General features: G+C 40.2%; 1 protein-coding gene across 3 annotated transcripts; it reads left to right on the top strand.

The window, feature by feature from the left end:
- Positions 1-11780: 11780 nt before the first annotated feature.
- Positions 11781-86001, top strand: MKX (mohawk homeobox). Of its 3 annotated transcripts, none has more exons than XM_001160740.8 (7): positions 11781-13206; positions 15426-15695; positions 17419-17578; positions 23551-23704; positions 24134-24469; positions 83329-83362; positions 83468-86001. In XM_001160740.8, exons 2-7 carry the CDS (start codon positions 15508-15510, stop codon positions 83652-83654), a joined length of 1059 nt encoding a protein of 352 aa, XP_001160740.3. In that variant the 5' UTR covers positions 11781-13206; positions 15426-15507; the 3' UTR covers positions 83655-86001. The 3 variants fall into 3 exon arrangements, with proteins under 3 accessions (XP_001160740.3, XP_009456428.1, XP_063636641.1); XM_009458153.4 differs by having other exon boundaries at positions 83473-83558; XM_063780571.1 differs by having other exon boundaries at positions 13068-13493.
- The last annotated feature ends 47467 nt before the right edge of the window (positions 86002-133468 follow it).

Genomic DNA, 133468 nt, shown 5'->3' with positions numbered 1-133468 from the left:
TAGCTATAACAATTTGTGAAGGGATACATAACATAAAAATATGTAAATTGTGACACCACAAATGTAAAATGGGGAGAGTAAAAGTGTAGAGCTTTTATGAAATCAAAGTTGTTTAAAACCAAAAACTGACAAATGGGATCTTATTAAACTAAGGAGCTTCTGCACAGCAAAAGAAACCATCAAGAGAGTAAACAGACAACCTACAGAATGGGAGAAAAGTTTGGCAAACTATGCATCTGACAAAGGTCTAATATCCAGCATCTATAAGGAACTTAAACCAATTTACAAGAAAAAAAAACCTTATTAAAAAGTGGGCAAAAAGCATGAACACTTTTCAAAAGAAGACATATATGCAGCCAAGAAGCATATGAAAAAAGCTCAACATCACTAATCATTAGAGAAATGCAAATCAAAACCACAATGAGATACCATCTCACACCAGTCAGAATGGCTATTACTAAAAAGTCAAAAAAATAACAGATGCTTGTGAGGTCGTGGAGAAAAAGGAACACTTCTACACTGTTGGTGGGAGTGTAAATTAGTTCAACCATTGTGGAAAACAGTGTGACTATTTTTTAAGTGTGAAGCAATTCAAATTACATTGCTTTCACTAAAAATAGCCTTGTTGATAATATTAATAATTATTTATTGACATAATATTTTGGTGGGAGCAAAAATATATTTGTGTCATTAATAGAAAAAATTATTTAAAAATATTGTTTATTTCATTGTTGCCTCTTTAAAAACCTTTCCATTTTTGCATGTTTTACAATTTACAAAATATATTAGCCCGATTGTACATCTATACCATCCATTACCAGTAAATGACTATATATGTATTAGAGAAGGCTGCCCTAAATATTTTTTAGTGATAAGAGTGTACAATCAAAAAAGTTTGAGGGCCATTGCTCCAGACCAATTTTCCTCAGTGTACGGTTTGAGAAATATCTGTATCAGCACCATTATAGAGCCTGAAGCCCAGAAAACCTGACTTTGAGCATCTATAGTTGGGCTGTGGAACATGCATTTCTAACAAGTACCCCATGCTTAAGGTGGCTCAACAGCTTGAAAAGCCTAGCATTGAGGGAAATAAAAAGCATTCCATGGAGACCACGAGTGCCTAGGAATAAGTCATTCTACTGACAGCCATAGGCTATATACAGTGTCCATAGTCAGCAGTCTCCTTATTAGTCTTACTGAATTTGCAAGACTAACCTTAAGTGTATAAACTTCTTAGCCTCAGCAAAGAAATTATTTCCTAAAGGAAGATTCTGCAATAATTGCCCCTGTAAAAAACGTATGTTACCCACATGGGGCTTTATAGGGACTGCTATGGGCTGAATGTGTCCTCTCAAATTCATATATTGAAACTTATTCTCCAATTCGATAAACTAAATTAGTCCTCTCAAATTCATATATTGAAACTTAATTGCCAGTGTGATAACATTAAGATAAGTGGAGCACTTAGGAGGTGATTAAGTCATGAGGGTGGAGCTTATTTCCTAATTAAGGCCTTGAGTGAGTAGGTTCATTCCCTTCCCATTCTTCTGCCATGTGAGAGGCAGCAAGAAGGCCCTCACCAGACACCAGATGCTAGCACCCTGATCTTGGACTTTCCAGCCTCCAGAACTGTAAAAAAGAAATTTCTATTCTTTATAAATTATCCAGACTCAGGTATTTTGTTATAACAGCACAAAAGAACTAAGACAGTGGCCCTGCCATTGCTATTCCAAAGGCTGAATTATGTGTTAATCATTGTGGGATCATCAGAGGATAAACTCATGAAAGGCTTCAATTAGTGCAATTTCTTTTTCATTAATCAGACGGCCAAGTTTAATAATTTTTTAAAAAATGAGTAGATAAAGAAACACTTCGAATGACCACACCACTCTTAAACCCAGGCAAAGGGCTACTGCCCTGAATCCTTCTTTTAAAAGGCCTGCGTCACACACACACACACACACACACACACACACACTGTCATTTGGGATTGCATGCTTAACAGGGCATAGTGCAACTCTAAACCTAAATGTCTGCTCTTGTGACAACATCATTCAGGCCCACGGAAATTCTTCTACACATTGTTTGCTTTATGTCCTCAAAGTAAAAGGTGATCACATCCAAATGTTGTAAAGGTTTGGGTTGCACAGCTGAGAACACTGGAGGTGAACACTGCAGGTGAACACTGCTTCTGAGAGCTGGGAGAAAAGACCAATTAATCAACCCAACAGACCCTTCTTTTCAGAGAGCATGAATGCAGTATATCTTTGCCTTATGCAGTATTGTTTCCCAGTAGTGCCTGGTATCATTTTTTTTGCTCATCCAGCAACTGGTTGTGGAGGTATTCAGTATTTAGCAAAGCTTTGCAATAGTTGCAACTGGTAGCAAAAGAACGTTTTGCAATATTAAACAATTCATATCACACTTAAATCAGTAATTGTATAAATTTTGACAAATAACTCATGAAATCTGATATCAATACTTTGCATTGAAACCAGCCATGTATTGAACACTAGCAATGCAAATAATTTGTATAAAGATATTTTAAATTAATTTTCCAAAGATTAAATAAAATTTTAGGTTTATTTGAAATTTTATATTCATTGTTTTTCTCTTTTAATTTTATACATAATAATTTTAGAATAAAAGCATTTCATAAATGATACATGAAAATGAGTTTAATTTAAAAACCTGCCATATTTATTTTAATATACATTCTTTATAAAAACACATTCAGGTTTTAAACACTTAATAGAATTGCATTTACTCAGAACACAAATTATTGCAATTATTGAAGTAATTGCAATTACTTCAGAACACAAATTATGAGAAAATATTGATTATAATAACAGTGATTTTTGCTGAAATAAAGACAAGAAAATTAAATTTAATATAATAAATATATTTTATATTTATTATATTTTATTACTTATCTAAACACTGCAAGCTTAACAGCAAGATATCCAGACATGTACAATAACAATTAAATCTAATTGTCTTTAACATTTTTCTAACTAAAGTCCTAACTTTCTATATAGTTTTTGATTTTCCAGAGAGATGGTATGTTCGTCAAGGTAGAAGGACGGGGCATATGTTACTTAAGTGTTTTAGCTTGATTTATAGGGTTTAAATATTTAGTCATATGGTACGTGGGCGTCATTCATACTCTTGCCTTAGGCTCCGCAAATGTTAGGGGTAAGCCTGACGACTGTAACAATGAAAACAAGACAAAACAAAACAAAACAGAGACAAAATAACCAAAGAGGATCATGAAGTTGTAGGGCCACTGTCACCTTCTTCCTCAAAGCTACTGGTTTTCACCCCTCTTAGAATAAGCCACTTATAATCATGTCTACTCCCACAAGAAAACAACACTTCAGGGTCACTGAGGCCATTCCAAAGCCTGTTGTTTTTCATTGTCCGGTGGAAAAGATGTTCTCCAGATTTCGAGAACCCTCAGAATACTCAGCAGTAATTGGCTTCTGGGTGTGAGCCCACACATGAAGAAGAACAGGAAGTGGAGCCTTTCTACCATGACGCCGAAGCTGTTAAAATCATCCTATTACAGGTGACGCTGACCCTCCACTGCTCCCCACCTAGACAAAATGTCACATACAGAAGGAAAAGTGAACGTATTGGCGTTGAGTTTCTACCTGTGAAGTGAGGAGTCGGAAGGTGTGTAGCTGCATGTTTAGCTGTGCCTACAGTTATGGAGACAAGGGTTTAAGAGTTCTTTCTCTCTACCCTTCCCATATACCTTCAAAGAAGGGGCAGAGTTAAGTGATATAGCACAGGAGCACTAAGGTCTGCCTGACTTGGTTCAAATCCCAGTTCCACTAGTCACCAACTTTGTGACTTACGGTAATCCTATGCCTAGATGTCCTCTTCTACAAAATGGGTACTAAAGGGTGGCTGTGAGAATTACATGAGTTAATTGCTTACAATCGTGTGTGGATTCATAGGAAGTGCTTTGTATGTATTATGTATTTTTAAAATATCCTTTATTATGTCACCATTTATGAGTCTGGAAGAGTAGTATCAGGACATATGTCTTGGGCTGCCTGCTACCGCAGGTCTAAGAAAAAGTTGTGACGTTTGGATATTGCAAGACTTCCCCTATCCTAGACTTCAGGCTGTTTAAATTATACAATTTAGGCCTGGCATGGTGGTTCGTGCTTGCAATCCCAGCAACTTGGGAAGCCGAGGCCAGGAGTTTGAGACCAGTCTGGACAACATAGCAAGATCCCACCTCTACAAAAAATAAAAATAAAAATTAGCTGAGTGTGGTGGTATGTATCTGTAATCCCAGCTACTCGGGAGGCTGAGATGAGTTCAGGAGTTCGAGGATACAGTGAGCTATGATCATGTTACTGTACTACAGCCTGGGCAACAGAGCAAGATCCTATCTCTAACAATTTACATTAATAAATAAATAGTATATAATTAATTGGCCTAATGCCTTTTTCCTTTTCCCTTTCTACTAGCCCAAACTCCTTTCTCAGCAGGATTTATGGTAGCCTACTCCATCAAAGCACTTTTAACAAAGATCAGTGAAAAGCAGAACAAAAAGATGCTCACACCTGCTGCCTGGCCTGAGGTTCCCTGGCCCAGATACTTGGGCAAGAATTAATCTTTCTTGTGCAGAGAATGAGTGGAGCCCCAGGAATGACTTCAGTGCCACCCATAACAAGTTTATGCACAGAACACCTCTGTTCCAATCCCTCTCTCCCTTTAGCACTTTTCCAAAACAGGGGTTTTATAAAAGTGGGTCGCAGGGAGGTAGGTTAGATAAAGGCATGCACAGGGAAGAAAAGTCAAAAGCTAACCTCTGTGTGTCTACCATTACCGCATTTTTTTTTCTCAACGGAAGTCCTAAAAATCTTTCTTGAAACCCAGAAGTTTTTGGCATAACATTCAAAACAGCCTGATGTAAGAGGTGAAAATACTGTTTTTCAATCAGGCTCAAATTTCTGAAATAATGCTCTCTTTTTGCATGTTTTCGGGAAGGATGTTGGTAATACGGTTACAAAATTTTTAGCAGACACATAAAATTGTCATTCTGTCATCTTTAAGCTCCCTCATGCATTGCTACAGATGACTTATAGATTTACTGGATTCAAGCAATCTTTATATCCGATACCCTAAGGCTTTTTAGATGAGGTGTATTTATTTTCCAGTGCTTTCTTAACAGGTTTGTAAGCTAGGCAAGGATCGTGTCTTTTAAATCAGATACGATGCAGTTCTTGGCACAGAACTTTGCATGCAGGTGCTCCATAAATACTTATTGTTGATTATTAAAAAGAAAACAATAAAAAATAGCTCAAATTTTGTGAGTTTTTTTGGGGGGGGTCGTGGGGTGTCAGTCAGAAAACAGTAAGCCTTGAAAATTAATCAGCATTTTCCATGATTACATAAAACATAAGCATCAAAACCCAAGTACCAATACTGCGCCTAAAGGCAGATCATATCAATAACTGAGGCATATCGTATCAATCGCTAAGGCATATCACATCAATAACTAAGGCATATCATATCATATTGTATCATATCAATAACTAAGAAGAGGAAGAAAGAAAGGAAGGGAAGAAGGGAAGAAGTGAGTGAGGGGAAGGATGTAAGCAAGAAGGGAGGGAAAGAGGAAGAAAGAAATGAAGGAAGGGAGGGAGGAAGGGAGGAAGAAAAGATGGAAAGAAGGGAGAGAGAGAGGAAGGAAGGAAGGAAGGGAAAAGAGAGGGAGAAAGAAAGGAAGGAAAGAAGGAAGGGAGGGGGAGAGAGGAAGGAAGGAGGAAAGAGGGAGAGAAGGAGAAAGGGAGAGAGAGTAAAGAAAAGAAGGAAAGGAAAGGAGAAATGAAAGGAAATGAAAAAGGAAAGGAAATGAAGGAAAGGGAAGGGAAGGGAAGGCAAGGGAGGGGAGGGGGAAGGGGAAGGGAAGGGAAGGGAATGGAATGGAAGGGAAGGGAAGAGAAGGGAAGGGAAGGGAAAGGAAGGGAAGGGAAAGGAAAGGAAAGGGGAAAGGAAAGGAAAAATTAAGATTTTTAAAAAGACCATAGCGCCAAATAAATGTGAAAATAATTAGGCTGATTCTCTAAACACATGCAACACAGTCTCAGGAGGCAAGGGGAGGAAGCACTTTTTCTTTCCATCTCCTTTCCAGATCGCGCTGGTGTGGCAGCCTCTAGGCATCTAGGAAGCACTTTTCTTAAGCCCACCTGTGGCCACTGGGATCATTTTTTTTGCAAGTGTCTATTACTTAGGGTAAAGACTAAGTTCCTTTAGCAAGGAAGCCCCCAAATACAGTGACTTAAATAAGGGGCATTTGTCCCCCCTGCAATGAGAGCTGAGTAGTCCAAGTCATAGGTCAGCAAACACAACCCCTCGCCGGCAAAATGCAGCTCATGGCCTTTTCCAATTTCTCAGGTAAGAATAGCTTTTACATCTTTAACTGGTTGGAAATAAAAAATAAAAGCAGCAACACTATTGTATGTGTATGTCTCTTCTCACGCTGCTAATAAAGACATATCTGAGACTGGGTAATTTATAAAGGAAAGAGGTTTAATGAACTCACAGTTCCACATGGATGGGGAGGCCTCACAATCATGGCAGAAGGAGAATGAGGAGCAAAAGGACGTCTTACATGGTGGCAGCCAAGAAAGCTTGTGCAGGGGAGCTCCTCTTTATAAAACCATCAGATCTCATGAGACTTATTCACTATCACCGCTATCAGAGGAACAGCACGGGAAAGACCTGCCCCCATGATTCAATTACCTCCCACCGGGTGCCTCCCATGACACGTGGGAATTGTGGGAGCTACAATTCGAGATGAGATTTGGGTGAGGACACAGCCAAGCCATATCAGTGAGAATGAGAATGACATAAATTCAATCTTTAGTGTCATTCAGTCAAGTCTTATTGGAACACATCAACACTCATTCCTTAACTCATTCATAGTCAAGTCTTGTCTACAGTTGCTTCTGCACCACAGTGATGGAGTTCAATCATCATCGGGGAGATCACAGGGCCCAGAAAGCCTTTGCTATCTGGCCCTTTACAGAAAAAGGTTTTTGGGCCCAGGTTAGGTTAGCCTGATAGCTCTCACTGGAGTGGTTCATTCAAAGCCACAGTTCCCTTTATCTTGCGATTCTGCTGTTTCTTAGGTTATTTGCTGCTCGGCTGACATGGGTCACTGCCTGTTACGGACTGACCTGTGTCCCCTCAAAATTCATTCATATGTGACACCCTAACCCCCAATGGAACTGAACTTGGAGGCAAGGCCTTTAATGAGGTGATTAAAGTTAAATGAGGTCAGCCAGGCACGTTGGCTCACTTTGGGAGGCCAAGGTGTGTGGATCACTTGAGGTCAGGAGTTTGAGACCAGCCTGGCCAACATGGCAAAACCCCATCTCTACTAAAAATACAAAAATTAGGTGGGCGAGGTGGCAGGCACCTGTAATCCCAGCTGTTCAGGAGGCTGAGGCAGGAGAATTGCTTGAACCTGGGAGGCAGAAGTTGCAGTGAGCCAAGATAGCTCCACTGCACTCCAGCCTGGGTGACAGAATTAGACTCTGTCTCAGAAAAAAAAAAAAAAAGTTAAATGAAATTACAACAGTGGGATCCTAATTTGCTACAACTGGTGTCCTTTTTAAAAAGAGGGAGAGGTAGCAGACCTCTCTCTCTCTCTTTCTCTTTCTCCTCCTCTCTCCCCCACCCCAGCATGAGCACAGAGAAAAGGTCATGTGAGGACGCAGTAAGAAGGTGCTGTCTGCAAGTCGGGGAGAGAATTTACCAGAAACCAACCCTGCCAGCACCTTGATCTTGGACTTTGAGTCTCCAAAACTGTGAGAAAATACATTTCTGTCGTTTAAGCCACCCAGTCTGTGATATTCTGTGATGGCAGCTGGAGTGAACTAATACCCTGCCACATCCATGCTCCAACCATTGGACACAGGAAGAGTTAAAGGGAGAGAAGGGCAGCAATTTCCTTCTAAGCTTGTTGAGCAGAAGTTGCACACATCACTCCTGCTCACATTCAGTCCTTTGGTGAATTTATTCAGTTATCCTACACATAGATTGAAAATGAAAACAGAGAAGATGGATTTGGGGAGGGTCAACCAAAAGCATGACACATTTTGGAGCACATATCATGATTAAATATTTAAAATCTACGGATTTCCTGAAGTCCATTAGGTTTCATACATAGAGCCCTACTGGCCTAGGGACAAAAGTCTTCACTATTTTTATTTAAAAGGACACTTTTTGACATAAAGGCAAATTGATTCTCAAGCTAGAAGAGTCTTCTGAAAGTAATTCTAGTACGTAAGTGTAAATGCGTATTTTAAGGATGAAATATTCTGCCAGTTCCCCTCAAGACCCCAATGTATAGTATATTTTCTTGTGTGTAACATCGGGGACTCTAATTTGAGGTCACTGAAGATACTTTGGTATCAAGAGAAAAGATGGGTTGTTAGGGGTCAGTGTCACATCAGGTCCTGTCTCAAGCAAGACCTGGAGTAGAACAAGACGTTAACCCACTTGGATCTCAGTGCTATTGATTGCTTATTATGTGTATTTTCTGCACTTGCACATACTTAATGGTTTTTAAAATTGCAGTGATAAAGTACTTGCATTTCTGGCCAGAATGAATTTGACTCATATATAATCATTATCAAAGGTTCCTATCTTGACTAGCTGCTTTGTGAAGAAAAAAAAATTAATTTCCATTCCATGAAAAGTTGAGCAAGGAGAGAAATACATTTTACTTTTTCAAACAATGGGTGCTTTTTCATCACTTTTACAAATAACCTTATATTGCTTGTGATAGGGTATCCCTTCTTTGTTACATGATGTGTTTGAAAAGCTATGTGCAGTCACACTGTACTGTGGAAAATACAGCTGCTGGAAACTGATCTCCTGCTTCTAAGCTGATAAATGACTTCATCCTAGAACACCATTGAATCAACCATCTCAATCTGAACCATAACTTATTAAGAAGCCAAGTGGAAAAATGTTTTAAAGTATTAGATGAAAATACAAAAAGAAAAAAAGCCTTCTTAAGCAAGACACAAAAACCAGAATTCAAAAAAGGAGACTGACATACTGATCTATTTACATTTAATCATTCTGTAAGACAAAGACAAAATAGATAAAAGTCAAGTCACAGACCAGGTAACATATTTTCAACATGTAAAAATATATATCGTGAAAAAATGATTTATAAATAAACATTATAAATCAATAAGGCATCTCATAAGGATATAAGCAAAGGCAATTCAATTAAGAAATGCAAATGGCTTATAAAGGAAAATGTTTTCAAACAATGAGGCATTATTTTACTCATCATTTAGGCAAACATTATGAAGACTGAACATATGCAATGCTATGTAGCATGTGAGGAAATTGGAGCATGCATGTGTCAGCGGTGGTGTAGGTTGGAGAAAAATTTGGAAGTATCTATCAAAATTTAAAAACCGTGTTTCCTTCAACCTAGAAATTCTATGTCTGGGTAACTATTCCTAGAGAAACACGTTATGCATATACAGAAATAATCATATGCAAGGATGTTTGATGTTTATATAGTGAAAATTGGAAAGACAGACATATTCATAGGAGAATGGTTAAGTAGATTATGGAGTCTTATGTAACAGTTTAAAAGAAGGAGTTACATGTATGCCTACTAATACATAAGTTCTTTAGGACATCACTGAATGAAAAAGAAAGAATTAGTTTAATACTCAGTATGTATATGTACATTTATATACAGCCTCATTTATTTTAAAAATTCATAAAGCAAAACTATAATTTATTAATTTTATTCATGTATGTAAATGCATAGAAAAAACTTGAGCAGATGCATATCCAACCTGCAGTTGCCAGCTTTGGGTGGTTCCTCTGCAGAATGTGATTGGGTGGAAGTGGCTGAGAGGGACTTTCGCTTGTATTCTTCTTTGTTTGAGAGTGGATTTATGCAAAAGACCCTCCCTGTAAGAAGGCGTTATTCATTCTGTATTATTTATGGAACTAAAATTAACTTATAAACAAAGCAGAAACACCTTGTGAGATCCTTCGTGGCCACTCATTCTACTGCTTAGCTCACAGTGTTTCTGCAGCCGTATGTCTCACCACTTGTTCTGTTGTTCCCCTTACACACTCCAGTATGTATCTCTGCCATCAAACTGGCCACGTGTGAGCTGAACCTGCTATTTGTTCACTAACTTACTATTTTATACCATTTGAGCAGGAAGTTGTAGTCATTCTCTGGCTTTGTAGTTTGCTTTATTGCTCATAAGTAATAACTGGAAAAAGGAGTTTTAAAACACTCATTATTTTCAAACATTTTGACTAATATTTATTCTGAAATGTCAGGGTAATTTGGTAAAATATCAAAATGCTAAAACTGAAGACTTATTTTTTTCTTTACCAGAAAGTAATAATTACTTATATTTATAACTGCAGAGTCCAATACAATGAATTAATATTTCTTCCAAATGTTCTTACTTAACATCTTTCTAGCTTTAGCAAAGCAGTATCTTACTTTCACATTTAAAAAAAGAAATCCTTCATAATAGTGTAAGGCAGTTTGTGGAAAACTTATTACCGTCATTTTACACTTTACTAAATTCAGGCTAAACCATCATCAAACTAACCAGAATTAAGATTAGGGCTCAAGTCTTCTGACTTCTGGTCTAAGTTGTTGGGTGTTTTGGGTTTTTTTTCCCCCTGCATAAGGCCATCTTCCACAAACTACATATGCTTTCTTAAATCTTCTAAAACTTTCTGAAACTGGAGGCTTTACTTCTGAGGATTATATATAGCATTTCATATACTGACATTGGATATAGCACAAGAGGCTGAGTAACATTTATTTTAGAAATAGGTGTAATTTAATAATGAATGTATTTGAACTGTGGATTAAAATGAAGACAACACTTCCCTTTTGCATAGAGGATAAAACTTGCAAAAATAAAATAAATGCCCATTGGTATATTACAGAGGGATATTTCACACCATTTCACTTCTAGAATGGATCCTTCACTCTTCTTTCATTTTTAAATGGATTTTAATTATTAAATCATAGTCTAAGGGAATTACCATATGTTAATTTTTTAGTGAGTTGAGGCTTACTCAAATGTATTTTATTCCTATATCAAATGAAAAGTATTTTTGCATTAAGATTTTTGCTGTATATTTCATTTCAGACTTTAAGAAAACAAATATTACATGTAAGTATATCTTAAAAGCGCTCTAAATGCATTTTTAAATTGAGTAAATATAGTTAAGTACTAAAACAACAAAATTCATTTGTCCTATACTAACATGTACTATAGCATATAGCTCAAAAAGTTAGTAGAATACTGGGAAATTGCAAGTAACTGTATGATGCCTATTGCTTTACCTGGGACAGCTGACCAAAAAATGTTTCAGGGGTATGTTAGAGCTAATTTCATTACAATTACCGGTGACTAACACCACTGATAGAGACCATAAAAGAGAAGGTGGCTCTTTTGTCCTATGAATTATCAATTAGATCTGCTTCTGTGGTGAAATTTGTTAGCTGAAAATTGATGGCTGAAACCTTAGGATTTACCCCTGTCTTTAAGCTCCTACAGCGAGGTCTGTAGACCAGAAGCCTGTACTGAACTCACACCACAAGGGCAGCGCCAAAGACAAGATGCAAGCGCTGCAACAGCAAGTTATATAACAAAAGAGAACCGAGGACATCAGAACGTGCTCCAATGATACTTTGTATCTTCCTGGTGCGCAAAAATGTAAACCGGCCTTCCTTTATGGTTTACATTGTACCACTGCACAACGGTTTGCTATCGCGTAATTTGGGAGGTGACACATATGAAATTTGAGGGTGTGATTAGTCTTTAAAATAATAGCTTTGGTATATATTTTAACCACTTCTAGCGCCCCCCCCCAACACACACACATACACACACACACACACGAAGAAGATGCTAAGGTGGGCCACTGCCCCGGCTCTGGCCAGCCGCATTTAGAGGGGAAAAGGACAAATGGCGCTATTTCTTTAAGCTTGGTGGGGGGAAATCTAAGTTTGTTCTTTAAAAAGGGCGAAAGTTCGCTAGGACCACAGGGCCTTCGGCGAGAGCGCAGGCAGCTTCGTGTTGGCACCTTGGGGATCTTCTGGGCTGCCAGAAGCTCTGAGCTTGCAGTTGCACCTAAACCGCCGCTTTCGCTACTTATATTTGCGGTAATGTTAGGAAGCAAAGTATCATCAATCAGAGAATCTGGTAGCCATTCTCTCTCTTTGCCCTGTGTCCCAGCTTGTGATTCTTCTAAGTTCCATCTCCTTTGCGGCGTGCAGATCCTTGGCTTTGGGCGCGCTTCCTCTTCTGCACTTGGGCCACCGCGGGTTGGCCACCTGGGCTCAACTCATCCCATCCTTGCTTTCCCCCATCCCTATACCCAGCGGCGAGGGCAGCCTCACCAGCCCTTGCCCCGGAGGTGAACGTGTGCCTGGCTTTGACTGAGACAACTAGGACCCCAGAAGCCCAGTGACATCAGAAAAGAGGCTCCTGGGCACTAGCACTTCCCGCAATACGCTCCAGGGCTGTAGGTGCAAAACCGAGCTCTAACTTCCCTCCAGCTAATCGAGAGGAAAATACAGGGCGCGTCACAGTGGCCTCTCCCGCCTAGCCACGCGCGGTGAAATTTCCGGCAATCGGGCCAGCTAAGACACGGGATTTGCACCGCAGCCTCTCAGCTTCTGGAGCCGGAGCCGAGCGCTCCCGGCAGCTTCTTCAATTTCTCTCCTAAAGTGCGAAGGGAAAAGCCCCGTCTGCTCCACGACTGCAAGGCCGGCGGATCTGGGAGCCGCGCCCGGCTCCGGAGGACTCGGCGGGCCCGGGGCTCCCCGGCAGCGGCTCCTCTGCTAGGGGTTAACAGCAGCCCCCGCGGCCGGGCGGGCGCGGACGCTTCCTCTCCACCCGCCCGGGAACGTGGATACCGCGCCCGCAGGATGTTCGCCGGCTGGGCCCGGCAGTCAGGAAACATGAGAAGGCCTCGCTATTCCTGTTCCCGGGCGGCGCGCGCCGGGCTGGGTAAATAAAGCCGAGACGACGGCGGTGGCGGTGGTGAGCGCGCTGGAGCCCGCGTGGAGAACATGCGGCGGGGATGGGAGTGCGCCTAGTCTCGAGGCGGGAGAGCCAGCCGCCCTGCAGCCGGCCGTCGGCCCCGCAGCCACAGGTACAGCCCCCGCGTCGCCGAGTCCCAGCCGGCTGCGGCGGAACGCCAGGCTCGCTCTGGCCCCTGCGCCCCGGGCGCCGGTGCTCTCCCGCCCTTCCCCCAACTTCCCTCCAAGGTCTGGTGGAGAGGCGCTCGGGTAGCGGCCAAGGCTGGCCCAAGGGTCTGCGCGGAGCCTGGGAGCCCACCTGGCCGCGCCTCCTTTGCTTTAAAATTATTCGCCGGCGTTGGGGGAGGGGGACACTTCTGCAGGGAGTGACCTCCCCGGCCACAGTCTGGAGTGAATCGGGGTAAGTGATTTGAGAAGAGGCGCGGGTGGCCGCGCGCGGGAGTCCTGGGAGGGTCAGCAAGTGTGGTTCACACGCCCCCGGACCCCTTGCGACAGGACAGCGCTCGGACCTTTGCCATCGCTTGCCTCTGAGCCTGCTGCCTGCAGACCTAGAGCGCGCCGGGTGTCTGTGTCTGCGATCTCTGCGTGGGCTTGGGGCTGCCGGGGAAGTGTCCGAGGTGGCTAACCTCGTGATGACTTCGCTAGGAAAAACACGTCGTCGCATCTAGGAGGACGCGCTGGGGTGGCTCGGAGAAGGCCGGGCCGGGGAAGGGTGTCTTGTACAAATAAAGCAGCATGAACACACATCCCTAAGGGCATGATTTTAAAAGAAAACACCAACGCGAGTCTTGACTGTAGAACAGGGGCTGCAAGCACGAAAATTCTCTTTGACACTTATCGCCGAGGCTATGTGCACACCCCAGGCACGTACCTGTCTGCGCGGGAGGACGCAGTCCTAGGGGACACGCGACATCCAGCAGAGGTCTGACTTCACTTCCCTACGAACACAGACCGTAGCCGTCGTTTGATCGCGGTGGTCACGCGTGGTCCTAAATGTCACGCGTGGCCTCTGCTGCGGTGGCCGAAGGGCGGGGCGGGGGCGTTGGCGAGTGTGGGCGCTTGGCGAGGCAGAGGGTGTGTGTGTGTGTGTGTGTGTGTGTGTGTGTGTGTGTGTGTGTATGCGCGCGCGCGCGTGTTAGTGGAGTAGCAGCCCATGCCGCGGCTGGACGGGCAAAGGGGGCGCTGGCAGCGAAGCTGAGGCCGCTCGGAGGAAACGGGAGCTGTCCCGAGGCGCGAGGCGAGGAGATGGGGCGGGCGAAGTCCGCCGCGCGCCTTGGGGCTGTAACTCTGCGGCTCCGCGGCCGCGCGGACTTGCTCCTGACGCCCGTGCGCGGCAGGCAGAGGCTCAGGGCCTCCGCGACCCCAGAGGTGAGCTGCTGGCTCTCCCCGACAGTGGCAGCAGTGGCCCGGGAGGTGCGCCGACCAAGCTGCCTCCTGCCTTGGGCTTCTGACACCTTTACAGCCTCTGAAAGGGTCCCCGGAGACCCCAGAGAGAGGCGGGTGTCGAGGGGCTCCGAGCTCGCGGCTGACACCCGCGCTGCGGAAGAGAATGGCACTGATTGAGGGCTCTGGGGACCTGGGTCCTGGCGCCTTGGACCTTAGGACCATGCACTTCCCGGGGCGCGTTGGGGGATGATAGGAAGATTCTGGGAGAGAAGGGGGAGAAGTGGTGCTTTCGTCCTGACGCCACTTAACTTTTCCCTGTCCTTGAACCCAACCTCACCCCGGGGGACCTTGGCGGACAGAAGATGCCAGGGTTTCAACCAAACCATCCACGATCTAGAAAACACGAAAATCCCCCAAATCCCGGTGTGGCCTGGGACTCATGAGCTGGGGGATCTTGCGGATGCGGTTGGCACATTACCCCAAATCTTCCCTTCCATCCAACCCCTCCTGACGCCCCGAGTTGGGGCTCCCAGAGGCTTTAGTCTTCTGCTGTGATTGAAGAACCACGCGCGGCCTCACGCCGGTCGCGCTCCGCAGTCCGGAGTATGCCTCTCCCAGATTCAAACTGAAACCCAGAGGCTCGTTTGGGAATTCGTTTCCTTTGCCTCTGCGGGTGAATGATTCCCGGTTGTAGTTCTGGGGAGTGAAGGGATTGGGGGGATCGATCGCCCAGGCAAGGAAGAGGGCAGGTACCTGTCCCGGGAACCTGCAGGGGCGGGGGCGTGTAGCCAACTGGGGAGAGCCGCAGGGTCCCTGCCAGTTGCGGCGGCGCCGCTCCTCCCCTCGGCTCCGCAGCCCGGCGACCCGGCCAAGTTCAAGGCCCTGAACCTGCAGGGGTCTGAGCACTCTCAGCCAGTAAGTAACGAGATGCACCTTCCTCTCCTAGAAGCTGAGCCCCGCTGCGGAGCTCCCGGCGGCCCAGCCCCGAGGCTCTGCGGCCGCGCCGCGCGTCCCTACCAACCGACACCATGAACACCATCGTCTTCAACAAGCTCAGCGGTGCGGTGCTGTTTGAGGACGGAGGCGCCTCGGAGCGGGAGCGGGGTGGCCGGCCCTACAGCGGTGTCCTGGACAGTCCTCACGCCCGCCCCGAGGTGGGCATTCCCGACGGCCCGCCCCTCAAGGACAACCTCGGCCTGAGACACCGGAGGACCGGGTATGCGCACTCCCCTGGGGGCCCTGCCCGCCTGCGGCCCGGAGGGGTGGGGGCGGTGAGCTGTGACGGGGTCCCGTGGCAACGCGGGCGGGTGGACGGGAAAGGGCCCGGAGTTCCCTGGGAGTGCAGGTCTGCCCCTCCAGGGCTCGCGCGTTCTCATGTTAAGGGGCTCCTATCTTAAAACGTGAGGGATCAATTCGTCGGGGCAGCTCCAAAGAGCTTGGTGGAGACTAAGGGCGCCAGGTGCTGCCCCTCGGCCCTCCGCTGCCTGGACCTCGGAGTTGGGGGTTATTTGCCCCTCTCCGGACTGTGGGTGCCGGTGCGCGGCTGAGGGCGAGGAAAAAGGACTGAGCTCGGTGCAGAGAAACAGGCGAAGCCGAGCAGTCGGGGAGTCCAGGCTCAGGCTCCGCGGACTTCTCTTCGGTCACCCGAGCCCCTCGCCAGAGCCCCGCGGCTCGCCTGGCCCAAGGAGTCGGGAAGGTCGCCTCCCGCCAGGGAGTCCCGGGCGTGAGCGCGGCTCGGCTGGGCCCGCGGCGAACCCGGAGGGGGAGGCCCCGGGCCTGCGGGGCCGGGTTTGAGTTTAGCGGGGTGAGGGGTATGCTGGGGGGGCGGTAGCTTGCGGGTGGGCCAGCTGCTCAGACTGCCGGTGAGTGGAGGGCAGGCTCTGCCTGGCCCGATCCGGTGGCTCCCCGGGCGCCCCGCCGGGGAGAGGCGGCCGTCCTAGCCGCCTCCACCTGAACGATTGCATCAGCTGCTTGTTCTGCGGCGTCGCTGCTTAGTAAAACAGAGATTCGGTTTCGTCAAAATGTTACTACCAGTCGCTTCGGGTGGAATTGCATTTCAAAGTGTTTAAAGAGGCAGAAACCCAGGAGGCTCCGGCGCAGGCGCGCAAGCCTCGGGGAGCGGCTGGGCTCGCTGGCGGCCGCGCGCGACCCCTCCCGGACCCGTGAGGGAGCGCAGCGCCCCAGGCCACGCTCCAGGCTCCTGGCTGCCTCTGCCTCCTCCCCCTTTGAATGTGCTTTTCCTGAGGTCTTTTTAACCTTACATGATGGGACAGAGCTTGCCGTACTTTTAACCCTCCCTTAGTCGGGAAACGGCCCGACGGTGTTTTTGGGTTCTGCAGCTTTCCTCCACAAACCACCAACTCCTTTGGAAAGTTTCCCCCTTTTCCTAAAAGATCAAAGGAAATAGCTTAAAGAGAGCCGGGGCGGCAATGCTCCTTTGCTTTATTCCCTATGTCCAGTCGGCGACCTTTCCCCTGACCACAAGCGACGGAAAGCCTCTGGGAGCAGACAAGAGATCCCCGAGGGAAGTTTCGAGAGCCAGCCGCATACCCTGCCAGGCCTGCCAGGCCAGGGCCACTCGAGGGTGCGGCGCCAGCGGGCGAGGGAAGGGTAGCAGTTAGCCCCGCTGCCCAGATACGCGACTGGAATAGCAGTATTCTTCAAATCACTTGACCTTCGTCTTCTAAACCTCTAACCTTGGGGTATTGGGTTCAAGGTATCCCCCTATTCAAGATAAACCTATCGAAATGATCTCCCCATCCAGAAACTGTGTGGCTCCCACTTCCTGCCTCTCCCAAACACTCTGGGCGCGCGCAGAGCAGGGGCGCAAGGCAGGAATGCGCAGCTTGGATGCGGGGCCCGGGCTTGGCCGGGGCGTGGAGGGGCCGGGCGGGCAAACGCGTCGCTCACCAGGGCCGCCTCCTCTCCCCATGTCCCAGCGCCCGGCAGAATGGCGGGAAGGTGAGGCACAAGCGGCAGGCCCTGCAAGACATGGCGCGACCCCTCAAGCAGTGGCTTTACAAGCACCGTGACAACCCGTACCCCACCAAGACCGAGAAGATACTCTTGGCCCTCGGCTCGCAGATGACGCTAGTGCAGGTAATCAGGACCCATTAACACCCTGATCCGTTTTCCCGCAAGGGGCTGAAGAGCGGGAACGCTTAGAGTTCGTGTGGCTCTCCACGTGGCGCTTCTACCTGGAGAGGGATGGAGCCGAGCTGTGGGAGTTTCTGAATTACCTCTCACCCTCATCCCTCAGTTCAGTGCAGATGCTCCGTGCAGGAAACAATGCAGGATGCGCTGTCAGGTAGGGAAGTGAAAAGTAAACTGCAGACTTACGAGAAGGTTCAACATTAGTGAGCATCAGAATCGCCTGGAGAGCTTAAAACACGAATCGCTAGGCCCCACCTCCGAGTTTCGGATTCAGCAGGTCTGGGGTGAGACCATCATTTGCATCTCTTACAAGGCCCCAGGTGTTACTGAAGCAGAGGCTAGGGAGGAACCCCACTTTGAGAACCACGCAGTGTGACGCTCCATATTAAGGCCCAGTATTAAAGCTCAGGTACAGAGTAACTTTCAAAATTACCATTACTGACAGCTAGGAGTAGGGGATAGAAAGATAAGAAATGGTGTTTGGATCAACAACCCCCCCCACACACACTTATTTATTATTATTTTTTAATAGGAAGCATCCTAAACATTAGCTGCAATCCACAGCATTTTGCTCCTGATGCTTTTCTGCTGGGCTTAAGGAGAGGAGGCAGATTTCAGATGGTTGGGTTACTTTGCCAAGTGTAGAGAAATGGTGCAAAGTTTGTGTGTTCTTTGGTGAACAACGTTACTTTACATTTGACTAGCTTTTCAAAACTGAATCTTACTGTTCACAAAACCACGATGTTGTAGGCAGTTACTATCAGAATTTTACACTTGACATAATCAAGACTTGGGGCAGTTGTGTCAGTAAAAGACAGAGGCCTGGAAATAAATAATTCCAGATCAAATGCTCTTCCCGTCATGTCACAATTTTTTAAAATAAATACGGTGGCTTGAACTTTTTTACATGCAAATAGGCAAATTTATTCAGAAAGAAGAGGAGGAGGAGCTACATCAGGTGAAAAGTTTTGCACATTGCGGTAGCATTACCTGATTGTGAAAATTTGGCCATTCCACTAAATTTACAGTAAGCAGGAACTCCAAAAAGAAAAAAGGAACTAGTGGATAAAATAAAGATTGCTTTCCAGAGTATTTAAAATTTCCCTTTAGGAATTACTGGAAAGTTTGACAAGGCATGAAAGTTGACTTATTGTCAGGCTATCAATACTAGAATACGTAATTTCTGCTTATTTTCAGAATATAATTATATACAAAAACATCTGTTTTCTTTCATATTATCAGGCAATGGTATTAATAGTGATTTGCTGCAGCAGTGGAGGGGAAAATTAATTTAGTGTTCTTGGCTTAATATCTGTTTAACATAAAACTATGAATCTTTTAGCAATTTACCAAAGTAGTTTTGAAATAAATTATTCCAGTCAGAAAAACCTGACTTATGAAAATAAATAACCTATGTTGAAATTTCAGTTTAAATAAGTATGCTACTTATTTTTAAAATACACTAATTTATAGAGTTATCTGAATATTTCACAGTGATGTCAGCAAAGAAACACTAGGTTACTTTGGCCGATTATAGAGCTTCATATTTAATAGAGGCTATTCTTTCATACAGAAAACAAAAGAACATTGATGACATATTTTAGGACATTTTTAAATTATGAAGTAGCATTTGTCATTAGGAGAGCCATTTAAACTTTCTTATGTAGTGGTTTTTGTTGAGCTGCAATACAAGTAGTTATAATTTTAAATTATTTGCCACCTGTAATGATAGTTCAAATACAAATAAAAATGCTTTTTACATTTAGATCTTGGTAAGGCTATTACATTTTTAAAATATGCTTTACATGAAATTTTCATTCAAAACACTTTTTTTCTCTTACACTAGTGCTCAGAAAATAAAAATGCACAGAAATATGTAATTTTAAGTGGGGTAAGATAATTTTTATAATAATAAATGACAACTGTATAATGATTTCAAATTTTATTATTAATGAAGCTGGTTTCTGAAACTTTAAAGTGATAAATGGAAAAAATTAAAATGTATAGAATTACCAACGGATCTTATGGCTGATCCTATGGCTGATCATTGTTCAAATGCTATAGAAATACACTCTGTACTCTCAAAATATAAACAGCTTTATTGTGGAATAGTATAAAATGGTATGTGATTGGGGTTTGTATTATTGCAGGATATGGAACTTATCAAGGAATAATGAGTAGATGTTAATGCTTCCTCCTCTAATAATGAAAGTCTCATATTCCTGTGATATGTCCACATACGATTTGTTAAAACTGCTATGTTCCTAGATTCTGTCTCCTCTGTTGACATAACTCTGTTTTTGCTTGGTATTGAGTGTGCCTGCTGACATATATATGCCATTATCAGCTACAAGGCTTATAATAACGTTAAATATTCAACAAAATCTCAGATCAGTCCTTATTCATTATTCCAAGTGTTATATTACATGGTGTGGAAATGAAGTGCTCAATATTTCAGTTGAATAGCTCAGAAGTTCGTTAATTCAGTGTGTTCAAACGTGGACAGATGCCAGTTTATCCCTTTGGGTGTACTATAACAATTGCTCTGTCAACATGATGAATGTAAACACCTTTGTTAAAGTAGGATGAATATTATTTAGTTTTCCCTCCCAGCTTCTAGATGTTTGGCCTTCTAATCTTTCACTATAAAATATGGGAGATAGATAGATAGATACTGATATAAATCATAATTATATAAATTAGTCATATCTAACTATCTCCCATATTTTATAGTGAAAGCTTAGAGGCCCAAACATCTATACATATATACACATATAGCATTCAGTTTGACATTAAAATTCTGTTCCAGAACCTATCCTTGGTTAAGGAGACCTGTTTCATGTAAAATACAATTTGAAGAGAATATGAACGACAACCCGAAGGAATCCATAGTAGATTAAAAGTGGAAAATTTGAACCAATATTTTTACCTTCAGTGAAACAGATGGAATTTGCATTAATTCATCCAGAAAGAAATGCAAAACAAGTATATGCAAATTTGTTAACTAACTATTTGCTGTTTGCAGGACCTACTGCAAATACACATTAAAGACCTTGGAGTGTATCTAGCTGTTAAGTTGTACTGAAAAAACAAAAAAACAAAAAACCCCAGCAGAATATATATATTACCAGATTGGGTGGTGGTCAATTTATGAAATCAGTTTTGAAACAGTCTATAGTAGACATCAGCAAACCTTTCTGGAAAATCACCTAATGTGTAACTATTATAATATGGTTAAAAAAAAGACTACGAGTATATAAAACTTAAAAGAGATATGACTCCTATACACGAAAAGTTAGTTAATCCCCTATGACATTTAAATCATTTAAATGTTCCTCCATTTTTGTCTGTTAGAAGGGTAGTGTATTACTTTTTTTAAAAATTAGAAGGCCATTGCATTTTCATTATAAGAAGAGTTTCATAAGAATTGGATTTTACACTGTACTATGTGTGGTTGCTGTGTGAAGATTCAAGGTTAGTTAAGATTTAAGGTTAGTCTGAATTATATCCCATTGAGTAAAGAAAGTTGCAAAAATGTTTTGGAGTTGGATTCTAGTAAATATGAATGATCTAGGGGAAGTTGCAGGCTGTACTCTGTGTGTGAAAGGAGCAAAGAAGGACAAAAACACTCTTGCTGGAGACAGTACTGGTCAACAGAGGGAGGTTAGTACCTAGTATAAAGGAAATTAACATTGCTGTAGGGGAACTTGGGGTGTATTCACCCATCTTAATTTTTAGAGCTAGCAAGGATATTAGGAACCATCAAATCCATTTTAGAGATGAAGGATTCAAAGTTCAGAAAAGTTGAATAATTTATCCAAATTCACACAGCATGTTTTTGGCAAATTCAGAACAGGAAGCCAGGCCCTCTTCCACTGTATGGTGATTATGGGATAACAGGACATTTATGAGGATTTGAAGAAGTGAAGTGACTAAATCAAAATGGTGCATCAATTCTTGAATTTGATGATACTTGCTAAGATCCATTTAAGAGAACAGAATGGAAGACAGGGAAGTTAGAAGAGAAATGTTTTCAAATTCCCAGCTAGTAGTATGGCTGGATAAAGTAGTTGGATGAAGATTTTGGCAGTGAGTTGAAGAATCCAAGGGAGTTTGAGAAATTTCTTGAAGAAAGGGATCAGGCTCCTTGTGCTTCCACAGCTAATGTTCACCAGTGTATCCCAGTTAATTATGTGTAGTTCTTTTCCGCTAGTCCTTCCGGGAGTGCAGAAGACAAAGCTTATTCATTCCTAGGACTTAACACCATGGCTAAAGTACAATAGTCACTCAATAATTTTGTTGTCTGTCTGTAGAGAATGGGAAGGACTGAGAATTTGAAGTCAGACTGAATCTTAGTAATAGTAACATAGCTTAGCAGGAAGAAGCATTGGTGAAGACTGACTTCTGAAATGCCACAGTGAGATAATATGTCATTGCATATAAATTTGAAAGGATAACTATCATTGCTTCAGGTACAAAGAAGACAATATTGACTATATTGAATATTAAATACATATGGGAAACCCACCATGTGTTTACCCATGAGGACAGGGAGAAAAAGTATAATTTGAGATTTTTTTTTAAGTAGAATAATAAGGACTTGAGTAATGCACAAAAAAATGTGTATTTATAGTATAAATCTAGAAAAAAAAAGTAGAAATTTCCAGTGCAAACATTGCCACACAAACCATTATAGTAATCTGGCCTTTCTTCAAAGCCTAGCTTAAATTCCTCAGTTTGGTCATGTTCTGGACCAAACTGGCAGAAAGATTTAATTCTCTTCCCGTGTTTCATTCTTTTAAAGGCAAGTATTGCCCTTTTGAGTTTCTAAAAATCTATGCACTGATGATAACCTGGTATTTTAGAAGAAATTTCAAGTATCAAATCCAGTAACATCTTAAAAAAAAAGAATGGAAGTAGCTTTTCTTTGTCTTGAAATATTTCTTTCTTTGCCTTCACCTATTTGTCTAAGAAACATTTGACTTTTGGCTTAAAGTGAGGAGTTCTTTGGTTTATTTTCCCCCTCTTCACCCATGATTCTACCTCTGTTTTGCTAACGCCTCTTTTGGAAGCGAACAGATCCCACTTTTTTCATCTCTAATGGTTTCCAAAGCTTGGCCCTTGACCCTGCTTTCACTCTCTCTACTCTTGCAACTTTGGCTATTACCTCTGTGCCTTTTCCTCTTGAATTTGCTCATCCCCTCCCTTCAATCTCAGATACCACTTTTATTTTCTTACCAGACATGTCACCAGTATTAGCACCTCAAACTAGACATTGCCCAAGCCAAACACATCATTTTATCCTCAGAAAGTTTCATCTCCTTCCCCAAATGCACTACCCTTCTCTTGGTTCCACAGGCTTGATGACTCAAGGTCATCTTTAACTCTTCCCTCTTCTTCAACCCCTACAATTTCTGTGGAATTTCACTTCTATTTGTTCCTGTGTCCTCTTTATTGGGAATGCACTTCCCTTCCCTCTTGACCTGACCTATTCTGGACTTTCTTCAAAGGCTCACTTAACTTCCTCAGAAAGGCTGGTGTCATATATGAAAGTAACCCCTCTTTCCTTTGGACTCGTATCATTTTAATGTCTTGTATGCCATTCATCACATTCTTTCTTATACTAGTTATTTGTATACCCTCCTACTTCTCTTACTGGACTTTTCTCTTACTAAAATTTTTTGATGTCAAGGCCTTTTCATTTTTCCTTATTCCACAAATACACTAAATGCTCAGTGTCTGTAGTAAGCAACATGTTTGTCAAATGAATGAATGGATGCGAATGTCCGGTATTCTTATGTCCTGAGAATATTTAATGATCAGAGGTGCTGAGAGAGGCTTAGCTCCTTTATGAGAAAATAATCGCACCATGGATAATGTTTTTAAGTTTTGTTAATTGAAAAATAATACCGTTTTAGGTGTCAAATTGGTTTGCTAATGCAAGACGTCGGCTTAAGAATACCGTTCGACAGCCAGATTTAAGCTGGGCTTTGAGAATAAAGTTATACAACAAGTATGTTCAAGGCAATGCTGAACGGCTTAGCGTAAGCAGTGATGACTCATGTTCTGAAGGTTTGTTAATATTTTTATTTTCCTTTCTTTGTTTTGCCTCTATTAGCAAGTTCACCATAATTGCTATTTTTAAGGTTGCTCTCACAAAATATGATGGTGCCTTAACGGTTCTTTTTTATTGCATGAAGTAACTTCATTTTTATAATACTATAAATGACCAAAGGAATGATGGCCATTTCCTCTTGTTTATAGATATACCATGTGTCAGAATAACATATTCAGTGAAATTCATTAAAATTAAAATACCATAAGCGAGAGATGACATAAATATTTGCTTTCATTGCCTAAAAATTGATCTTGACTATCAAAGATAATTTTATATACTTTAAATATATTTCCTTTATATATTTTTAAGGATTAAATATAAGAGTTGGGTGGCTGGGGGAAAGTATGCATACCATCCTACTTAGTGATACTGTTCCACTTTAGATGGAGAAAATCCTCCAAGAACCCACATGAACGAAGGGGGCTATAATACCCCAGTTCACCATCCTGTGATTAAAAGTGAGAATTCGGTCATCAAAGCGGGAGTGAGGCCAGAGTCACGGGCCAGTGAGGACTACGTGGCACCCCCCAAATACAAGAGCAGCTTGTTGAACCGTTACCTTAATGACTCTTTGAGACATGTCATGGCCACGAACACTACCATGATGGGAAAAACAAGGCAAAGAAACCACTCGGGATCTTTTAGCTCCAATGAATTTGAGGAAGAATTAGTGTCTCCATCGTCATCAGAAACCGAAGGCAACTTTGTCTATCGCACAGGTAAGCCCGTGCTTTCTGTAGTAATTCCTGCGATACCTGTTTAAAGCACAATTAAAACTGCATCAGAGGGATTTATTTTAACAGGTATAAAGGCATCAGATTATTCACATATTGCCCATAATTCAGTTTTAAAGCTTTCGTTTTGTTTAGAATTGCCAATGGATACATTTGTTAGTAGATTATGGTCTTACTGAGAAATTTTCAGTTTTCATATTAAAGACAGGAAGTTTTATTCTTTTTATATTTTTTAATTTTAATTTTTTAATATTTTCATTTTGTTTTTATACAAAAATTAACTCAAGATGGAAGAATTTTCATTCCTTATAATAATTTTAATCTTCATAATAACAATGTTTAGGGGGGTGTATACTGGCTTTTATGAATAATTTATAATAGAGGATAGTGCCGGATTGTGGCCAGTCCTGCAAATACTTTGTATTTTATCTTTTCTGTTAAATGCTTTGATTGCTAAATAGTGATGGTAAATGAAAACAAATTAATAGGGTGTCAAGCTTTTGTGAAAGAAAGGTATAGGTCTGGCTTCCATTGCTCTGGAAATTTTACTCTCATTCCTGAAAAGCATAAGCAGGGATGAAAAATAGCTTTTAAAATTTTACTTTCCTTCCAGAAATAAAGGATCGATTCCTACCTGTCCAAAACTTTCAGATGGAGTAGTAGGTTTGGTAAAAATTTCTATCTTGACTTCAGTTCCCAGAGAGGTTTGCTCTTAAGAAGTGTATGAGGTGACTTTGGAACAAGGAATATGCATGACCAACATCTGGTGTAGACAGAGTCTGGGTCCTGAAAATGTCAGCAAATGAGATTTAGAATATTAGAGCTGGAAATAATCTCAGAAAAAATCTAGACCAGGCACATTACATCACAGATAAGAAAACCCAGACCAAGAACACATAGTAGGTACTCTCCTCCAGATCTCTGAATCTGCACAAGAGATAGGAAGAACATCACTACTATAATCACTATTATTATCCCTACTACTACCAATCATGTATAGAGTAATTATGGTATACTAGGCCCTATGATATAAACTATACACATTTTACTACATCTTTTCTTCATAATATCAAGAAGCTTGGTCCATGAACAGTAGGGCTTTATTAAGAAATCTAAAGTTGCTCTGTTAATGTACCCTTTAGATCATTTCACCAGCAATCTGATTTTCAAACGTCTACAAATATATATGAGACAAATGATCTACAAAGATTCAGAGAAAATAGCAATACATTTCTAAAGACTTAAATCAACCTCATTTTCTCTTTGCATCACCAACTCCAACAATAAAAACAAACTCCAAACACTCAAAATTACAGAAATTGTCTTGTAAATAATAATTGGGTCTAGGAAGAAGAAAAAATAAAAGAAAATTTGGCCAATAATGAAAATGAAGCGGGCAAGGTGGCTCACAACTGTAATCCCAACACTTTGGGAGGCAGAGGCAAGAGGATTCCGTGAACCCAGGAGTTTGAGACAAGCCTGGGCAATATGGTGAGACCCCCATTGCTACAAATTTTTTTTTTTAATTACCCATGCATGGTGGTGCATACCTGCAGTCCCATCTACTTGGGAGGCTGAGGTGGGAGGACTGCTTGAGCCCAGGAGATCAAGGCTGCAGTGAGCCGTGATCATGCCACTGCACACCAGCCTGAGGAACAGAGGGAGACCCTGTTGCAAAAGAAAATGAAGACACTACATATTAACATCTGACTATTGTGACCAGAGAAGAGCTTGAAAGTAATTCAGAGTTTTATGAATGTTTATTTTTAGAGACAGGGGAAGAAATCACATTGTTCAAACAGATAATTGAAAAATAAAATAAAATAAAAAAAGGTCAAATGGGAAGCTGAAAAATAAATAAGAGTTGACTCTTTTAAAACAATAATAAATTAAACAAGCAAAAATCGACACAAATTAAAATTGGAAATTACAAAGGAAGGAAACAACAATCAATAAACAGTTATTAAACAAAAAAGGTTTTAAAAAATTATGATGAAGTACTATGCACAGTTGTTTGGCAATATACTATGTGTAAATGTGTATTTAAATAAATTGGCATTCTCCACACAAATTAAAAGTTCATAAACAGGAAAAGTTTTAAATGGCCAATAACTCGGGAAAAATTAAGATTTTTAGTCAATCCAATTCCCAAAACACATGACTTAATACATCCATTTCTTTTCAAACTTTGAAGAAGTAATTAATGCTCGTGTTTTATACATTTTTCTGGAACATATAAAAAATATCAATTTTTAAAAAAATGTAAACGTTATCCTACTCCCAAATCAGATTAAGACTGCATAAAAGTCAAGATCTTTCTTTATAATACTGATACTATGAAAATACTTGAGAAATATTTATAATGTAATATTGAAAAACAATTCAAAATTGTGGAAACACTATAATACAGTTATGACAGTACAAATGTGCATAGACAAATACAAAAAAATGACAAATACATTAATTTTAATGAGACAGAGTAATTGGTAATTGGTAATCTTTTATTTTAAAATATTTTTCTTATAAAATTTTTAACATTGCCTGGTAAAAACATTGATTAGATGCCTACGCAATTTTCCCAGTGTGGTGAGTCTTCTGAAAATGCGTGCTCTTTTCAAAAGTGACAAAATATAAAGCCCGAGTGAATAGCATGCCTGTAGAGTTGATTCTTTTCAAAGTTAAATATCTCGGTGGCTTATTTTTATTAAAGCATTCCAAAGGCACTTGGTCCATAGTATGGACTATTCATTTGCCAAATTCTATTTTTAAATAAAAGCCTATTTTTTTTTTTTTTTAGTTATGCAAGCAATGAGAAAGCAACCTAGACATGTAAACTTCTGGTTTTACATGTGTGTGCATCAACTTAAAAAGGGCAGACTAAATGATTTGCTTTTATGGTTGGAGAATTAAGAAAGGCTGGTGGCCTAAGACTGATCTGCTAGGTTTCAGGTCAAAACAATCAATGGCTGTCTTTGGTGGGAATTGAGTGACAGCGTTGCTGCAATTGTAGCTGGGTTACCAGGCATGTATAAATAGTAAAACAGGGGATTTCAAGAAATACTTTCTGAGCAACTGCTATGGTTTTCTCTGGCATATAACCTTCTTCTGAATTCTTTCAATTCCATCTGGTTATATCTTTCTTTCCTCACCTAAATAGAAATTTTCTAAGTCTGTATTAACACCCCCTCCCCCAGTGCTACAGTAGTACAAAGATTTTGAACTTTCAAATTTTTTAAAAGAACACTTCACAATTTATTTGTTTTTGTTACAATTTATTGCTGAGGAACTTTTCTTTTTTCTTTTTCTTTTTTTTTTTTTTTTTTTGAGATGGAGTCTTGCTCTGTCGCTCAGGCTGGAGTGCAGTGGCACGATCTCGGTTCACTGCAACCTCCGCCTCCCAAGTTCAAGCAATTCTCCTGCCTCAGCCCCCTGAGTAGTTGGGATTACAGGTGCATGCCACCACATTGGGCTAATTTTTTGTATTTTTAGTAGAGACGGGGTTTCACCGTGTTAGCCAGGATGGTCTCAATCTCCTGACCTTGTGATCTGCCAGGCTCAGCCTCCCAAAGTGCTGGGATTACAGGCGTGAGCCACCATGCCCGACTGCCAAGGAACTTTATCCATTTATTCATCCATTTTTGTTAGAGTAGCTGTCTTGTGATGAGTTTTATTAAATATATGGAATCAAATAGCCAATTGAGGCCGGGCATGGTGACTCACACCTGTAATCCCTGCACTTTGGGAGGCCGAGGCAGGCAGATCACCTGAAATTAGGAGTTCGAGACCAGCCTGGCCAATATGGTGAAACACCGTCTCCACTAATAATACAAAAATTAGCTGAGCATGGTGGGAGGCGCCTCTAATCCCAGCTACTCGGGAGGCTGAGGTACGAGAATCGCTTGAATCCAGGAGGCAGAGGTTGCAGTGAGCTGAGATTGTACCACTGCACTCCAGCCTGGGTGACAGAGTGAAATTGTGTCTCAAAAAAAAAAAAAAAGCCAGTTGACAGTTGGTGTGAGAAAGGATAGTGTATCACTGAATTTTACTTCACTTATTCTTATTAAATTCTAGGGGGCAGAATCTTGTAGATTATAAAGTAGTAATCCTAATTGAAGATATTACTAGAAACATCAAAGCAAATGCAAACATATTTTTATTGATTTTACATAGACATTATTTCTCTGTAATCCGCAGTCTTTGGCTTCATGCCAGGGTCATAGCAGGCTCTCACTACAAATGGGTTGAAACATTTTTGACAGCAGTAATTTTACCATTGCAATTGATCAGAGTTATTAAGGTCATTGCATCTAAATGTAATTAATACTCAAAGGAAATTTAGTCACTCAGTGTCATCTGTTGAATTAAGTCATCTAAATTAAAATTATAATTTGTTTTTATCATGTGAGCTTAGCGAATGGTAATTTTCAGATGTTTGACTGAGTGAATTTCCTTACAAACTGATGTCCAAGCCTCTAGCCCCCAGGTGGTCTGCTCTCTCTGCTCTCTGTGGTGCCAGGATAAGGACCCCTGGTGTAATATCCACCTCCATTCCTATTGAACCAGGGCTCAGATTCTCCAGATGGAACCGTTTTTGCCGCCTTACAGAGTGGGTTCTCACTGGAACCTTTTCTAACTTGAATTAGACTTTGACTTTACCCTCAGAACCAAGCCTATGGAATTTCTTTCTCTACTGAAGGAGGAAAGAGGATTCTAAGAAAGAGTAAATCAGGCAAGTCTTGAAATAAAACCTGTGGAGTTCCCCTCTTGTTTTGCTCGACTTGAGGACAAGCCCTTGTTGCATTTTTCCCTTTCACAGATCACAGATGATCAGTTTATAAAGGCCTAGTGCAGGCCAAGAGCGGTGGCTCACGCCTGTAATCCCAGCACTTTGGGAAGCCGAGGCCAGTGGATCATCAGAGGTCAGGAGTTTGAGACCAGTCTAGTCAATACGGTGAAACCCCATCTCTACTAAAAATAAAAAAAAATTAACTAGGCATGGTGGAGCGCGCCTGTGATCCCAGCTACTACAGGGAGAGAGGCAGGGGGATCACTTGAACCTGGGAGGTGGTGGAGGTTGCACTGAGCCTAGATCACGAGATCATGCCACTGCACTCCAGTCTGGGCAATAGAATGAGACTCTGTCGCAAAAAAAAAAAAAAAAAAAAAAAAAAAGGCCTAGTGCATTAGAATGTTTGCTCTATGAGCCCCATGGCTCTGTCAGCATATACTTTATAAATTTATCCTGCTCCCAAGAGTTTGAATGTTTAAACTTCATTTTGTTACACTCTCTAAAATCCCTCTTAATTAGACACATCTGGTATAAAGCAAAGCATCTAGGCAGATAGGAGTGTTTTCTATGTTAGTATGAATTAATCGGGCTAACTTCCCATCTGCTTGATGGAGGTGAATATCCCTGGGAAGAAATGAAGATTTTGATTGAGAGAAAAAAGAAGTCGTTTATTGGTGCATGGGACACTCTGGGAGGTAGTATCCATTTGGATGTCCTGCTGCGGTTGGAGACATGGAACAAAATGAGAGAACAAGCCATTTTGGTTACTGGGGAAAGAGGAACAAGGACGTAGAAAGTTTGGGAGGATAACAAGTCCAACTGCCATCTCCAAACCTTTTTTCTTGGCTCATAATGACCCTCAGGGGAGAAAATGTTCTTTTTTCTTTTTCTCTCTCTTCCTGCACACTGTGTACCTTAAAATTTAAGCTGGTATCAGTAGTAAAATCTAGATATGCTCATGAGTTCAATAAACCATTGGATCTGCCTGGGCTTCAAGCTTAATTTATGACATAGTTTCTTTGGAGAAATGTACTCTGTTCTAAACAACCGATGTAACAAGGACCCTTCTGGGACACAATCCATTGGTATATGAGGTGCTGCTCCTATGTGCATTCATTCCACATGCAAAAATGACAATTAAGAGCCACTCCATGAAAGCTCTGGCTTAGACTCACTGGAGCCCTGTGTTTGGTGCTGGTCACTCTATCCATGAAACCGTATTTAAATGAACCAGAAGAAAGGTTTAAAAATATGCCTTGGCAGATCTTTTTGAGCAGTGAATATTCCCCCTGACAATATCTGTTTCCTTCATTTCAGCTTTTGTTTTGGGGGGTAGCTTAAAAAAGTCTTACGGCGGCATCAAGAGCCATCTGTGTTAAGGGCCCTGTGTGAGTGCCTCGGTGCACACGCACGGTTTCTCTTTTGGGCTTTTGTTGACCAGTAAGTCTACCTCGGATACTTATTTTCTTATTTTATTTCCCTTTCTGTGCTGTCACTTTCTTGGTTTTAGTGAAAGAATTAAGCTTTGCCTTTTTTGGATTATTCCAGACATTCTTTTCCTGGCATGCAAATGACTGTTGATGTACTCCAGCAGAGAATAATAAAAGCCTCTATCACCAGTCCAGCGAGTGACATTTAAAGGATATTTGAAAGGTTGTCCAATTCCTTGTCTTGTACCTTACCTAACAAAGGCCATCTGGGAATGAGGTATTTCACATAAGTCCAATTTCCAGATAGCAGAAATTTAAGGACCAATTTAAAAAATAGAGAATTTTCTTCTCTTCTAAACTTACACTATTCAGCACAGCTTTGGAGAGGTACTTTAATAATCTTTCTATTCTCTAAATGTCCTCTTCCTTGTATTTCTTATATACTGTTCCACCCTTTCAAATCAGTAACCTCAGGGTTAATCACAATCGGAAACTTGCCCCTCACTCCTTTGAATAAAGAGCCTTGTCTTCCTGACAGCCTTTTTAAAAGGGAACTTTTCTAATTACTTATTTCTAAGCAGAATCTTTTAAAATGAGATTTATACAAATGCTGACCCTTTGAATATGCATGGGATTGCTATAGAATTATAAAAACTTAAGCACTATTCAGAATACCATAGATTCTTAGTAAACATTTATGAGTGATGATTGTAGCAAAACACATTGACATGGATTCTTTCTGAAGTTCAAATTAATTTGATGTTTGAAAATTACATTTCTTTCTGGCTTCACTTGCAAAAATTCAAATGCAATTGTACCAGGGTTTCACCCATTGTGAAGAACTGAGAGATTAATGGCAGACAAGAAAAGAAAAAAGAAATATTGGCAACATGAGCTGTGTGCTGGCTCCTTCAGGGGTGGCTTTCCATTCACTTTTCTCTGTTATTTGGTATCACGTGAGAGCCCGAAAAATCCTACGTGTAGATAGATGCTGAGACTCACACTATCATACTATATAGCTTATAAACAAATCGAAAGTATGAGGCAGTTTAGCCTAGAAACTGTACAGATATTTTAGGGTTGTGTTTGCTTCTGACATTTTTGTCCTTTTACGTTGTGGTACCTAAAAAATGTAGCAACACTGATTTCATATTTGGCTGAATGTGGGCAAATTGTTTTCCGAAATGCAGTCGCATCCTATCTCTTTCATTTGGTACTGGCTCTCACTGCCTTGTATATATTAAAAGCTCCTGGAGGCCCTGAAATGGTGCTGTATTAATTTTTATAATTCCCCTAGTGCTTATTACCGTGTCTTTCACGTATTTACTCTATAAATGTTTCTTCAGTGAATGAATTCGTGTTTTGATGATTTCGTGTGTCTGTTCCTTAAATCATAAAAAACATTTAAATTTACTTAAGTATATGTTGATCTGTGTCTGTGAACAGAACAAGAGGAAGGGTCCTGAATAAGTTTGAATTGGTTTAAAAAAAGTTTTAAAAAGAGGAAAAATGTAAAGTAAAAAAAAAAAAATTAAACAATGAAGCTGAAAACAATGAAATGTTTAAGAGGGTCAAAAGAAAAACATAGAAAGAGTAAAATGAAACTAAATCGATTTTCAAGTAAAGGAGTGACTTCCAGAGAAATGCAAGGATGAAAAATGGAAAAATTTAGAGAGTTAAAAAAAAATCCACCAAAGAATAAAAAGCACAGCCGATAGATAAATAAAAACAAATGGAGCTTTTACAAATTTGACTTCACTAAGTAATGGGATTTATTGTTTACCTAGTAGCATACATAGCCTTGGAGGTGAGACTTAAGAAATAAAGCACAGATCTAAACCCACTCATTTAAACCCTGCGGCATGCCACCTTTACTGTCAGGGTTGACAAGAACCCTAAGTCAAAGTTGTGACTTTTTAAGAATGACTATTTTTAGCTGCATATGAGAATAGGAGAAAGTCCATACAGAAATTTTATACTTTCTCTCTCCTCCATGTGCAAGAGCAAAGATCCCATACATTTTTGATATTTTCCTGTTAAGAACAAGTTTACCAACGTGAAATTTTGATCTTACAAAGGCATTCTCTGTATTTTGGCATTATGGTTCTACTGATATTTATCAGCAAATTGATCATAATTGACTTTCTGATACTCAATGCATTTCAGACTTGCTTCAGTGGTCAGTCACATCCCGGGGCAGCTTCACAGAAGTGCTTGTTCATGTCACTATATTTAAGACTGTGTCAGTATTTCCATTAAGAGACTTTCTCATTCCCTAGGGCTTCTAAATAAGTCGTAAAAAATCAAGCCAAACTCAAAGCTGGCATAAAGGGGTCCTTTTCTTTCTTCTCCTATGTATAAGGAATATAAGCACGTAACTCCCATTAATTCTATATTTAGTTAGGTTTGTAAATGCTTTATACACTGACGAGACCAAATATGATCCATTGATGCTTCTGTGGCCTAAGATTAAAAAGAATTTCAAGAAGTTTTTACTGTCTATGAAAATAACAAGACATTCTAATTAATGAATATAGAAGTGGTTTCTTTTCTCCCTTCTTTTTTTGTTAGTTGCAGTTAGTTTTTTCCTTTCTGCCTCCCTACTTTGTTTCTAAAATTAAGAAGGTATTTTTCTGTGTTAAAATTTGTCTTGTTGATGTAACAGAATTTTTACACAGGGTAAATATGTGCTTTCTTCCAGTCCAGAGTTTTGGTACTTTTAATTTTGGAAGCCTGGTTTCTTGTTTTCCATTATAAATGATATCATTTATAATTGTGAGTTTTGAGGAAGTGAAAAAATATAATAATAAATGTGTTCACTTTGCCCAATTTCCTTCACAAAATTTGAATATTTTTCTCAGTTTTCAGTTTAAATGAAGGGTGGTGTGTTTAAATAACAGCTGCATAATGAACTTTTTCTCTCTTTCCTCTTTGACAGCTTCCGTTACCCAATTTCTCTGTTTCATTGTACTAAAGAAGTAAATAGACAGGGATTTTTGTAAATCCAGCAATCAGCTTTTAAAGGATCTTCCAGATCAATCCCTTATTTTTCAGGTTAGGAAATTGCTTTAACCTCTATACAAGTCCCTGAAAATGTTCACTTTTGGCTATGAGTTTCTCTGTTGCTTGGGGATGTGATCCTGATCCTTTGTACAGCAAGTCTAATGGTTTTTGGCAGCTTCAGGTACTTAAATGATTTTTACTTAAAAAATACTTAAATCATTAGTGTTGAACTTTTGAGAACTTGGAGTATGTGTGTGTGCATTTCTAAAAGTTTCTCTCTTTTAATAGCTAGAGTGGAAAGGTTTTTACACAAGTTGATATTATAAATTGTGGGTTGTAATAGCCATACAGTACCTACGGATCATCTTTGGTTATTATGGGAAATAGAAATGGTTTGCAGAAGATCCCACACCATTAATACTGGTGGCCAAAGGTTTCTGCGGGGTGTGTGTGTGTGTGTGTGTGTGTGTGTGTGTGTGTGTAGGTAGTAGTAGTAGTAGCAGTAATAGAAATCGAACATAGTTGGAAAAACAAGGTCGCTTTTGAAGACGATCGGTGGCATCTCTCCTCTGCCTTGTACATAACACTGGAGACATTGAAGTTATTACCAGGAAGTGGCCAGAAACAATTTGAGGGATGACAACCCAGTTTGAAAGTGGTTTTGAGGAGATAGATTAGTCTCAGTTTGAAGCAGCAACACCACTCTGATTTTAACAGTTTGGAGTCTTCCCCAAAGTGAGTCAGTAACTGTTTTTCCAAGCCCAGTAGGAGGTGCTACAGGGTGAAATTCACTTTTAGCATTTGCTCAGGTCACACAACCAAACAAAGCAAAGTTGAAGTTTAGACTTCACAGGCTCATGGTTTTGGGCAGCACCTTAGCAGTGGCCATGATTCTCTTAAGCACTTTTTTCATGTCTTCCGGAATTGCTGGACTGCAGATAGGGGTAAAAACTGCCACTTGCCCACTGACTTCAGTACTTTTGAGTATCTTTGACACAGTGATGAAGATGTACATCTTTTACACACTGTGTTCACTTTTTGGTCCTATTACACACACATACACACAATTTTATTTTTTGTGTGTGTGTTGTTTTTGTTTTAAATGAAAATTTTGATCAGTTTTCATTTAAATAAAGAGAACATTTTTTACAATGTGATTTAGAGATACAAAATTAAAATGGAAAAACAGAACTCAAATGAAAATGAAACCTTTTAAAATGCTGAAAGGTGGTCAGAGACAACCATTCACAAAGTGATATTTCCAAGAAACAGCTTGCTCCTTAAGTTTTCACATAGTTGCCTGTGTATTAAGAACTGATAGTCCTTTCAGCTGAGCCAGTCTCAGGTGATGGTGAACAAATCTCCCAGTATGGCAGAGACATTTCAAGTAAGAATGCCCTGTTCTGCCAAGACAGTCATGATACTAAAATGTACCCTTTTGCTAAGGGCCAAAATTCAGAGTCTCTCCTCCCAGTTTCTACACTGATGTAGACAACAGATGCACAAAAAGGCAAAGTGGTATGTCACATGGCTTCAGAGCAAGAGGATGGCTATCTGGCAAGGGAGAGAATTCCTTAAATGTTACTGGGGCTTACATTTCTAAACATAAAATTCCTAGCCAGAAGCTATTTGGTGCCAAGTGTCTTTGCTGTGATGCCTGAGCCTAGCAGGAAGCTGGATGGTTGCAATATTGTGGCTGGCTGTTGGAATCCACACAGCCTTTGCTAATTTGCAACCAAGATTGAGTGATATGATTGTTTTCCATTTTTTTCTTATTGTTGTTCTGGTTGCATCTGATCTTGCTATATTTGCTTCTCCTAGAATTCTCTTCTGAGCTGCTAAATCTATCCAGATGGGTCAAGGAGTTTCTTTATAACCTTGTCACTAGTGCAACTGGTCTTGTTTTAGTTTTGACGGTGTCTCCTGGGTTCATTTATTTTAGACCTTTTTAGAAATATGGCACTAATTCATATTTATGCAGCAACCCGTGGGGACTCTAGCTTATCTAACTGTGCACTTTTTTCTTTCAACTGTGTACTTTTTTCTTTCAGAAAATTTTGTATGTATATTTTTTTCTTAAAATGTGCTTGGAAAAGTATAAGCATAAATCATCTGGAATAGTAATTCTCAACTATCTTGAAAGGTGTGCGAGGACTATTTCATGGTTACTATGATTGAAGCAGTAAAATTTAGTTTATAGTTACAATAACTTTCCTCTCATTAGGAAAATATAAAAAAAAGCTCAACTTTATGATTTCACGACATATTACCAACCCTTAAATTCCATTCTAATCCCCACCCCCTAACACACACAGACTCAGTGAAATGCTCATAGGAAGCTCAGAGAAGAACCATAGAGGCTTATGACCCGTCTGTGCTATGTTTGACCTCACGTTGTCTCTCAGATGCTTTCATTAAAATGACAGCATAAAGGTCTGGGTAGAGGCTGGGTTGAAGGAATACACATCAAATGTATATTTTGATTATAGTAAAGTTCCCACTCCTTCAACTGTGATTTGGAAAATGACTTTGTAGGGCCCCAGTTTTCTCTCTAACCAACCTCCTTACCTACACGAAATTATCCACTTGTAGATGAGACCACAGGAAGCTATAATGTGGACAGAGCAGAGAGCAATGCCTTAGAAATCAGCAGCTGTGTGTTTTGGCCAGATCTGTTAGCAACTGGGTATGTGTTTTAAGGCAAGTCCCTTTATTAATCATGGCTTTCGTTCCTTTAGCTGTAAAACAAAGATGTATGACAAGATAATCCATAAGTACCTTACACCTCTGACAGCATGCAATTCTGTGCAATGCACAGGGAGACAAGGAAGCCCACAGTTTATAGAAAGTCATAGCTAAATGCATATCGCAATGTCTCTATTAGAACAGAACTTGGGCTCTGAGCCACAAGACAGGGACATTGCAAAGGAGCATTGGGGAGCATGGCACCAGTAAACCTCCCTGGTGACAGGTAAAGGACTCTGCCCAGTGGGGTGTTGGGCTCTGAGCATGGGGTAGGAGGCCAAGAGGGTAGATGTCACGTGTTTACATCTGGCAATGCTTGCCTTATGTCGTGTGTCATTTTTAGGAGATCTCTCCCAAGATTATAGAAGTATGCTATATTTTAACTTTTCTGATAATTTTTATCAGAAGTATATTTTCTGACGTTTTTATTATTTTAAGTACATATTATGTACTTATAATCTACCTACAATTTATTTTTGTAAATTATATGAGATCATGATCAGACTACTTTTTTCTCCACCAAAGGAACAGCCAATTGTCCCAACACATTTTACTGAATACTTCTACCTTTCCTTATTGATTTGAAATGCTACCCCCATTATATACTGACTTCCTTTATATGTATGCCTATTTCTGGACTCTATTGTATTCTATCAAACTTAAACATATATTAATAGCATGACATTTGATTTCCTTTTTATTTTAAGTTCTGGGATACATGTGCAGGATGTGAAGATTTGTTACATAGGTAAACGTGTGCCGTGGTGGTTTGCTGCACCTGTCAACCCCTCACCTAGGTATTAAGTCCAACGTGCTTATCTATTTTTCCTGATGCTTTCCCTCCCCTTGATCTCCCCATGACAGTCCCTAGTGTGTGTTGTTACCCTCCCTATGTCCACATGTTCTCATTATTCAGCTCCCACTTATAAGAGAGAACATGCTGTGTTTGGTTTTCTGTTCCTGCATTAGTTTGCCAAGGCTAATGGCTTCCAGCTCCATGCGTGTCCCTGCAAAGGACATTATCGCATTTCTTTTTATGGGTGCATAGTATTCCATGGTGTATATGTACCACATTTCCTTTATCCAGTCTATCATTGATGGGCATTTGGGTTGGTTCCATGTGTTTCCTACTGTGAACAGAATAGCGTACCATTTTCATGAGTGTAGTTTTATTGTCCATTTTGATGTATGACAGGGTATGTCTACTTCCATTTTTTTTTCAAAATATTCTCATCTAGGTCCTTGAATTTATTGTTCTAGTAGAACTTTAAGTTTGATAATTCTATTTTAAAAACTCTTGTTAGAAGTTAATTTGGGATTTCATTGACTTTAAATGTTAGGTTGGAGAATATTTTTGTCCATGATATTTATATCAGATCTTCCCACTGAGGACATGGCAGATTTCTCCATTTATTCTGGTCATCTTTTTAGTTTTTATAGTTTTCCTTACGTAGGGTTGGGATATTTCTCATTAGGTTAATTTCTGGATTTTTATTTGTTGTTCTTATTGTTTCTATTGCAGATGAGTTCTTTTCAATAATAGCTATAATGGATATATGGGAAAGCTGTTGCGTTTTGTATATTTTTCTTATATCTAGTTCCATTGTTCAAGTACACAAGTATCTCATCTTCAGATAGTAAGTTTTGTGTATTTACTCTCCTTCTCTTTCCCTTCCTTCCTCTCTCCATTTATTGCATCATGTTGGCCAGGTCCTACAAAACATCATTGACTCACAGCAGTAATAACACACATTAATGAGAATTTGTCTCATATTTTACCATAGAGTATAATGTTTGCAGAAGGTTTCTGGTGTAATCACTTTATTGAGTTAAGGCATTCTCTTTCCATTCCTAGATTATTTAATAAGATATCTCCCCAACCACACACTTAACTGAATAGGTCATTGCATTTACAACAAACTGCTGTATCTATAGTTTTTAAGATTGTCATCTAGTTGTCCTCTTTTAATCTATTTAAGTTATTTACAGTAGTACATTTCCTAATGCTTAATCATCCTTGAATTCTTGGGAAAGTTTTTATTCCATATCAATATAATATTCTTTTAATATATTTCTGGATTCACTTTATTAACATTATTTAATAATTTTGCATCAAAATTCTTAACTGAGATTTGTCTTTAGCTTTCTTTTTTTTTTTCCTAATGGTCTCCTTGCACAGTTTTAGTATTAGAGTTATGTTAGGCTTATTGAATGAGCTGGAATGTATTTTATCTTTTTCTATGCTAGGAAATTTTAAATAAAGTTAGCATTAGCTCTTCCTGATGCCTTGAAAGTTTAAAAGAATTCACTTGTGAAAGGATCTTAGCCTGAGATTCCTTGGTTCTCTACTTTTCCTCTTATGTTTCTCATCTTTCTCCTCCATTTTCTGAACAGTTTTAGCTTTATCTTCTAGATTACTATTAATAATTTGGTCTTTAACTTTTCCCCCATTCATACTTTAATCAATTTTTCTCTCTCTCTCTTTTTTTTTTTTTTTTTTTTGAGACTCTGTTGCCCAGGCTGGAGTGCAGTGGCACAATCATAGCTCACATCAGCCTCAAACTCCTGGGCTCAAACAATCCTCCTACCTTGGGCCTCGAGAGTAGCTGGGATTACAGGCATGTGCCACCATGCCCAGCTAATTTTTAAATTTTTTTGTTGAGATGGGAGTCTTACTATGTTGCCCAGGCTGCTCTCAAACTCATGGCCTCAAGCAGTCCTGCTACCTTGGTCTTCCAAAGTTCTGAGATTGACAGATGGGAGCCAACATGCCTGGCCCTATAAATCAATTTTCCTACTGCAGTTTTTCTTTTAAGTTTGGTGTCTTATTTTTATTCTCCAAGAACATCTTTTTTTTCTTATCACTCCTTTGTCATAGCAGCTATGATCCCTGTAGAGATCAGAAGTTACTAGAATCTCTACTCTGTACCTCTTAATGGCCTTAAAGCCTTTTCTAGGAACCCCCCTTAGACAGGTCCCCTAACCTATTTAAAGAGCATTTGTAGCAGCTTTATCCTGGGGTTAGATGACCCAGAAAGCTCTCTGTGGACTCAGAGAGGAAGAAGAGGTATGCCCTAGCTCTTCTGACAGCTGTCTCGTAACTGATAATTTTCTTGATTCCCCTGGTAGGCTACTTATTCTTTGTGAACTGTGCACTTGGAACATCTGTGCCCTGTTGGGAGAAGCAGCTCACACTCTCCACGGTCTTGCCCTCCACCTGTTTTGAGTTGTGGTTCCCAGTTTGGATTTCCCCACCAACTTGATGCCATATGTATTTTCCTTTCCATGAATTTCTCAACTTTTCTGACTTGGCAATGGTACCTTTTATTGTTTTTGAGACCCATTAAGCATGTATTTGTTTTCAAATTTACATTTTGCAATTTAATGAGATTTCGAGAGAGAAATTAATAAAGCTTATTCAGTACCCCCTCTTAAAGGGTAATTCTATAACATAGACTTTTAGCAAATGATTTTATGGTAAAAGATGTTTTCCTTACTTCTGAGAGTTTTTATGGAGAATTTGCACACATTCAAAGTTAAGCATAGATTCTGAATATCAACGAATAATAAATACAGAGTAACTGTGCACACAATGGAGCAGTGGGAATTGTTGCAACATTCCTGGTAGGTTTCATGTACAAAAACATGATGCATTGTGATAGGTAAGACTTCCTGAACTACGGTGCTTGAATAAAGAGATAAATATAATTTAGTTAAATAAAAAAAGCCATAATTATAATAATATGATATATTATTACTTGGCAGTTGTGCACCTAATCTGTACTGTACTTTTGAAATGTGACTGGAGTCCAAGTGGATACTATTTTACTATGTCGTTAAGCTTGTAGCACACTAGACCTGACTTTTCTTTTTGTCTTTCCAGTGGAAAACTTAGGTTCTTTGAGTGAGGACTCCTGGGATTTTTTAAAGTAAAAACAAGGAGCTAAGAATTCCACTCCTCCTTGCCAATATTTCCTTCAAGCAAAATTATTGATTAATGGAGCATTAAATATCATATGCTTCATATTGCTTTTTTACCCTTTTGTACTTGGGTTATTTTAATAATTTTCGCTAGTGCTACAAATGTAATTGACTAAAATTATACATCAAAATAAAACAAAACCATGGGAGGGAAAAGATTATCATATTTTGAAAACATATCAATAAAGTACATATTTAAATTTGCATATTTGGCTTATTGTGAAAATGTCAAAATAGTTTTGCTTTCCTCTAATACCTTCATTATTATTTCTTCTTTTTCTTCTTCTTCTTAGTAATAATACAGTGTATTGTCTTTGCTTAGCGCTTTAGATTCTTCGTTGGTTTGTTTGACTGTGAATGAGCTGACTGAGTATTTCACCATACTTCTATGTCCCTGAGCAGTGGTGAACTGACCACAGAATATTTTTCTGTGAGTTTTCTTTCTTCCTTCAGGAATAAGTTTGATTGTTCATCTGTCAGCAGGAGGAAACTATGATGCTTACACAGTAACGAATTTAAAATAAGCCACTGTTCCCAAGATCTTTCCAAGAGCAGCAAGCTTTCAGTGGAGTAACTAATATTTCTAGAGTCCTTTGCTTGCAGGGCACTTATCGTCATTGTGTTAGGCAGTCCCTGTTATGCTGCATGGGTCTTTCCCTGAATTATAGAGCTAGTCCTCTGGTTCATCCTTTAAGGTGCTAAAATCACTCTGATGAGGTCGAATTTTACATGTTATCACTAGTTGATCTCGCCACTGGGCAAAAATCATAAACAGCAAATATCCAGACCTAATTTCTAGCTAACAATTGCAGCATACTCCTCCACCAGGCTTTCCCTGGGAATAGGGGAATTTGAAGGGTTTTCTTTTCCAATGTTTCTGTATATCCTGTTGGAGATGCTGATGGGCAATGTCATCTCCACACACATATTCTACGAACATATTAAGTGAAACCTCTGCAACTAAGAAGGGCAAGAGAAATGCCAGACGTCCAGCCTGAGATCATGGTACCTACATGGCCAGGAACAGACAGCTTGCATGCAGCAGTCAGGAATGTAGTATGTGGTTTCTGAATTCATTAACAATGTCAGGTTGAAAACTGATGACTACAGTTATAAATCAGAGAACAGTTTTTAATGCATATGTATTAGTTTTCTCTTGCTGCATAACAAATCATCACAAATTTTGTAGCTTTAAACAGCACCCATTTATGAGCCCAAAGTTCTGGAAGTCGGAAGTCTGGCATGGCATAGCTGGGTTCTCTGCTCAGGGTCTCACCAGGATGACATCAAGGTGTCATTCTGGGCTCTAAGAGAGAACCCACGTACAAGCTTATCCAGGCCAATGGCACAGCTCATTTCCTTGTGGCTATAGGACTGAGATCCACATTTCCTTGCCTCTCAATTTCTAGAGGCTGCCTAACTCCCTTCCTTGTGGCCTCCTGGCACTTTCAAACCAACACCCACATGTTGAGTCTTTCTCAGGCTTGAACCTCTCTGACTTCTCCCCCTGCCTTCCCCCAGGAAAAAGCTCTGCATTTAAGGGTTCATGTAATTACATCAAGCCCATCCAGATAATCTTCCTATTTAAGGTCAACTGATTGATCATCTTAATTACATCTGTATAGTTCCTTTTAACATGGAACGTAACATATTCACAGATGTAATACCAGGTTGAAAAGTCATGAGGGCAAAATTCTTCCTACCCCAGCATAGATCATGTGGCAGCGGGATTTGGGTAAGGTTTGGCCCGTACAACCACAAATGTTTAGACAATGAACATTATGATGAGTGTGAGCTTATAATTATAAAGTACAAAAAATGTACCGCTTTAAATGCTTTTGGTATGGCTAATCTATAAATGGAGTAATCAAATCCTGTCTAAATAAGTTAGTTGAAATTTACATAATTATTTACATATGAGCACAGAAAACACGTGTTCTCTTTATCCATTCAGTCAATCTTGCTTTCCTTAAGGTTACTTGTATTTTATCTCATAACATAAAGTAGGCATTTTCACATGCAGGCCAGCATCAGGCAATTGACAATGTGCTTTTTTTTGAGACAGAGTCTGACTTTGTCACCCAGGCTGAAGTGCAGTGGCACAATCATGACTGACTGCAGCCTCAGCCTCCCGGGCTTAGGTGATCCTCCCACCTCAGCCTCCCTAGTAGCCTGACAATGTGCTTCTAAGGTAGCTGGCCAGATTATTCCCCATGGCATGATGAATGTTTATCACACATAATAATGGCTGCTATTTATCAAGCATTTCCTATGTGCCTGGCATTGTGCTATGTGCTACACTTGCATGTATTATTTTAGTTAGTCCTTACAATAACTCTGTGATGTACATATTACTATCCTTATTTTAAGGATGAGGGAACAGACTTAAATAGCAGAATGTGCCCATATAAGCTGAGATGTTGCAGAACCATGATTCGAATTCGTATCTGTTTGACTCTAAAACCTTCTTCAGCACTATCTTTTACTTTTTCCCAATCCTGGGAAAAGATGGCAGTTTATTTTTGAGAGATCCTTAGACCTGCTTTTATAAGTCTTCCTCTACCTTTTTTTCCCACTATGCCCAGAGCAACCTATGTCTTTATGCTATGCCCAGCCCCCAGCCCATCCCATAGGTCCTCTGTCTGCCCTTCGATCTTCTGGAGTAAGTGGTTTTCCATCTGTCAATCGAGAACGGCAGGCTCTCATCTCAGGCAGCTGACGTCAGTGAAGTATGAAAGGAGCACCATCAAAATAGCTTATACCAGGGCATAATAATGACAAAAATAGCTAGGGATCCCTGTGCCAGGCACTGCACTAAGTGCCCTACATGTATTTTCTTACTCAAGCCTCATAATACCCCATGAAGTAGGTACCTTATTATCCTCATTTCCCACAGGGTATTTTGAAGGCAGAATTTCTAAATCTCTGAGGGGATTAACAGTGTGAGAGAGTTTGCAGGGAGAGTCCTTGGCTTCTCCAGGCCATCCTAATCCTTTCCTCATTCTAGAAGATTAGGATCAGCCACGTAGCACCCTCATCTTCAGTAACAACCTTCAGTCTAAAATTTATTTCATCCCTCGTTCGTCTTACTTCAGATCCTTTCTCCCGGAGTGCCACTGTGAGCATTTGAGGCTGGAGAGAATGCCATTAGGACCAAGCCTTCTCTGTAGCACAGGCCGTTGGCATTTTGGTCTTAGAATCCCAGGAGAGAACACTGAACATCTCTGTAGAGAGGAGAGGGACTCCAGCAACATAACACAGTGTCCAGGGCAAAGCAAGCGTCTGCCTGCAGCAATTCTCCTGAGAGCCATGGAGGCCAAAACTATGATAAAGGAAAGTACAGCAATTGCATGGAACAAGGGTTACAGGCTCCTTATTAGTGGGGAGAGCTGCTCCTTTGAAAGGGACAGCAAGTCTGTTAAGAAAACAAGACTGCAGTCAAGTTCCTTCCTATGGCCTAAAGATCTGAGTGGCCTCAGAATGCCAAAGGCAGGAAAGGAAGAGAGACCCTGCCTGGGGTCTAGGGTCCAGGCCCTCAGTCACTGCCCCTGCCTGTAGATTCGACTTACACCCTTTACTTCACATCACTCTGTAAATCCACAGAAAATAAAGTTGCACCTTGATTTTCAGAATAGATGCATTCCAAAAACAAAAGGTTTACATCTAATCAAGGTTTAAGGACAGAGCAGACACTTGGTGTTTTAAACTAATCTTGCCATAAATCGTTTTGTTATATGTACAGCATAAGTCAACTTCTGTTTCATAAGTTTAGGTTCTAAGATACTGAGTTTTTCTTACATTTCATGTTAACCAGAAATATCAGCTTCCTTTGGTTGAGTCTGTCATTGTGTCGGCAGTAACGGCTATTAAAATATTGCATCCTGGTTGTAAAATATAACTGAAATCACTGGAAAATATAATACTAAGTGGGCAAACTGTGACTACCATAGTTTCAAAACCACAAAAATGTTGTCTTAATGAGGGAGTACATACTCTGTTTTTGATCATCTTGTATTAATGAAGATTGTTACTTTAAGAGAATAATTAATTTAAAAAAATGTCAAGCGCTTTCTCCAACAATGGGACTCAATGACATTCCTATAAAACAACTTTCACTTTTAATCTATCATTAAAGCCAAAGGTTTTTTTAAATTTTAAAAGCTTGTCCTTGAACTAAAATAACATGGAACATTTTAAAACATGGCTCCAAGCTGCTCTACATACATTTTATTTAAACCACAGAGACTGCAGTTAGATTTCTCAGTGCCAGACAGACTACAAATTATAACTGTAGGAGAAGCGACTGTGAATTTCTGGATGTTGTAGTACCAGCGAGCCTGGTTGTTTTTTTGGAGCTGTTCCTCCCTTTGAGCTCTACTCATGAATGACTTAATCCCTGTGTCAGATCAAATGTCATGCCTGTTGCCATGCAGAGAAAAAGCAAGCAAAGCCTCTTTTTTTTTTTTTTTTTTTGGTCTTTGCACAAATTTGCTGTACTTGCCTACAGAGGAGCAGGTGAGAAGTAAGAAAAGTCACAAAATAGAAGTTGTAAAGTGAGGCTAGAACACAGTGAAACTCCAAATGTTGAGTGTATGATGAAAATATCATCTAAAGCAGAACGCCATTGTTTATCATGGCAAGAAGAGGGGAATAATATCCATGGTATCCACGGTTGAATTGTAAAAATATTTTTACTAAGGTCATTTTTGTACTTACTATTCTGGTATTAGATTAGCAAATCTAATGCCAGATTAGATCTAATAATATCTTATATTGTGTTGCACTGTGTACTGCAGAAAGTACCTGAACATCTGTTATTTTATTTGATCCTCATTATAACTCTATGAGGTAAAAATAAGGATAATTATTCCTGCTTTCATGCAGGGTGGGAGGGAGTGATCATCTCTTGCACAGCTACTTAATGGCAGAGCCAGAAAGAAAATTTAAGTCTCTAAGCTCCTGGTTCAGGCTCTTTCCACTTGATTTTACTGTGTTTTCCATCCTGGTTAAGTCAACTCAAAATAAAAAAATCATTTACAGAATAGAACTCTCTAAAGCAGTCACTCTTAACTTCCTTTTGTACATGGACTGCTTTAAAAATTGGGTAAAAGGCCTTGCATCCTTCTTCAGAAAAATGCACATCCACCCCCTTAAACCCACACAAACACATAGACACTGTTTGGTAGCCCAGATGGCAACAAGGGTGTCTCTGATCCTTTCGATCTAAATAGCAATCCCTTAAATACTTGATTGCACACTATGGAAGGTCAGACACTTCTGAAGATTTCTAGAGATGCCCAAGGGCTCCATCTTCTAAGCATATGGTATATTTGGTGCTTGGGTCGTGTTGCCATTCCACATATGTGCTCCCTGTTCCTCATCGCGTGGATTCAGATGTGAAATATACTCCCTTCCTCAAACGCCAGAAGATCCCCACTCTCGGAAAGCCTGTGCACGTGGTACAGTTGAAGGAAGATTCAGAGGGAGTGAAGGAGGACCTTCCATCACAGCAATTCATATGACTTTATTATTGTTGTTTTTTTTTAGAGACAGGGCCTTGCTCTGTCACCCAGGCTGCAGTGCAATGGCATGATCATGGCTCACTGCCACCTTGAGCTCTTGGGCTCAAGCCGTCCCCCCACCTCAGGTTCTCTAGTAGCTAGGACCACAGGCACTCACCACTGCACCTTGCTAACATTTTATTTGTAGAGACGGGGTCTTGTTGTGTTTTGTCTCAAACTCCTGGCCTCAAGAAATCCTCCCACCTCTGCATCCCAAAGTGTTGGGATGACAGGCCTGAGCCACTGTGCCTGGGCACAGCAGTTTATATGATTTCCTACAGAGCACTACTTGTCTTCATTCTTTAGTGCCCTTTGGCCACCCCGACATGGGACTCTTCCTTGCCTGCTTCACCTCCCAGGGTCTCCAGCCTCACAGCACCTCACTGGTTCTACTCTTCCCCCTCCCACCTTTTCCTTTTACCTCCTAATCCCCAGTTGCCTCAAAATCCCATGTTCTTTACCTGTAGTGTAACCCAGGTCTCTCCAGCTTCAACTCCCAAACTCTGTTCCATGCTCAGACCACTTACTGAGATGCTAAGCGAACTTAAGGGGCTTTCTAGGTCCCCTTCACCTTCCTTATAAGGCATTTGGGACATTAAATGGTAGTGTATTTTCTTCATGCACACCTGTTCATAATTGTAGGAGTTTCAAGGATTCCCTAAAACATCATCCCCCTGGCTTTAGAATCCCATTCGAAGACAGCAATGGGAGTGTCTGGGCTTCTTGGATCTGTGAGTTTAGAGCTTTTTTCTGGTTCCTTTTTGGAGCAGAGTTGATGATTAGGGACAGAGCGCTCTTTTGACCGCTCCAGAGCTGTATCCAAGCCAGGACAGCTGGTGTGGGGCACCACGGGATCCCATGCTTATGGCCCTGCCCGTCTCCTTCACCTGGCCAATCTAGAAGCAGGGGTTGGTATGGAAACTTCTAGGAAAAAAGAAAACAGGTCAGTTGATCCAACAAAAATCTACCTTGGTTCATGCTTATCAGTCTACCTGCTTCTTGTCCTTTATGGGAAATGATACCTGTTTTATAAGAAAAAGTGAAGGATGAACACAGTTTTTCATGCCTGTAATCCCAGCACCCAAGAGCAGGAGGATTGCTTGAGGCTAGGAGTTCAAGACCAGTCTGGGCAACATACCGAGACCCCATCTCTATTAAAAAAAAAAAAAGAGTTTTAAAAATTAGCTGAGCACGGCGGTGGGCGCCTGTAGTTTCGGTTACTGGGGAGGGATTGAGGCAGCAGGGTCACTTGAGCCCAGGAGTTCGAAGCTGCAGTGAGCTATGACTGTGCCACTGCGCTGCAGCCTGGACAATAAAGCAAGACCCAGAAAAAAAAAAGAAAAAAAGAAAGAAAGAAAAGAGAAGAAAAGAAAGAAAGAAAAAGGAAGGAAGGAAGGAAGGAAGGAAGGAAGGAAGGAAGGAAGAAAGAAAGAAAGAAAGAAAGAAAAGAAGAAAGAAAAGAAAAAAGTGACAATTATGAAATAAGAATAGATAATGACATAAAATAGCATTTTAAGAGTAGATAGTGCTTTTAGGAAAGAAGTGTTTTAAAATATTAATATATTTTTAATTTGATTCAAATATGAAGCTATGTTATTCTGAGAGATGCATTCTTTTCCCAGTGATGAAGCTTCTCTTCTTGTTGGTGGTCTGTGACTTTAAAGCACTGTTGCCTGGGATTTATCTCTGTTTCCAGGGTATTCTAGCACATCTAGTTTTATTTATACCTGTGATGGATAGTACAAAAAAATTATTATCATCTTACTTGAAAAGTAATGATATGATTGGGCTAAGATTGAACACGTTTCTAAAGGAAACTCTTGCCAGTCCAATAATATGACTTATAAATATAATTGGTAAGCACAAATGTTTACAAACAAAAACTGGCTGAGCACAGTGGCTTACGGCTGTAATCCCAGCACTTTGGGAGGCCGAGGCAGGCAGATCACTTGAGGTCAGGAGTTTGAGACCAGCCTGGCCAACATGGTGAAACCCCATCTCTACTAAAAATACAAAAATTAGCCCATATGTAGTGACTCATGCCTCTAATCCCAGCTACTTGGAGGCTGAGGCACAAGAATCACTTGAACCTAGGAGGTGGAAGTTGCAGTGAGCCAAGATCATACCACTGCACTCCAGATTGGGTGACAGAGCAAGACTTTATCTCAATCAATCAATCAATAAATAAAAATAAAAAATAAAAACTAGCAGAAATATGGAGTTAGAGACAGACCAGAAATGGAATTAGACCCATTGCCAATTCTGCAGTTGTGTGGAAAATGTAGAAATTCTCAAACTGGGAATTGGCCCTGCCCATGCTGCCCCCAGAGGAGGAGTCCCTTCTGTGGGCCTTAGGCTTTAGCTTACTCTCTGATTGATCTATTGGAGGACATTGGGGAGTGTATCCCTCTCATGCTAATGCAGAAACTAAAGATGAGCTGGTGAGAGGGGGAATCCAGTCCTTGTGACCAGTCAGTAGTGAATCCAGAATAAGAAGTTCCTTTAAACCAGGGATCAAGAATAGGAAGCAAATTACGTGGCCACAAATCAAGCCCTAGCTCATCTTCAGCTTTTTCATTGCAGGACAATTCTAGGAATCTCTGCTTCCACAGGAATGCTATAGGAAACTATGGCATCTCTGAACTTCTGAGGCATCCTCAGAATTCACTATGTCACTATGAAATTTAAGGAACAGCCCACAGAGTGGTTCACTTGTTCATTCTGCCTAGAGAGCCCTTAGAATTGTGCTGTCTGATATGGTAGCCAATAGCCACATGAGGCAACCCAGCATGTGAAATATGACTAGTCCAAATTGAGATATGTTTAAATATATGAGAAAAGAAAGCATGGAAAATATCTCATTGATAATTTCTATACTAATTACATGTTAAAATGATACTATTTTGTAAATATTGGGTTAAATAAAATATTTTATTAAAAATACTTTCACTTTTTCTTTCTACTGTAAGTGCATCTACTAGAACATGTTAAATTACTTACGTGGTTTGCATGTAGCTCACATTATAATTCTATTGACAGCACTGCCTTAGAGTCATGGGGCTTCCCAAATGGTGGTGGTGGTGGGAGGAAATTTATGGAAAGGGCTTTTATTATAATTCATATTAAAGAAGAGGCATCGAGAGGGAAGTCAGAGTTTAATTTGGCTTAAAACTGGCTGGTATCCTTTTAATCCCACTCCAGAGGGGCACAGGATCTTCATCTTCAGGAAGCCCTGCTGTCTTCATGGCCACTCACACATGTAGAACAGAGCCACATCCTCAGATCAGCTCACCCTTGTTTTGCTATTGTTACCAGTCCTACCAGAAATCAGTGTGAAGAACTGGTTTGTTCGCCTCATTAAATGTTGACTACCCTACAGTACAGTCATCCCTCTGTATCTTGGGAGGCTTGATTCCAGGAACTTACCCTACTTCTCCCACCAATACCAAAATCCACAGATGCTCAAGTCTCATATGTAAAATGGCATAGTATTTGCATGTGACCTGCACGCATCCCCCTGTATCCTTTAAATCATCTCTAGATCACTTATAGTACCTAATACAATGTAAATGCTACGGAAACAGTTGCTATTTTTAATTTGTGTTTTTTTGTATTATAAACTGTATTTTTTATCTGTATTTTTTGTTGTATTGTTGTTTATTTATTTATTTACTTTTTTCTTTTGAGACAGAGTCTCGTTTTGTCACCCAGGCTGGAGTGCAGTGGCACAATTTCAGCTCACTGCAACATCCACCTCCCAGATTCAAGTGATTCTCCTGCCTCAGCCTCCCAAGTAGCTGAGATTACAGGCACCCACCACCATGCCCAGCTAATTTTTTTATCTTTAGTACAGATGGGGTTTCACCATGCTGGCCAGGCTTGTCTCGAACTCCTGACCTCAGGTGATTCATCTGCCTCAGCCTCCCAAAGTGCTAGGATTACAGGCGTGAGCCACTGCACCCAACCGGTATTGTTGTTTTTTATTGTTTATTTTTTTCCAAATATTTTTCGATTCACTGTTGGTTAAATCTGCAGATGCAGACATGGGGTTCCAACTGTATAGATTTGTCTCATTCATCCCTGGTACTCGACATATTATCTGGCATATAGTCGATTTTTTTTTTTTTTTGAGAAGAAGTCTCGTTCTGTCACCCAGGCTGGAGTGCAGTGGCATCATCCTGGCTCACTGCAACCTCTGCCTCCTGGTTCAAGTGATTCTCTTGCCTCAGCCTCCCAAGTAGCTGGGACTAGAGGCGCACGCCACCACGCCCAGCTAATTTTTTTATTTTAAAGGAGATGGGGTTTCACCATGTTGGTCAGAATGGTCTCGATCTCCTGACCTCGTGATCTGCCCACCTCGGCCTCCCAAAGTGCTGAGATTACAGCCATGAGCAACCGCGCCCGGCCTATAGTCAATTTTTTGATGCATTAAAGAAATAGAAAATGTATAGATGAATAAATGAACAAATAAATTAATGGTGCACAATAGACCATTATTAATTTCTGTGGGCTTAGGTATACGGGAGAAGGCCTTGTGATGGTCAGTGAGCTAAACCTGGGAAAAAAAAGTGTGAAGTGAGAAGTAAAGTACTTTTTACAAGGGGTGAGATACTTGCCAGGATGCACCAGTGGTCGCTCTGAGTTCTCTACGGCCAGCATCTCTTGTGATTGCTTGGTGTGAATGCCATACTGGCTGTTAAATATTTCAATATTCTATGGTTCGAAGGATTTCTTAGTTTTTTTTTAAATTAAATCAACTAAGAGAAGTAACAGTTTCCTTCTTTAAGAACAAAATGTAGAAGAACGTTATTTAGAAAATGTATAAAGGTTACCATCTCCCACTCTCCCACTGTTTTAAGGATACAAAGTTGGCTTTGGTTTAACCTGTTCACTTCTGATAGAATAATGCAGAGACCTGTTTACTTTCATCTACACTTGTGTGACATAAGTCACTGTACTTTCAAACAGAAGCATTTTTGTTTAGAGGATATAAGCTTCCATTTAGAAAAATATGCTTTTTAAAAAATAAAATTCCCTTAAAAACACAAATGGATTAGCTAGAGGAACATTTCAGTTTGGGTGGAAGGAAAGTTCTATTTTATTTTCATTTTTCTTTGAAATTCAAAACTTATTAAGTTAGCTTTGCAGAATTAACCCATACTTAGTGCCAATAGATGCTAAGTATTGCCTCCAGTAACTGTCAGAGAGGATGCAGCAGTGTGGACGCAGGGCGGCAAGCCTGGAAGAGGCTGAATTTTTATGTTACTTTTATTAATACCTCTCCTTTCCACAGCAGTGCTGGGTTCCCGCATCCTCATGTTGCCTCTTAATTACCCAGGACCACGACCTTGGGCATTACAGACCTGATTTCTTTAAGAGATACCCACACCCACTATTTTTTCCTGGGTTACCTTACCCAAGGCCAACTTCCCAAGTTAGGCAGAGTAGCATGGTGCCTAGGACCCATGAAAATGTTTCAATTTCATTTTTTTAATCAAAAGAAAAATGAATGCAATAATAATGAATACATCATAAGCCTGGATTATATGCACCTATAGACCAATGCATTTGTAAAATATCATTTTTAATTTTTTTTATGTAGGAAAGAGTGCACCAAAGTACAAGTACCTAGAGCTGATGAAAGTCATGATGCAGTCCTGATCCCACTTTTTTAATCCCCTGGGGCACATCTTTTTGCTTTCCAAAGGGACTGCTATTTTGTCATCTGACAGTTTAGCATCCTAATAACACGCTGTACGCTAAAGTATTAAATTAATCTCTCCCCATCAGTTCATCAATCTGTTAACAAATAATCATTGAGAATCCTTTCTGCTGTGAGTTGGGGCTGACGCAGTGACCATGACGAACAGTGCTTTGTGGTAGATGAGCATAGAACAAGGAAGTGTGCAAAATGCCACACAGAAATACAGGGTGCATACAGCATGGGACAGAGAGATCTCATCTAAATACATCTTTAAAATATTTAACTGTTATTGTATTCTTACAGAGATTCTTTATGGATTTAAGAGCAAGTATAAATATAGATTCTTCTTTTCCCCTCTTTTATATCAAAGGTAGGCCATTCAACTCAACAACAAAAAAAGAAACACCTCAATTAAAATGAGCAAAGGGCTTGAATAGACATTTTTCCAAAGAAGATATACAAATAGTTAATAAGCACATGAAAAGATGCTCAGCATTACCAATCATTAGAGAAATGCAAATGAAAACTACAATGATATACCACCTCACACCCACTAGGATGGCTATTATTAAACACACACACACACACACACACACACACACAGAAATTAACGAGGGTTGGCAAGGATGGGGAAAAATCAGGACCCTTGAGCACTGCTGGGATTGTAAATGGTACAGCTATGGAAAACAGTATGGTGTTTCTTCAAAAAATTAAAAATAGAGTTGTCATATGATCCAGCAATGCACCTTCTGGGTACATACCAGCAAGAGTTAAAGGCAGGGACTGAAACAAATATTTATATACCCATGTTTGTAGCAGCATTATTTATAACAATCAAAACGTGGAAGCAGCCCAGTTGTCCATCGACAGAAGAATGGACAAATAAAATGTGATATATATATATATGAATATTATTCAGCCTTAAAGAGGAAGGAAATTCTGACACATGCTACAATATAGATATACTTTCAAGACATTGTGCTAAGTGAAATAAGTCAGTCACAGAATGACAAATATGGTATGGTTCCACTTGTATGAGGTACCTAGAATAGTCAAATTCATAGAGACAGAAAAAAAATGGTGGTCACTCAGGGCTGGGGGAGGGAGGAATGAGGAGTGATAGTTTAATGAATATCAAGTTTCAGTCTCAAAGGTGAAAACATTTCTGGAGATGGATAGTGATAATGGTTGCACAACCATGTGAATGTACTTAATGCCACAGAACTGCACAGTTAAAAATGGTTAAAATGATACATTTTATGTTATGTATATTTTGCCACCATTTTTTAAAGAAAGTCTTCATCAAAACGATTTCAGATCATACAGGCTGCTAATAGGCTAGAATTATTTGTCTTTGATTTGGACTATGATGACTAGTGTATTTATCTCATAGCCAGAAAAAACAATAGTGATAGCCACAGTTGGTACTCTGTCCAGATACTAACAATAAAAAATTACTTTGTTTTACATTTTTTAAAAAGGTAGCATATGGCTGGACATGGTGGCTTACACTTGTATTCTCAGAACTCTGGGAGGCCGAAGTGATAGGATTGCTTGGGGCCATGAGTTCAAGACCAGCCTGGGCACCATAGTGAGACTTTGTCTCCACAAAAAATTTAAAAATCAGCCAGGCATGGTGGTGCACACCTGTAGTCCCAGCTACTCAGGAGGCTGAGGCAGTAGGATCGCTTGAGCCCAGAAGTTTGAGTCTGCACTGAGGTATGACCATGCCACTGCACTCCAGCTTGGGTGACAGAGTAAGACTCACTCTGTACAAGACAAACAAACAAAAAAAACAGATATATATCCCTTTACTTTGAGATTTTAAATTTAATAATGTATGCTAGAGATGTTTCCATAATAGCACATGGAGAGTATTCACATTCTTTTTTTTACAGCTGTGTAGCATTCAATCCCAATTCCAAGTAGCTCTCTGTAGGCTCGGAATCTGTTTGCACTCAACTAAGGATGAGAATCCTTGTTTTCTTACAGCCTGTAGATGCAGTGTCATTAAACTCATTAATTATTTTATCCATCTGATTGGTGAAGAATGAGTCTGAGCACCTCTGTATGTTTAAGGGCCCTTCATAATTCCATTTTCCTGTGTGCACATATTCATATTTCTTTTGATACGGACTCTGATGGATAATGTTTTATTAATTTGAACAGCTCTTTATGGAGGGAGATGAGCCTGTAATATTCATTAACAAATATTTTGCCCAAATTAGTTATATATCATTGTATATATTTATTTTAATAAATATTTTTTCCTTATGTAGCCATTTTGAAATGTAATTACACTGATTATTTTTATAGCTTCTAGAATTTAAGTGATAGCGAGAACTTCCTCATTTTAAAACTTTAAAGGGAGTATTGCAAGTTTTCTTCAAGGATTTCTATGGTCTCAATTTTCACTTCACATCTTTCATCAATTTGGAATATCTTAGTTTGAGGTATAGTAAAATATGGTGTGACAAAAATGTCCAACTTAATTTTTTTCCACAGTTACCCAGTTATTCTAACACCATTTATTGTCCAGTCTTTCTTGTCCTCCCTAATTGGAAATACCATATTTTAAATTGAGTTGGCCTTGTCTTTCTATTCTCTTCTATTAATTTTTCTTTGGTCTTGTCTTTCTATTCTCTTCTATTAATTTTTCTTTTTACTCATGTTTCTGTCCTATCCTGTTTTAATTATGGAGGTTTTAGAATATGTTTAATGTCTGGTTGTGCTTATTCTTCCTCATTGTTCTTTTTTCACAGTTTTTCTAGCCAGTGTTAGCTTATTTTTGCATATTAACTTTAGGGACAACTTGTCTATTTAAAAAATGCTTTTGTTACTTTTAATGAAATTGTGTTACATTTACAAAGTAATTATAGAAAAATCAATATTTCTAGGATGTACAATCCTCTTATCCAAACACTTGGTATGTCTATTCATGTCCTCTTATGTCACTTTTAACAGTGTTTTAAGATGTTCTAAATTGGCCTTGAACACTTCTTATAAAATTATCCCTATGCATTTTATCTGTTTGTTTTATTGCTATAAGCAGGTCCTTTCTTCCATCGCATTTTCTAACTGCTTTTTATATAAGAAAGCCATACATTTCTATATATTAATATTGTATTCTGCTACCATCATAAATTTGCTTATCATTTTGGTAGTCTTTTAGTTTATTTTTCTGTGTTTTCTTGTATTTTGCTACCATCATAAATTTTCTGATCATTTTGGTAGTCTTTTTTTGGATACAGAGTCTCGCTCTGTTGCCCAGGCTGGAGTGCAATGGTACAATCTGGGCTCACTGAAACCTCCATCTCCTGGGTTCAAGCGATTCTCCTGCCTCAGCCTCCTGAGTAGTTGGGATTATAGGTGCACGCCACCATGCCTGGATAATTTTTGTATTTTTTAGTAGAGATGGGGTTTCACCATGTTGGCCAGGCTGGTCATGAACTCCTGACCTCAAGTGATCCGCCCGCTACGGCCTCCCAAAGTGTTGGGATTACACGTATGAGCCACCAAGCCCTGCCAACTTGGAAGTCTTTTAGTTGATATTTCTGTGTTTTCTAGCAGTACAATCATATTTGCAAAGAGTGATGATTTTACCACCTCTTTTATTTTTTTTTTCCATAGATGTCTTTCTCTATCTTATTGCATTGAATTTTACTTCCATTGACCTTAGTGGTGTTATGTAAGTTGCTGGCCTTCAGGTTTCAATCAACGCCTGCTCATATTATGGTTTTAGACTTTGAGGACCTGGGTTCCAATTTTTCTCTCTGCCAATCACTGAAAAACATTAGGTGAAACATTTAATTTCTCTGATTTACATTCATCTCTATAAAATGAAGGCAATACAAATATCTACCTCCCAGGGCTGTTTCAAGGTTCCAATATGATAACGATGGAGAAAGCACTTGGTAAACTGTGCTATATAAGAGTTCCTTGTTATTCCTTCTTCCTCCTACAGAGAATGCTCTTCTATGGCAGTCTTTTAGGAATTATAAAACTGGACTTCCCTTTGTGGTCCTGCGCCTTTTTGTAATTCCATTTTCTACATATACTCCAAGGCTGGAAAGAAAAAGTGTTTTTTGAACGATGAGCAAATTCCTTTGCTGACATTTAACCAAAATGTATTCCAAACCTGAAGCTTTTCGGAAGCCTAAGAAAATGTTGGTCACCTTCTTGTAAAAAAGTGAAATAAAAAATGTTTATGTACCTCAGAACTTCCTGACTGAGCTGGAAGTGAGTGCACTGGCATGTTGTTATTTTGTGGTGTTTCAGTTCTGGGAAAAATGAAACCAGAAAATATAGGAGATTTTTCAAGATTTTTTGTTGTGAAAATCTTTCCTTTCCCCCGCCCACCCCTCCACTTTGGTTAACATTGAGAAGGCCATAGAAGTTTGATTCAGCTGTAAGTCTTCCGCAAACTAATTCTGATCTGCGATCCTGCATTAAATTTCCTTCTCTTTCCTTCTCTTGCATTAAATTTGGTAGAGAATGAACTACATGTTTAGAGATAGGACAGTGGTTCTTCTTTCACCCTTAGACACAACACTGCCTCCTGATAGCCTTGACTGAATATATAATAACTTCGGTATGTAGGATGTTTGTATTCCTTTTGAAAAATGAGCTTCCATAACTAGTTTCTGTGCAGAGTTTTGTGTCCTGCTCCAATCTGATAAAATTTGCAAATTTGCTTTTCCTTTGTAAGAAACCACCAGCAAGTGGCTTCACTCCTTCAAGGGTTTTTAGTTACATATCAACTGCCCCCACCCTGCACCTCCCATGCAGGCATCTAGCTTGAAAAGTAATATGTGTGGTCATTGGTATGTCCCTGTGTCTCCTAATACCACTAACCTTCGTATTTAGACAGCTCTCTCTCTTAGGACCTCGTATCCAGCTGGGAAAGTTGTTTTTCCAGCAGCAGCCTTTTCCCTTGGCTTCCTGGCCTATCAGTGGCTTTGGGAGATGCTTTTGGCTTTGTCCGTGCCTGGCTTCAGAGGAGAGTTTTGTACTCCCTCATTTTCCTGGATTCAGTTCTACAGCTAACTTTGAATAGAAGGAATTTGCCCTTTGTGGAAGGAGTGGAGATCAGTTTTGCATTGAAAGCTAATGAGGTCTTAATGTATTCTCTCCTGGAGATTGGTAGGAGGAGGACATTCTAGTCTCCAGACAGGCTGTGGATTAGCTTACTGACCTTAAAGGAAAGCATATTTGAAAACATATTCCTTCTTTGTGTGTGTGTGTGTTTGTGTGTGTATATATATATATACATGTACATTTGAAAACATATTCCTTCTTTGTGTGTGTGTGTATGTGTGTGTATATATATACACATGTACATTTGAAAACATTCCTTCTTTTTTGTGTGTATATATATATATACACATACACAAAATAACTGTAAACTTCTTGTTATATTATGTATATTTATATTATAATTTATATATAATATATAATATAATATAAATATGTTATATACAATATAACTATAAATTAATATATTTACACAATATAAATAACATATTAATATATTAGTATATAATATATAAATATATTATTAATTATTTTAATATTAATTATTTTTAATATTAAAAACAATAATTTTATATTATATATACATTTATACATTATTTTATATTGATATATCTAAATAAACATACAAAGATATTAAATATAATATATCTTTTATATATTATATATTTATATATCTTTTATATATAATTTTAATCTTTTATATACTTATGTATTTTATATATATTATCTATAGTAAAACCTGTTATATTTTATAATCTTATACATATATAAAATCATCTTTTGTGACTCTCAAAGCTCAAACATAATGAGATAAAATCACGGGAGAATGCGCTGCGTGCCGTGATGTGCACCGCTTCAGTTCTTTAGAGGGAAAGTCCTTTGAAAACCCTTGTTTATTAAAACGTTAAGTAGCAATTGTTCCAACAGTAGCAGTGTCATCACTTATGTTAGCTAACTTCACAGAGTGCTTATCAAAGCAGATTTAGTAAATTAGAATAAAAGTCAAAATAGAAACAATTAAGTGAATCCATTAAAAACTTAACCCCCTTTGTAGACATAGCCTGAACTGCTAGAGGCATCCAGCCTAGGAAATTATTTGTGGCTACTTTAACAGACCACTACTCCAAATGAAGGGCTTCATCCCTAAGTTTATTCAATAATAAAATAGGTATATACACCTACTATGTACCCACAAAAGTTAAAAATTTTTTTAAAAATTACAGAACAGGAGTCAGGGAAGACAATGTGTTAATTTTGGTAGGGGAAAACATTTTATTATTGTATAAATTAAAATGAACAACCTAGAAAATGAGAGTATGTGTTTAGTGGATGATTTTTCTTGCTAAGTAAACTTCAGAGGACACAAACCACCTTCCTCTTGTTCACTACTGTATTACTAGCTGTTAACGAAATGCAATGAAAATCTGTTGATTGATCAGTTTATTGATTGATCACTAGGGAATATAATAAGTACTTCCACCTTCGAAACCTCTTAGTTTAAAGAGGAAAGTATGTCTATCTTTTGTTATGTAGATATAACAGCAAGCAAAGAAAGCATGAAGGGCCAGAATCGATTCTTGGGTAATGAGGAACAGGCTCTATTCAGCGGAAATGGTTTACATTATTCCAAAAGCACAATTTTGCATTTAGTGTAAGATACAGTGGTAAAACATTGAGCTTTTGCTTTTTACCGATAGTGTAAACATTACTCCAAGATGTAGTCTCTGGAAATAATTTAGGTAACTCTTATTTTTATATGCATGTTCCGTTCTGGAGACTTGTTGCAAAAATTGATGGAAAGTTATTTTCTTTAAGTGACAGTTTGTTTACAGAAATTCCTTGAAATCTTGATGGTTATTGAAAAGACTGAAATAAATGTTGCCTGAAACTGCCTGTTTTAGGGCTACTCCACACCTTCCAAAGTAATACCATACTTTGTTAGTAAATCATCTAAAATCCATAAAGGTCATGGAGACTGCTCCCTTTGTAAAATGAAATATTTATGTTTCAATCCCAAAAACATTGTGAATCATTTTGTTGTTTTAAGTTGAGGGTACATAGTAAATTATTCCAGAATTATGGAGGCCAAATGTCATTCCCTCCAAAAGTTTGTGTAATATCTATTTATCTGCAGGCAGATGACTGCTCTGTATAATCAGAGGCAGACTTTGTCAAGTTAAGTCTAAGTAAACACAGCTGAACATAAGCAAGTTGGACTACAAGGTTTTTCTGAGCTTTGCCAATAGCATATGACCTTGGAGAATGCTGAATTCTTACTACAATCTGCTTTCAATGGAAAGAAGAATTTTTTTTGTTTCAATTTGTTTCAAAGGGATGATTAGAAGCTTGTTATGTTCTAGTTTTTAGCTGCAAGACAAATGACCATCACGCATGCACCCCAAAGACCATCTTTCTGAGGGAGTTATTCCCATGTTAGGGAGCTGAATTGAAACTGGGAAGGCGTGTGTGGAAGCCAATTAAATGGAGTCTCTTTCTATAAGAAAGCCTTTTTTGTTGTTGTTTATTTGTATTTTGTGGGTTTTTAAAAACAATTTTTTGTCTTTGTGCCATTTCAACAGATTACAACTGTGGTTCCATATGCCAATAGCAAGTGAATGTTATCGACGTATTCGTTCTTCATGAAGCATCTGTCCTCAATAGGAAAGGAGCTTTGTGTTGTCATTAACTTTTGGTTTTCAATAGAAATTCTTATTAACTTCTTTGCACTTCCCACAAGTCCCTTTTTTCTTCTCCTTTTCTTTTTAACATACATGTTTCTTTTCAGTCACTGAATAACTCCTTCTTTTAGTCTAGTATGGTGTCCAATATTAAATTTTTAAGGGCACTTTGTGGCTAAAATAAAACTCCTATTAAATATTTCATGTCAAAAGGTGGGACTTTAAGTGAGAACTTTGGTAAAAGATGGATTAGTAGAGATTTGCCTTGAGACTTCTAGCTTTTCAATATTCTCTGACTGGCTGCTCGCCAGACAGATCCTCTGTTCTTTCTGTTTCTTCGCTTAAGGAAACTATTACTTTCTGCTTCACCCTTTGGGTGTACATTTCTTTCTGAGAGTAAATAGAGTATGGATTAAGGATGTGTGACTAATAAATATTTTGAAATAATTCATCTTTCAAGACTTTGGTATTTTACACTTTTTAAAAATCACATGTTGAATAATATTAGCTGAGCACATGGAAAAATATTTAGATATATGTGGTAAGATATTATACTGTGGTTAGATTTATATAAAACTCTTATTGATTGATTGATTTACATACCTCTTTTTTTTCTATATGCGACTGACTTTCCACATTAAAAGGAATGCATTGAGGAGAAAATATCAAAACACCCTGTCTTTCCAAATATGTTGCTAAATAATTTCGCATCACGGTTTTCTTTTTGCAAAAAGCTGCATCAGACATCTCTGAGTACATCTACAGCTACACAGGAAGGTCCTGAAAACACCACATACTCTCAACACATCCAAATCAAACACTTTATGTCCTGCGTCCTTCAAAGTGAAGCTTGGCCTTCCTCCTTGCCCCCCTTCCTCAGACAATGCCGTTGCCGACCACCCAGTCACCCAAGGCAGAAATCTGAGAAACATTTCAGACTCCCAGCTCCCACTCCCCCAACTCCATGTGGTCATTCCACAAGTCTCTCCTGTAAATATCTCTCGAATTTTGCCTTTCCATCCCCCCTGCTACTCCCTTAATCCCCAGGACTCCTCGCATCTCCCTTGGGCTCCTGCCATGATCCCGCCTGGCTCCTTCAATGATCGCGCCTGGCTCCTTCAATCTGGTCTTCCACCAGGGCAAGAGGAATCTTTCCAACATCCAAATCTGATCCTATTATTTAAATATTAGTGAGTGACTCCCCATGCCTGTCAGGATAGAGTTCACTTTCCTTATCTTGGCACACAGAACCACAAACCCCTCAATGCCTTGTCTCTGCTGATCTCTCTCAGTTCATTTTCCAGCTGCCCTTTCATATTCTCCATTTATTTCAGCTCAAACAAAAACTCAAACACTTTCCCAGAGGAGTCAAGACATTGCACTTTCATGCAGCTCATCCCTCTCCTTGGGCTGCTTCTCTCCATCTGTTCATCTCAGTAACTCCTGTTCACCTTGACCTCAGGCTGAGGCATTCCAATCTTTCCCATGTCTTGGCACTCAGATAATGATAACCTTGGTTGGGCACACTGGCAAGACCAGGACAGGCTGCCTGCTGCTGGAAGCAATTGCGTGGGGTCTCTTCCCTGCTTCCCCACTGGTATCATCTTCTTTAGAGCAATTTTCATGACCACTGCCTCCTTATCCCTGCCATTGCTCCAACCCCCCTCTGTTCCCACCATACTTACTACAATGAGCTATACCATTCGTTCACCACAAAGTGAGCTTCTTTGTAATGAGATCCATTTGCAATTTGTATTTTGAGGGCCTGTCACAGTGCCCAGTGTACAGCACACATTCAGTAAATGTTTGCTGAATAAACCAATGAACCTGTGAATAAGTAAACAAAGACAACATGGAGAAGAGCAAATTCTGTTACACCTGAAATGAGAAGATCTGACTTCCAGTGCTAGCCCTATCGTTGACTAACAATTTGGCCTTGGACCTGTCAGTGGGCTTCTCTGAGGCTCAATTTCCACATTATAAATTGGGGATTGTTTTGAAAATAATGGAAGTGTGCACAAAAAAGAAATGAGATAAATTGCAGGTTTATGACTTGCAAAATGCTCACTAAATACTGTTATTATCATCAAGGGTTGTATTAAGGTGTCCTGGCCCTTTATTATATCAAAAAGGGGGAGAAAGAGGCAACATTCTACATGCAAAGTATAGTTTTCCATACAACACTCACAAAAAGATAATTTTGTTTTCATTTGAATAATTTCAGATACATTGTAATGTGATTACACGTTCCCTATCTAAGTGCCAGGCATCCAAGGATGGCAACAATAATTCCAAGGAAAATTGAATATTCTTCCCATTCAGCAAGGCAGGGGGAAGAAGTTTTGGGATTGTCAGCCTATTTGTAAAATAGCAGGATTATTTGAAAACATATATACATTCTTGCACCAGTAAATCTGAGAATTTGAGAATACCAAGTAAACTGGTTAAGAATGAAGCAGTGATACAATTTAAGTCTTTTAGGTAACACGTGGTTACTTTGTGAAAAGTTGTGAAAAGGATGGGTATAACAGTTAGATCCTCACAGAAAATTCTTACCAACAGATTAGAGAAGTAGCTTTTAAAATTGGGAATTTCCAAAGGTGTCACCTACATTCAAATGCCATACTCTTCTTGAGTAAGAACCTTTACATTTAAAACTTGTCTCCAAGCCATTAAGAGTAAAACACTGTCACATACCTATATGATTGAGTGGGTGATATACGTAGGATGCTAGTTCATGCACCAGCTCTAAAAGAGAACAGCAGAAGACTAGCTGCTGACATAATTTTGGAATTAGCCTTGGTATGCACGTTCTCACTCTCGGTGAAGTTTCCATCCTAATGTTTTGCATATTATGGCTACTAACCAATTTAAGTGACCTTCTCCAAGGAGTCTCTAAAACTGGAAACTTTGTAATATGCAGCTTGTGCTCTTTTGAGAATTTTCCACACTCAAGCATCAATCATAGACATAACATAACTGCCCTTGACCCAGCTTAGGCAATTCAAATACAAAAACTATTCTGGATTGTTGCATTACTTGTTTTCTGATCCATTTCAAGGTAAATCTTAAAAGTGTGCTGTCTCTACAAAAACAATGTTTGCAGTTGTGGAGTAATTATTGCTGCAGCTCATTGAACGTTATTGGGTACCCGTGTCTGACAGTGACTATTTCTAATTTTCACGAGAGTACCAATTGTTTGCTACTCTTATATCTATTTTACAGATGAGCAGAAAAAATAAGACTCAGAGAGATTAAGTAACTTGCCCCAGACGTTTTTGAATAAAATCCCAGCAGAACTGGGATTCAAACCCCAGTATCGGAAGTCCCAAATCTATTATCTTTCCAGTGTAACTTACCGTCTGAGGAATAGAGTGTGGTTAAGTTTGTACTGATTAGCAGTAAACAAGGGTGTTTAATTCAAGATAAGCAACAACAACAAAAAAGGCATGAATCCTACGAGAAAGCCGCTTTAGGAATTCAAATAGCTAATAGGTTATTATTTTTCTCTGTGCCTTTATAACTACTAAAGTTAGCATGGAATTTCCATTTGAATACTTCTTCAATTAATCATAAACTCCCAGTTCTAAAGTAACCTTTTGATACATGCTTCCAGCCCTTGTCCCACACAGCTCTCATTACCCTTTTCTTCTTCAGTATAAAAATAATCATCTTTTTCCAACTCTGGCCCACTTTCTGTTTTTTCTATTCTCTTTATTATCATTATGATTAGTCATGTGAATAATTAATTAAATGCATTTTTACCTTTAGTAGGGCCCTTCCTCATCCCTCATCTCTCCTGTCTTTATTCTTCTCCATGAGCTCCTAAAAGTCAACATAAATGCAGATTCCTTGCTCCTTTCACATTGGAAGTATTTTTCATTTTATGTGCATCTTCCTGTCCAAATAAGAGTCTATATATTAAGTTGCCTAACAAACCATCTATCTTGTAGGATGATTTTTTATAAACCTCCTAAATTAAGCTGAAAATTGGCTGGATAATAGAACTGGTTACTGAGTGCATGGAAAATATGAGATTTTTTTTTTTTCTGTTAAGCCTTACTGAGCATCTCTCCTTTCCTGTCTCCTATTCTTGTCTTATACTGTGGGCGGTGTAATTAACATTGCCCAGAGGCCTGCGACAGTGGCTCACTTCTTCTTGTGTGTTGTGTCATGCCTTGTTTTCAGCTTCCACTGTGGGTGGCCTGGGAAGGAGCGTTTCTCCTTCTATGTTCAGTAGATGTCTTCTGCTCCCTTGGGTTCGGACTCATGTGCAAACCACATGTAATGCAGACAGTGGCACGCTACTGCTGGCCATTAACTGGGAGGGGTCTAACTGGGTAGACATTGAAAATAATAGATGATGTCAGGAGCAATGGTGCTGGGACACATTTTGAGGCTCAGAGGTCCTCACAGTTCCTGGTTTCTTGTGAGAAACCATTCTGCCCTTGAATGCAAGGCTGGGCTATAACAACTACTCTTGCTTCCACCTTCTGAGTGGTGGAAAAGTAACTAGAGCTACCACACACCTGCAGGAGCTTGGGACTCTTGCAAGGAATGGAGGGTTTTCCTGGCTGCTGTTAAAAAAAAAAAAAAAAAAAAAGGCAATTTGTTTGTGCTTTTATGATGAAAATATGTAGTCTGTTTACTCTTGTGTACGAGTGCCAGGCTTTTTTGTATGATACTTTGATTCAAGGCAGTAACTACTATCTGTTTCTCATTGCTCATTCACCATCTAGTTCTGGATGCCTGGAGAGAATTTAGAATTGGGAGATTAAATTTTTTTTTTTTTTTTTGAGACAGAGTCTCGCTCTGTCGCCCAGGCTGGAGTGCAGTGGCACGATCTCGGCTCACTGCAAGCTCTGCCTTCTGGGTTCACGCCATTCTCCTGCTTCAGCCTCCCGAGTAGCTGGGACTACAGGCGCCCGCCACACACTCGGCTAATTTTTATATATATATATATATTTTTAGTAGAGACGTGGTTTCACCGTGTTAGCCAGGATGGTCTCGATCTCCTGACCTCGTGATCCGCCTGCCTCAGCCTCCCAAAGTGCTGGGATTACAGGCGTGAGCCACCGCGCCCGGCCTGGGGATTTAATTTTTAAAGCACTTTGGAGTATGTGTAGTATATTCCAAAACCAAACCCAAAAAGTATAGATAAATGGATCTGGTTTGTTCTGGAAATGTCATGTTTGCTTCCTTTTCTCTTTTGCACAGCTTTCTGCCTTTCCCTCTATTTCTGTTGTTTATTTTAAAACTGGTAAGAGTATGTTAGTGGTTGTTAAAATATTACATTTCTCTCTATAATTGTATTAGTCCATTTTCATGCTGCTGATAAAGACATACCCAAGACTGGGTGATTTATCAAGAAAAAGAGGTTTAATGGACTCCCAGTTCCACGTGGCTGGAGAGGCCTCACAATCATGGCAAAAGGCAAAAGGCACATTTTCATGGCAGCAGGCAAAAGAAGATGAGAGCCAAGCAAAAGGGGAAACCCCTTGTGAAATAATCAGATTTCATGAGACTTATTCACTACCATGAGAACAGTATGGAAAAGACCTGCCCCCATGATTCAATTACCTCCCACCAGGTCCCTCTCACTGCACATGGGAATTGTGGGAGCTACAGTTCAAGATGAGATTTGGGTGGGGACACAGCCAAACCATAACAGTCATCAAAAGATATAACAAAGAGTAGAAAAGATAAGAAAAAGCAGAAAATTGCTTTTAATCCCCCAGAAGTATTACATTCATTGGCCATTTCTCTAAATCAGTAACTTTTAGTGAGTAAAACAAATATGTTTTCTTTTTTATTTATAGGTGTCTTATTTACTTATAACCATATGTGACATCTGTAACACAGTATGTATGGTCGTTTGGCATTTAAATACATTTAAATCATATGAACAGGCCATTCTTTTGTACTTAAATTTCCATGAAATGGCCTTGCAAAAACTTTTCTGTGTATTATACTTGTTCTTGCCTTTTCCTGGTAATTATCCAGTTCTTGTTTGGGGGTATTTTTAAACCTAAGATCATCATGGTGTTTGTGCTCTCTCTCTTTCCCTTTCTTTCTTTATAGTTTCTTTGATTCATGCTTAAGTACTGTAGTTTGAATGTCTGGTGATGCCTACAGAAATACCTCCCCTGCATATTACACTTCTTAACTCTGTAGTATAGATCCTTATTGTTTTAGACCTGCTATGTTTAATTTTTGGCCATTGGGAGGAGTGGTCTCAGCACAGAATGACCCCACAGGCTCTGGGGGAGGCACAAGCCCAGCTCATCTCTCAGCACACACACAGCCAAGAGTTGTTCTCAGATCTCAAGCTCTGTCCCTAGACATATAGGTGGCTTTCAGATGACCACCGTTAGCAGTTTAGTCCTCTTCAGCCCTATGGTTCCAGAAGCTGATGCTATGACATTCTGTGGCTGTTCAAAAGCAAAGCCATCAGAAGGCCTAGATAGGATCCTCTCTATCCTCCATCACAATTCAATCCAGGATCCTAACCTCTGTGCTCTGCCTCAGTCGTTTTGGTTGAGCAGTTGCCAAGCTGTTCGCCTGGTGGATCTCTACCCTAGTCCCTGTTCCTCTTTAGAGACCATGTAGCTCCAGCTACCTCGCAGGGCTGACCTAGAAATAACAGACTAAAAATAACCAAATACTCTGTTCATAAAACCTCATCACTATGTCAGTGTATAATAAAACAATGCTCTGTTCTTTTTGAGGCAGGCCTGAATAAAATATTCCAAGAGCAGCAGAAACTAAGTTCACTTTAGTTTATAAAAGCTTATTATCCTACCCTAGAAAGAAATTCTATGTTAGGTTGAATAATTAGTTTTTGATGATCCCATGTGGAATACTATTTGTCACCTTCTTTTCCCAAAGGAAAGATTAAGAAAAAAGTCAAAGACTTATAAAAATAAAAGGCCCTACCAGCACAGCAATTTTGCACTGGGCCAACATGTTTATTTTCAAAACAGAAAACACAGATCTCATAACAGTATGTCATTACCATGGCTATTCCAGTTAGAAGAAGGAGGGTGATTTGCATATTCTGAAGTATCTTGTAATATATTACAATGAAAATCTTGAATTCCTTTGTTCTCAAGTTTGTATTAGTAATAATTCTCCCAGATTTATATGTCATAGAGTAGTAAAAATTGTAAGAACTGGGCAAAAGAAATGCAAGTAAACTGAGATGTTTTACCACCTCACCTGACAAAAAGAATTTTTAGAGGTATTATATGCATATTTAAGCAAAGATAGACAATAAATAGTATTTTTGAAGCTGGAGTTACCAATTTCTGGGCGATATTTTCTTATAAAAGTGTTATATCTGCTCTTCATATTTAATTAGAATCAAGAACTTGGTTTATTAAAACAGGATTACCGTTCAACACAGCAATCCCATTAGTGGGTATATAGCCAAAGGAAAATAAATCATTCGACCAAAAAGACACATGCATTTGTATATTCATCACAGCACTATTCACAATACCAAACACATTAAATCAACCCAGATGTCCATCAAGAGTGGATTGGATAAAGAAAGTGAGGTACATATACACCATGGAACACTACACAGTCATAAAAAAGAATTAAGTTATAACCTTTGCAGCCACATGGATGCAGCTGGAGGCCATCATCCTAAGCAAATTAACACAGGAAGAAAAAATCAAATACCACATGTTCTCATTTATAAATTAGAACTAAGCATTGAGTACACATAGACACAAAGAAGGAAACCATAAGCACTGGAGACTCCAAAAGGGTGAAGAGAGGGAGAGCAAAAGCTAAAAAGCTGCCTTTCGGGTACTGTGCTCACTACTGAGTGACAGGATCCTTCGTACCCCAAACCTCAGCATCACACAATATACCTGTGTAACAAACCTACATATGTACCTCCTGAATTTAAAATAGTAGTTGAAATTATTACAAAAAAAAATCTTGGTTCATTCGATACAGGCTTAAGATGGCTAGTTGGCCCTTACTGGAATATTAGAAATCCAATAATATATATATTTTTTTACTATGACAAGGTAATAGTGCCTTGTGCTGCTATACCGTAGTGAACACCAGGAATTCCAGCATGGTTCTTTACTAAAACAGTCCATTTTGAATGGCCCACACCATAGTTCTCATAGGGTAGCCCCTTCACCCTCAACATCGGAACACCTGAGGAGCTTGTTCAAGTGCCATAGCTATGACCTACCTGAACACAATCTCAGAGATGGGATCCAGGAACCTTCCCCTTTGAAGACTTCCCCAGAGAATTTCATTCTCTTCTCTAGAGCATCCTAAGAAAATAAGTAAGAGGCCTATATTTTTCCATTCTCACATGGCTATAAAGATACTACCTGAGACTGGGTCATTTATAAGCAAAGGAGGTTTGATTGACTCACAGTTCTGTGTAGCTGGGGAGGCCTCGGGAAGTGTACAATCATGGCGGAAGGAGAAGCAGGCACCTTCTTCACAAGGCAGCAGGAGAGAGAAGAGTGAGCAAGAGCAGGGAAAATTGCCTTATAAAACCATCAGCTCTCATGAGAGTTCCCTCACTATCATGAGAACAGCATGGGGGAAACCACCCCATGATCTGATCACCTCTCACTGGGTCCCTCCCTCGACATGTGGGGATTACAATTCAAGATGAGATTTGAGGACACAGGCAAACCATATCAAGGCCTAAGGTATGACAGGAGAGACCCAGTAGGGGGCTTAGTACCTTTATGGAGCTTGGAGTGGCCCCTTGGCTAACAAAGGATGATTTGCACCCTGACTTCTTCAAGTCAGGGAGCAGAGTGCCACAGCCCTTCTTATATGCTGGGCCCTGTTTCAAGAGCTTTCCATTTAATACCTCATTTTATCCCCACAGCAACCGTACGAAGTAGGTGTTACAATGATCCCCATTTTATAGGTGAAGAAACCTAGATATAGTGTGTGTAAATAACTTGCCCAAGGTCACGTACTTAGTGAGTCCACTATGTTCCCACAAATCCAGTGCCTCAGACAAATACTGTATAAGCAGGTGGTTTTGGATCTATGAAATGTTTTTTATTTTCCTCCCAAAAGATGAACTTGTTAGGTTTTTGTTTTGTTTTGTTTTGTTTTTTGAGATGGAGTCTCACTCTGTCGCCCAGGCTGGAGTGCAGTGGTGCCATCTTGGCTCACTGCAACCTCCGCCTCCCGGGTTCAAATGAATCTCTGGGCTCAGCCTCCTGAGTAGCTGGGATTACAGGTGCATGCCACCATGCCCAGCTAATTTTTCTATTTTTAGTAGAGACGGGGTTTCACCATGTCGGTGAGTCTGATCTTCAACTCCTGACCTCGTGATCTGCTGGCCTCGGCCTCCCAAAGTGCTGGGATTACAAGCGTGAGCCACCACACCCGGCTGACTTGTTAGGTTTAAGCAATTTATCCCTTACTTTTTTCTAGCAATATCTTGTATTCTAAGTTTAGGTGGTAATCATGGAAAAAGGATCTGTATGCCATTGGAATTTAATAAGTGTGTATTTAATAGATTAATAGGAAAGGAACATAATCAGATGCTTCCGGTTAGCAAGAGCTGTCCCCACTCACCCACGTGTGGCTTCCTTCAGCCAGAACCGGTTCTCCTTGGCAGGGAATCTTTCTCTAGGAGCAGAGTGGTTCTCATTTAAAAGTAGGGGTGACCAGTCTCTTCCTTTTTTTGGAGGCTACCTTTCTTCTTGGTTTGGGATGTACATCCCTGGGCAAAATTTAGAGTAGATCTCTTGGCAAGATTTAAAGTGGAGATGAGTTATTTAGTGTTCTTTTGGTCAAAAGGGGTCATGGGAGGACTGCTAGACTAGGGGTGCTCTGTGACCTCTAGCTCCAGCCACCTTCCCACGGGCAAGGAGTTTTACCCTGCCTTTATGCATGGTTCTTCTTTAATTTATACCCTTCGATACCATCAGCAGAAATCTTCCCAATTTTCATTTCAAAGTATACCTTCACCCCAGTTTAGGCTTTAAATACTGTTCCTAAATTAAAAGCAGAAAATTGCAGAACCTTTAAACATAGAAATGTGTGAACCCAGAACACCGACATGCCAAGTAGAGTTTTAAGGTTTAAGTTTATTAAGAACATTGCAGCATATTTAAAATGTAGAAGAAAGACTTGGTAGTAGTATTCATCTTATGTCTAAAATGTGGGGGTTTTTTCTAGTAGTAAATACAGCAGATGAACAGTGAGTAGAGAAACTGCCGTTTGCCGCTCTTGTGAAGAGCCAAGAAGTTTGTGAGCGTCACCTCTCTCATTGTGTCATTTCTGGTGTTAATCAGTCAGACAGGTTTAACACGGAGATTTCCTAGTCTGAAGTGTCATTTCTGGAGATGGTAATTTGAGGAATTTGAAAAGCATGGTAATAATGTGAGCCAGTTCAAAGATACACTACAGTTCATGTATCAAAGGAAAAATACTTTTTGATGGTTTTTCAGAGATACTGAGGAGTTTGAAAATAGATGGAGGAGACAGACTTTCCAGCCAACTTCTAGATCATGAATGCACATTTTTTTCCATTTAAAAAGTCTTTTTTTGCTGAAGTCACATTAGTCCTTTGTAGCCTAACACCATTCAGCTGTATATTTATTAAACAAGTCAACCCTTCTAAAACTGCAGTGTGGTAACTATAAAGTGAATCTTGGGAGAAATAACCCTTGGGCTATATAGAACTGAAAGGATGAATGTCAATATTAAGATGTGGGGACAAAATTAAGGTTTAGCTAAGAAGCACTATAAATGCATTTAGGTTTCAGAACTAGTAGCCCAACCTGCATGTAAAAAGGAGTGCTTTTATAAACAATGCTCTTTGCAACATACAAGCACACACAGAAGTTATTCATGCATAGTTAGGAAGTCATTTTCTGAGACTTTGCCTGGAAATCTAGGTTTCATGGATGAAACACTTTGGGTAACATCTCCAATATTCCCCTTGAGAAAATGAAGTAACAAAATCCATTAGACACTTAAAGCTAATAGATATTCTTTAATGTGGCTCCAGGTCTCTTTGTCTTGGCATGTTGTGGTGTTTTGGCACAAAGGACCATCAGAAAAGCCATTTTTGTCTTTGAAGATGATAGATTCTGCACACTTAATCCATTAATCTGAGCTGATGGGCTTTTGCCCAGAGTTAAAATATTTTCTCCTTACAAAATGGTTTTCATATTAAATCATCGAATAACACTAATTTTTCTGGTGACTGCATTTAATTCCATTTTCTAGATGTAGAAAATTAAAGTGAGAGAGGAGGTTAACTTTTTCTTTCTTTTTTATTTTTAACAAGGACTTCCATAGTGCTTGGTATATGTGCTCAAGCTCCTTCTAAGTGTTTTATAAAATATGAACTCGTGTGGTCCACATAACTACCCTATGACTCCGGTACTATTATCTTCGTTTAATAGGTGATAAAGATGAAACGCAGAGAAGTCAAGCAGCTGGCCAGCTTGGCACGCTGATGCTAAGTGAGAGAGCAGAGGTGCAGCTCATGCTGTCTAGGTCTAGAGTCTGGGCTCTGACCATTACACTACACGGCCTCTAAGTCTCCCTCCAGACCACCCTCGTGGTGAATACCAAGAGCCAAGAATAGAAACGAGAATACTTAACATTTCCAGACCCTCTTTCCCATCCCCCGCTGACACTGGCCTCCCCATAGACTGCATTCAAATCTTCAAAGTGAAACTTCAGGCTGAACGTTTTAAACTTGGGGAAGATGGAGCCTTTGAGATCACAGAGGAGCAATCTTGGAAAGTGGGACTATGCTGAATGACTTAGCATCAAGAATATTTAATGTGCTTAGTGAAAACGATCACTGGGTGGTGGTCTGTTTATTCTGAAAAGCTACTTTTAAGTTGCAAGTCCCGCTTCCTGCACCTCCACTGGCCCAGACTGACGAGGCCAGAAGAGCTGTGCATTTTACCAGAAAAAAAGAAACATCAGGAAATGACTAAAGAGCCACCAGCCAGGGCTGTAGCTCCCTAACATAAGGAGCCAAGCAACACTTTCCCACGTCGACCCGAGGCATTGGTACTCTTGTAGAAAGAAAGGTGTCCTATTGTTGTTATTAATGGAATTATAACCTAGCCTGAGAGCTTCGAGATATGAAAATATCCCCATCTTAACCAGGGAGCTCTTCACTGTTGGTTCAAAATAGAGAAGTGTGGGCTGGGCGCAATGGCTCATGCCTGTAATCCCAGCATTTTGGGAGGGCGAGGCGGGTGGATCACGAGGTCATGTGTTCGAGACCAGCCTGACCAACATAGTGAAACCCGTCTCTACTAAAAATACAAAAATTAGCCGGGCGTAGTGGTGCGCGCCTGTAATCCCAGCTACTCAGGAGGCTGAGGCAGGAGAATCACTGAACCCAGGAGGCGGAGGTTGCAGTGAACCGAGATCGTGCCACACTGCACTCCAGCCTGAACAACAGAGAGAGACTCCGTTTCAAAAAAAAAAAAAAAAGAGAGAGGTGTGGCTTTTAATTTTTATTCTCTAGCAGGAGCTAGTTGGGGGGACTATGCATTGACAGAAAGGCAGTTGAAGGTGAGGACCCTGTGGATCCAGGACATCTGGGTATCATTAGCCATCATGAGGGGCCAGCCCACATGAGGGGTGGCAGAAAGGAAAAGAATTTCTGGCCAGAATATGGAAGTCATGGCTGGAAGCAACACTGGCTTTATTTTTGGAAAAGAGTTGGCCGGGCACGGTGGCTCATGCTGGTAATCCCAACACTTTGGGAGGCCAAGGCAGGCGGATCACCCGAGGTTGAGAGTTTGAGACCAGCCTGGCCAACATGATGAAACCCCATCTCTACTAAAAATACAAAAATTAGCTGGGCATGGTGGTGGGCACCTGTAATCCCAGATACTCAGGAAGTTGAGGCAGGAGAATCGCTTGAACCCAGGAGGTGGAGGTTGCAGTGAGCCAAGATCACACAACTGCACTCCAGCCTGGGTGACAGAACAAGACTGTCTCAGAAGAAAGAAAAGACTTTTCTCTTCTCTTCTCTTCCCCTTCCTTCCTTCCTTCCTTCCTTCCTTCCTTCCTTCCTTCCTTTCCCTTCCCTTCCCTTCCCTTCCCTTTCTTTCTTTCTTTCCTTCTTCAAATTCTGAAATAATTTCGGACGCCTCTCATTGTTTATACCCCCAGGATAAATAATTTGGCTAGTCTTTTGTAAGAAGAAAAAAAATACTAGGTCCATCCATGAGGATGGGGTGGGTTTCATTTTATTCATTTATTATTTATTATTCATTTCTCACCATTTAGAAAGCTTCCAAAGCTCTCCTATCTCCAGATCCACAAAATCCAGGCTTCTAATAACTCTTTCATCTTCAGTAGCCTTGATCTTCACCAGGCTTTAGTTGCAGTCTCTTCCTGTCATGCCAAAGTTTTAAAGTAAAACTCACTTTGGTCAGTGGGACTGGTAGAAGAGTTTGGTCATCAGCAAATAACTGTTATGGGTTGTTGGGTGGTTTTTCTTTTCTTCCTTTTTTTTGGCAAATATCACTTAGAATGACTTATCTTTACTCATTCAAAAGCTCTAACTGTCCCAAAGAGAGGATAACCACAAAAATTTCCTCTGAAAGTGACGCAGCAGCAGCTGCCTAGGAACTGTTTAGCATCATTCACTCAGGGCTATAGAGGAGCGGTTATAGGGATATCACACTTCGATTAGAAATCGCTCTACTGGGCCGGGTGTGGTGGCTGACGCCTGTAATCCCAGCACTTTGAGAGGCCGAGGCGGGTGGATCACAAGGTCAGGAGATTGAGACCATCCTGGCTAACACGGTGAAACCCTGTCTCTACTAAAAATGCAAAAAAAATTAGCCGGGCGCGGTCGCGGGCGCCTGTAGTCCCAGCTACTCGGGAGGCTGAGGCAGGAGAATGGCGTGCACCCGGGAGGCGGAGCTTGCAGTGAGCCGAGATCGTGCCACTGCACTCCAGCCTGGGCAACAGAGCGGGACTCCGTCTCAAAAAAAAAAAAAAAAAAAAAAAAAAAATCACTCTGCTGAAAGTATAAAGAAGATCTCAAGACAACTTACTTGAATTCCCTATTCTACAATCTGGACAGATTCCTTGATATTACATATTAAATCATAAGGAGAAAAAAATCTGGTTTTGGTCTCTTTGTGGTCTAATATCCTAGCAAAAAGTACAGAGAAAAAGTTTAATCCATTTTTAATAGGTTCTGTTGCCATAGGCTTTCTATATATACAATGCATTAAGCCTTGCCATGGTCTTTGCAGGTGGCTTTATTGACAGAGGTTACTTGGATAATGCCATGAAGGGGTTAAAAACATGAACTTCAGGGCCAGGGCCAGGGGACCTGGCACTGAGTCTCACAGCTTGCAAAGGTGCAAGTTCCTGGACCCCTCTAAGCTACAGTGTCATTTGTAAATAAGGGTGGTGGTGCTGTCACACAGGGTCATTGCAGGCATTTAACCAAATAACATTTGTATCGTTTCTGGCATAGTGTCTGGCATAGAATAAGCATTCAATAAATATTAACAGCAGCATTAGATTCTCATAGGAGCGTGAACCCTATCGTGAACTGTGCATACAAGGGATCTAGGTTGCGCACTTCTTATGAGAATCTAACTAATGTCTGATGATTTGAGGTGGAATCGTTTCATCTCAAACCCCCCGCTCCCCGGTCTGTGGAAAAATCATCTTCCACGAAACCAGTCCCTGGTTATTTTAAAGATAACTATTTCTTGCAACATTTGCACTGCTTAATATTCAAGTTTAAGTTGGATGGAGCTGGATTTTGAATTCTTTCAGGCTGTTTCTATTTCACAGGCAAAATCCACTGCCACACTGGGAAAGGTCAAGGGGTAAATTATTGTCTTATTTATTAACAAAAGGTAAGGTGAACACAGAAGTTCAGTAGAAAATGCAGGATATAACACATGTCCAGAATGATGCCATTTTTAAAAATGTGTATGATACTTGTTTGGAAGGCCATACATCCAAATGTTAATATTAGTTATCCCTGATTGCCCCTTATTTTCTATTTTACACTTTTTCTTAGATTTTCTGCAGGGAAGCTGTATTACTTTCTTATTAAAGAAAAACAACAAATGCTATATTTATATATATGTGTGTGTGTGTGTGTTTGTATATATATATATTTTTTTCTTTTTTGAGACAGGGTCTCACTCTGTCACCTAGGCCCAAGTGCAGTGGCATGATCTCAGCTCAATGCAGCCTTGATCTCCTAGGTTTGAGTGATCCTCCCACCTCGGCCTTCCAAGTAGCTGGGACTACAGGCAGACACCACCATGCCTGGCTAATTTTCAAAATTTTTAATAGACACGGAGTCTCAATATGTTGCCCAGGCTGGTCTCAAACTCGTGGGCTCAAGCAATCCTCCCACCTCGGTCTCCCAAAGTGCTGGGATTACAGGCATAAGCTGCTGTATCCAGCCAACAAATGCTATTTATAAAAAGAAAGAACTGCATAGTCACTGTAGAACCAATTTGTAGATGGGTATGGAAGCCCAGCTTCAGTCTCCAGGTATGGAGAAGTAGAGATGGGGACTGCAGCAATGTGAGCAGGGAGCCCTGGGGATTGCTTGTGAGCCCTGGGGGTCATTTGGTAAGGCACTGCAACTTCACAGCAATTGGTATTTCAGAATCTTCAGGGAGGTTTTATACCTGCCCTACTCACCAGAGTCTTGTTCTTATCCTCAGTTGTTCCAAGTATGTGAATAACTCCAGAAACTGATCTGGTATCCCCAGAGGCTCTCTGGACTTCTGAGGTCAGTAACACACTAGACGCAGGCTCTGCACACCTGCTATCAAAGTAATGGCCCCCAAACTTAACAGGTGTGCAGAAGCACAGTTTTCAAGCATCTGGAGCTCTGACTTGCTTTGGATCATTATCACAGGCCCCGGATTTTTAATTGCTCTGCAAGGGCACTAGGCCAGGCCTCATGTGCAAGGTGAATATAGCCATGTGTTGCTTAACAACAGGGAAGTGCTCTAAGAAATGCAAGTGTATCATCAGGCAGTTTCATCATGTGCGAATCTCGTAGTGCGTGCTAACACAAACCTAGACGGCATAGCCTTCTGCATACCGAGGCTGCATGCTGCAGCCTATTGCTCCTAGGCTACAAACCTGTACAGTAGATTGCTGTACTGACTACTGTAGGCAATCGGAACCAATGGTAAGCATTAAAAATATGTATCTAAACATACCTTCACATAGAAAAGACACAGTAAAATATGGTATAAAACAGGGGCCCCCCCATCCCCGGGCCATGGACCGGTAGCGGTCCAGGCTGCATAGCAGGAGATAAGCAGCTTCATCTGTATTTACAGCTGCTCCCCCATCGCTCACATTACCATCTGAGCTCCACCTCCTGTCAGATCAGCGGTGGCATTAGATTCTCCCAGGAGCGCAAACCCTATTGTGAACTGCGCATGTAGTTGTGCGCTTCTTTTTCTTTTCTTTTCTTTTCTTTTTTTTCGAGACCGAGTCTAGCTCTGTTGCCCAGGCTGGAGTGCAGTGGCACGATGAGATCTCGGCTCACTGCCATCTCTGCCTCCCGGGTTCAAGCGATTCTCTTGCCTCAGCCTCCCAAGTAGCTGGGATTACAGGTGCCTGCCACCATGCCTGGCTAATTTTTGTATTTTTAGTAGAGATGGGGTTTCACTGTATTGGCCAGGCTGGTCTCGAACTCCTGACCTTGTGATCCACCCGCCTCGGCCTCCCAAAGTGCTGTGATTACAAGCACGAGCCACTGCGCCTGGTCAGTTGTGCGCTTCTTATAATAATCTAACTAATGCCTGATGATCTGAGGTGGAACCATTTTATCCTGAAACGCGCGCCCATCCCTGGTCTGTGGGAAAATGGTCTTCCACAAAACCAGGCCCTGGTGCCAAAAAGGTTGAGGACCGCTAGTAAAAAATAAAAAATGATGCACTTGTATAAGGCACTTACCATGAACAGAGCTTGCAAGGCTGGAAGTTGCTTTGGGTGAGTGAGTGAGCAAGTGAGTGGTGAGTGAATGTGAAGGCCTAGGACATTACTCTACATTACTGTAGACTTTATAAACACTGGACACTTAGGCCACCCTAAATTTATTTTAAAATTTTTTTCTTCTACAATAAATTAATCTTAGCTTACTGTTACTTTTTTACTTTATACACTTTTTAAAAAAAGTTTTGACTCTTGTAATAACACTTAGCTTAAAACACAAACACATTGGACAGCTGTATGAAAATATTTTCTTTATATCCTATTCTATAAACTTTTTCTTGTTATTAAAATTTTTCATTTTTTATTTTTACTTTCTAAACATTTTTGTTAAAAACTAAGCCACAAACACACACATTAGCCTAGGCCTGCACAGGGTAAGGCTCATCAATATCACTGTCTTCCACCTCCATGTCTTGTCCCACTGGAAGGTTTTCGGGGGCAATAACACGCATGGAGCTGTCATCTCTGATAATAGCAATGCCTTCTTCTGGAATTCCTCCTGAAGGGCCTGCCTGAGGATGTTTTACAGTTAACTTTTTTTTTTTTCTTTTTTTTTTGAGACGTAGTCTTGCTCTGTCACACAGGCTGGAGTGCAATGGCACAATCTCGGCTCACTGCAACCTCTGCCTCTCAGGTTCAAGCAATTCTCCTGCCTCAACCTCCCAGGTAGCTGGGATTACAGGCACCCGCCACCAGGCCCAGCTAATTTTTTTGTATTTTTAGTAGAGACAGGGTTTCACCATGTTGGCCAGATTGGTTTCGAACTCCAGGCCTCAAGTGATTCGCCCACCTCGGCCTCCCAAAGTGCTAGGATTACAGGCGTGAGCCACCATGCCCAGCTACAGTTAACTTTTTAAATCTAAGGTGAAGGAGCACACTCTCAAATAACAATAAAAAATATAGTAAACACATAAACCCAGTAACATAGTCATTTATTATTATCAAGTATTATGTACTGTATATAATTTGTGTGCTATACTTTATACATTTAGCAGCTCAGTAGGTGTGTTTGTTTGTTTGTTTGTTTGTTTTGTGATGGAGTCCTGCTCTGTCACCAGGCTGGAGTGCAATGGCGAGATCTTGGCTCACTGCAACCTCCGCCTGTGTGGTTCCAGCAATTCTCCCACCTCAGCCTCCTGAGTAGCTGGGATTACAGGCATGCACCACCACGCCTGGCTAATTTTTTGTATGTTTTAGTAGAGACAGGATTTCACCATTTTGACCAGGCTGGTCTCGAACTCCTGAACTCAAGTGATTCACCCGCCTCAGCCTCGCAAAGTGCTGAGATTACAGGCGTGAGCCACCACCCCCAGCCTCAGTAGGTTTCTTTACACCAGTATCACCACAAATACATGAGCAATGTGTGGCATGACCACATTACGATGTCACTAGGTGATAGGAATTTTTCAGCTCCATTATAATCTTATGGGCCACTGTCGTATGTATGGTTTGCCACTGACCGAATTATCGTTAGGTGGCGCACAACTGTACCTTCTTTTATTGTTTTAAAATATGAGTGGCTTCCTCTTCCCACTCAAATAATCCTAGTGGTCTGTGTTTGTTTTCCCCCTTGGCCGAGCTATTTCGGTAATGATTTCTCACTGACTCATTTACTTCCCTTTCCATGATCTCAAAAGTTTTTTTCTTCTACTCCCTCCATTTTAATTTAGGGAAACATATATAATTTTTGGATTATTTAATTTAAAAACCTGAATTCTAAGTCTCACCTCATTTTACTTACGTTTCAGTGGCATCTGTGAAACAAAAACATTTTTCCCTTTACAGCTTATTTATTAAAATTTTTAAAAACCTCAGAGAAAAAGATTTGGCCACGTTTTGGTCTCTTTTTATGGCTACAAATATAACATCAGGAATATATATCAGAATTAATGTGCTTCTGAGTTGCATTTTTCACAGTTGGCCACAGAGCTTTTTGCTTAGCTATCTCGAGTTGCATTGGAACTGAGTTTTCTGTATAATTTTTTCTCTACTTAACTGTAGAAGGAAACACATGTCCAAACTGAGGATAGCCCCACTTTAAGTTTCAACATGGTTTGGGTTTTGCAGCATCCAAGATTTTCCTAACTACACACCTCTTTTTTTTTTTTTTCTTTTCTTTTTTGGTCTTAAAACACGCTCTTTTGGCTGGTTCAGTAAGCCGTTCCTGCCAACCAGTTGCTTTTGTGGTAATTGACAGCGTAGCTGATTTTTGGAACCTTGGAATCTAAAAAGGCATTTTAGCTCAGACTTTGAAGAGGCTGAGCCAAGCTACTTGCAGAGTAAGAGATACAGCCGAGCCAAATGTGGGGCAGTCAGACCCTGAGTCTGTGCATGCTAATGAACTGCTCTCAAGAGTCTACATACCAGGAGCTAGCTCCAACTTGCATTTTCCCTCTTTCACAACATGCACAATCCTTCCCTCTCCTGTCTGATTGTTTCTGGAGCTACTAGGTGCCACTTCTCAAGTGGAGCCGGTGAGACCACCTGTCAGCAGTGGACAGACGTGTCAGGACCCCTATGACCACCAGTGGTGGGTACACAGACCCACTGCTCCTCAAATACTGACCATGAGCTGCAAAGACACAACACACAGCACACTTGAGCCAGAGAAGAGCTGATAAGTTTTTACTTCAAAGGGAAAGAGCATAAGAAAAAAAAATTACAACACTTAATACAACCAGTTAGTATAATGAGAAGATTGTAAATTTTCTGAATTCCCATCAAATGATATCAGTTCTCTAAAAGCTGCGACATTTCTCCAGATTTCATCTTAGCACAACAAATAGAAAAAAAAGAAACAACTCCCCAGACTCCCAGATCTTTAGAGTCCTTGCTTTCCTAAAAAAGCACAAATGTTTCAGAGTCAAAGGGCTCTGTTTGCTGTCTTCCTTTTGCTGGTTTGGCTCTTCTGGGAACCAGAACATGTTACTCCACAGGAGGTGGCTCTTGGACTCAAAATACCCAAGTGACACTGGGCAGCCCACCAGTAACAGCCTCAGGAAAAGCATGCCCTTCTAACATCAATTCATTTTTTGAACTAAAATCACTTTGAACACAGAGACTGCCCACCCCCGGCCCTTCCCAAGTGGTGGTAAGCAGCTTTTCCTTGTTGATTTCAGTCTTTGAGATTGAGCTTTGTTGTATGCAGTTTTCACACTATTCTCCATTACTTTGTTTTTAATAGAAATTCTTTTTTTCATTGTATTATTCTTTATGTTCTAGGGTACATGTGCACAACGTGCAGGTTTGTTACATAGGTATACATGTGCCATGTTGGTTTGCTACACTCATCAACTTGTCATTTACATTAGGTATTTCTCCTAATGCTTTCCCTCCCCCAGCCCCCCACCTCCCGACAGGCCCTGGTGTGTGATGTAAGATGATTTTCTTCTGTTATTGGAGAGGAACCCAATCTATACCTACTGACATTGAATGTGCCCATCTGCCTGAAGAATAAAATACAGAATTCAGTCTATTGAATCCTATGTAGTACATTGCTGAGATTTGTAAAACCCAATTAAGAATACCTGAATGGGGATTTGAGTCTACGTTTTTGCACTTCAAAGGTATTTTCATAGGCACCAAAGTGTCAAACACATACACCCAAAGAGTAAGCAGAATTTTATAATTTCACAGTTGGCTGCAGTAAACGTGTTTCTCAGTGGAACAAGTTCAAGGAGTCAGCCACAGGGAGTGCTAGCTACAGCCAGGAGCTCATGGGGCTGCAAGACATACAAGTTGACTCCTCATCTTAAATAGAAGCTCTCCGTGGACCTGAGCCGTGAATTACATCTTCTCCTTCCACGTGCAGGCTCCATGCATTGATGGCATTGATGCATTGACGGGTTCTGCAACCCATAACATATTTGACAGCCACAGGCTTTCTTCTTGTCTGTGCAGTAACCACTCTGAGATTGACAGTTCAGGTAGGGAACAGGGTTCTGGTCTCCTTCGCCTATGTGAGATGGCTTCATCTGGGAGCCAGAGTGTCAGTTACATAGTCTTCTCTAAATTATGTTTTGTTATTTCCCTAACGTTATTTAAGCCTCATGGAAATTATTCTGCTTTTGCCAAGTCTTTCCATTGAATAAATATCTCCATAACCTATTGCTTCACTTTGGCAACAGAATTGTTGCAATTTGTGGGCAAAATGGAGCAAAGGCCTAACTCATTTTTTTTTTCCTCTGTAAAATGTCCAATTTGCTGGCTTTCCTTCTCCCAAACGAAAGCCTTGACTTGTTCTCTGTTCTGGTAGCACCTTGTCTCTGTCCTTACTGAGTGAAGATTTACAGATAGGAGAATAGAACTCAATAAAAAATGACTTCGCAGATACCATGGAGACATGCTATCCATACACAAAGTCAGTAGTAGTAAATAAATTAGGACACAAAGTGCTCAGAATTGTGCCTGGCACGTAGTAAGTGATCTGTAAATCAGTATATCAGAGTTCTGTAAATTACAAATGATCATTCTTTTCCTGCATTTACATGAGTTACTTTATATTGCAAAATTATGGAAAGTAGCAGAGGTATAGCTAAGCATCCAGGCTGCCCCCGTAAGAGCCAGAAGCTGGCAAAGCTGCAGAAGGTAACGATCTAACTGTTCACAGATCCAATTATTTCCCCCAAAGGATCCCTAAAACCTTATAAAATGCTGCCTGAGTAGTCAGTGAAAGGAGACCAAAGGAACTAACACTTGTTGTTCCATTCTGGGCCAGACACACATGATCTCATGTGTTCTTCACAACAACCTTGCCATTTGTTCACTAAATGCTTTTGTTTTGTTTGTTCGCCTTGTTTATTTAAGTTCCTTAGGTGAAGGGTTGTGAAAGGAGCTCAGAGTGACCCATGACTGTCTCGTGGTCTACACCTTAAGGCTTAACTCAGGATATGTCAGCAGGCTTTCCCCATTCTTTTCCTTCAGAGAGGGCATCAAAGCTTGGCTGCCTCATGGGCATATAATGTATTTTCTCTTGACTATCTCTTCCTGGGAAATTTTGCCCTGGTTAGACTATATGACAATCATGTTGACGTTATTCTTCTCAAACCTCTTCTAGTTCTGTGACTGTCTTAGAACTCAGAATTGGAAATTAGGTTGCATTTCCTAACTAGACTTGAGCAGTGCAGAGAAAAAGAAATTGTGAGAAATATTGGGTTGGCAGGGGCGGGGGGGTAAAAGGAAGGGAGAGGACTAAGGGCAGGAAAAGACAGTTTTGCAAAGGCCATAGAACTAGCAGAGGGCCTTGCGTTTTCCAGGTTTCCTGTGTGCAGCACAGTGCCAAGTGCAGTAGCTCCCCAGTAATATTGATTATTGTTGTGGATGATGATGACGATGATGATGAAGAGGGGCTTACCCACTATCTGGTTTTGGAGTCTCAACCCCACTCCTTTGCTCGGATGCCATGCCAGTAGCCTCTCTACTACCACCCTACATCTTTCCCTTCAGTAGGTAAATTTTTGTGTTACTCATACTAGATTCTTTTAGCCTAAGGAGCTTGAGAACCCATTTTCGTGGGTTCTTTATATTTATGTGGTGTTGGGAGACATTCGTGTTCTGAGTGAAGCAGCAAATCTAAACCACAGATGTGAGTGCAGAAGCAAAACTAGCATCCTAACTTTCATTTCCTGCAGCAGCAGGAGGAGGCGTTGTTTTGGAAATTGAGGACCAATGCCTGCTTCTTCTAATAAATATGCCAGGAAATCCTGTATTGCTATCACCATTGGGTCTGTTACTCATTTGCTAACTAGCAGAGGGAACTATTTGCCCATCCTTTGTCTGAAATAAATGTTTGATAACTGGCCAGGCACGGTGGCTCACGCCTGTAATCCCAGCACTTTAGGAGGCTGAGGCAGGCTGATCACGAGGTCAGGAGTTTGAGATCAGCCTGATCAACATGGTGAAACCCTGTCTCTACTAAAAATACAAAAATTAGCCGGGCTTGGTGGTGGGTGCCTGTAATCCCAGCTACTTAGGAGCCTGAGGCAGAAGAATTGCTTGAACCTGGGAGGTGGAGGTTGCAGTGAGCTGAGATCACACCACTGCACTCCAGCCTGGGCAACAGAGCAAGCCTCCATCTCAAAAAAAAAAAAAAAAAAAAAGAAAAAGAAAAAAGAAAATTTGATAACCATGAAATTATAGAATCATTGAGCCAGAAGCACCCCCAAGATTTTCTAGAACCCCCACTTTTTTTATTTTAATTTTCTTAGAGACAGGGTCTTGCTCTGTTGCCCAGGCTGGAGTGCAGTGGCACAATCACTGCTTACTGCACCTTCACCACCCTGGGCTCAAGCAATCCTCCCACCTCAGCCTCCTGAGTAACTGGGAATACAGGTGAACACCCACCATACCCAGCTATTTTTATTTTTATTTTTAGTAGAGATGAGGTCTCACTATGTAGCGCAGGCTGGGCTCGAATTCCTAGGCTCAAGCAATCCCCCTGCCTTAGCCTCCCAAAGTGCTGGGATTACAGATATGAGCCACTGTGCCCAGCCAAAGCTCCCTGATTTTATAGTTAGAGAACTGAATCCCTAACATTGTGGGAGGTCATAATCTGCCCCCAGGTTACACTGCAAGTGGGTAGTAGGGCAAGGCCAGAACCTGGCCCCAGGTACAGTCAGCACTCTTTTCCTTATGCTGTTTGTCTCCTGATCCAAAAGGCCCAATTTCTCAGAGTAAATAACTTCAGATTTTTGTGTATCTATGAGAGCTACCTTTTATTCTTTACTACCCACTGTCATCTTATTTCTGCCCCTTTGCAATTTTTTTTGCATCTTAATATAAACTGCTTTATCTTTATTAAAAGCGAACTAATTTCAACCATATTTCCTGAAGAAATTTTACTTCTGGTCATTAGTGATGAAACTCCTGAGATGAGAAAAGAAAGGAAAAACATAAAAATAATTGGATTTTTGCTTTTCTTTACAGACACTCTGGAAAACGGATCCAATAAGGGTGAAAGGTGAGCAAAATGTTCCCATTGGCCGTTCCTGCTTTTCAGCGATGGCATTTTCAATGCAAACTGCAGTGAGTTTGATCGTTTACTTTCTGTTTTGCTTAACTCCAGCGCAGCTAACAGAAGAGGACCAAGCAAGGATGACACGTATTGGAAGGAGATCAACGCAGCTATGGCCTTAACAAATCTTGCACAGGGAAAGGACAAACTGCAGGGAACTACCAGCTGCATCATCCAGAAGTCGTCCCATATAGCAGAAGTAAAGACTGTCAAAGTGCCGCTGGTGCAGCAGTTTTAAGAGCTTGTTGCTTTTCAGATCCAATGGATGTTCTTTCCGGTGTTTTCATCAACCCTCATCCTAAGAGCCGAAGCAGGGATGAAAATGACTCTCTCCCAAACCTCTTCTTATTTTTAATTATCCCAAATATATCATTTAGTTGCTTCTATAAAAGACATATAAATTATAAAAAACTCATTTTAATCAAAAATATTAACTTATTTTATGTTACTCAAACTATGCATAAAACGTCTGCATTACCATTACAGTAAGTGCCTTGCTTCCCGAAAACAAGCTCCAACGTGGGCATAGTTGAACAGCTATGCCTCAAAATGCCAACGCCATATGCTTATTAGCCTGTGTGCATCATTCCAGACGGGCCTAATCATTCCAGGACTGAAACCAGAATCGCTGAAAGCCCTTGAAATACATTCAGTAATTCATATGTTAAAACTTGGATATCTGTTCGGCCCAAATGAAATCTTCCTTTTAAAAAACGTCTACAGTATTGAAAATTGTTCAATGTGCTTTTCAGAGTGACGGTGAGAATTTTATGCATGTATCTTGCCTGCATATTTGATATGTTACAAACTTCCAAAATTCAAGGTGCAGCGATCCACAGAACGTTGTACATTTAAGAAGTGATTCCTTCAAGCTAATTTAAAATTTCATTGAACACATGGTGACCAGGAAAACTTTTTTTCAAGCACTGTTGGAAAGCACCACAAAGCCCTTTAGAATTAATCTGGATTTGTTTCTCAAGTTCTGCTGAAGTTTAAAAAAATACTTTATTATACAAATAACTCAAAATTTTCCTGTGTAAAACTAAACCTGTAGTTTTAAAACATAATCCTGTTTGCATTAGAGCTCACTGTCTTTTTGTGATGGAAACTGTGTTCGTATGGAATGACTAAAAATCTTTTATTTGGTTCGTTTCAAATTACAATTGCTGATGGACAATTTGTATTGCAGCGAGAACAACAGAATGAAAGAAATGTATCTCTGTGCGGCTATACATATACATACATAAAATTGATTTTTAAATTTAAAACATATGGAAAACAAAACATTGAACAGTTTGAATTTTGCCAAGTTGGACATTAAAGTAAAAATGAAGTGAAATCATGCATTGAAAGAAAACATTTTGTTTCTAAATTAGTCCACCATTGAGTGAGAATAATCAATATCAAGAAAGAAGACTATCTTTCTCAACTAAACGATAATATTCCAATCAGCTTGGGAAGACCTGAAACTTGAATAAACAGTGGAAATGCCAAATATAACAGAGGGTATGTGCTACAGAGAAGTAAAAAGGGTTCGACTCTTTTATGATGGGATTTTTTTTTTCTGGGTATGTAATCTATTTTTTTTTAAACTGGAAAGCATTTTTGTCAGTGTGAATGAGGGTCAATAGTGCAGCCAAGTGGTGACATTTTTCTTTATTTTGCAAAATGCTTTTAAAACCAAAGGCTGCTCTAGTTGACGGACAGTATCAGTCTTGATCTAAATTGTAGGACACTTTTTCATGTAACATAACATTTGGGGATTGGGTTTATTTAGTGTAATGAAGATAATTTGATATAAAAATATTTTGTGTATATATATATTTTTACTTTGTTTTCTAAATTGCTGTTTGCAGTAACAGTAAGCGCAAAGCAAAATATATAAGTTATGACTGTATGATCAGATGAAGTATGAGTTCTTTTGGTTTGCATCCTTAAATAGTTAGAGATCTCTGATAAAAACTTTGGAATCTTTGCAAAACAATACAAAAATGCCAAAATGTGAGCATGTCAATGAAAACTAAAGACAAATACTTCACTCTTTTTCATACTATTATAAGTTATTCTGGTATTAAATATGTTAATAAAAGTGTTTTTGTTTTGACATATTTCAGTTAAATGAATGAATGCTGGTTGTATTTTATTTGAATGAGTCATGATTCATGTTTGCCATCTTTTTAAAAAAATCAGCAAATTTCTTCTATGTTATAAATTATAGATGACAAGGCAATATAGGACAACTATTCACATGATTTTTTTTAATACCAAAGGTTGGAAGATTTTATAATTAACATGTCAAGAAGACTTTATAGTAAGCACATCCTTGGTAATATCTCCAATTGCAATGACTTTTTAATTTATTTTTTCCTTTGCTGCTTTAACATTTTCTGGATATTAAAATCCCCCCAGTCCTTTAAAAGAATCTTGAACAATGCTGAGCCGGCAGCTGAAAATCTAACTCATAATTTATGTTGTAGAGAAATAGAATTACCTCTATTCTTTGTTTTGCCGTATGTAATCATTTTAATAAAATTAATAACTGCCAGGAGTTCTTGACAGATTTAAAATAAAAGTTAATTTCTAGACCTCGATGATCGTATGGATTTTGTTTTCCTTTGAGAGCTGACCAGGTAGATGAAGCAGTAGAACAGACGGGCCCATTATATTCAGCAATTCTCCTTAGACTGTTAAGGGATATGATATGGGAGTGCTGCATTTGTATTAGGTTTGAATTTCATCACCTTAGGCCACCAATCCAGCTTTCAAAGACTGAGGAAAAGGGAGTGTGATGCCGACTATTAAAATACCTAACTTTAAAATGAACATTTTCACGTAATACCTTCTTTCCCTCACTAATACAATTAGCATTATTTGTGGTGTGCTCTGCACTGGAGAGAAAACCTTGGCTTTGAGGCTAGACAGAACTACCTTTGAATCTCAGCTCTGTCCCTTACTACTTAGTCATTCTTATCTAGTTTCTTCATCTGCAAAGTGGGAGTAAGGAGCTATACCTTGTAGGGTTTGCACTAAGATTGAGATAAAATGCAATACATAAAGTGCCTACCTCAGTGTCTGTCAGATAATAGGTGCTTGGTAACTGCAACATATTATTACATAGTTACAATTCCTCTATCCAGGCTTTATGCACAAGAAAGTAGAAATATTTAAAATAAATGGAACATAAGACATGGGTAGTTTAATGGACAGCTGTAGAGAGGGAGAGATGCCTGACAAGAAAAGCTGCTGTGCAATGGTGAAAATTGGTATCAGAGTTAGAAAGGCCTTCAAGGAAGATCATTTTAGCATCATCACTTAAAACTTCCCGGCAAAAAGCATAAAGCGTTGCAAAGCCAAGGCAGAACAGACATTCCAACAGAAAATACGATATGTGCTGTCACTTCCTTCTTTGGGATAAACAAGAATTGCTTTCCCTCTGTTTGTCCTGCTTGATACTGTTCAAGATGGCTAAGAAAAACTCAAGCTGCTGCCTGTGTTCTCCGTCTGCTCCAAGTAGCAATGTTTAACAAACAGTGGCAACAGCCATAGCCTGCTTTTAAACTTATCCAGCTCAATGGTGTCACAGCATGCAAATAAACACAGAGAAGAAGAGCAAGCCACCCATGCTGTCCTGCCAGGGATGGCATAGGAAAGTCATGCCTTGGAAGGCGGTGTGTTGTGGTGGTAAGAACCTGGGCTGGCATGCTCTGGCTTTGCTACTTCACTTCTTAGTACCTTTGGGGAATAAGCGTAAGCCTTCTTTCTATACCCATTGTTTGCACCTATAAAATTAGACCTGTGAAATTTACCTACTCCAACGATCTGTTGTGGGGAGTCAATGAGGCAGTCGATATAAAAGCACTTTGCAAACTGCATGGCACTGTACAAATGTTAGCGATTATGACCGTATTCCACGCAGCCCTAAAAGGCCTCATGTCTCACACTTTTTGGCACTATAAACTGTAGTTTCCATGAAGCATATAGGACCCCTAGATTCTGTCAAATATGTGTTAGGGTCACCATCATTGGGTCCTTGTGAGCACTAAGAACTTCTTGGTCCTGTTTTTTTTGTTTTTTTTTCTTCTTCTTGAGATGGAGTCTTAGTCTGTCGCCCAGGCTGGAGTGCAGTGGTGCGACCTCGGCTCACTGCAGCCTCTGCCCCCCTAGGTTCAAGTGATTCTCCTGCCTCAGCCTCCCGAGTAGTACAGGCATGAGCAACCACACCTGCTTAATTTTTTAGTTTTAATAGAGACAGGGTTTCACCATGTTGGCCAGGCTGGTTTCGAACTCCCGACCTCAGGTGATCCACCCGCCTCAGCCTCTCAAAGTGCTGAGATTACAGGCGTAAGCCACTGTGCCCAGTCAGTCCTGCTCTTCTTTGTAACCATTATGATTGGAATTAGAAGACAGATTGCCACACTGCAGGAATAGAATCCTGACTTCACCACTCCGAGCTTTGAGACCCATCTTAGAGATGGACTAAAACTTTGGTTTGGGAGAAGTGTGAATTGGCCACAATAAACTTTTTCTCTCAAGGAGAGGAAAAACAGATTTCTGAGTTTGGAAACAAAAAAAAAGCTGAGGTGTTTTTACATTTTGCACAAATGACTCCATGCGAATTCACCCCAGGTAAGATGGTCTCACTAGGTCTTCTACAACAAATTTTAGTCCAAAGCCAGTTTCTGGAAATTTGACCTACAATGAGTCTAATCTGACAGATATTTTTGACTTTTAAACAAAATTAAAATTTTTAATTACAAGTGTTTTAAAAAATTATAGATGTAATTTATGCTAATTGTAGAAAATTGTAAACAGTATAGAAGGGTACAAGATAAAAAGCACCTACATGGGGATCTATTATTTTTGGATCTATTATCATTTATTTAGCAGATAGCCCACTGATGAACTTTTGGGTTATTTCCAGTTTTTAATTATTATAAACTAGTGCTACTCAAAGTGCTATTTCACATTGGGATAAGGAGCTTGCAACAAAATGGACTTCTTTCTTCATTCAAGAAAATCTTCTTATAAGAAAAAAAGTCAGCTGAATGTACAGTGCTCTTAGCAATGTAGTTGATTTACATTAAGCAGCACTGATAAACAATGACTCAGGTCGGGCACAGTGGCTCACACCTGTAATCCCAGCACTTTGGGAGGCCGAGGCGGGTGGATCATTTAAGGTCAGGCGTTCAAGACCAGCCTGGCCAACATAGTGAAACCCCATCTCTACGAAAAATACAAAAAAAAAGAAAATACCCAGGTGTGGTGGTGCATGCCTGTAGTCTCAGCTACTCGGGAGGCTGAGACAGGAGAATCGCCTGAACCTGGAGGTGGAGGTTGCAGTGAGCTGAGATCACACCACTGCACTCCAGCCTGGGCGATAGAGTGAGACTCTGTCTCAAAAAACAAAACAAAACAAAACAAAACAAACAAAAAACAATGATTCAATGAACATTCTTATGCCTATATGTCTTCAGACACTTATACATCTATGGAATAGACAGCTAGAAGTGGAATTAATGGGTCAAATGATAAGCACATTAAGTTTTTTGATGCATGTTACCAAATTAGTATTTTAAAATTCTACCAATTTACACTTCCAACAATAAGCCTGTTTTCCCTCAACCTGGTCAAAACATTGAGTAGTAGTAAACTTTTCAGTAGTTGACAATGTGGTTGATAAAAATTATGTCTCAACGTGGTTTTCACTTGTGCTTGTGTAAGATGAGTGGCACTGCGTATAAGCTTATTAGTATTTCTTTTCAGTAAACTAATTGTTCATGTTTTTTTCTTTCTTTTTTCCCTTTACTTGTCCATTTGCAAGTGATTTGTATGAGTTCTTCATATATTAAAGAAAATTTAGTACCTTGTCTGTAATATATGCTATGTTTTCCCACTTTGTTAGGGTTTTCTAACTTCACTTATCATATTTTGAAATGCAGAAGGCTAAGCTTCATCTGTGTGTATATTTAGGGTACATAGCATGCTACTGCATCTATCTGGTCATCATAGAAGCAGTGTCATGTGGTAGTTCAGAGCATACGCTCTGGAACCAGACTGCTTAGGTTCAAGTCACTTCTCTTGTGCTTACTAGCTCTATTAACTTGCACAATACACTTAACCCATCTATGTCTCAGTTTCCTCTTCTGTAAAAGATGGTTGATAATAATATCTACTTCTTAGTGCTGTGAGGATTAAATTAGTTATTATATATAAAGTACTTACAATGCTACCTGGCATATAGTTAGTGCCAAGATTGTAAAAAGATTCATCCATGTTTTCTACTATCAGTTTTATGATTTATTTTTGTATATTTAAATCTTGTATCCATTGGTGATTTATTTTGGCTAAGAAGTAAGCTAGGTATCTGGTTCTCTCCCTGAGCCTCCCAGCAGAAGAAAATCTAGCTAGCTGTCTCAAAACTGGTTACTAGATAATCCACTGATCTTAGTATTTGCTTCTGATCTCTCTTCAGGCCCTTACTATAGTAGTGAATATAAATTCTTCAATATCATTCTTCCTCAGAATTTTCCTGGCTCTTTTTACATCTTAACTTTTAAGGATATACATGATACATTACGTTATCAAATCCCTACTGCCCCCAAAATAACTTTGGCATTTGTGGAGTTCATAAATATATAGATCAGTTTATACTTTGCAATATTGAGTTCTATTATTCAGTTTTCTTTTTTCATTTGATCTCAGCAGAGTTTTAGTTTTGTTTCCTATTTCTCATTAATTTCATTCATTGGTGTTTATTTTTGTCTTGCATCTGTCAGTGTAATTTTTCCATTTTTGTGTAATCTTAATTATCATTTGTTTGCAGACAAACTATTGGTTTTTTAATATTACTTTTGTTAGCCAGACACTTAATTAGGATTCTTTTTTAAAAATTAATATTCCAAATATTTCACTTGGACTTTGAGGTATACCATCATGTTATTTCTAAATAATGAAAATTTACTGATCCTTTTCTAATATTTATACTGTATTCCTTTCCTTTCCTTGTGGTATTGACTGATATTTCCAGAACAATTTTTAATGACAGAGATGGTAAGCTCTCTTGTGTTTTTCCCTACTTTAATGGAATCACTTCTAGTGTTTAAATATTTAAGCTGTAATGGATATTGATTTGAGAATTATTCTTTTTCATATTTTAAGACAATATTGTTTCATTCTGGATTGACTAAAATATTTTATTATAAATGGATGTTGAATATTTTCCCAAACATTTTTTTATTAAATTATAATGTAAAAAATTTGCAAGCCATAAATGTACAGCTCAACAAATTTTAACCTAGAGAATATAATTGTGAAAGCAAAACCAAGATCAAGATTAGGACCATTATAAGTATTCCCCAAGCTCCTACCCCAGATGTAACTATTTTTCTGACTTCTACCTAGTTGTGAAATTTAAGTAAATTGAATCATAGAGTTACATTCATATTTCTATCTCTTTTTTTATTATTATTTTACTTTAAGTTTTAGGATACATGTGCACAACGTGCAGGTTTGTTACATATGTATACATGTGCCATGTTGGTGTGCTGCACCCATTAACTCGTCATTTAGCACTAGGTATATCTCCTAATGCTATCCCTCCCCGCTCCCCCAACCCCACAACAGTCCCCGGTGTGTGATGTTCCCCTTCCTGTGTCCATGTGTTCTCATTGTTCAATTCCCACCTATGAGTGAGAACATGCGGTGTTTGGTTTTTTTGTCCTTGCAATAGTTTGCTGAGAATGATGGTTTCCAGCTTCATCCATGTCCCTACAAAGGACACGAACTCATCATTTTTTATGGCTGCATAGTATTCCATGGTGTATATGTGCCACATTTTCTTAATCCAGTCTATCATTGTTGGACGTTTGGGTTGGTTCCAAGTCTTTGCTATTGTGAATAATGCCGCAATAAACATGTGTGCATGTGTCTTTATAGCAGCATGATTTATAATCCTTTGGGTATATACCCGGTAATAGGATGGCTGGGTCAAATGGTATTTCTAGTTCTAGATCCCTGAGGAATTGCCACACCAACTTCCACAATGGTTGAACTAGTTTACAGTCCCACCAACAGTGTAAAAGTGTTCCTATTTCTCCACATCCTCTCCAGCACCTGTTGTTTCCTGACTTTTTAATGATCACCATTCTAACTGGTGTGAGATGGTATCTCATTGTGGTTTTGATTTGCATTTCTCTGATGGCCAGTGATGATGAGCATTTTTTCATGTGTTTTTTGGCTGCATAAATGTCTTCTTTTGAGAAGTGTCTGTTCATATCCTTTGCCCACTTTTGGATGGGGTTGTATGTTTTTTTCTTGTAAATTTGTTTGAGTTCATTGTAGATTCTGGATATTAGCCCTTTGTCAGATGAGTAGGTCTTTTTGATCAATATTATATTTGTGAAATTCCACCATCTTGTTGCATGAATTCATTCTTGTAGCATCCATTCACTCTTCTTTATTGCTATATATAATTGCATCATTATGTGAATATAAAACAGATTATTTATACATCCTCCTGTTGATGGACATGTGGGTTTTCCATTTTGGGGGCTATGATGAATAACACTTCTGTAAACATTCTCATATGTTTCTTTTGGTAAATTTATGTATGCATTTCTGGTAGACAGGAGCTAGACTTTTTGAATTATGTTCAGTTGTAGTGGATATTATCAAACACTTTTCCATGCTGGTAACACCAGTTTACATCTCCAAAGCAGGGTATGAGAGATCTAGTTGCTCCATAGACTTGCTAATTTTGGTATTTTCAGATGTTAATGTTTTAGCTTTTATAGTAGATTTGTAGAGGCATCTTATGATTTAACATTAAGAACAAACTGATATTGTTTAATATCAATATGTAATTGATATTTAATTGGTGATTTTAATATGTCGTATTTGGATATTGTGGCAGTACCTGTTCAAGTTTTTTTCTTTGAGACAGGGTCTTACTGTGTCGCCCATGCTGGAGTGCAGTGGCACAGTCACAGCTCACTGCCTCAACCTCCCTAGCTCAGGTGATCCTCCCCAATCACCCTCTTAAATAGCTGTGACTACATTTTTTAAATTTTTTGTAGAGATGGGTTTTTGCCATGTTACCCAGGCTGGTCTTGAACTTGTGGTCTCAAGCAATCCACCTGCCTTGGCCTCTCAAAGTGACTGGATTATAGCTGTGAGCGACTGTGCCCGGCCTCAAGTTTTTTTTTAATTGAGACATTATAATTTTACATATTTATGGGGTACGACTTGATGTTTCAATGTATATATGTTGTAGAATGACCTGATCAGGGTAGTGTATCCATCACTTCATGCATTTATCATTTCTTTGTGGGGAGAACATTCAAAAGCCTCTCTTCTAGCTATTTTGTAACATACAATACCTTATTGTTAAGCAGGTTACCCTCCTGTGCAATCAAATACCAGAACTTATTCCTCCTAATTGTCACTTTGTACCCAGTGACCAACCTCTGCCCAGCCTCTTCTTTCCCCCTTCCCTCTCCAGTCTCTGGTAACTACTGTTCCACTCTCTGCTTCTAAGATATCAACATTTTTTAAAATGGACTTCATATATCAGTGAAATCATGTCTTTCTGTGCCTGCCTTATTTCACTTAATATGGCGTCTTCCAGGTTCATCTATGTTGCAGCAAATGACAGGATTTCATTCTTTTTTATGGCTGAATTGTATATATATATTACATTTTCTTTCTCCATCCACTCATTGTTGGACACAGTTTGATTCCATATCTTGGCTATTATAACTAGTGTTCAATAAACATGGAAGTGCAGCTATCTTTTTGATATACTGATTTTATTTCCCTTGGATATATACTCGGCAGTGGGATTGCTGGTTCACACGGTAGTTCTGTTTTTAATTTTCTGAGGAAGCTTCATCCTGTTTTCCATAATGGCTGTACTAGTTTATAATTTCACCAACAATGCGTAAGTGTCCCTTGTCTCTACATCCTCACCAACACTTGTTTTCTTTTGTGTTTTTGATAATAGCCATTCTAACTGGAGTTAAGTGGCATCTCATTGTGGTTTTGATTTGCATTTCATTGATAATTAGTGATGTTGGGCATTTTTCTATATATCTGTCGGCCCTGTTTAGGTTTTCTTTTGAGACGTGTCTTTTAAAGTATTTTTTCCCCTTTGAAATCGATTATTTTATTTTATTTCATTTTTTTTGGCTGTTGAGTTGCTTGAGTTACTTATATATTCTGGATAACTATCTTTTCCCCAATGTGTGTTCTTTGATAAGTACTGACTATTTGGATATTATAGCAGTGACTGTTCAAGATTTTTGTTTGTTCTTTACTTACTAATTTTTAAGTGTTCTTTAATATATTCTGGATATGAATCCTTTGTCAGATGTGTGTGTGTGTGTGTGAGAGAGAGACAGAGAGAGAGAGATAGCAAATGTCTTCCAGAAAAATATCTTGCTACAACTGATTCTCCTTAAATGCATTTGTTTGACTAATTATTTATTGTCAGGTTGTAATAGAACCTCCAAAGGTTCCATTTCAGTAGAAACTGCGTATCTGGGATATTGTGTTTCATTTCTCTCTTCGGCTGCTCAATCACCATTTTTCATTGCATGCACAAGACTTTCTTCGATTTGAAACCCAAATCCACCTTAAGCAGTGGAAATCCTATGAGTTAAGGGATGGGGCAGACACTTTCAGCCCTTGTGATCAGGAAATAGACTAGCTGACAAGCCGTACTCCCCTGTTAAGGCACCAAGACATATCCCTTCTGCACTCCATGCTGCATAACTGCAAATGAAAGAAGAACTTGGCCAATTACTCAGCAATCCCACAGCACTTTGAGGGTCAAGACTTCACACGGTCTAGTGCCACCTTCTTCTCAGAGGCCTCTGTATTTTCACAAGCCATTCTTTTTTTAAGAACTTACAACTTGATGCCCATTTGGGGATTCTCCTCTATAGCAATCCAGGTTCTAGTCTTGACAGAGGGAAACTAACAAATGATCTCTGTCCCTCCCTCCCTCTTCTCCTCTTCTCTCTCCTACATCTTTCCTTGCAGAGCCAAGTCCTTAGTTCAACTCTGCAGGCTCTGCCTAACAACTTCAAGAGCAGCTTCCCTGAGGTAGTTGAATTGGAGTTGGGTTTGAGAAGCAAGGCAGTCGAGGCACACAAAGGTGGCCATTTTTCCAATCTCAATTTCTTAAGCTACAAACCTTGAATCCTCAATATGAAAGGTGAAGTAACTAGAACTTTGATACTTCTTCTCATTCTCACATGTCATTTTTAACACTTTCTTGTTAATTTTACATTGTCAGTATTTATGCTACTTAAATTATTCTCTGAAACTATAACTCTTACAGTTACTGAAATAGGTTTGATGCTTACTGGGAATACTTCCCTATGCTACTTCCCCTTCTTGAGGTCTCTATTTTGATTTTTCTTTTGATTAGATGGATGTTATCATTAATTTTGTTTTTAAAGTTTATCATGGGGATGTTGTATTCCCTCAGCTTGAAGCTGTCTTCTTTTCCCTTATATACTCCTGATAACTTAACTAGATATAGAAGTCCGAGCTATTACTTTTGCTTTCAGAACTCTTATTGCTCCACAACTAATTGAATATTGCTGTGGCAAATTCTGACATCAGCCTGATACATTGTCTGCTGGATTGTTTTGGCTTTGGTTTTGTTTTTGTCTTTGCTTTGCCTGAGGGCACACAGAATTCCTTATTTATACCTAAAGTTTACTCACTTAACCAGGATATGTCATGGATTTACAGACTGAAATCTGGAAAAAAAACATTATATCTAAATTTCAGGAAAAAATTGTTAGATCTAAATTATTTCCTAAGTTCCTTTTCTCTGTTATTTTTCTCAAAATAGCCAATTTCCTGTATTTAACTGTATTAACAGTTTATTCAACTGTTACTTATCGCATAAGTGCATTTGCCAGGCACTTTGCTAAAAGTGTTGGATATTCAGTAATGTGAATAAAAAAGTGCAGTACAATTCTCGATCAATCTCCTGCCTCGGTCTCTCATACTTATTTTTAGCAGTATCAAGTTTTCATGGTATTATTTTCATGTCTCTTGATTTTGCTTTGGCTTTGTTTATTATCTTCCATTTCTTCCTTGTCCTCAGGAAGCTCACTGTTGTTATTCTCCCCTCCGTGCTTGTTTTCTCTTTCATCCCCTCTTTGAGCTTGCTTTTCAAAATCTATTTCCTCTTTAACTTTTTGGAGTATATAGAGTAATATTTGTCAGAAATTTTCTTCTTTCCTTGGAGAATTGCTCTTCATGCAGGTTCTTCATTTGCTTTTACCTTGTTATGTTTGCTTTTCTCCTCTTTGAGAATAACATTCAAGTCTCACTTTTCATCCTTTATACTTACTAATACTCTTCGCTTAAAAATAGTTGTGGGGGTGAGGAGGGCACAGTGTCCATGGCAGATCTTAGAACAACACCATGCTCATATTTCTTAGTAAATCTTCTCTGTCTCTACATGAGGATAGACCTTCTCTCTCCAGGGTGGGCAGATCTCCCAGGCAGGAATTAAAGTGGCTTACAGTGAAGTGTGGTAGTTCTCACAGATTATTTCTTTGTTCAGGTGATTCAGTTCAGCAATTGCAAATCCGATTATTGTTTTTTCTGTTGTTTCAAACCTGCCTCGCTTCTAGTCAATTTTGGGGATAGAAAAAAATAAGCCTTTCAGCCCCACTTTTCCTTCCAATTCTATGTTATGAAACTAAACTCCCATTAGGATTTATCCCTTTTCCTATGGCCTACCCATGACTCAAGTCCTTGTCTTTCTAAGTCACGGATTATTAGTTGAATATTTTAGGATTTTGTTTAACTTACTTTTAGAGCCATCTATACTCTTCTTAAGATGTAGAAAGGCATGTGTCAACTCTTACATTCTCTCTCAAGTTAGTCAAAGTTTCACCACATAGTGCAGATACTCTTCATATGCTGTAGTTGGGTCTAAACTAAGTTTCATCAAAGATGGAATTTTGCCCTCTGTTTTTCTTCTTCTTGTGCTTGTGGAAGGCTCTAGCAAAGGGCATAAGGTAAGTATAACTTTACGCTATCATCTTCTACCAGAAGTCTTGGGGCAAATTATATTCTTCCTATTTTTCTTTATTGTGGTCTTAAAAATGCCTGTTCTGATTTTTTTTTTACTTTCTTTGCTAGATTTGTACAATTCTTAACACTTCTTTTTTTTTTTTTTTTTTTTTTTTTGCCTCACACTATCATGTTACCTACAAATGATTTCTTTCTTCAAATAGCCTCAGTCTTGACTTTCCTAGTATGTCACAATACCCCCCTGAGGTCAATAATGAATGGAGTAGCTATGAAGAAGTGATAACCTCTATTTCCGGTTCACTTTCTCACAGGCGTTCAGCTTAAATGTGTGCTATAAAATCTCTTCAACCAACAAGCCCAACCATTTATCACTATAGTCTTAACTACCTCTGCTTTTTGGATATCTTAATTCCCCAAAGGACTGTCAATTTAACCATAACTACCTAACAACTGCCAAGCCTCACTTTATGAGCTGCTGTTGAGAGTTTAGCTATTTAAGGCTGATTTTTAAAAAATTTTTATTGGCACTTCATGGCATTTGCTTGATTTACACTGCTGTAAATAACCACAATTAGGAAAATTTCTTTTCCTTTAAGGTATGGTAGGCAAGGATGAAAATGGATCCTGAGTCATCTTTCTCCATATAGTTAACTCCCTGCCAGCGCATTCTTCCAAGTTTGCCCAAGCTCAAAAGGTCAAATGTGGTCAATTGTTGAGTGGGCAGAGACCTCCTTGGAAACCAAGAATGGATCTGTTAAGGCAGCAGCTTTTTTCTACCCCAGCCTGAGCTGCTGAGGGGTCTGCTCCTTCACCAACCGTTTGGTCTCAAAACAAATGCTTCAATTACATTCATAGCTTCATGCATCTTATCAGGTATTCTGAGTTTTTGCAAAGATATCCAAAGTAGGGGAAATCCAGTGGTTTAAAAAAAGATGTCGGCTGGGTGCGATGGCTCATGCCTATAAACCCAGCACTTTGGGAGGCAGAGGCAGGCGAATCACTTGAGGTCAGGAGTTCAAGACCACCCTAGGCAACATGGCGAAACCCCATCTCTACTAAAAATACAAAAATTAGCTGGGCATGGTGACACATGCCTGTAGTCCCAGCTTCTTGGGAGGCTGAGGCAGGAGGATTTCTTGAATCCGAGAGGTGGAGGTTGCAGTGAGCCGAGATCATGCCACTGCACTCCAGCCTGGGTGACAGAGCAAGACTCTGTCTCAAAAAAATAGAATAAAATAAAAGTAAAGTAAAGTCAAATATTACTCAGATATAAAAAGGAGTGGAATTCTGATACATGTTACCGCATGGATGAACCTTGAAGATATTGTGCTAAGTGACATAAGCCAAACAAAATGACAGATGTCTTATAATTCCACTTAGACGAAGTAGCTAGAATAGGCAAATTCACAGAGACAGGAAGTAGATTCGAGTGTACCAGGGGCTGGGGGAGGAGGAATGGGGAGTGATTGCTTCATGGTTGCTGAGTTTCTGTTTGGGATAATAAAAAGTTTTAGAAATAGATAGTGCTGATGGTTGCACAACATTATGAATGCAATTAATGCCAGTAAATTGCACACTTAAAATTAGTTAAAATGGCTTATTTTAGAAAAGTAATGTATTACTTTGAAAAAAATTGTCAAGAAGTAACTTTAGGACTTTTGATTCCTCCAGACTTACCTTCTGGGATACAGTGAGTAAATGCACATCCTGGGGCCCTGCCGTGGGATCCCATTCATTCAGAATGCTGAGGCCCTTGACTCTCCCTCAGGGGATCACAGTCCAGCTCATTATCTTCTTCACTCTCTGAAGTTGCTCCATTCCTCTCTCCTCCTTTTCTCCCTCCCTGAACAGTCTCACCCCAAGTTCCTCTGACCTGTTCCTCCATTGTTCTCAGATCCTCCTCCGCTGCCTGGCTGCTTTTTTTTTTCTTTAGAGACAGATTCTCACTCTGTCACCCCAGCTGGAGGGCGGTGGTGCCGTCACAGCTCGCTGCAGCCTCGACCTCTCAGGCTCAACCGATCCTCTCATGTCAGCTTCCCAAGTAGCTAGGACTACATGCATGCACCACCATGCTTGGCTAATTTTTCAATATTTTTTTGTAGAGATAGAATCTTGTCGTGTTGCCCAGGCTGGTCTCGAACTCCTGGGATCAAGTGATCCTCCTGTCTCAGCTTCCCAAAGTGCCAGGATTACAGGCGTGAGCCACTGTGCCCGGACCCTGTCTCACTTCTGAGTCTGAGTGGTGCCAAGCAGAGTGTGACAATTCCAACTAACACCTGCTGAGATTTAACAAAGCACACTCACCACTTCTGTGCTGCCACAAAGTCCTTCTGGGCAGAACCCACAGCTCCTCCCACTCTGCAGCCCTTCCTGAGAAACAAAACAGCACTTGGACTACGTGGTCGGCCACAGCCTGGGCCCCACTGCCTGTGCAGGAAACAGGCCAAATCTCTGGAACCAGCATGCCAAACCACCAATTGGGCTGGTGACCACTTTGACCCCGGCCCAGCCCTAAAGCCCTCAAACCAGGTAGAACAGTTTGCTTTAGCTTCACCACCAGAAGTAGGAGGCAGGTAAAGGACCCTGGTGAAGGCAGAGACGGGCAGAAGTAGCTCATGGCACCAATCCACAAAAGTGGAGAAACCTTAAGTAGTGTTTAAAGGAAAGATCAGGTCTGGCATGCCCACGCCTGTAATCCCAACACTTTGGGAGGCCGAGGCGGGTGGATCACTTAAGATCAGGAGTTCGAGAACAGGCTGGCCAACGTGGTGAAACCCCATCTCTACCAAAAATACAAAAATTTGCTGGCGGTTGTGGCAGGTGCCTGCAGTCCCAGCTACTCAGGAGGCTGAGGCAGGAGAATCGCTTGAATCTGGGAGGCGGAGGTTGCAGTGAGCCAAGATCATGCCATTGCACTCCAGTCTGGGTGACAGAATGAGACTCTGTCTCAAAAAATAAAAAATAAATAAAGGAAAGTTTAGTCCTTTCCCTAAATGCTGCAGAGGTGGGGCAAAGCAAACGCCCGGGTGAAAGCAAACACTGGGGCAGGGGCAACAGCCAGAGTAGAAAAGACATTAGGCTGTGTTGTGGAGTTAAAGCAAAGTCACTCATCTGTATACTAAATGGCAGTCCAGGATGGAGGTGGGCAGAATCCAAGACAACATCAAAAACTTTGGGGGAATTCCACATTAATTCTGGAATTTGGTCATTAAGCAAATTGATTTTTAGTGAATTTGCTTTCAGGAAATTGATTTTCAGCAACAGCGTCTGTTACACTAGTATAGCAAGAGAAAACTCGCATGCCAATATAGTTACTAAATATGAGTGATATTACCTAGTCATGACGAAACATTCCAGGCTCCAGTGCTGAGCTCCAGGAACTCTGGAGAAGTAGAATGTAATTGCATGCATCTGCTCAAATTCGCTAAGAATTATCAGAGGAGGCCGAGTGTGGTGGCTCACACCTGTAATCCCAACACTACGGGAGGCCAAAGTGGCTGGATCACCTGATGTCAGGAGTTTGAGACCAGCCTAGCCAGCATGGTAAAACCCCATCTCTACTAAAAATACAAAAAATTAACGGAGCATGGTGGTGAATGCCTATAATCCCAGCTACTTGGGAGGCTGAGGCAGGAGAATCACCTGAACCTGGGAGGCAGAGGTTGCAGTGAGCTGAAATCACACCGCTGCACTCCAGCCTGGGCGACAGAGCGAAACTCCTTCTCAAACAAACACAAAAAAAGAATTATCAGAGGAACTTTCGCACGAGCAGGTGAAGGTGGAGAGAAACAAAGTAGCCGAGCTTAGGAGGCAGAGTGGGCTGAGCAGCCAGGGCCAGGCAGGAGCATAGAGGGGTACTGCTTATTAGCCTAAGAAAAACATCATTAGGAAGGAAATTTGCTACCGAAAACCCGGCCATCGTATATCATGCAATCCAAAGCCAAATACATTGGGAGGTTTTTGTTTATCCACTGTCTGGAATTTTCCATACTTTTGCCATTGACCAATGGAGAAACAACCTCAGCTTTAAGCTGGCTCATTAAGGCCTTTCAGAAAAGAGCCAGTGGATTTAGCATCTCATCCCAGAGGGAAGGCTCCTGATCACATTAAAACCAGAAAGGAGCTGGCTGGCTGTTTCCTGCACTGCGCTGTTAGATGAAAGTGTCCAGCACTAAAGTCTCTGGAATTACATTTCACTTTCTTTTCTGCCATTGTTATTCCCAGAAATAAGCTACACAGGCACATTTCATCCCCACCCCGGCCCCCACGCCTGTTTTACTTTCTTACTACCTTTTAAATCTTTTTTCCCCACCCTGTATCTTCCCTTTCTCTCTCTCCCTTTTCCTCTTTATGTAGCTTCTTGATCGTTTGTCTCCAAGTTGAAGTCACAGCTCTTGTACTAAAAACAAACAAAAAGCTCAAAAAAGCAAAACCAGGAGCCCAGGTGTAAAAACCTTCTTATGGCAACTCCTCTCTACTGTATTTGGGTAACCTGCAGAATGAAAACAGCATTGTGTCATGTTTCAATATGGTTTCACTGTTGAAGCTACAAGGGTCAGATTGCATCTCCCAACGGTAGGCAGTCTCTCTGGAAAGACCGTGATTGATTCCTGGACAGGCTTCTTTAGGAGAGAAGTTCAAAGCTCAAAAAGGAGATTGGAACTCAGAGTGGGGACCCAGGTAGGCATGAAGGAGATCTCTGCTTTTCTTGGTCAGACATCACAGAGTCTAATGCCTGGGGGATCACCCTTGAACAGCGGATGTGAAATATGGCATTTTCAAACCGACACCTAGAAAACGAAGTTGCAAAACAAGGCTGGATTTGCTACCTGAGTCCCACCTGGAGCTGTGACCTTTGTACTGTAAGCTCTACCTTGCAAGGCAGACCACCTATATTTTCAATATTTTCAGAATGTATTCCCCTCTGGTTATGTCCATCCATGATTAAATAATTTTATTCACCGAGTCGACAAAATTTCTTTGCCGGGGTTTAGGTCTGAATGTCTTAGGATGAATGTGTCCTTGAGGCCAGCAGTATGACCCCACAGAGGACAGACTGTGGTAAGAACAGACTTGGAGTTTCTCTCAAAAAGAAGAATCCCCCTCCCCTTATTTTTAACTTTTTATTTCCATAGGTTATTGAGGAACAGGTGGTGTTTGGTGACATGATTAAGTTCTTCCGTGATGATTTGTGCAGTGACCTGGATGAGATTGGAGACTATTATTCTAAGTGAAGTAACTCGAGAATGAAAAAGGAGAATCTCCTTCTAATGCTAACTTTAGTGTCTTGGTCTTATTTCGTGATGGAAGTTGGTATTTCTTTGGCCTTTTCCTGCTCAATTCACTTAATGGTCTCCATCTTCCTTTCCAAAACATTTGCAGTCAGTTATTAATATTCGCTCAAGAGAATTAACTCAGTTAAAAGAAATCATGTACTGTTGTAGCCAGTAAACCCACCCGTCTCTCTCTCTTCTCTCTCTCTCTCTGTCACACACACACACACACACACACACACACACACACACACACACACACACACACACACAATCTGCAAGTCGGGTATGCTGCCACCAGGTGGCGTAGTACTTTAACTTTGCTGTTAAAAACCAGAAGTTCTAAAACCCTGGTCCCGATCACCTTTGTCAAAATGAACTGAGATAATTGTTTAAAACATAAATTCTCATTTCCTGTCCCAGACCTACTCAATAAAATCTCTGAGGATAAGACTGAGGAAATGTTTGTTTGTTTGTTTGTTTGTTGAACAGTTTCTCAGGTGAATCTGAGTCACAACTGGTTTTCAGAATTTCTGATACAAACTATGACACATATTTATACTTTTTTGCTTAAAATTCAACTGATTTTTCCTTAAACAAAGTTCCCTCGGCTTCATAATAAAATCTTCCACATTTCATTTATCAAAATATAGAACTGTTTTCTAAGTTTACAAAGATGACCTCTAAGATGATCTTCCCTCAGACTATTGTTTTCCCTTTTCTCTTCCTTCTGGAAAATCTTCTTAAGCTGTCTTCCATATTACTAACGTAGTTTTCTTTCTTTTCCTTTCTTTCTTTTTTTTTTTTTTTTTTTTTTGAGATGAAGTCTCACTGTGTCTCCCAGGCTGGAGTGCAGTGGTGCAATCTCAGCTCACTGCAACCTCTCTCTCCCTGGTTCAAGTGATTCTCCTACCTTAGGTTCCTGAGTAGCTGGGATTACAGTCAGTCGCACACCACCATACCCAGCTAATTTTTTTTTTGGAGGGGGGGGGACGGAGTCTTGCTCTGTCGCCCAGGCTAGAGTGCAGTGGCACGATCTTGGCTCACTGTAACCTCCAACTTCCGGGTTCACACCATTCGCCTGCCTCAGCCTCCCAAGTAGTTGGGACTACAGGCGCCTGCCACCATGGCCGGCTAATTTTTTATATTTTTAGTAGAGACGGGGTTTCACCGTGTTAGCCAGGATGGTCTTCATCTCCTGACCTCGTGATCTGCCTGCTTCGGCCTCCCAAAGTGCTGGGATTACAGGCGTGAGCCACCGTACCAGGCCCTATATTACTAACGTGGTTTTCTGAGATCTTAATTGAAATCTTTTATTTCATCTTGTATTTTGTAGTATTCCTTCCTTGTCCCATTTAATATATTTTTTAAAATCTCAGTTTGGTTACTTATTTCAATCCTATTTCATAGAGCACATGTTTTCTTAAATGTTAGTAAGAGTCCATAGCAGATGCTGTCTAAAATTGACTTCTTTTTTATGCAACAAATCTTTTACAAAAGTGTGTTCTCATTGCCTTTTGAATATTATATTTTCCTTCTTACATTAGGGAGTTTATTCCTAGGCCCCGTATGAGTCAGAGTACAATCAGGAAAACAAAACACACTAGATAGTTGAAAATGGGAAGCTACGTACAGAGAATTGGTCACAGAAGTGATGGAGGAGATGAGAGGTCAAACAGGGATCCTAAGGCCTAGAGAGGCGAGAGGAGCCCAGGAGCCAGGCCATTGGAAAGAAGCTGGGACCTCCATGGGCTGGCCTGGGGGAGCTGAGACCACAGAGGGAGAGGCAACACTCAGGGAGCTGGAGCCATGAAGGAGACAAGGCCACTGCCCAAGGGGCCTTCCGATGCAGAGAGAATGTCCTGGCTTCTCCCTCCCTCCCACCCTCAGCCTCCAATGGGCCAGGGAGCCTGGGACACAGAGAAGGGAGAGAGCAGAGGAGGGGAAGCAGAAGGAAGCCACCTCCATTGTGCTGGCTTGCTGGACTCGCTTCCTCTCCACTCTTCTGTGAACAATCAGTTTTCTCTACTGGCCTAGTATTTGGGCTGAAAGTGAAACAGCCCAATTTTCCAACAAGCTGAATGCCTATAGAATGGAAGCTTGAGAAACTTATGTTTGTACAATGAGATGCACCTGCTGCTGCTTATTGGCCATTCCTCTTCCCTACCCGTCTGACATGGTTTGGCTGTGTCCCCACCCAAATCTCATCTTAAATTCCCATTAGTTATGGGAGGGACCCAGTAGGAGGTAATTGAATCATGGGGGCAGGCCTTTCCCATGCTGTTCTCATGAGAGTGAATAAGTCTTACGAGATCTGATGGTTTTATAAGCACGAGTTTCCCTGCACAAGCTCTCTCTCTTTGCCTGCCACTATCCATGTGAGACATGACTTGCTCCTCCTTGCCTTCCAGCGTGATTGTGAGGCCTCCCCAGCCACATGGAACTGAGTCCATTAAACCTCTTTTTCTGTATAAATTACCCAGTCTCAGGTATGTCTTTATCAGCAGCGTGAGAACAGATACCATCCCTAATGCCTGTTTTCCCGCATGTGGTTATGATGAGACCCCTCACTTGACCACCTGCTGCCTGATGAACACCTCCTCTTCCTCACCCTTCTTGTTGTCCTTCCCAGCTATATAAACCCTTAACTTCCATCTGCAGGGAGGGAGGGATTTGAGGTTTGGCTCCCGTCTCTCTGGCTGTTGTCACCAGAAAAAGCCTTCATCCGTAGCAGTACTCATTGTCTCCACGATTGGTTTTCTGTGCAGCAAGCAATGGGACCTAGACTGAACCCCTGGTGTTAATAACAACTGAATGCCTCTCCGATACCGCTCAGAAAGTGCCTTCCATTCCTAAGCAGGTGCAACCCATTAACTAGAGGAATGAAGTAGGAAGTTGGGGGTTCCCTGGCAGCACATCTCCTCTCTGCTTCAGGGGAAGCTGCCCTTCCAGTGCCAGCTGCTCTCACTGATCCTCCTCCTGGGCCTGTGGCTGCATCATCGTGGCCCCCCTGCCTCTGCCTCTCAAGGGGCAGCTCCCCCCACATTCAGCCTCCCCCTGAGCCTCCCCACCCAGCCTCCCCTGACATAACCTCCCCCCAAGCCTCTCCACCCAGCCTCCCCCCAGCCAGCCTCTCTTTGCTTGACCTCCTTCCTGATGCTGCTGCCTGAGAAACTTCCGAAAGCCCAGCACTGATCACTGCCTGGCAGGGCTCCTGGAGCCCTGCACTTCACCCTGACTTCTCCTCCTAAAAGATGATGTGTTGAAAGAAGATCCTTACTCCTGCTGAAGAGGCCTCATCCCCCAGCCCTGCTAGGGGGTGTCTTCGTCTGGACCTGTGGGTTGAGCCTCCCTTACAATGGCTGAAAGTCCTCTAAGAGGGTGTCCCCTCTCTGTCTCATCATACTAGGACCCAGCAGACATTCATGGAGTTTGAGACCCTCTCTATTTCTTTCCTGCAAGGCCACCACAACCAGGGACTCTGCAAGGCTCTAAGGACACAAATGAACAGGACAAAGCTCCTGCCCCAAGGAGCTCATGGCCTCACTAGGACAACAGGCAAATAAAGAGGCACTCCCAGGACAGAGGAAGGGCCAGATATGGCGGGCAGAGCATGCAGGATATGCAGGGAGGGGGGGCACCTCGTCCCACCTAGGGGTGGCAGTGGTCCGTGGAGGCTTCCTGTGTGGGTACATCTAAGAGGGGACCTGAGCTCAGGAGGTGACAGGAGTGAGTAGGGCTAATGTCAGACAAGGGAGGTGCAGGGAAGGGCCTGTAAAGTAGAGGGAAGAGCACGACCAGAGGTCTGGAAGTGGAAGAAAGCCAGGTGCCTTCACAGCCTGCATGGCAGGGAGTGGGTGGAGAGTTGAGAAAAAGGTTGGGAGTGTTTTGAGAGATCTGGGAGCTGTGGCACCAGATTACGGAGGGCCTTGCTTGCTAACTCAACCACTCTAGGTTGAGGGAAGGGGCACCCAGCGAACACGTGTCACAGCATCCCATTTGTCTTTTAGCAAGAAATTACCCTGGCTACAGTAAGTAAAAGGATCTAGAGGGAAGCCAGTCCAAATACTGGAAAGCTATGGCAATAGTTAAGGCTAGAGATGAAGACATCCCAGACTAGGGGATGGCAAAGGGGATGGAGAGAAGAGGATGAATGGCTTAGGAAAAATAACAGCACTTGGTGGCTGACTGGGTATGGGTGTCAGGGAGAGAAAGAGGGCAATACTGAGGCCTTTCTGACTTGGGCGATTGGAAGAATGAGAGGAGAACTGAAGTAATTAACACTGATTGCAAACCAGTAGGGTAAGGGTGATTTCCTTTTTGAACTTGATGAGTTTGAGACATTTGTGAAAAATCTGCTTGATCTACCTGGCTCTGGAGTGCAGCAGCTACCTATGAAATGTAAGGATATTGGCTGAGCTAGACATGCCGATGTTCAAACTAGCAATCTTTCATTACTTTATAAACTCTGCAGTGTATGATACAAGTGGCAAAGAATACTGAAAACACTCTGCAGTTGACCCTTGAACAACAGAGGCTTGAACCGTGAAGGTCCACTTCCAGTTGGATTTTCTTCAGCCTCTGCCGCACTGTGAGCAAGCAAGACCAGCTCCTCCTCTTCCTCCTCCTACTCAGCCTACTTAACACGAAGGCGATGAGGATGAAGACCTTTATGATGGTCTACTTCCACTTAGTGAATATCTTCTCTTCCTTATAATTTTCTTAAGGACATTTTCTTTTCTGCAGCTTACTTTATTGTAAGAACACAATGTGTAATGCATGCAACCTAGCTACAAAATATATATGGTTTTCTTTCTTTCTTTCTTTCTTTTTTTTGAGACAGAGTCTCACTCTGTCACCCAGGCTGGAATGCAGTGGGACGATCTTGGCTCCCTGCAACCTCTGCCTCCTGGGTTCAAGCGATTCTCCTGCCTCAGCCTCCCAAGTAGCTGGGATTACAGGCATGTGTCACAATGCCTGGCTAACTTTTTGTGTTTTTAGTAGAGACAGGATTTCCCATGTTGGTCAGGCTGGTCTCAGACTCCTGACCTATAGTGATCTGCCTGCCTCGGCCTCAAAAGTGTGGGGATTACAGGCATGAGCCACATCACGTGGCCAGCCTACAAAATATGTGTTAATCGACTTTTTGTTATTGGTAAGGCTGCTAGTCAATAGTACACTATTTGTTAAACGAGGGAGGGGGGAGTCAAAAGTTGTATGCATGTGCATTGGCGTCCCAATCCCCACATTGTTCAAGGATCAGCTATATTTGGAAATGCCCCACAATGTTGTTTCCAAGATCGTGACAGAGACGCAGGTTAGTTTTAAAGACAAGGACTTTGAGTAGTGTCTTGTAGGAACACGGGTCAGCAGGTCACCTGGAGCCAGAAGACAGATTCAAAACACATTGTGAGGGTAGCAGACATGGCAGCCTGCACATAAACCCTTTGTGGACCTGGCTGGTATCTCAGGAAGCTCTGCCTCACAATTACTGAGCAGGACAAACAAGACAGTCTCCTCAAGCAAATGTGGCCAAGTCAGGAACTGTGACATTTGGTCTCTATCAAAAAAGTCTCCAGAGAGCCCAAAACTCATTTTGGGCTGTTTCATAGAGAACCCATTCGAGGACCATGACTGGCCTCATACAGCACCTTTAAAATAACAGCTTTTCATTAAGCTGTAAACACTAAGGAAAACAGTGCTCACAAATATTTTTTAACCAGCTTCCAACAGAGCATGGCCTTATGCAGGTACCCAAGCTGAAACACTGCTCTCTCCTTCTATGAGGAGCTATGGGGCCTCCTGCAGACATGAATGTGTGCTCAGGGCATGGTTCTTTGCAGGTTTTTCCAGGAGCAAAACAGAACAGGAATTCTCCACATCACTGTTCATGTGAAATATTCTTTGGCTCTGTGTATCAGTCCGTTCTCACCTTGCTATAAAGAAATACCTAAGACTGGGTAATTTATAAAGAAGAGGTTTAATTGGCCCATGGTTTTGCAGGCTGTACAGGAGGCATGATGCTGACATCTGCTCAGCTTCTGGGGAGGCCTCAGGAAACTTACAGTCATGGCGGAAGGTGAATGGGAAGCTGGCACGTCTTACATGGCTGGAGCAGGAGGAAGAGAGCAAGGGAAGAGGTGCCACAAACCTTTAAACAACCAAATCTCGAGAGCACTCACTCACTATCACAAGAGCAGCACTGAGGGGGAAATCCACCCCTGTGATCCAATCACCTCCCACCAGGCCCCACCTCCAACACTGGGAATTACAATTTGACATGAGATTTGAACAGGGACACAGACCCAAGCCACATCACTCTGTTTCATGAAAACATACTAGAATGAAAGTCATGGTAAGGTGAATATGGATTGACCACTGAAATACCATTCTTTCTTTTAAAAAGTAATTATTGACAATTTACTAGATCCCAGTTACTATGATAGATACTGGAGAAAAGAAGCTAAATGATAAGATTTCTGTTCTTCTGAGGCTTACTTTCTAATGCACAGAAAAAGAGAGTAAACAAAGAAACAAATGAACAAAACCATTCCAACTGGTGCTGAGTGCTATAAAGTACTATAAATGGGGCCAGGCACAGTAGCTCATGTCTGTAATCCCAGCACTTTGGGAGGCCAACACAGAAGAATCACTTGAGCCCAGGAGTTCAAGACCAGCCTGGGCAATAAAATGAGACCCCAGCTCTATTTTTTTTTATAGTCAAAAATTTAGCTGGGTGTGTTGGCATGCACCTGTAGTCCCAGCTACTACAGAGGCTGAGGTAGGAGGACGCCTGGAGCTTGGGAGATCAAGGCTGCAGTGAGCTATGCTCACACCACTCTACTCCAGCCTGGGTGGCAGAGTGAGACTGTCTCAAAAAACAAACTACAAATGAGGGGCAGGGGGCATAGGGAAGAATGTAATGTGAGCTGGGGTGGGGTGTGCAATTATAATAGTCAGGAATATTTAGTCCAAACATTTCACTGAGGAAATGTTTGAATTAAACCCAAGTGATGCTGGACACAGTGGCTCATGCCTATAATCCCAGGGCTTTCAGAGGCTGAGGCGGGAGGATTGCTTAAGGCCAGGAGTTCAAGACCAGCCCAGGCAACATAAGAAGACCCCCATCTCTACCAAAAAAAAAAAAAAAAAAAAAAAAGATTAGCCAGGCATGGTAAAGTGTCCCTGTAATCCTGACAACTCAGGAGGCTGAGGTGAGAGGATGGCTTGAGCCCAAGAGTTTGAGGCACTCCACTGTAATCCAGCCTGGGCGACAGAGGGAGATCCTGTCTTAAAACAAAACGAAGAAAAAATCCAACCCAAATGACACACAGGAGCCAGGGGAAGAGTGGGGTTTGAGTATCACAGGCAGGAAGACCTGAAAGTGCTCAAGTTCAGTGTGTGTGTATTCTAGAAACCAAAAGAAAATCAGTGAGCAAGAGGAGAGTGGTAAGACAGGAAGTCACAGAGGTGGGCAAGACCAGATCCTGTATATCTTTATAGCCACAATGGTGAAAATTGGATACAGAACTAGGAGATTTTATTTGGTGATGACTACTGGACCAGCCAGAGCCCCACAGGAAATGAGAGGCCCCTTAGATGAGCTTCTGAAAAGAATGCAATGAAGGGATTATTTTAAAAGCAAGGTTAAGGGAATGAACAGGGGTTGTTGAGGATTCAGAGCCTGGGAAGGACAAGAACATCTTTAGAAAGGGTCGGGTGCCATGGCTCACGCCTGTAATCCTAGCACTTTGGGAGGCTGAGGTGGGCAGATCACTTGAGGTCAGGAGTTCGAGACCAGCCTGGCCAACATATTGAAACCCTGTCTCTATAAAAATACAAAAATTAACCAGATAGTCCCAGCTACTCGGGAGGCTGAGGCACAAGGATCACTTGAACCCAGATGGCGGAAGTTGCAGTGAGCCAAGATGGTGCCATTGCACTCCAGCCTGGGCAAAAGAGCGAGACTCGGTCTCAAAAAAAAAAATAAAATAAATAAAAAAGCGAGGTGGGGTGGTGTTGGTGGTGCAGAGGTAGTGTAGTAGGCGCTAAGCCATAGAGGAAGGATCACTCAACAGAAGATGTTGTCATAGAAGAATGCAGCCATGGCTGCAGCGGGTTGCAAAACAGTGAGGGAGGAGGTGATGGGGAGAGAATAGCCCACCTCTCTCTGTTCCCACCCTCCCATCTCCTGCTAGTGCCTTCCATTGGCTGAACCCAACCAAAGTCAGAGCAAAAGGGTGGCCAGATTATGCAATCCTCATGGTCTTTATCCCAGGGCCAGGATTTGGCAGAAAGGGGGGTTTTGAGGTTGGGGAAAAAGGGAAAATGACCTGGCCCAATGTTAGCTATTTATAACAGCTTTTTGAAAAATAGATTTAGGGGATACAAGTGCAGTTTTGTTACATGGATGTATTGCAGAGTGGTGAAGTCTGAGCTTTTAGTGCATCCATCACCCAAATAGTGTACCTCGTACCCATTAAGTAATTTCTTATCCTCATCCCACCTCCCATCTTCCCACCCTTCCTAGTCTCCAATATCTATTATTCCACAATGTATGCCCATGTGTACATATTATTTAGCTCCTGCTTATCAGTGAGAACATGCAGTTTGACTTTGTGTTTCTGAGTTATTTCACTTAAGAAAATGGCTGCAAGTTCTTTTTTTGTTTTGTTTTGTTTGTTGTGTTGTGTTTTTTGTTTTGTTTTCGAGATAGAGTCTCGCTCTGTCGCCGGGCTGGAGTGCAGTGGCACGATCTCGGCTCACTGCGACCTCCGCCTCCTGGGTTCAAGCGATTCTCCTGCCTGAGCCTCCCAAGTAGCTAGGACTACAGGCTCCCACCACCAAGCCTGGCTAATTTTTGTATTTTTAGTAGAGACGGGATTTCACCATGTTGGCTAGAATGGTTTCGATCTCTTGACCTCATGATCTGCCTGCCTCAGCCTCCAAAGTGCTGAGATTACAGGTGTGAGCCATTGCACCTGGCCAGTGGCTTCAAGTTCTATCCATGTTGCTGCAAAAGACATGATTCCATTGTTTTTATGGCCAAGTAGTATTCCATGGTTTATATGGAATTTTTTATTATTCAGTCATCCATTGATGGACACTCAGATTGATTCCATAGCGTTGCAATTGTGAATAGTGCCACAACAAACGTACAAGTACAGGAAGCTTGATCTAATAATTTCTTATCCTTTGGGTAGATATCCAGTAGTGGGATTGCTGGATTGAATGGTAGTTCTGTTTGTAGTTCTTGGAGAACTCTCCATACTCTTTTCCACAGAGATTGTACTCATTTACATTCCCATCAACAGTGTATAAATGGCCCGGCACAGTGGTTCATGCCTGTAATCTCAGCACTTTCGGAGGCCGAGGCAGACAGATCACCTGAGGTCAGGAGTTCGAGACCAGCCTGGCCAACATGGCGAAACCCTGTTTCTACTAAAAATACAAAAATTAGCCAGGTGTGGTGGCACATGCCTGTAATCCCAGCTACTCGGGATGCTGAGGCAGGAGAATCACTTGAACCTGGGAGGTGGAGGTTGCAGTGAGCTAAGATCATGCCATTGCACCCCAGCCTGGCCAAAAGAGCAAGACTCCATCTCAAAAAAAAAAAAAAAAAAAAAAAAAAGTGTATAAGCATTCCCTTTTTCTCCACATCCTCGCCAATATCTGCTATTTTTTTTACTTTGTAACAGCTTTTCCAAAACAACAATATAAATACAGCAAGAAAACATCTGCCAATGTTCTAACTTACTCTACTTCTCAGTAGAATAAAGAACCAAACTCACTATGCAAGGAAACCCACCGAAAATAGAAGTGCGGTCCACAACCTCCTGTTTGTATTACAAAGAGTATGAGGTTTTCTCTTTGAAAAACATTTTTAGTCTTCTAAGACATTTAATGATCTCTAAAATCAATCTGCAGGTATTTATTACATCCAAAGAATGTCATAAAAATAGGTCAGAAAAAAAGTTCTAATTTAGTAGGATTTTTCCAATGCAGCCCTGCCATAGTGTTGGGGGCGATCCTTTCATGACTTAAGAGAGGTCCTTCTTTGTTCAACTTTCCCTATAAATTCTTTCCAGATGACTCCAGGTCTTGTCAGTCTCCACACACCCCAATTCATCTGTATGATATTCTTTGCCTATTCCCTGTAGCAGGGTGGGTAAGAGTGAGAATTCCCACCGCCACCAAACTGCCTGGCACACACAAGCAAACACAGAGAAACAACACAGCAAAATGTTAAAATGTGTGTGCTTGGCTGTCAGCCTGCCTGTGTCCCCGGCTGGGCCACCTACTTAACCAAGTAACCCTGGGCAAGTTGCATAACCTCTTTGTACCCTAGTGTCATCATCTATAAAATGAGTGATAATAATAGTACATGTTGCATACTATTGTTATGAGGATTGAATAAATGACAATTTCTAGAGGTTTCAAGCAGCATCTGGCCCTGGAGTATGCACTAAAATGCTTTCCCCTGTACACAGAAGGCTTCCTGTAGGACACACTCTAGTCTACCTCCTACCTCGCTGCTGTACGCATGTCTGGAAGTCCATTTCCCCCATATGGGATGGAGGACTCCCCCACAGGGTACAAACTGAGTTCTGGTCATTTCTGAATCCTCAGCACTCACCTCACTGCCCCATCTCTTCATTCCACAAATAATTACAGAAGGCTTACTATGTGCATGACATTTCTGGAATCTGCTTCTAGTTTGGTGAATAGATGAATTGCATCATTGCATTTTTCTGTAATTGTCTCATGGGTATAACATGTCTTGTCTCTCCAAATAGATGTATAATGTTCTGGAGAAAAGAGGTAGTATCTTAAATTTATTTCAATTATATTTAAAGATATCTGTAACTTTTAGTTTTTCTATGAATCACCCTATTTTGCCTTAGCCAGTGAAAGGAGTGCCAAAGTTAACAATATTGTATTTATACGTTGATAACTTTTTATACCTTTTTCTCTTCAATAGAGGAGATAAAATGTACATATAAACAACTGTCATACAATATAGAAAAGACTGAGTGCTGGGTAAAATGCAGAGGGGATTCAGAAAATGGTAGAATTACTTTTGGTTCTTAACTCATTAACTCATTAAAGTTAAGTACAAGTAATAGAAAGCATTATGTTAGCTTAAACATAAAAAAAAGGATATGCGTTCAAAAATATACTCATAGAATTCAAGGACAACTGGGCATTACAGGACACCTGAAGCAGGAACCGGTAAACTGAAGAAGTCCTTCCATTTTGGTACAACTGAAAACCATCATTCTTCACGTGCATCTGTTTCTTTCCTTTCTTTTTCTTCAGGTTACCTTTCTTGTCTCTCTGCCCTAATGGCACTGGGGTTATATATACTGTATATATACTGTGTGGGGTTATATATACTGTGGTATAGAATGTCGTATCATTCTAACCACAGCTGACAATAACTGGCCATCTCTTAGTTTGAATTCCAAATCGTGTAGAATTTAATAGATCTGATTTACGGCCAAAGAAGGGATGCCAGTGAGCCGATCAGAGCTCAGAAACATGTCTCTTCAAGGGCTCAGGGATTAACTCTGTGGAGGATAAGGTTCTGGAGCCTCAGGGAGGATGGCTGTGCCCTAGAAATAAGAGCATCCATGTGCAAGACTCTCCTCCACTAGCTGAGGTCATTTGAGAGTCCCCAGAATAAGAGTCTGCTAGAGGTGGCTTCATACTGGCTTCCAAGAACCAATTGTTAAATTTTCAGGAATTTTGTCATCCGTTGTTAAACACAGCCCTGTTAAAAATTAAAAAAAAAGAAAAGAAAAGAAAGCCAGTATCTACAAAAAAAAAAAAAAAAAATCCATAGCTGAAGCATGTATCTGCATTTTACAAAGAAACTGTCCAGTACATTATTCTATGTTCCCTATTTAATAGTCAACATTAGAATTTTAATTCAAGTTATGCCTTCACTTTCCCCTTTCTGAAAACTAGAACTAGACAACTTTTCTTGCTTTTCTTTTTTGACAAAAACAATGCTTAAATAAAACATGGATACAGAATTAGAGCAAAAACAAAAACAAAAAAAAAAACAACAACAAAAAAATTAAACTATGTAAGTTCATAATTAGAAACAATATTAAAAATGAAAGTAAAGCAAGGCACCCATCCAGTAATCCCAGCACTTTGGGAGGCTGAGACAAGAAGATCACTTGAAGCCAGGAGTTCGAGACAAGCTTGGACAACAAAGTGAGACCCTGTCTCTAAAAAACATTTTAAAAAGTTACCTGGGCGGCATAGTGGCATGTTCCTGTAGTCCCAGTTACTCAGAAGGCCAAAGTGGGAGGATCGCTTGAGCCCAGCAGTTCAAGGCTGTAGTGAGCTATGATTACGTCACTGTACTCCAGCCTGGGCAACAGACCAAGACTCAATTTAAAAATAAAAAAGAAAAAGAAAAAAAAAAGATAATACATACTCAAAATTCATTACTTTCTAATTATTTTTAATATGTTACTATTAGCTATGTCTTAAGTTTCTTTTTCTCTGTTGTATCTGCATGGTGGAAAAACTCAATGGCTATTTAATGCTACTGGGGTGCAACTTCACATTCCGTGATGTCACATTAGTGGCTTGAAATGAGCCAGGTAGGAGTACTTAGACCATGGAATTGACAAATACTGTAAATCAGACCTTGATTTGTTTTTTTGTTTTGTTTTGTTTTTACTATTGCTATTTTTTAATTGTCTAAATGAGAGATTAGCAAACTATGGTCTAATTACAGCTTGCCACTTATTTTTGTAGAATCCACAAGCTAACATTAATTTTTAGTTTTTAATGGTTAGGGGAGAAAAGGAATGATATTTAATGACATATGAAAGTTATGTTAATGGTAAATTTTAGTATTTATAGATGAGGTTTTATTGGTACACAGCCATGTTTACTACTGTCTATTGCTAATCTGTGCTATAATGGCAAAGTTAAGTAATTGCAACAGAGACCACATGGCCTGCAAAGATAAAATAATATGATATGGTTCTTTACAGAAAAATTGTTTTTCTGATCTGGCCTAAATTGAAGAAAATCAGAAGAAAATGTGAAGAATGCAGATTCTTAAATATTAAAATTAACAGTGTTGTGTCTGTAAGTGTTACATTATGATTAGCAAAAAAAAATTAAGAAAATATCCTTTTGGAATTTAAAAACTATTATACAACTCCACAAAGATATCCCTCCAGTCACTGACAAACAAGTGAAGTTCTAACATATTTCTTGATTGCTTCACTTTCTTTTAAATGAAAATATTAACCAACATTCATGAAGTGAATGATTTCTTTGCTGAATCAGACAATAATCAAACATTTATTCATAACTTGATATTGTGATATGATTGCTGGCAATAGTATTAAAAACACTAGTAGTGAAGAAATGACATTAGGGAAGATGGCAGAGTAGGCAGTGGCAGGAGTTCATCTCTTCACCAAAACAACAATTGTGTCGGCAGGATTTCTCTGATGTAAGTATTTCGAAAAACTGTAGTCTGTTTGAAGGCTTGCAGCTTCCAAGGGAAGTCTTTTCCTATAAATCATGGCTAATTTCAGCCAATTTCAGCAGTTAGCATAGTAGCAGCTACCCAGTCACAGCTGCCAACCCTGAGCCCTGTGCCAGTCAGCTGTTCCAACATTCCTAGAGCAACTTATAGCAACTAGGATAGCTAGAAAAGACATTGTCTTTTGAAAAACCCTGGGATCAGTTTTAACCACTGGTGGCTGCTTCTGATTGTGGAGGTATAGACACAGAGGTAAGATGCCATTGTTGCAAGTCCCATCCAGCAGCTGAAGTGGCTTCCAGAGAATGTAAAGAAACAAAGTTTGTTTTCACCCTTCATTTCCGCTCCCCCCCGCACTTTTTTTTCTTTTGCAGAGCTAGATATTTAAGGATTAGGATATTGTAAAGCAACTGCACATGTGGAGGAATTTAGAAAGTCACTGCCCATGCCCAGGGAAAGACACCAGCTCAGAATATTACCCTAAGTTTACACCTCAAGCTGATCCTAGCACAGAGACACCCTGTAACAGTTAAAAAAACAAACCAAACAAAAACAAAAACAGAAAAACAGCAAACCCTGGGGAAGGGGTTGAATCTGATTTCCATAGTTGCCACACTATAAGATTCAAATGTCCAGTTTTAAACAACCACCAAAAGAATTACAAGTCATATAAAGAAATAGTAAAGTATGGGTTACTCAAAGGAAAAAAATAAATCAGAAAAAAATATCTATAAGAAAGATTAGATGGTATCTTTACTAGACAAAGACATGAAAACAACTGTCTCAAAGACTCTCAAAGGACTAAAGTAAGACATGGATAAACTCAAGAAAATAAGATATGAACAAAATATAAATACCATTAAAGAGATAACATAAAAAACGAAACATAAAACTCTGGAGTTTGGAATTACAATAACTGAAATTTTAAAAATTCACTAGAAAAATTCAAAAGCAGATTTGAGCAGGCAGAAGAATCAATCAACTTAAAGATAGATAACTGAAATTTTGAGTCTAAGAAACACACACACACACAAATTGAAGAAAAGTAAACAGAGCCCAAGGACAGTGGAACATCATCAAGTATACCAACATATGCATTGCGGGAATCTTAAAAAATATATAAAGGATCGGGGTAGAGAGATTATTTCAAGAAATGATGTGCAAAAACTTTCCAAACAAGATGGGAGATATGAATCTACAAGCCCAAGAAGCTCAACAAATTCCAGATATAACAAAGAAACCACACCAAGGCACATTATAATAAACTTATCAAAAGACAAAGAGAGAATCTTGAAAGCAGGAAGAGATAAGAGACTTATCCCACACACAGGACCTTTAACAAGATTATTAGCAGATTTCTCATCAGAAACCTTGAAGGTTTCAAAGTGCAGAAAGTGTGGAAAGTTATTCACAAGTATATTCAAATTGCTGAAAGAAAAAAAACCTGTCAACTGGGAATTCTATATCTAGAAAAACTATCCTACAAAAATAAGGGAGAAATTGAAACATTCTTAGATAAACAAAAACTGAGGGCGTTTATTACTACTAGATTTCAAAAGATCTTCAGATTGAAATAAAGGGACATTAAATAGTAAATCAAGGTCATATGAAGAATAAAGATCTCCAGTAAAGGTAAATACATGGACAATTAAAAAAACTAGCTTTATTGTAACTTTGATTTGTAACATGATTAAAGAAACAAATGTGTCTTAAAAACGAATCATTAGTCTATGTTTTGAGGCTCACAATATATAAAGATATAATTTATTATGTTAATAACTGAAAGGGGATGGGGACAGAGCTGTATTGAGGCAGAGTTTTTGTATGCTATTGAAGTTAAGCTACTGTAAATTCAAATTAGTGTTATAACTTTAGGATGTTTAGTGTAATACCCATAGTAGCAATAAAGAAAATAACTATAGAATGTACACTAAGGAAAATAAGAAAGGAATTAAAACGCTTTCCTACAAAAATCAATAAAACACAAAAAAAGAGAAATGCAGGAAATAAGGAACAAAAAAACTATAAGGAATATAGAAAATAAATACAAAATGAAGAAGTTAACTCTTCTTATTAGCAATTGCTTTAAATATAAATGAATTAAAATCTCCAGTCAAAAGACAGATTAGAAGAATGAATTTAAAAAAAAAGTGATCCAACCATTTGCTGTCTACAAGATACTCACTTTAGCTCCAACACCACAGATAGGTTGAAAGTGAAAGGATGAGAAAAGATATTCCACACAAATAGTAACCAAACGAACTCTGGGGTGGCAATGCCAACATCAGACAAAATACACTTTAAATTTAAGAAGGTTGCAAAAGACAAAGAAGACATTAAGTTTACAAAAGACAAAGAAGACTTTACAAGAGACATTAATATGTAATGTTTGCTTTGTCTCTTGTAACCTTTTTAAATTTAAAGTGTATTAATTTTACTATTACATATTAATAAAAATTTCAATATAGCAAAAAGACAGAAATACTTATACACCTAATAACAGACTCCCAAAATATATGAAGGAAAAATTGACAAAATTGCTCTTCTTTTGCTTCAGAATACTCTCATGATAAAAATCTTGACCCTAGTTAAATCTAACTCTGTATCTGTTTGGCATCTTCACTGGTGCAGTTATCTAGGGGTGGATTTTTAAAAAGCATAACTATGTTCATTGGTTTTGTTTTAATTCATTATCATGAACTGTGGGAACTTAATGCTCTCTGTTGGTTATACTACTTTTTTTTTTCAGTCTGATCACTTTTCCACGCTTCTGGAAAACCACTTCATGTTTTCTTCCCCATTCTTTCTCTCCTTCCCTCCCATCTTGTGACCTTGCTTCTTATTTCACCAAGAAAATGAAAGCAACCAGAAATGTCTTCCACTAGTTCCAACCACCACATCCATCTGTAAACTGTCTTTTGTTCCCATATTCTCTACTTTCTCTCCTGTCATAATAATACACCTACCCTTTTTACTAGAGTGTTAGATATCACCTTCTCTTGCCTATTAAAAGATATTGTTCCAGCAGTTCTTTCCCCTGTATATTAATTTTCCTCTCTGTTGAATCATTTCTATGTAGCACTTCAATAAGGTTTTCACCCTTATACCACTTCACTGAAATTGTTTTTGTCCACACCACTGATGAGCTCCACTTTGCTAAATCCAATGGTCAACTTCATCTTCATTTTACTTGGTTCATTGGCAAGATTTAACATCAATCATTTCATCCTTCCTGAAGCACCTTCTTCACTGTGCTTCCAGGACAACCTCTCTCTGGCCACATTTTTCAGTCTGCTTTTCTGGTTCTTTCTCATCTCCCTTACTTCTAAACATTGACGTACCCCAGTTCCTTGAGTCTCTTATCCTATCTATAAACACTCCTTTGGTGATCATAAACTGTCTAATGACTTTAAATATCATCCATGTAATGGTAACTCACTGATCTACTTTGATGGACCAAACTACTGCCTGAGTTCACCTATACAAGTGCCTACCTAATATCTCCATTTAGAAGTCTTATTAAACTTAATATGTCCAAAACTGAGTTCCTGATATTTCCATCCAAGCCTGCTCCAACCACAGTCTTCCCTTTCTTAGTTAACAGCAACTTTATCCTACCAAAAATCTAGAACCATCCTTGATTCCTCTATTTCTTTCACATCCTGTATCCAGCTGGTTAGCAAATCACATCAGCTCTTCCTTAAAAATAAGCTAGAAGCTATTTTCTCACCATAACCACAGCTACTGCCCTGGTGAAAGCTTCCATCCTCCCTCATCTAGATTACTATAAAGCTTCATAACTTGTTTCCTTGTGTCTTTCCTTGCTTTCAGTCTATTCTCAAAACAGAAGTCAAAGTGATCCTATTAAAATTTAAGTCACATTATGTACCTTCTCTGTGCAAATCCTTCCAATGGCTTCCCATCTCACATAAAGTATCATAAAAACCCAAGCGCTCATCTTAACCTACGAGGCTCTGCATGATCTTCCCCGTTCTGCCCATAACCTCTCTGAAATCATCTCACTAACTCAGTCTTCTCCAATCACTCTGGAAGACATCTTCCTGCTCACCACCTTCCTTAGCTCTTCCCATTATTAAAAACTATATGTAATAACTCCACTAGATTGTAAACACCATGACAGCAGGATTTTTTTCAGTCTGTTTTGCTATATCCATAGCACTGGAATAGTTTTGGAGGCAAGGGAAGGTTATATGAGATAGCTAGGACCTAGTATTGAACATTTTCACTGTAGACATGGTAATATGGTAGACATGGTAATATGGTAATATGTCCCCACCCACATTTTGTCTTGAATTGTAGCTCCCATAATTCCCACATGTTGTGGGAGGAACCTGGTGGGAGACAATTGAATCATGGGGGCGTTTTCCCCCATACTGTTCTCATGGTAGTGAGTAAGTCTCATGAAATTTGATGGTTTTATAAGGGGAACCCCCTTTCACTTGGTTCTCATTCTCTTTTTTCCTGCTGCCATGTAAGATGTGCCTTTTGCCTTTTGCCATGATTGTGAGGCCTCCCCAGCCACAGCCACGTGGAACTGAGTCCATTACACCTCTTTTTCTTTATAAATTATCCAGTCTCAGGTATGTCTTTATTAGCAGCATGAGAATCAACTAATACATATGGATTTTGTCATTCAAGGGGATATCATTATGGCTGTAAATAGCCAGTTGATAGGGGGATCCTGCAGTCATTTTGAAAGGAATAATCATTTCCAAACTCATGATTTTTTCCAGAGACTACAAATGAGGACAAAGATGAGGTGACATTGGTGGTATTTTAAACTGATATTTTAAAAGATGCATCTGTACCTTATTAGCATTTGAGAATCAGTGACAGGCAATGTGCTGCAGAGAGACAGCCAGTGGACAAGAAATAGGAGATCCTTCCTGTGAGGCAAAAAATGGGGCAAGGCCAGGAGCAAAGTGAGAGGAAAAGGCCAAGAGTGATACAAGCTTTGGCTCTTATGATGTAACCAAAATACAACTAGGACCCCCTACCCCCACTCCTGGCCTAGCCTCAGCACATACATTTTAATTCAAAGAACTGCTCTCTAAAGAAAAATACACATTAAATCAGTTCCAACTTCTACTTAGGGAGAAAATCGCCAAGAAATGTGGAGGGAACTGAACTATTAGTGCACAGCAAATCATGCCGCATCCTCTCTATGGGTCTCCTCCACTCTCAAAACTCACCACAGAAACTGCTACTGACCCCAGAAACGTCTTTTTCCCTCCTCTCATCTCCTAATCCAAACCTCTCCATGGCCAAGTCCTGCTACTTCCCATTATCCCTCCATTCATCCTCCCTTTCCTCTCCAGCTTTCTTTCTCATGAATAATCTTGTTCTTTCCAATGTAATCCCTATGTCCCATTAGTCCAGTTGTGTCTCTGGCTCACCATTAACTCAATTCTGCATTATAAAACCCTGAGCTCTGAGCTGACAAAGCTATAATTATCTCTAGAGAGGCAGAGGGAGGTACAGGAAAGGCTGAGACCACAAAACATTAATAATTTTCTTCCCCATCACAGTAGAATAAAGTCTCTTTTCCCTCCCTGGATTTCAAGTGTCTGAAAATATCTAATTTCAAAAGGAGGAGGAAGAACCCCTTGGAAAGACAGAAATACTGGTGAAAAGAGAAATCCCTCTCTTTGACTAGGGATTTCAGCCAAGTGAGCTAAAAGGCCAGGATTCTTTCTAACCGTCCATGCCACAAGATGTAAACGAATCTATTTACTCAGCAAAATATTTCCTTATTACATTTTGAGTAATTTCCCATTGAAAACAAACAGGGCATGTCAAAAAGCTCCAGGAGTCCCTCAGGCCCTCGGGGCTTAGAATGGGCCCATCTCAGTCATCTTTCCTCTGCTTTCAAGAGAGGAATCCAGACAAGTTTATTTTTACTTTTGTCTTGCTATTTTGATTTACCAAATGCCACTGCTTAATTGAGTTTTGAAAAAGACAAACAAAAGCAGCAACCATCTCAGTTTAGACTGACTACAGAACATTTGAGCTGATCTTATCAGACAACGAATTCAACCATATTTTATTTACCAATAGAGATACTGGGAATAGTCAAGATTACCAACCTTGATGTAGGATGCCCAGCTGTCATTAACTCTTCATCAATTAACCATTGACAAAGAAACAAAATCATTTCACTTTCTTTTTTTTTTTTTTTCACTGATTATCAACACAATTCATTGGCCAATCCACTCTTTCCCTACTGACGTGAAAAGCCACTTTCGTCATTTATGGAAGTATATTTAATTCTACGCTGTTATAACAACTTCTATGTTCCAGCAGTAAAGCCCTAGACTTTTAATTTCTGTGACTGTATGATTAATTTTAACATCTTATATGATATTAGATTGGTGTGAAAGTAATTGCAGTCTTTGCCATTAAAAGTAATGAAAGTAACACATCTACTTTCATGTCTACCAGAATGGCTAAAAATAAAGAATAAACATTACGAAGTGGTGGTATGGATTTGGAGCAACTAGAGCTCTCAAATACTGCTGGTGGGAATGTAAATTAGAACAGATGTTTCTAAACTGTTTGGCAGTGTCTATTAAAGCTAAACATATGTACTGTATGCTCTATGACCCAATATTAACCCTCCTGGCTTTCCCTCTAGTAACAATGAGTATTTACTTTCACCAAAAGACATGTGCATGAATATGATAGCTAAAAATCAGAAAACAACCAGAATGTTTATCACCAGTGAAGAATTTATTTTTTTAAAATGTTGGTGTATTCATGAAATGGAGCACTATAAAGCAATGAAAATAATAAACTACTGCTACATGCTGAAATATCAATGAATCTTAGAGGCATAATGTTGAATAAAAGCCACACACAAAAGACTAAAAGATTAATCTTATTAATTGTAGTAATTGATTACATTAATAAGAAATTCAAAATAAAACTAATCTATGGTAATAGAGGTCAGGAGATAGTTGCCTTTTGTTGGATTTACTGACTGAGAGGGGTGCAAGGAAGCCTTCTGGAATATTGGAAATGTTCTATAACTGGATCTGGATTGTGGTTGTATAGGTGTATACATATAAAAATACTTATTGAGCTGTACACTCAAGATTTGTGCATTTCACTACATTAAGTTATACCTCAATAATTTTTTAAATATTGCCTTTTCTTTTATTTTTATTATTTGGGGTAAAATTTATGACCATTTGACTGATTTTGATAAAAATCTCTATTAGGATTTACATATAAAATCAGAGTGCATTTAACATCATTGTAATTTTATTTATTTTCAAAATATTCCTCTTTTAAAATGTTGCTGTTTTCTTTATGTAAGTATAACTGAGATGTCAATTGCACTCAGCAAATATTTTGACATTCTAATTAAATTTTCTTGAACACTCTCCCAAATGCAGTGAGAAACCCAGAGGAGATGAACCCATGAGGAGAGGCTGAGGTATTGTTTATAAGCTCCCCAGGCAATGTGCAGAATGTCGAGAACCAACAGCCTGGTTGACTTGACTCACTTGGGTCCTGCTGAAAGCCAATAGCCTGAGTGCCAAAAACACAGCACTATGTTGCAGTCAGAAAGAAAGAATGAGACCTTTTAATGTGGGCTGGTCAGTTCCCTGAAAAAGAAATCAATGAATCTTCTGCTAGAGAATAATGCTGACTGTTAGTATTCTGAGACCCAAGTGAAGGGACAGGACCAGAGGTCTCACTATTGAAGCTGTCAACTTTCATTTGATCTGCCTATTTTCAATATGGCACTATATTAGGCTATTTTTTTATTACTATAAATAAATACCTGAGACTGGGTAACTTGTAAGAAAACAGGTTTAATTGGCTTGCAGTTGGGCAGGCTATACAGGAAGAATTGTGCCAGCATCTGCTCATCTTCTGGGGAGGCTTCAAGAAGCTTACAAGGAGGGACGAAGGTGAAGCAGGAGCAGACAGGTCACATGGCAAAAGCAGGAGCAAGGGATGGGGGAGGTGCCACACTTGATAACAACCAGACCTCATGAGAACTTACTATTGCAAGGACAGCGCCAAGCCATGAGGGATCCGCCCTATGACCCAAACAGCTTCTACCAGGCTCCCCCCTAAATCTCATGTCCTTCTTATATTGCAAAATGCAATCATACCTTCCCGGTAGTCTCCCAAAGTCTTAACCCGTTCTAGCATTAACTCAAAAGTCCAAAGTCTCATCTGAGATAAGGCAAGTTCCTTCTATCTATGAGCCTGTAAAATAAAAAACAAGTTACTTACTTCCAAGATACAATGTGGGTATAGCCTTCGGGTAAACATTCCTGTTCCAAAAGGGAGAAATCGGCCAAAAGAAAGGGGCTATAGGCCCCACTCAAGTCCAAAACCCAGCAGGGCAGTCATTAAATCTTAAAACTCCAAAATAGTCTCCTTTGACCCCATGTCCCACATACAGGGCCCACTGGTGCAAGAGATGGGCTCCCAAGGGCTTGGGCAGGCACCTCACACTCACTTTTCTGCTTCTGCTGTGCGCCAAGTTCAGGCTGCTAAAAATGGGGAGAAGTAGTGACACAGCAGTATGGGGTCAAGGAAGGATCCAGGAGACTAACTGCTTGGTGTAAGGCCTTTCGGCCAACCTTTCCAACTCCCACCACATTCTACACTCTTGTCTTCATAACCTGACATCTAGAATCTGTGAGCTTTTCTGGGGCTATGTGTAGAAACTGGCTTACCTCTTATTGGTTTCTTTGCTCATAGGCTTAGATTTCAACTTTCTCTCTAAAGTTAGTCACCATTTACCTGCTTCCAAAATATTGGTAATATATCTTGTTTGCCAAGTCTTCTAGGTGTGTCTTTTTTAAAAAGACCATATAGCCTATTTTAAATCTCAGTTTGAGTCTTTGCCATTTTTTTCTTTTTTCTTTAGTACAATTTACATAAGGTGAACAAATCTTAAATGTATAATTAAATGAAGTTTTACATATTCATACACTTGTGTATCCAACTCTCAAGTCAAATTATAGAACATTTCCAGCACCCTAGCAGGCTCCCATCTAACACCGTATTGTAGATTGGGTTCTCTTGGAAGCAGATTCTGAGACTGTTTTGTGTCCAGGATATTTATTATTCAGTAATCATGATCAATACCTATTGATCATGAGGGAAGGAAGCAGGCCTCGGTAGAAGATGTCAAGGTGTCATGCGGGACCCTCAGCCTCAGCCAAACCCACAGAAAGCTCTGGAGCTGAAAGTGTCCTCTGAAGTGTCCTGTCCAATGGACAGGTGTCTGTCCAAAATGGCCAGTCCTTTGTCTTTATACCCCCACCTGGATCTATTATTAGCTGTAAACTGCTTCTGGAAGAGTGTGTGACCCTGGTCCAGGCACCTCTCTGTTGCTGATGCAATCCCTAAATCAATGACAGCTGATGGCTGTTGGCTGACAACACTCCTTGCAGCTGAAGGAGGAATCTGGCCTCTTCATGTGTACCACACCCTCCTTGTCAAAAACCCTCTAAGAAAAACATCATTCTAACTCCTGTTACCTTAGATTAGTTTTGATTGCTTTTAAATTTCTCTTAAATGGAATTACACAGTAGGGACTAATTTCATTCTAGTTTATTTTGTTCAGCATTGCATATGTGAATTTCATCCTGTTGTTGCATGTAGCAGAAATCATTCTTTTTCATTGCTATATAATATTTCATGGTAAGAACAAACCACAGTTTATATATCCTTTCTTCCATTGATCAACATTTGAATTCTTTCCATTTGGGGCTATTAGAAATAATCTTTGCTTTCTTTTTCATTGGTTTCTGCCTTAGCTTTATTTTTCCTTCATCCTATTTGGGTTTAATTTGCTCTTCACTTTCTAGTTTCTCAGAAGGGAGGCTGAAATCATTGATTTTTGACTTTTCTTTTTCTACCCTATTCACTCAAAAGTATAAATTTCCCTTTGGTCAGAAACTGCATTCCATGTTTTGAAAATATTTCATAACTACTGTTATGACTTCTTTTCTGATGCATGTATTATTGAAGTTGGGGATTTTCTACTTATGTTTCTATTACTGATTTCCAGTTTAATTCTACTGTAGTCAAATAACATTTTCTGTATGTTCTGAGTCTTTGAAATTTTGGGAGACTTACCCTCTGATCTAGTATAGGTTCTATTTTGGTAAATGTTCCATGTAGGCTGGGTGCGGTGGCTCACACCTGTAATCCCAGCACTTTGGGAAGCCGAGGTGGGTGTATCATGAGGTCAGGAGATCAAGACCATCCTGGCTAACACTGTGAAACCCCATCTCTACTAAAAATACTAAAAATTAGCTGGGCATGGTGGTGGGCACCTGTAGTCCCAGCTACTTGGGAGGTTGAGGCAGGAGAATGGTATGAAACCAGGAGGCGGAGCTCACAGTGAGCCGAGACCATGCCACTGCACTCCAGCCTGGGTGACAGAGAAAGACTCTGTCTCAAAAAAAAAAATGTTCCATGTAAACTTGAAAAAAAAATGTGTGTTCTGCAGTTATTGAGTGTGATGTTCTATACTTGTGAATCAGGTTCAGATCTTCCATGTTTTTATTAATATTTTTCTTTATTTATTATCATCAATTGCTGAGAATGGTGTATTAAAATCTCTGACTATAATTGTGGATGACCAATTTCTACTTCTGGATCTATGAACTTTTGCTGTACATATTTTAACTATGTTAGGTATATACAAATTTAAAATTATCATGTTTCCTTGATGAATTGCTTCTCTTATTATGAAAACTCTGTCTCTATTAACATTTCTTTCCATAAGTCCCATCATGTGATATTAATATAGCTATACCAGCTAGCTTTTGTTTAGTGTTTGCATGACATATCTTTTCTCATTCTTTTATTTTTCCATTTTCCTGTGTCCTTATCAATAAGTCTCTTATAAACAGTATTGTATTTAACGTATGTCTCTTGCAAACAGTATATAGTAGTTTCTTGTTTTAACCAAATTGGCCCATTGATCCAGCAAAGGAAAGAGCTGGTAATTGCAAGTTCACTTCACAATTAGAATTTCAACTCATCTAGTCTCTTCGTTACCACAATTCTTCTATGTCTTTAAATATATAATTTTGGAAAATCTTGGTATTCTTCTTTCGTTATTGCAGCCAAAGCATTGGGCTATTATGACCTGTTACATCCTTCCATGGAGCGCAAGTCTCTGTCTTGTGATTTAATAGCAAGGGTTTTTGTTTGTTTTGTTTGTTGTTGTTGGTTTTTTGTTTTTAGCTACAGGGTCTCATTCTATCATTCAGGCTGGAGTATACTGGAGCAATTATAGCTCAGTGTAACCTCAAGCTCCTGGCCAGAAGCAATCCTCTGCCTCCGCCCCCAAGTAGCTAGGATTATAGGAACGTGCCACCATGCCCAGATTTTTATTTATTTATTTATTTATTTATTTATTTATTTATTTATTTATTTTAGAGACAGGGTCTTGCAATTTTGCCCAGGCTGGTCTGGAACTCCTGGCCTCAAGTGACCCTCCTTCTTTGGCCTCCCAAAGCACTGAGATTACAGATGTGAGCCATTTTGCCCAACCTAATAGCAAGTTTAACTGTACACATTCAATGTGATAACTGCTTTATTTGATCTCAATTCTATTATCTTATTTAATGGTTTGTGGCTATTTTTTCATTTTACTTTTTGATAGATTTATCTTTTTAACTCTAATAATACAGATATTCTATTCTATACCCCCAGAAGTCACATGGCCCCTCGATACCTAAACACAAAATAAACAAAACTATTGACTCTCCCAGTTGCATTCAAAAAGAAATCGAACGCCCTCGCTGAGATTATAGGGGCTTACATTTTCATGGAGAATTTTGCTTCTGAATTTTTGTGCCTTCTATTCTCAACATCTCTAGCAGTGATTCCCATAGCTGCATGACCCTTGCAGCTTCATTCTGGCCCAGATGTGTTCCCTATTCCCTTTTCTCTTACCCCCCCTCAAGCTCCTAATCATTCTAAACCTGCTTTTTTATTAGCTTATTGTTTTTTTTAAGACAGAGCCTCACTTTGTCTCCCAGGAGTGCAGTGGCACCATCATAGCTCACTGCAGCCTCTAACTCCTGGGCTCAACTGATCCTCCCACCTCAGCCTTCCTAGTAGCTTGAAATACAGACACACACCACCAAGCCTGGCTAATCTTTTTTTTTTTTTTTCAATTTTTTTTGTAGAGATGGGATCTTGCTATGTTGCCCAGGCCAGTCTTGAACTCCTGGCTTCAAGCAATCTTCCTGCCTCAGCTTCCCAAAGCACTAGGATTATAGGCATGAGCTACCATGCCTAACCTCAAACCTTATACTAAGCTTTTCTTACCTCCAAACCTTTTGTAAAGTCTTGTCTGAAGACTTGAGGTAATGAAGGGAGTGTAAATTATAGCCAAGCAATCAATGTATTATCAAATGAGGTGAATCTCCTCCTAAAAGTTCTTTGATCATCCTGGCCTTACAGATCACTCAGAAGTTACCTTTTTCCACAGGGAACTGTTCTCTGAACTTGCTAAGTTGACCTCTTTCTCTCAACAGACTTCGAATTTTGTGTAGGCAGCCTTTTAGCTCTTCACTTCTATTCAATTCTATCTACCTCTGTAGATGCAAAACCTGACTGGCACATTAAGCACTAGAAAAGGGACATGTGTCTGTGTGTTGTATGCTTACCAGCACCAAAGTATTTGCTTGTGATTTTCAGTTTCAGTCTTTCCTCCCAAATTATCTCTGTATTAATAGAAACAATCAATAGAAAGACTGCTTTTTCCCACTGACTTGATTTATGGTATAATTCTTTTCTCTCTATTCCTTTGTTTGTTCTATAAGAAGTTGCCTTTCAATAAAAGTCAAGCCTAAATTCTTGATCATAATTAAGCAAGAAATTATATCTATTCACTGTTCTCCCCTCCCATTATGTACAACAAGGCATTTAACAGTCTTTTATCTCGTATCTCCCAACTCCCAATTACTGTTAACATAATCTAAGCTTTTAGATCCAAATTATAAATATTAATTATTTTACTTTATTTATGTTACCTTTCAAGTACACTTGTAAGTCTTCCCAGGAGTACCAGCCTGAAGCCATCAGGGTCAACTCTCTCTCCACTCTTTGCTCTTTTCTAATCGACATACTTGCTTTTGTAGAAACCAGGTAAATATTGATGCAGACTTCTCTGTTGCATATTTATTTGTTTGTTTCAGTGGGAATTAGGAAGGAGAGAGGAAATTACCTGCCAGCTTAAAGGAACATTAACAACATCTTGACCTAGGAATCTTTTTTTTTTTTCTTTTGAGACGGAGTCTTGCTCTGTTACCTAGGCTGGAATGCAATGGTGTGATCTCAGCTCACTGCAACCTCCGCCTCCCAGGTTCAAGCAATTCTCCTGCCCCAGCCTCCTGAATGGCTGGGATTACAGATGCCCACCACCTTGCCTGGTTAATTTTTTGTATTTTTGATAGAGATAGGGTTTCATTATATTTGCCAGGCTGGTCTCGAACACCTGACCTCAGGTGATCTGCCCGCTTCAGCCTCCCAAAGCGCTGGGAGTATAGGCGTGAACCACCACACCTGGCCTAGAAATCTTTAAACTTACTTTTACTGAAGCAAGGTTTCCTATTATAATTCATTCCTTAGATTATATTATATCCAATTTTTAAGTATAAGTTGGTGCTCTTATCCCAGTCCTACCTAATTTACTCCTTCAAGTTTCTCCCCTTACACTGAACCTCTCATCACAGTTTTAGGCCCCCATCCTTGCACTTGCCTAAGAAAAGTCTATTAACAAACTGCAAATTTACTTGAATATTCACCTCACTCTGTTTTTATTTTTAAATGCCTGCAATCTTTCCACTGCTTAAGACAGACTTTATTCCTAAAACTCTGTTTAAAATTGATTTCTTTGGTAAATTAAATGCACCAGCAGAGCTATTATTTAAGGGAGGCTTTCAGTGAATCATTTTGCAAAGCAAAGGATTTTTTTGCAATATGTATTAACTCCTATCCCAACCATTTCCACCTCCTCTTCCCACTAACAACAACAACAACAAAAAATCTGTTTTATAAATTTGGATTTTTGAATAGTAAATGGAGCTTACCATATTTCATTTTAAAACCAAATATAAACATTTACAGACTCTGCACTGTGACTCTCTCATATCCATATAAATAATTATGCCTTCTCTGTACTTGAGAACTATTTCTTTTCACTGATTTCACTTTCTTTTTTCTTTACTTTTTTTCCAGATCGTGTAGATGCTTAAAGGGAGCTGAAACAAGAGATGAGAAAGATCAAGATAAATAATTGTTTCTCTTTGTAAATGTTACAAACCTTTTAATTTTTCCTCCTAGGCTCAAAGCTCCTTTAACTTTGTTCTGTCATTATTACTGGCCTCTCAGAGGTAAAGCATATATGCTAAATAGTGTGTCCACACTGGCAGATTTTTATACTTGGTGCACTTACAGGCAATGAAATCAGCAGCCTAGAAAACTCAATTCATTGCTAGAGTTCAATTTCTGGCAAAAACCACTACTCCAACGTGAATGTCCATTCCCATTTCAGGTATTTCTTGGCATGGTACTTTTCCCAGCACTGAACCCTTGATGTAGTTAGTAATGATGACTATTACGGGGAAAAAGGATCCAAAAATGAGAAAAACTTTCAGTGAAAGATAAGCTTTTGCGGTTGTCCAAGAAACACAATGAAGCGGTGTTACTGAGCCATGGTGCTCCCTAATAGGACCTGCTTCTGATGATTAAGGGATTGTTCAGTAGGCTTCATGCTGAAGTAATTAGCGGAATTTTTTATTATATTCTGACAAGTTCAATACAGAGTTGTTTGGTTAATCTCTACAGTCGGAACGCACATGGAAAACACATGTGGCATTGACTGGAGTTTGTTCCACTCTAGAAGTGTTGATAAAATATTTTTTAAAATGTAACTTGCAAGCCTGTAACATTCCTCGGCACTACAGGATGTAAACCCACCTCCTAGTCAAAGGGTGAGATCTTTGCGGAGAACGCCATTGCTACCATGCTGCTTCTAACACTCCAAACCAGTACTGCCCCGCCCCAGCCATGACCTTGGCCTCAGCCCGAACCATTTTCTGGAAGTCTACTCAGCACAGGAAAGCTCTATGTTCCAGACAGGGAAGATACTACACTGGAGCTTGCTCTCATTCCCTTCTTCTTCCAGCTCTTGCAAGGGTTCTGTGTTCCTAGAACCCGAGCACCAGGCTACCAGCAAAATCTAGATCTAAATCTTAGAAGGCAGTAACATATATAAACAGCTAATGAACACAAAGTAAGTAAAATCACCAAGTCTTTGTGATTCCTCTCTCTCAGTAGTTATCATCTATCTTGAATCCATCATCACTGTCAGTATTTTAATCCTGACTACCTTCATCTCTACCTCGGATGACTACAATAATCTCCTAAAACATCTCTTGCCTCCAGCATTATTTTCTTCTACTGTGGCCAAAATAATCTTCCTAAAATGCAAATGTTGATCATGTTTCTTTCCTTCTGGAAACATTTCACTGGCTCCTTGGACCTATCTTCAGGATTAAGTTTAAATTCCCCGGCATGGATTAACTGGGGTGACAGATTATTAGTTGTCTAAACCAATCACTGTTTTTGTAAGAGATGGGTCTTGTTCTGTCACTCAGGTTGGAGTGCAGTGGTGCGGTCATAGATCACTGCAGCCTCAAATTCCTGAGCTCAATCAATCCTCCTGCCTCAGCCTCCCACAGTGCTGGGATTACAGGGGTGAGCCACTGCACCCAGCCAAACTAATCTTTACTGAATGCGAAGGAGGGAAGATGATAATAGTTATGCTGAGACCACAGGTGTAAATAGAGTCTCTTCTAGGGCAAACTGATATGCATAGTCACCCAGAGCATAAAAGGACATATCTTCATGATCTAATCCCAGCTAATCTCTCCAACTTCACCTCCCAGTTTTTTCCTCTTCTTGCATATGTTATTCACACTGCCTTGAATTCTATTCTCCTTATCACTGGCCCCTTCACCTGGACAGCTCTCAATTAGTACCTCACATCCCGCTGAGGCTCCTCTTGTTTTCAGAAGCAGCCCTAACGTCTTTTTCTTTTCTTTTCTTTTCTTTTTTCTTTTTCTTTTTTTTTTTTTTTTTTTTTTTTTTGAGACAGAATGTCACTCTATCGCCCAGGCTGGAATGCAGTGGCGTGATCTCGGCCCACTGCAACCTCCACCTCCTAGGTTCAAGTGATTTTCATGCTTCAGCCTCCTGAGTAGCCGGGATTACAGGGGCCTGCCACCAGGCCCGCTAATGTTTGTATTTTTAGTAGGGACGGGATTTCACCATGTTGGCCAGACTGATCTCGAGCCCTAACCTCTTGAGACCGAGAGAAGTTCTCCCCTTTGGATGCCCTCTCACTTTCTGTACTTTCCAGCCCCAGCTTTCTGTACTTTCCAGCCCCGGCAGCCCCAGCAGTGACGATAGCATGTTATTTGTCTTTTCCCCCAGTGCATCATCACCATTTGTGTATCTCCCCCTAGATGGTGCTAAATTCTTTGAGAGTAAACATCCTGGAATTGGTTGATTCTCAATACATATGAGTGAATTAATGAACTCCAAGTGCCACTGGAATTGGGAGGGGAGAGATCTGGAGAGCTTGCAGGGAGATGGTATTTGAGCCTGTCTCTGAAGACTGGGTAACATCAGGGAGCCTTGGGAGGCTGGAGGCACAGCCAGGGAAGTGAAGCCGTCACTGCTGCTGAGGATGGCATGGGCCTGGCACATCACGGCACTGGGGACTGGAGTTGGCTTTGCCCTGAAGTTCTGGCACAAGATAAATCACCCTATTTTTAGTAGCTAACCTAGAAAAACTACATACCCACCAAAACTAAAATAAATAAATAATAAAATGTAATGAATAAGAAGGAGAAGGTGATACCTGCAAGAGAAGTTGAGTGAGATTTCTGGGTGCTACTAACATTCTTTTCCATGGCCCAGAGGTTGGTCACACTGATGTGTTCAATTTGAGAAACAAAAAGTTTAAAATTAAAATGAGTCAATTCTCTCTAAATCGCTTTTCCAAACTGGGTAACTGGAGACTCACGGGGTGTTAAATATAAAAGGTTGGGCCCAGCATCCTATGCCGTACTTGTAGGTAGCATGACCCTGGAAAGCCTGCCTTAGGGCTAAAGGTGTCCCAAAGCCTTTTCAACTTGCACCGCCACCACCACATCAGGAGGGTGCTGTAATGCTCCCCGACAGAGCAAATTGAAATAAGCCAGCTTGCCCAGTGCTTAGGTGCAGGTTTAATTTTTCTAAGATATGCCTTCTTTTTTGTTAATTGCACATATGTTTCCAATGAAAATTCCAAATGTGTGTTTGAGCTCCCCACCCTTTCTGGGATAGTCATAAACATGCTACAATATACCCTGTGTATGCACGTTAGAATTCAATTTGCAATGCGCATCACCAGACATGCATATTTATGACTGTACATCTCTGCTCAGTGGACTCCTGCCCCTCTCCTCCCCAGCCCCATGCCCCTCATTTCCCTTTTTTGTTTTCCTGGAAGCCAACTTGCCCCTGGAGACCTGGGATTTTCCCTGGCCCATCCCCATGGTTTTAAAATGACACCAGCTGCTGACATGCAGTGGCAGCTCGGCTTCATTACAGATGTAGATTCTGTCTAGTGATGCTGGCCCCTGTCCCTGTTTGAAGGGAGCCCTGCCCAGCCAGAGCTGCATAAGAACAGACAGGGGACAACTGCTGTTCCTTTGCTGAACGTAGATTCTGCAGTGCCTTGATTGTCCCATGCTGTCAGACAAGGTGATCCCAGCTCAGTCAGGAAGGGCTCAGCGCAAGCCAGCCTGGCTCCAGGGCAGAGGGCAGAGGACAGAGCACAGCGTGTAAAGGGGTCCTTCTCTGCCGCTCCATCCCCCTCCCTGTCCTCTCCGCCTCTCCACCCCTTCCTCCGCCTTGAAGGCCTAATGGGGAATCATTTCCCAACAGAAAAGTCAACTGGAATTGTGAAACAGAAGCCATTTTAAAAGAACCCGGCTCCGCATTTTATTATTTTTCCAGGGAAAACAGGTTTTGCCTTGGCCAGGCCTCGGTGCCACGGTAGGATATGGCTTGTGACAGCTCTGAAAAGCATTCAGAACAGTAAACACGGGCCTGGCCGCAGCACCC

This window comes from Pan troglodytes, chromosome 8 (assembly GCF_028858775.2).
Source record: "Pan troglodytes isolate AG18354 chromosome 8, NHGRI_mPanTro3-v2.0_pri, whole genome shotgun sequence".
In the NCBI taxonomy this organism is placed as follows: Eukaryota; Metazoa; Chordata; class Mammalia; order Primates; family Hominidae; genus Pan; species Pan troglodytes.
Note: the sequence above shows the minus strand (reverse complement) of the source record. Positions and strands in the feature narration are given on the sequence as shown.

Excerpts from the sequence above, each read along its gene's own strand:
- MKX (XM_001160740.8), top strand. The coding sequence starts at position 15,508 with ATGAACACCATCGTCTTCAACAAGCTCAGCGGTGCGGTGCTGTTTGAG. Across the intron at positions 23,705-24,133 it reads TGATGACTCATGTTCTGAAG|ATGGAGAAAATCCTCCAAGA; the intron begins GTTTGTTAATAT and ends GTTCCACTTTAG. Across the intron at positions 24,470-83,328 it reads CAACTTTGTCTATCGCACAG|ACACTCTGGAAAACGGATCC; the intron begins GTAAGCCCGTGC and ends TTTTCTTTACAG.